General features: G+C 39.4%; 14 protein-coding genes and 2 long non-coding RNA genes across 25 annotated transcripts; 9 read left to right on the top strand and 7 right to left on the bottom strand.

Annotated features, from left to right (window-relative positions):
* Positions 1 to 3,306: 3,306 nt before the first annotated feature.
* LOC108024932 (Krueppel-like factor 16) lies at positions 3,307 to 4,922 on the bottom strand. The gene is made up of 2 exons (XM_017095130.2): positions 4,153 to 4,922; positions 3,307 to 4,095 (listed from the first exon to the last, which is right to left on the bottom strand). Exons 1-2 carry the CDS (start codon positions 4,802 to 4,804, stop codon positions 3,857 to 3,859), a joined length of 891 nt encoding a protein of 296 aa, XP_016950619.1. The 5' UTR covers positions 4,805 to 4,922; the 3' UTR covers positions 3,307 to 3,856.
* Positions 4,923 to 10,447: 5,525 nt separating this feature from the next.
* On the bottom strand, positions 10,448 to 11,855 carry LOC108024937 (uncharacterized). 2 transcript variants are annotated; one of them, XM_050889114.1, is made up of 4 exons: positions 11,652 to 11,855; positions 11,139 to 11,577; positions 10,659 to 10,846; positions 10,448 to 10,599 (listed from the first exon to the last, which is right to left on the bottom strand). In XM_050889114.1, exons 2-4 carry the CDS (start codon positions 11,343 to 11,345, stop codon positions 10,533 to 10,535), a joined length of 462 nt encoding a protein of 153 aa, XP_050745071.1. In that variant the 5' UTR covers positions 11,346 to 11,577; positions 11,652 to 11,855; the 3' UTR covers positions 10,448 to 10,532. The 2 variants fall into 2 exon arrangements, with proteins under 2 accessions (XP_050745071.1, XP_016950625.1); XM_017095136.3 differs by having other exon boundaries at positions 11,139 to 11,855.
* A 9,541-nt stretch (positions 11,856 to 21,396) lies between these two features.
* On the top strand, positions 21,397 to 38,814 carry LOC108024966 (probable sodium/potassium/calcium exchanger CG1090). 2 transcript variants are annotated; one of them, XM_017095205.3, is made up of 7 exons: positions 21,397 to 21,744; positions 27,610 to 27,816; positions 27,876 to 28,110; positions 33,309 to 33,598; positions 33,652 to 34,633; positions 34,837 to 35,025; positions 35,085 to 38,814. In XM_017095205.3, exons 1-7 carry the CDS (start codon positions 21,742 to 21,744, stop codon positions 35,093 to 35,095), a joined length of 1,917 nt encoding a protein of 638 aa, XP_016950694.1. In that variant the 5' UTR covers positions 21,397 to 21,741; the 3' UTR covers positions 35,096 to 38,814. The 2 variants fall into 2 exon arrangements, with proteins under 2 accessions (XP_016950694.1, XP_050745065.1); XM_050889108.1 differs by lacking the exons at positions 21,397 to 21,744; positions 27,610 to 27,816; positions 27,876 to 28,110 and adding an exon at positions 33,219 to 33,243.
* LOC127011582 (uncharacterized) lies at positions 30,140 to 30,566 on the bottom strand. The gene is made up of 2 exons (XR_007764672.1): positions 30,409 to 30,566; positions 30,140 to 30,343 (listed from the first exon to the last, which is right to left on the bottom strand). It is a non-coding gene; the product is annotated as an uncharacterized LOC127011582 (long non-coding RNA).
* A 2,039-nt stretch (positions 38,815 to 40,853) lies between the features above and the next one.
* Positions 40,854 to 47,024, top strand: LOC108024980 (sideroflexin-1-3). Of its 2 annotated transcripts, none has more exons than XM_017095228.3 (7): positions 40,854 to 41,231; positions 41,577 to 41,751; positions 41,810 to 41,959; positions 42,064 to 42,181; positions 42,234 to 42,395; positions 46,319 to 46,446; positions 46,506 to 47,024. In XM_017095228.3, exons 2-7 carry the CDS (start codon positions 41,589 to 41,591, stop codon positions 46,748 to 46,750), a joined length of 966 nt encoding a protein of 321 aa, XP_016950717.1. In that variant the 5' UTR covers positions 40,854 to 41,231; positions 41,577 to 41,588; the 3' UTR covers positions 46,751 to 47,024. The 2 variants fall into 2 exon arrangements, with proteins under 2 accessions (XP_016950717.1, XP_016950716.1); XM_017095227.3 differs by having other exon boundaries at positions 40,857 to 41,231; positions 41,429 to 41,751.
* Positions 47,025 to 47,142: 118 nt separating this feature from the next.
* LOC108024974 (contactin) lies at positions 47,143 to 52,699 on the top strand. Its single transcript, XM_017095217.3, has 8 exons — positions 47,143 to 47,361; positions 47,672 to 48,604; positions 48,658 to 50,343; positions 50,586 to 50,752; positions 50,818 to 51,690; positions 51,750 to 51,918; positions 51,988 to 52,121; positions 52,178 to 52,699. Exons 2-8 carry the CDS (start codon positions 47,749 to 47,751, stop codon positions 52,469 to 52,471), a joined length of 4,179 nt encoding a protein of 1,392 aa, XP_016950706.1. The 5' UTR covers positions 47,143 to 47,361; positions 47,672 to 47,748; the 3' UTR covers positions 52,472 to 52,699.
* A 1,182-nt stretch (positions 52,700 to 53,881) lies between these two features.
* On the top strand, positions 53,882 to 56,097 carry LOC108024989 (protein Tube). Its single transcript, XM_017095244.3, has 2 exons — positions 53,882 to 54,544; positions 54,598 to 56,097. The coding sequence occupies exons 1-2, from the start codon at positions 54,094 to 54,096 to the stop codon at positions 55,503 to 55,505; spliced, it is 1,359 nt and encodes a 452-aa protein (XP_016950733.1). The 5' UTR covers positions 53,882 to 54,093; the 3' UTR covers positions 55,506 to 56,097.
* Positions 56,098 to 56,493: 396 nt separating this feature from the next.
* On the top strand, positions 56,494 to 58,270 carry LOC108024981 (E3 ubiquitin-protein ligase TM129). The gene is made up of 2 exons (XM_017095229.3): positions 56,494 to 57,235; positions 57,289 to 58,270. The coding sequence occupies exons 1-2, from the start codon at positions 56,603 to 56,605 to the stop codon at positions 57,874 to 57,876; spliced, it is 1,221 nt and encodes a 406-aa protein (XP_016950718.1). The 5' UTR covers positions 56,494 to 56,602; the 3' UTR covers positions 57,877 to 58,270.
* Positions 57,910 to 62,169, bottom strand: LOC108024982 (uncharacterized). 2 transcript variants are annotated; one of them, XM_044092713.2, is made up of 3 exons: positions 61,877 to 62,169; positions 61,542 to 61,810; positions 57,910 to 58,483 (listed from the first exon to the last, which is right to left on the bottom strand). In XM_044092713.2, the coding sequence occupies exons 2-3, from the start codon at positions 61,796 to 61,798 to the stop codon at positions 58,432 to 58,434; spliced, it is 309 nt and encodes a 102-aa protein (XP_043948648.1). In that variant the 5' UTR covers positions 61,799 to 61,810; positions 61,877 to 62,169; the 3' UTR covers positions 57,910 to 58,431. The 2 variants fall into 2 exon arrangements, with proteins under 2 accessions (XP_043948648.1, XP_016950719.1); XM_017095230.3 differs by having other exon boundaries at positions 61,598 to 61,810; positions 61,877 to 62,155.
* Positions 62,170 to 62,555: 386 nt separating this feature from the next.
* On the top strand, positions 62,556 to 63,773 carry LOC122818526 (uncharacterized). Its single transcript, XR_006368017.2, has 2 exons — positions 62,556 to 63,329; positions 63,385 to 63,773. It is a non-coding gene; the product is annotated as an uncharacterized LOC122818526 (long non-coding RNA).
* A 3,948-nt stretch (positions 63,774 to 67,721) lies between these two features.
* LOC108024992 (E3 ubiquitin-protein ligase MARCHF5) lies at positions 67,722 to 69,649 on the bottom strand. Its single transcript, XM_017095247.3, has 3 exons — positions 68,897 to 69,649; positions 68,638 to 68,834; positions 67,722 to 68,582 (listed from the first exon to the last, which is right to left on the bottom strand). The coding sequence occupies exons 1-3, from the start codon at positions 69,401 to 69,403 to the stop codon at positions 68,153 to 68,155; spliced, it is 1,134 nt and encodes a 377-aa protein (XP_016950736.1). The 5' UTR covers positions 69,404 to 69,649; the 3' UTR covers positions 67,722 to 68,152.
* Positions 69,650 to 73,080: 3,431 nt separating this feature from the next.
* Positions 73,081 to 74,529, bottom strand: LOC108024995 (Golgi to ER traffic protein 4 homolog). The gene is made up of 3 exons (XM_017095251.3): positions 74,280 to 74,529; positions 73,986 to 74,220; positions 73,081 to 73,933 (listed from the first exon to the last, which is right to left on the bottom strand). The coding sequence occupies exons 1-3, from the start codon at positions 74,429 to 74,431 to the stop codon at positions 73,301 to 73,303; spliced, it is 1,020 nt and encodes a 339-aa protein (XP_016950740.1). The 5' UTR covers positions 74,432 to 74,529; the 3' UTR covers positions 73,081 to 73,300.
* A 798-nt stretch (positions 74,530 to 75,327) lies between these two features.
* On the top strand, positions 75,328 to 81,930 carry LOC108024984 (BTB/POZ domain-containing protein KCTD9). 3 transcript variants are annotated; one of them, XM_017095232.3, is made up of 3 exons: positions 75,328 to 75,938; positions 79,722 to 79,853; positions 80,338 to 81,930. In XM_017095232.3, the coding sequence occupies exons 1-3, from the start codon at positions 75,378 to 75,380 to the stop codon at positions 80,650 to 80,652; spliced, it is 1,008 nt and encodes a 335-aa protein (XP_016950721.1). In that variant the 5' UTR covers positions 75,328 to 75,377; the 3' UTR covers positions 80,653 to 81,930. The 3 variants fall into 3 exon arrangements, with proteins under 3 accessions (XP_016950721.1, XP_050745069.1, XP_016950726.1); XM_050889112.1 differs by lacking the exon at positions 79,722 to 79,853; XM_017095237.3 differs by lacking the exons at positions 79,722 to 79,853; positions 80,338 to 81,930 and adding an exon at positions 76,468 to 76,550.
* A 2,163-nt stretch (positions 81,931 to 84,093) lies between these two features.
* On the top strand, positions 84,094 to 88,402 carry LOC108024962 (methenyltetrahydrofolate synthase domain-containing protein). The gene is made up of 6 exons (XM_017095200.3): positions 84,094 to 84,358; positions 85,650 to 85,820; positions 85,880 to 86,598; positions 86,654 to 86,722; positions 86,779 to 86,998; positions 87,053 to 88,402. Exons 1-6 carry the CDS (start codon positions 84,280 to 84,282, stop codon positions 87,454 to 87,456), a joined length of 1,662 nt encoding a protein of 553 aa, XP_016950689.1. The 5' UTR covers positions 84,094 to 84,279; the 3' UTR covers positions 87,457 to 88,402.
* Positions 88,273 to 100,684, bottom strand: LOC108024959 (serine/threonine-protein kinase 32A). Of its 4 annotated transcripts, none has more exons than XM_017095195.3 (9): positions 100,617 to 100,684; positions 95,571 to 95,741; positions 93,920 to 93,975; positions 93,696 to 93,861; positions 90,977 to 91,047; positions 90,772 to 90,898; positions 89,555 to 89,680; positions 89,269 to 89,450; positions 88,273 to 89,215 (listed from the first exon to the last, which is right to left on the bottom strand). In XM_017095195.3, exons 2-9 carry the CDS (start codon positions 95,623 to 95,625, stop codon positions 88,664 to 88,666), a joined length of 1,335 nt encoding a protein of 444 aa, XP_016950684.1. In that variant the 5' UTR covers positions 95,626 to 95,741; positions 100,617 to 100,684; the 3' UTR covers positions 88,273 to 88,663. The 4 variants fall into 4 exon arrangements, with proteins under 4 accessions (XP_016950684.1, XP_050745066.1, XP_016950686.1 ...); XM_050889109.1 differs by lacking the exon at positions 100,617 to 100,684 and adding an exon at positions 100,326 to 100,545; XM_017095197.3 differs by lacking the exons at positions 95,571 to 95,741; positions 100,617 to 100,684 and adding an exon at positions 94,066 to 94,586.
* Positions 97,398 to 98,668, top strand: LOC108024961 (ubiquilin-1). The gene has a single exon (XM_017095198.3). The coding sequence runs from the start codon at positions 97,533 to 97,535 to the stop codon at positions 98,580 to 98,582; it is 1,050 nt and encodes a 349-aa protein (XP_016950687.1). The 5' UTR covers positions 97,398 to 97,532; the 3' UTR covers positions 98,583 to 98,668.
* Positions 100,685 to 105,325: the final 4,641 nt, after the last annotated feature.

A 105,325-nucleotide genomic window follows, 5' to 3' on the forward strand; every position in this document is an offset into this window, starting at 1 on the left:
TTTATCGGAGTTAAATATGGTATTTTTGGCACTCTTTCGAAAAAGTGGCGCTCACTCAGAAATTGTTCTATATTTTTGGAAAAGTAATGATATCTTAGTCGAATATCTAATCGACCTTAACAAACAAAGTTTTTCTTAGTTTATTTTTCTAAAAAATAATTTTAATTATTTCTTTAAGTTAAATTTTTTTAGTGTCCTTTACCAGATATAGAGTTTGATCCACTACAAAAAAGATTTAAAGGTCGCAATATCGATTTTACGGAGCGCATACAGCGGTTTTCTATACAAAAACTGAAAACGAGTCAGTCTGAACGCTACGATGCTGGAAGGAAGCTAAATTTGTGATTGTAGATTTAAATTCCTTATTTTAAGTACTCAGCGCAAGTTTGTTACGTGAACAAGCCAAGCCCACTATAAGGCCCAAAAACCAACATCTTTCGTGCTAGAAAAAAAGTTTGCCACGCCCACTAACGACCATATCGGTTGAGTCTCTCTCCCGCTAACATTTCCATATGGTAAAATCGAGGGTAGGCGATGTTTTTCAATCTTGACTTTTGCTCCATTTAGCTGATTAACGGGTATCTGAAGTCGAGCACATAGAGTTATTCCTTGATTTTTAAATGTGGTAGAATTAGTTTCCAGGAAACTGAAACACAGTTTGGATAGCCACAGTTCAATGCTCAGGCAACGTAAGTTATTCTGCATTGCTAAATGTGGCCATTTTGGTACTTCCAAAATTCTTATATTCCAAAAGTTGATTAATCTCAAGAGCTTTGCCGTTTAAAGTTTGAACAGAAGTAAACCAAATCGGAAAAGAAAACCTCTAGCCATATTTCTTCAACTATGTTTATATTTCCAAATATGATAACTTGTATAACCTATTTAATAATTTCAGTCAAAAGTTTGCAACGCAGTGAGGGAGACGTTTTCGACCCCATAAAGTATATATATTCTTGATCAGCGTCACTAGACGAGTCGATGTAGCCATATCCGTCGGTCTGCCTGTCTGTCCGTTTCTACGCAAACTAGTCTCTCAGTTTTGAAGCTATCGGGCTGAAACTTTCCCAAAAGTCTTCTTTCTATTGCAGGTAGAATATAAGTCGGAACCAGCCGGATCGGACAACTATATCTTATAGCTCCCATAGGAACAATCGGGGAAAAAATTTTAAAAAATTATATCTTCGGTGTTTTTTAACATATAACCTTTTAAGCTTGGAAATAATATTTTTTAATACGTTTTGAATTTCGAATTAAGTTTTATCAAAATTGGACGACTATATCATATAGCTTCCATAGTAACGATCGGTAATATAATATGAAAATAATATAATATAATATTAATATTATTAATATAATATTAATATTATTAATATAATATTAATAAAAAAATATAATATAATATTAAAAAATTATACCTTCGGTGTTTTTTAACATATAACCTTTTAAGCTCGGAAATAACATTTTTTAATTAGTTCTGAATTTCGAACTAAATTTTATCAAAATCGGAAAACTTTATCATATAGCTGTCACAGGAATGATCGGAAAATTGGTGGGAAAATAATATATAACAAATTATAGCTTTGTCGCTTTTTGACATATAACATTCTTTGCTTGGAAATAACATTGTTAAATTAGCTCTGAATTTCATATAACTGTCATAGGAACAATCGGAAAATTAGTGGGAAAATAATATGAAAAAATTATTTACTAAAGTTGATTATTTCTTATAACTGCAAGGGTATACAAACTTCGGCTTGCCGAAGCTAACTTCCTTTCTTGTTTTTCCTTATTTCATTCGGTATAGTCGTTGAGACTCCTCAATTTTCGACGTATTATTTTCTCCTAATACCAACAACAACGCCTAATTCATTAGTTAATTAACATTTATTTCAGGGCTTTTACTTTCGAATCGGAGAATAACATTTTTTGGGCAAAAGGTAAATTTAATATTTTCGATGCAATTGTGTTTTGTGTTGAAGACCGATTAATTAAAATTGTTCCTAATCGTTATACAATATGTTCATGCGATTCTGACCAGAGAAGACATATGTTCTATAGCTCACAAAGATCCGACCTGAGGCACTTTACGCATTGTTAAAGTTATGAAAATCGTTCCAAAACTCTGTCAAGATTAATAGACTGCTTTGGTAGGGAACAATTTACTGCCTTGGAATGACTCTAAAAGATCGATACAAGTGAGCCAACATTGGGAATGCTCTTTTCCCTAGATGGTCGAATGTCAATCAAACCGAACCGTCCGCTTATTAATTGCCGGCAATTACGCATGAATTGGGTAATATTTAATCACTTTGAGTGATGGGTGCTTGCTCTTCGGGCTTCGATTGTTCGCCAAAGTAGTGCAGCTCTGCGACTGGGCAAATGACAAAATTGAATAGCGTCGATTGGAAGGGGCACCTTATAGATCATTGTGCCACTTGTGCGACGTGAACGACGACGCACTGTCTGCCAGATAGAAAAAATATTCTCAGGACCGAAGTAACAATGGCCAGGTAGGGGACAGGTAATTCAAGACCTGCACGCCCCTATCAAGCGGACAAATTTTTCATTGTCCTGGAAGTTGGCGAAACTCGGGTACCGGGTGTACTTCGGATCCAAAAGTTGCCAGCAGAAATTGCACCCATTGTCCGCTTGAGAAGTCACATTGATAGTGACCAGGGATCGACCGCTTGTTCGCATAACCAATTCCGAAACACCCATGGATAATTTTCCGACTCCTAGCAGACTTCGTGTCTCGGTTGCTTTGCTCAGGTGGACCCCTCCATTGTCCCTGTGAATAAGGCAAGCTGTCAGGTGAGTAATGGCCAGCAGACGTGGAGAGGTTTACTGGGTACTGTGGGAAATATCGCCAGACGACACTAGAGCATGAGCCCACGAAATTTTGATTCGCGTTTAGAGAGAGCTAGTTGGCGTGGTGACCCCTTCCAGCTTGTCGGTCCCCGTGCGGGCTGTTGTTTTACTTCTGCTCAGTTATGAATTGAAATTGGGTAGAATTGGCCCAAATGACTTGTGCATTCGAACCCTTTGATGGCATCGGCAAACAGGAGTGGAAGATTTGCCTTTGGTTTTGTCGGCATGACAGGCGATTTGCCAAATTGTCTGGCTAGCGGGAAGTGACAGTGTCTCGAAGTCATTAATAAATAAGCAAAATGGTTTCTGCCCAGTTGGCCCAGGAAGTTCAACAGAGATCAATAACTGGCCCTGAGGCTGTCTGTTGGGTGAGCATGGTCTTATTCGCCCGTGGTAAGTCCAGCTAGAGCTACTGCGATAGCAAATTAAGAACAGGGGTTAACTATTTTGATGTTTTTGTATTTCTTGGTGTAAACATAATTCATATAATGCAACTCTCAATGTATAACTACGTTCGTATAATATCAAGGTAAAAATCGTACGCTTATGAGTAACCGCGCTCGTCCTACAAGCTGCTTGAAATCAGCTTAGTTCTAGTAGGACTCTGTGCAAGCGGGTACAAAGCGAAAATCTCTTAAATCTCTTAGTCGCTTAGCATATGAGAAAGGATCACTTAAGGAGGTATTTACACATGTGCGGGTTTCCGTGCGCCCATACTGGTCACGTAGCTGGAAGTGTAAATATGCGTTAAAAAATAAATATCTCTATATTTGCATATATCGTCGGGTCTCGGAGATAGCTAGCGTTGATTGGGTTTGGTTAGCGCGCCATGTTGCGCCAGGTACGGCTGAGGTAGTTCTGTCCAATCTCGGCCATGCAGTGCTGGCCGGCATTGAGTTTCGTGGGATTCGGTTGAGCTCGCTTAGAGCGTGCAAGCGCTTCACAGATCGCAGAAAGGGCGGTGCGGCGAGGGGCCGGGACTTCCCCATCAGTAGCCATATAGGTAGGGATACATGGGCACGAAGATGGCCTGGCCCAGCTGGCGCTCCTGCGGCATGTGCGTCTTCATGTGCTTCTTCAGGTGGTCGCGGCGTCCGAACTTCTTCCCGCAGACACTGCAGGGATACGGTCGCAGTCCCGTGTGGATTCGCTTGTGGCGCGTGAGCTCCTCGTTGCGCGTGAAGGTCTTGCCGCAGGTGTCCACGTCACACTTAAAGGGGCGTTCGCCTGCAAGGGTGGAGTCGTTAGTGCGAATGCCAGGGGGATCTCATTCAGTCGACTTACCGGTGTGGATGCGGATGTGGCCCTTAAGCTGGCCGTTGTTTGAGAAGGCCACGTCGCAGTGGGGGCACTTGAACTTCTTCGGTCGCTGCTTGCGGGCGTTGAGGGCCTTCAGCTGCGCGTCCTCGGCCATGACGCGGGCGTACTCCTGCTCCATGAGGCCCATCGTGAAGGGATCCATGCCAAAGCCGGAGGTTGCGGAGGGTGCAGTGGCTGCGGCGGCTGCTGCAGCCGCAGCGGCGGCATAGTAAAGGTCGCTGGCGGCCGGGAGGAACGGAGCGTGCTGCTGCGGCGGAGCTGAGGACCCGGAGCTGGCGGAGGGCAAGTCCGAGGGTGACGGGTAAGGGTGGGGGAAGACCGGGTGCGGAGCGGCGTCCAGGAGCGGGGTGGAGGTGCGGGTGTAGCTGCTGTGGTTCAGGCCGTCCTCGTAGCTGGACTTGCTGCTGTTGCTGCTGCTCGAGGAGGACGACGCTGACGAGAGGTCCCGGTGGCAGTCGTGGCTGAAACTGGTGCTCGCCAGCTCCGTCTTGATGGTGATGGCCTCCGGCTCCTGCTTCACCATCCTGGGCGCCGAGGCGGCTGCCTGGCGCTGCGTGTCCCAGGGCCGGAACAAGCGGGAGTAGGTTTGCGGGGGGTGCAGATTTATCTTCGACATTTCGCTGTCTTCGTTGTTTCGCCGCAAGGACTAAGAGGGCTATCGCGACACCGGAGCACTCGTTTGGAACACTTGCGAATCGGCTGCAGCAGGGATGCTTTCGGATGGGCGAACTGTGTGCGCTGCGAGATCTCGACTCGAACTGAGCTCTCCTGCCCCGAAGCCCCTTAATTTAAGCCAGGACTCTGCCTACCTACGCTACCTACACACTCGCACTCGCTCGTCCTGCGCTCACGCACACGCACACGCAGGCCGCTCCATTCATCGAATTGCTGTCTGTCTGAAGACGTGCGAGCGAGAGCGGTGCTCCGGGGTGGGTTTCTGTTTCTGTTCCCGTTTCTGTTTCGGTGTGGCTACGCCTGCACAACAATGGCGGCCCGCTCACGCACACACTCGCGGCGGAAGTACATAAGGGCCCGGCGAGTGCGTGTAGTCCTGCGTGGCTTTCCTGCCGGGGAATCGAACACTCCGCTCGAGTGGCGGGCAGCTTGCCTAACTTGCGCCTTCTGCACACGAACCACCACTTGTGCGTACATAGGCACTGTGTTTGTTGGGCCCGGGCGTTCCCTGCGGCTGAGATGCGGGCCCAGCTTTAAGTAAAACATTCACGATTATGAATTTAACGCTTACCCACTGACAAACCCCCAGCGCCTCCCGGGTGGTTGGCTGAGGGCTTGGATCTCGCCTTCTTTCCCATTCCTATTCCCATTCCCACTCACATCCCAACCCCGTCCGGTTCCGTCGTCCTGCCCTCTGACCAGATACAGATACTCCGCCGAAAGTGTAACTCAGTTATCTGCGGTTTGGTTATCCTGGGCTCGCTCTGGCGGCAATTTATTATTGAATTAAGTGCTTTCGAGGGTGGGTTTGGGTTTGGATGTCCTGAATATGCAAAGTGTGGGCCAGGGGCCGGGCAGCATTCGCAGCGATTTCGGGCGGGCCCGACACTCAGGGCTGGCGATAAAGGTTTGAGCGTGTAACTAAGATGGTACAGTTGGCCTTAGCTTTATCTCTGGGGACGCTTGGGAAAAACTTTATTTCCTCCAGTGGGCGTTCGCCCCAACGCGATGTGGGATGCAGATTAGGGAAAAGAGATACAATACGCAGTGGACAATAAAGGGATATAAATGTGAGGCGACATGTTTAGTGCTTAAATTCAGTATACATTCTTCTGTTTACTGTGACTAGGTATCATTTTAAAGTGTAAAGTGTATTTAACTTGAGCAGTTTGTTGATCAACCCAGGTGCACCACATCGCTAACATGACCGCTTTCCCTTTCGGGGGTTAAAACAAAAGTGGGTCGACACTTTGAATGTCTCAAATTTACTTTTAGTGTAACTAACAAGCGCGAAAAATGTTAAAAGTTTCGGTTTATAGCAGATTTGTTGTCGCCTTGATGGTCGCTAAACACCATGGAGACTCCCAAAAACGTATCCAAAAATCGTTCTTGAAATATTAGTAAATAATATACCTCTATATACATGTACCGCCCAGCACTTAGCTGGTAAAAGTATGGCCTAGTAGCAAACTGTTTCTTTTAACCAAAGCGTTTTAAACTCTCCGTGAGTTAGCTGCTGCCTCCAGGAGAAGCTTTGGCCAGTCCTAACGCCCTAAGCCCTCTGTGCTGTCATTTGAAACAAAGGGAAATCATTTGGATTAGGTCCACCTTCATTGTTCTGGCAATGCTAATGAATGCAACGGCTGGCTGGGTTGCGGGTGTTAGGTATGAGGGACTCGAAGAATGCATAACCTGCCAGAAAGGCAGGCCGCGAGGAACATTTCATTCACCACTCTTCTCAGTTTAAGGGATTCATTCATAAACTGGGATTGCCGTGAGTAGTGCCTGCGATCTGGGTGTAGTAGGAACGGATCAACGGGACAGGTAGGCAGTTGGCTGAGTTGGATTGAGGGGTGGTGAGGTTATAAAAATCCACGCGCTTATTTGCGTAGGCTGGGGCTTGGGCTTGCAGCCGCCTGGGGATTTCCGAGCAGATTCTTTAAGTAATGAGCGCCGGTATTTCCGCGCAATCGTCTGACAGCTCGGCTGGTCGTAAACTGCAACCTACCTAGAACAATGAGGCACTCATAAAGCGTAAGAAAGGAAGTTATAAAACAATTAGATACCGAACCGCTTTGCCAGCGAACGTGGTTTCATTCATTGAATGCCTGGAGTGGCTAGCTGCATCGCCTGAGCCTGGCCGTTGCTCATTAGAGTACGAATGAGATAAGCACAGACCGGTACACCATATTATGATTAATTGGGAAAAATTTGCCGCGTTTGTGCTTGAGTTGGTAGACGTCACATATGGGGAAGTCCGTAACTGTTGGTATAGGACAGACGAACTCCGTAGACGGCGACATGATTAGGGGAACTTCCGTCTTGACTAAACCTCAGCTTGCTACATTATTATGTGCGGCACTTCCATTTTGCTGGGGACAAATTCAAGACTCGCCTTCGATTCTCGAGCGTGACCGAGACTCTACCCTTGCTAATAATAGTGATCACACCAAACGTTTCTGTGATCAAAATAGATTCGACTGATAAGGGGTTTAGTATTGTTTTTGCTTTGGATTAAACAAATATATAAAAACAGAGCGAAGGAAGGACAGAGAAGAACACTATAGTCGAGTCTCGGCTCCTCGACTATTAGATACCCGTTACTAAGCTTAAGGGAGCAAAGGGAGATAGAGATATACGGTCAGGAAAGCGAGATCCTAAAGCGCAACCTTCTTTTTTAGGTCAATCTATAGGTAATGACGAGACGAATGCATTTTATATATTAAATAGGTCAAATTTGTTCATTATAATGGATGGAGATCGACGAAATCAATACACGAGTATATCAATTAAACGTTTTTTCCATCAATAAAACTGTGGGAGCTACAGTTTTGGAGCTCCGGTTGCAGCGAATTAAATCCCGACCCTCAGAGCTCACACCTAAAATTTTTTAAAGTTTGTTGGCGGTCTCTGAACTTTGGGAATTTTTTTAAATCTATAGGTATTGGCGAACACAATTCACTTTTTTATAGCACTTAAACTGTAGGAGCCACAGTTTTGGGGGGTTTGTGAGTGTTAGAGTGGGCTTGGCATGTTCGCGCAACAAAAGAGCGCTACAAAAACATTTAATTTTGGTGTTTTTTGACAAGTTAACTTATACTATTGGGAATATCATCCTTCGATTATTTCAGAATTTCGAAAAACATTTAACAAAACCTGAATTTGGCTTCCCTAGAAACGATCGGAAATTTTATGTCCATATAGTTAATCAAAAACACCTCTTAACCAGGTTAAAATATAGTGACGATCGCACCTTCAACAAACAAAAGTTCTAGTATCAACTTTTGTCACGAAAATAAATACCTCTTTTAGAATTTTTTATTTAGTGTATTTATTAGTAGATCGTATAATACTTATTCGTCGCATTTGAGTTCAGAACTTATGTTTTGTTGTTGCGGTCTCCTTAAAAACTCCTAGATATCAGAAGGTTTGTTTCCCAAAATTCGTTCAGTTCAATTTGTTATGCGAAACTGCTTGTAAGAATTTAAATAATTCCAAGACCATAAAATAGATTATGGATGGCAATGTTAGATGTTCTGAACTAGTAAATGTTGCCATTTTTGTTGATTGACAGTTCGTGGTTCGCAAGTTACGGCTGCTATGGAGCTTTTTATGTGCCGAAATACGGATTTTCCGAAAATGGTAGAACTAAAGTTTCTTATATAAAGGTTTTTAACATCATCTTATATAAAAAAATCAAGGAACAGGCATCGTGAGTCAAGGATGGTACTTCTCAGCCCGAGACCCAGTTGTAGCCTTTAAAATTTCCCATGGCACACATTCCTCCATTAATAATGGAAATTGTTATTTGAATTTCATTTCACACAAAGTATAAATAGCTAGTTAAATCTCAAGTTTTTCCGAAAGTGTTGAACCTAAAGTTTTTTATTTGAAGATTTTTAACATAATCTTAAATTGGATATAGACAAAAAAAGGTCAATGCTTAGGCAGAGTAAGATGGCCTGAACTGGTAAATGTTTCCATTTTTGTTAATTATTAACTTTGAAACGTCACTTTTTACAACAGTGTGTATGTCAAAATTTGAGGAATTTTAAGGAGTACACACCTTAAAATTAATTTGAAAAATTTGAAATCTAATTAAGCTAATAAAAATCAAAATTAAAAACTTTTCCCCACAATCTTTAAACGGTGGTATCTAAATAAATCATGTTAGAAAGTTTTGTTGTTTTTGATTTTTGTTGACTGAAAACTTTAAGCATGACTTTTTAATTTTAAAAGTTGAGCAAACGCAAGGGTTGTACACTTGAAAGCTTAACCCGAAATCGCTAATGTAATTTTCTAAAAATCAGGAAAAAAAATCACAAAATTAATCTTAATAAAAAAATTGTTTGCCATAATTTGTAATCTTTGGTATATAGACAAATCACGTTAGAAAGGCCTACAAAGTATTTCGAAAGGCCATTGCAGCGACATATAACCAAGTTTTAGAAAATTTGGTGAGCAAATGTAGCTATTTATAGCTGTTTTTCGCCGGAATTAAGAATTTTTCCCTAACAGCTAACCAATGTTTACTATATTAAGCTGTTTAACATCTCAGGATCCTAAAAAAACGATTTGTAAAAAACTGACAAACTAACAAACAAAATAAAATTTTCATTTTGAGAAGAATTATATTACCTTTAAACAGATAATTCGATCATTTTAAGCAGGGGGTATTTACCCCCACCGGACCACAGATCAAATTTTTATTTTTTTTCACCGCTCTTTCTTCCACACCAATTGATTTTTATGTTTAGTCGTTAGTTTGCAATGCCTTTCGATTGATTAATCGAATTAATAAAAAATATACAAAAAAATTATTTTTTAATATTCTTTTTTCAGTTACTATTATTTTTGTTTTAAGAAAATTTTGCTTAAAACAATTTAAGTTTTTAAGACAAGGAAAAAAATTAAAAAAGTAGATGTTCACACAAATTCGGAATTTTTATTCAGTACTGAATGGGTTAAGAAAAGTAGTGCACCATTCAAACGGCATTTAAATTACCTTTCCATTGATGCCAAAAGTTAAACGAAGCAAGTTCAAGTTACGAGTATATTTCACTTTTATTTTGTGTAAATTCTTTTGACCACCCCTGTACATACGGTGGTTATTTAAAATGAAACAATATCTTTATATTTCTTTAATTAAGGGTGATCATTGTAGCCTGCTACGTGTAATAGTTGATATTTGATTTTTTCTGATTTGTACTAGCGACTTTGAACAAAAACAAATTAGAGTAATTATTAGAAAGGTATTCATTTAAGGAAGTTGTATATTTTTACTTATTTTAAACACTACTTTAAAAGGTAATTTTTTATTTCAGAATTCGGATCTTGAATCAAGCATTAATTTAGATATGTCGGGTGTTGATATTGATTTCTTTTTTTTTTAAGTACATGAAAGAACAACAAGAAATCAGGCATTAATCGTCATTATCAATTATTGTCGAGTGTACTATACTGTAAATCAAGTATGATAAACCATTTATTTTAAAACAATATAACAAATCACGTTGCAAACTTCTGACTGAAGGCATGATTATTTCATTAAAATTAGGAATCTTTAGGGGAAACGATCTTGAAAGTTCTCCTTAAGATTTACATATAATTTGACAACAAGTACTTACAAAAGGAGAAAAAGTTACACATAAAAGATCAATAATACACGATTAATTTCGCGAGACAATGAGCAAATGGCTAAGCAAAATAATGTGTTCCAACCCTCCGTCTTCTTCCCTATAAATATATAAGTAGTAAGACAAATACACTAAAATAAACTTCTGTCATATAATTACACCTTTTGCCAATGGCTATATCTCGTTTTTTCCATTCCCAATTGCATGCGCCCTTTCTGGCAAGCCCCATTTTTTTCTAAGAATGTCCAGCGGATTTCGGCCAGAAAAAGCATCAGTTGCCTGGGCTTTCCAAGGCCAGGGTATGTCTTGTTATGGGTGTCAGTGGGGGCAGAGTCCAGGAAAGCAGCCTGAAATTCGAATATATAAATCAAATTAGTTTTTCATTCGAATGCACTCGACTAATTCCTATGAGTTAAAAGTGGTTGCTCTTTTCGGCGAGTTGCGTGGAATAGAGTTCAACCTGGAAAAGGTTATAGCAACCCATATAAACCTCCGACTGCCAACTCAAACGTAGTGCGCTTCTCAGTGCGGAAAAAGCCGCAAGCAGAGGTCTTGTCGTCACGAAATCCACCCCACGACAAACCTAGTTTCCGTCCCTTTCCACAGGACACGCTCGCGATATAATACGTTTAATTTTACCCGATTTGTCCTTGGCGCGCGCTCCAGGCCGCTCCTCCCTCTACCTTTCTTGGGACTGCCACGGCACATAAGTGGGAACTCTCGCTCGCCTTTGGGAACGATCCGCAGGACATGTGCGAGCGTAAGAACAGCTGCTGGGCCGGGCAATGGCGTCCTCGGATAGCTCCGCCTCCCGCGCGAGATTTTGTCGCCCGCCAAGTCAAACATTTCGGAGAATACGTCGAAAATTCAATCCACACTCAGTGCCAGCACTGAAAAAGCACTTAACCTCAAATCCCATAATCCCCTTGTAATGCAGACCATTCATGGGATGGCTACTGGACTCTGGCCAGGAAAAGTCTTTGTGCAGACAGTACTGCGGCGGTCTTCCATTTAAATATTCAAGCGGGCAGCCTCCGTGGGCTTGTGTGCCAAGTGTTGACCTCGTCGGGTAATCGTTCTATTATTAACAGATACTTGCTTTCAAACAATGTCCCAGTTGTGCTGCCCCGACTGAATCGATTTTCCATTTACCTGTCCGGGATACCACGGATTTTCGGCTTATGAACGGACAATGAAATCGGAAAGGGCAAGTTAAGTTTCCTAAAACACCATTAAAACTGCGTCTCGTTGATCTGATTGCAATTGTTGGCAATTGACAGGATCGGAAAGGCCTCAGTCTCCATAATAAATATATCCAAGCTAGAAAATGAGTGTTTGTATTCATTGCTACTGTTCCTCCATTTTGTATATGAATTCATATACTTCGGTAAATCCTTGCTCTGCATTTACTGAATTAATTTTGTACTCTGGGGAAGCGTGTAGTAAAAAAAGCAAATTAGAAAAAATGAGAATGGAGTTAGGCTGCGATCGAATCACACTGTTTATTATTGCTGGGCTCAAGCTTAAAATTCATTTCCACCTACTCCGCGCCGAAAACCTTGTCAGAACTTGGACAAAGTGTTCAGACCTATTCAATTTCATTCAATTGATTTTGCGGCTTATTGCGGATTAAAAAGGAAATCGCCGTAGTCCACTGATTTTGCAAGTCTGTGTCAAGAAAGAAGCGTAAATCGGTAACAATTGGACCTTTCTTTCTCGGCTGTAAGAATGGGTAAGGCGATCCGGGAGCGGTTCGAGCGAATATCCGAACAGCAAAGAGAGGCAGTGAAGACGAAGGTCGTCCCGCTGCGTGCGTTATAAGTGGTTTGGCTCGCCCACAACAGCCGGAAAGTCAAATGCAAATTGAAATGTACGGGAGCGGCTTGAGGGCAAAACCTTTCCCAGAATACTGTATTGTCTGAAAAGCCTTTTCACACCTAGTTATCAATGCAATTTCGGACCGCCCGACCTCTCAATGATGTGTACAAGCGAATGTAGAGAAACAGTAGGATGTTGGCCATTGAAATGGGCTTGGATGACGCGGCTGTCACCTAGGTGCTATTATGATTGAAAGGTGCAAGTAATAACCGATAAATTCGTGTTTACCTAACGACTCCGATCCCTGGTCAGCTGTCAAGTGCTAGGATAGAGTTCGTCTCCTCTTGGGCACTTTCCATGATGAATGAATGGCAGTTCTGTGGGTACCCTGGGTGAGCGATAAACAAAGCCAAAGTGAAGCCCTCCCCCATTAAAGACTGTATGTAGGTGTACGATTGCGCAACGGCGACGATCGGAAGAGCTCTCGATCAACCTTGCGAATGTCACATCACGACCAACGTTGCCCAAGGGCCGTGCAATTGTTGAACTGGCCAAACGTTGGTTCTTTGATTGATAGGCATTCCGTTTGTACTCCATATGGCTAGGAAAAATAGAATAAAAAATGTAATTTTGCCACAAAATTTATCTATGCTAAAAATTGATTGATAACCATACCATTGTTTCAAAAGTGTGGCCCTGAAATCAAAACGAAAAACGACGCCCTCGACTATAGTTTACCCCTGACTCGTCTAAGGGAGTGCGAGAAGGGTTGGGACTACATGCCGCAAGTCCGCCATTTCCAAGGCTGCACACCACACAAAAAGCCACCTAGCCTTATTCCTATCGGCTCTGTGCGAGATTTCACTGACATGACCTAGCTTTCATTCCTATAGAGGCTGAGAGGAGTGATAGAGCTATATCATAAGCTTTCCATTGGATTGAACGCTAGGTGGCGCCGCTGGTTGTATGCAATCCAGCAACCCCGCACTCCCTTTAGGTGAGTAGTTCATTTGTAAACTTATCCTTGCAGCCAATGGATCCCCACTGTAATATGTGGCTGAACGATAACCGCATAAACTACTGTAAATTGACACAATAAATTTAAATTACTTCCACCCTTCTTCACCTAGGCGCTTCCATTCTAAACCCAAATCCAGCCCGAGGGTTTGCACTCTCCCTGCTAGGGGTTGGACCTGGGGTTGGTGTGACCACAAACCAAACCGAACTGTCGCCCTAGTGGGGTGAGTGGAGGGCAGCCGAATGAGCAAAGGGGCGAGAACGAAGCCATCAACACGATTATTTCGCATAAAATAAATTGATTCCAGCTAAGAGTCAGGCATTCCCTTTGATGCCGGCAAAAGAACGCCATGCACGGCGAGCACAAAACAGACAACGAAAACAGCGCTTGAAAAATGTCGAAATTTGTCCACAATAAGTGTTTTATTGAGTCGCCATATACAAAGGATTGCCGTCGCCTCGTCCCCGATCCTGTACTTATCTCCGCTATAAACCACGGCCCGGCACTCGATGAAGCAAAACGAACAATGCAATGGGACAATGGACCCGAGGACGGGGAAAGTAGTGGCACGTCTCTGCCCCGACACCTTGGCTGACACCTTCCCTCGACTTCTATGAATAGAAAGTGCGATATGAATAATGACAGGCGAGCCAATTTTGGGTAGTCGCGTCAAAGGAAGAGTCAACTCGGATTCTTTTCCCCCATTATGTGCGCTGGGATCATTGTGTAAGATTGAATAGTAACGTGGCACCTTGGGCAGCCGCTCAGGCAGCCCAGGCAGCCCAGGCATCCTGCGGCGATGCGGTCGCCAGTGTGGCTAGCCCGCACGGTTCCTGTGCTCCCGTGGCAGACATTGAGCCGCCGCCTAAATTGAGCGTGCGCAATCGATTAGCCGTCGCATCTTCTTCGCCGAATTTGTATTTAGTTCAATATCTCATTCGAAACCCTAGACCCGTTAGGGGTGTCATTAGCGTTTTTCATTCACAGCCACACAAAACTCATTTTCTTGGTCACTCCGACCAGTGCAGGTATTTCTGTAATCCCTAACAAGAGAGAACGCTAAAGTCGCTGCCCTCGACCATCTGACACTCGTTACTCAGCTAGGATGGGAGCGAGGATGATGGGGATATGCGACCCACAAAGAGCTTAGTCCAAAGAGTGCACCCCGCGCCACTGCGTCGTTTACTTTATATGCTTATAATTTTGTAATGTGCGGACTTGAAATATTTGTGGCACGTTAATATCAAAACAACATTCCATTTACACTTTTCAAAATATTCAAAAACTTGAGCTGCGCAGGAACTTCTAGGACATGTACCTATACATAACCCCACCATTCTTGGTTTTCCGAGATCTGAGCGTTTAAACGGAAGTACAGTCAGTCGAAGAAGGTTAGTTCGACTCAGGATTAGTGATCAGAACATATACTTTATAGGCTCTTTCTTCTAGCTGTCACTTTCCAACGAATCTTGTATACCCCTTTACTCTTCGAGAACTTTACTATTCAACAATGGTCTTGCCAATCTTTAATAATTTAATGTTGAACCATGAATTTATGATGATTTAATTAGGTACAAGGCAAGGCTGAATTACAAAAATATAATAGATACAATTTGTACAATATTATCAGATTGTTTTATAATATAGTATAAGGTTTCCTCAAATGTTTATAAGCGAAATGAATATACATTTTTATACCCGTTGTTCGTAGAATAAAGGGTTATACTAATTTCGACAGAAAGTATGTAACGGGTAAAAGGAAGCGTTTCCTCTTTCGGGATCAGAGTCTCTAGCCGAGTCGATAAAAGATTAGTAAGAAGTATTTTTATAGTCTGGCACACGACTAGATCGTTCTATCTTGTTAGATTTCTATGTACTTAAGTTAAGTATTACTTCTACTACTATCTAGTGATGATGAAGAATAATTTATTTACAAAAAAACGTATTTCTTTAGGGATATTAAAATCTTTTTTTTAATTAATTACTGTTAGTGATCAATTTAAAAATGTCTGTGCTTACCAAGAAAAAATTGTTCTTTAATATTTAATATTCCATAAAATAGGTTTCAGTGTTAGGACTTTACATAAAAGTTATACTACTCATTACCGAAAGATCTGCGCAGATTCTCTTCTTACTGCTTTAATTTCCAAAATATTCTCATGGTAACATTCGCTGTTTTAAAAACAAGTTGAAACAGGGAAGAACGCTATAGACGAGTGCCTCGACTAGTAAAAACGCGTTACTCAGTTTAGGGGGAGCAAAAGGATAATAATGATATATAAGCTGCAAAGCGATATTTTAGGGCGCCATCTACCGTCTTTATCAAGAGATGTAATGTGGGCGGCAGACAGCTTAAGCGTTTTGGTCATTTGTGGGCGTTAGAGTGGGCGTTCAACTCGAAATAAACTTGCGCTGCGTAGGAAGCCCAGAAATCTGGATGTCAAGTATGAATATTCTACCCCTTTTAGTTTACGAGATCTTAGCGTTCATACGGACGGACGGACAGACGCACATGGCTAGATGGACTCGACTAGTAATTATAATCAAGAATATATATACTTTATGGGGTCGGAAACGCTTCCTTCTACCTGTTACTTACTTTCCGACAAATATAGTATACCTTTTACTCTACGAGTAACGCGTATAAACGCTTTGCGGTAACTTAACATAAAATTATAGTTTATTCAAATTGCTCGTTATTTAATGTTGATGCTTGCGTCATCAGATTTTAGATTAATTACATATTTGGTTTGTTAAGAGTTGTTTGCACCTCCAAAACGGGTAGTTGTTGTCATGGTATGCGTAAAAAGTTGACGGCTAGTGTCAAATTTGCTTTCTTTTATCTGCCACTTACTTTCTGGCTAATCTCGTTTTCCGAACTGGCTCCATCGGTCAACATGTTAGTTGCTCATAACTTTGAATGGTCCTATTTGATCAAGTTTGGATAATACATGTATTAACAGTTATATTGGTACAAAAACAAAATTTCAATTACACTTTTTGAAAATCTTTAAAAAAAGCTGATCTTTGTCATTACTCAGTCTCAAAAATCTGTGAATGTAACATAAAAGAGATATTTCTGCGTTAAGTTGTCGTCTGCTCTTTCTGAGAAATACGATCACTGGCTTCTGTGAACAGTCCGAAGGACTTTAGGATTTACCGACTAATAATTGAGCCATAGAACCTGTTACAATTGAGAAACCCCTAAACCGTCATATTTCTTGGATGAGCTCAAGAGTCTCCCAAACGCTCCCATTAATTAAACGAATTGTCTATTTGTAAGGTGTCAACACGTATGGTGTTATTGAGATGACGATTTGTAGGTGACCGTCGAAAAGGAGGACGAAGAGTCCTCCTCAAAAAAACTTTGTTTTCGCAAGGGCAGGCATGACTGGCGGGAAGATCAAAGGAGCGGCATGTCATGTTGCACATCAAAAATGCGAATGGTGTCGCCCAGTCTCAATCTAAAGGATAGAGTGGCAAGTCCCTACTATTGGTATCCTTAGCGGCACTTCAAATGAAGCGCTGACAAGAGATCCTTTGTTTGCTGTCCGACTATGCCGTCGCACTTGACGGGGATACAAATAATTATCAAACAAATAACTACTTAAGTACATATATTGCTAATCCGTTGGTTTCGTAAAACATTCTTGTTAATGTTAAGTAATTTGATTTCATAACCCTGTGGAGGATATTATATATATACGTCTGTCTGTGCTGGGGTCCATCGGGTTACAGGATCGATCAAGTAGCATTTACACGCTGTGAACTCGAAATTATAAGAGCTAAATAGTACAGATTTCAGATTTAGATTACTCATTTTCGGAAGTTTATTACTCCCAAAACCGTATAGCAACCATATAGCGCAACTTAGTGATGTTACTTTTTTTTTATTTTCCCCTTCGCTACCGGATTAAAAAAAAGCAATTGGACAATACCACATACAAAGGTACAAGAAATTTTTATTTTGTTTAATATTTTACATTAACATTTTTACAATAACGTTTAAACTGGGCATCGGATTTAAAAGTAGTAAAAACAGCTTGAATTTAAATGAAAAGATCCAAAAATAGTATTTATTTATTCGAATGTACAAGCAATTTTATTCACAAAAGTCGATATCACATCTTTTGTATGTTGACAGTGAGTGGTTGTCACGACCCCTTACCGCATTAAGATGTATTTTTGTTTGATATATTGTAGTCGAGTTCACCCACTCTCCTGGTTCTCCACTACGTGTCCTTGATCAGCATCACTAGTCGAATCGATCATGTCCGTTTCTACGCAAACTAGGCTCTCAGTTTAAAAGCTTTCAGGATAAAAATACTAATTTCTAATACTAAAGTCTAATTTCTATTGCAGAAAGTATAAAATACGGAACGATTTCGGACAGCTATATTCTATAATTCCCATAGAAATCCAAATATGGAATATTAACTTTTACTCTTGAATATAACATCTTTATAACATTTCAGAATTCAAAAAAAAAGGTCTGGTGAATCGACTATCCCGTTACTCAGCTGAAGGGAGCAAAAGGGAAATGGAGATATATAATCTGCTAACCGGATATTTTAGTAGATGTTATGTGGGCGGCAGACAGATGTAAGCGTTTAAGCCGTTTATGAGCGTTAGAGTGGTCGTGGCACATTTTAGACAAGGGTATAGCTATATATAAGACACACACATTTCAGTTAAAATTTTGTTTCTATCATAAAAAATGTAAGCCCCAAAGAAAAACATTTCTCTGTTCGCTTCTTTGACAGCTATATGTATGTGGTATCTGAAATAACATTTTTAAATCAGTTCTGAATTTCGAATTAAATTTTATCAAAAGCGGACGACTATATCATATAGCTGCCTTAGGAACGTTTGGAAAATTAGTCGGAAAACATACAATAATGGTGTTTTTTAACATAAAACCTTCTAAGCTTGGAAATAACATTTTTAAATTAGTTCTGAATTAAATTTTATCATATTATCTTATAATATTGGGAATACATTTTTTATATTTTAAAGAACTTTGAATTCAATTTTATAAGAGTCGGACTACTCTAACATATAGATGTAAAAAAAATTTTCTGAAAAAAACAAACATTAAATAATATTTTTTTTAATAACCGAAGCCAGCAACAATCCTTAAAAATTTTACATGGTGTTACTAAAGTTGATTATTTTTTATAACTGCAAGGGTATTCAAACTTCGAAGTTAGCTTCCTTTTTTTTCAAGGGTATAATCAAATAAATAAATAAACATTAAATAAATATAAATAACGTTTATATTTTAAGTTAACTTACGCTCACCGAGAAATTTCAGAATAAATATTCGGGAATTGTTAGATTTGAGTTCTTGAGCACAAACGAATGAAATAGTTTTTAATCAACGCTGTTTGTTCTTGATTATAGCACTCTGTTTTTCCCTGAGTGTTGTTATTGGGCATTCAATGTTTGGAAAAAAGTACCCAGCATCAGTACATCATTTTGAACATATCAAGATCAATGTTTCTTTTTTTCAACCTCGATAGATCTTAAAGTTTGCCATAATAGTTGTGAAAAATTTGTTTTTGGCAAACGCTGGATTTTGCCCAAATATTGCTGAAGTGTAAGAGCAATGTTTGATAGTCTAAATGTCTAAAGACTGCGGAGGCCATTCCACCACGTTAACAAGGTTGTCCCCAAAGCATTTCTTTGCCCTTTTGCTGGTGTGTTTAGGGTCATTATCTTGTTGGAAGACCACACGAGCTTCATTTCATACTCAGCAAAAGGTGGCATAGGGGTCTCCATGATGTCCACGATTACCTGGTATTGAATATATGTATGTATGTAATACGTAATAAGAAAAGCAACATACACCCTCCATAATTTATGGTCTGTGTGGTGTACTGGAGCTTATATTCTGAGTTTTTGCACGTTTGACCCACGATCTGGATCCTTTTCCCAAAGATGACCATCTTGCTCTCATCTAGCCATGCATTGCATGATTTTTGGAAAACTTCATTCGCTTAGAAATATTTCTGGCATATTAAAGTGGTATCTTTCTCGGGTTGCACGCCTTTACGTTGAGTTGCCTGAGCTATGTACGCAATCGTCGCATTTATTTTAAGCCCCTTGTTAACCTCAGTAGCAGATTTTAAAGGATTCTTCTCGCTCCGACGAATGAATCGATGGACGTGAAGTGAGATCATAGATCGACTTCGTCCCCGTGTTCAAAGGTTTTTCTTCATACTTTAGAGCGTTCTTTATCATTTTATTTGATCTATTGCGTAGAAACGGACGAACAGGCGGACATAGCTAGATCGACTCGTCTAGTGATGCTGATCATAAATAATACTTTATGGGGTCGGAAACGTCTCCTTCACTGCGTTGCAAACTTCTGACTGAAATCATTATACCCTCTGCAAGGGTATAAAAAGTCTTTTATATCACTGAAGCTGAATGAATGTTTTTAATTTAACTGAAAGGGTATAATACCTATCGATTAAACTAAAACGCTCGCAGACGAGAAAAACGCTTAAATGTGCCGCCTTCCTAACACATATTGAAATATTGGGTAGATGGCACTTTATAATATCACTTTGCTGCCTGCATATCTTAATTTCTCTTTTGCTGAGTATCTGCTAGTCGAGGCACTTGGTTGTTCTTGGTTAGAAAGTATATGAGGAGTATTAAAAATTCTTTGTACAAAAAAAGCAATGAAAACTAGTTTTTGAATATGACCGCTGAGGTTTCTTTTTAAATTTAAACAGCATTATATTCTTAACATTCAAAAATATATTATACATTTATAATCAAACCACAAGAGCTTTAAAGGATTAAATTACTTTAAACTAGATAAAACACTTTAGTCGAAACCCTCAACTATGAGCTTAGCTAACCTAACTTTTGAAAAATTTAAATGGCATACCTTTTGGCGCAACATTTAAAGAGTGGCGCAACCTAACGTGTAGTATTGTTACTACTTTCCGCGCAAGACCTTTTATACCCTTGCAAGGGGTATTTTGATTTCAGTCAGAAGTGAAGGAGACGTTTCCGACCCTTGAGTTAGCTGTTTCCGTCTGTCCGTCCGTTTCTACGCAAACTAGTCGCTCAGATTTAAAGCTATTGGGCTGAAACATTCCCAAAAGTCTTATTTCTTTTGCATCGGATCGGACAACTATATTTTATACTAAACATCGGAAAACATTTTTTTAATTATATATTTGTTGATTTTTAACACACAACCTTCTAAGCTTGGAAATATAATTTTTTAATTAGTTCTAAATTTCAAATTTATTTTAACAAAATCGGACGACTATATCATATAGCTGCCATTGGAACGCTCAGAAAAATTGGTGGGAAAATAATATGAAACAAGTTATAGGTTCGGTGACAGTACAAGCAGTATATTGGTTAGAAATCATTTCGATTGATTATAATATTTTTATGGAGACAAAATGGTGTTGAAATCTTTTTTTTAAATGACCACCAAAAACGTATTCGAATAAAAATCTTAAACAAAAAATAACACACGAGTTTGGTTACGTTGTAGGTAGGGAAGTGCCCCACTATGGCTTACAAGAAAAATAAATTATTAGCGACTGGCAATTTACAAATTACATGTTCCCAATGTTATTGCACAAAATAAGCTGTGGCAAGGAAAAAGTCAATATTTTTAGATTTAGTTTACGTGTTACTGTACTGATTTTAAAAATAGTGGTGTGGCCTTATAAATGCAAAAAAATGATAGTATTTTTGTTCACCTTACTATTAGAAGGTGTATTTTTACACTAGCATTTTTGAACCCTCTGAAGGGTTCAAAGTCGATGGCATCTGCCTGTCGTTATAAGCTCACTCCCTTTCAGAGTTGGCTAAGCTATCGGCAAAAAGAAATATGTCTAACGCAGTTTGGAGTGTAGCTAGAAAAGCGGTCCATAGATGGCGCTGATCATGCCACCCGCACACGCCAGGCGCAGCACCTTACGTTTCCGGCCGAAGCGTTCGGCTGTGGTGGGTTTACGCGGCGTCCGCTCCGTCCGTACGAAGTTGTGTGGCAGACGCGACGACGCTGCATCAGTCCGCGCTCAGACGTCATCGGTGGAAAACAAATCTAGTTCGGTCCGCCGTCTCGGTCTTGCGAGGTGTTCGAGTCGACCACACACACTCGTCGGCGAAAAAGGCCAAAAACGGTCGATTGTAAAATGATCTGCTAGTTTTGTCGCAAACGCAACGATTCGAGGCTTTAACAAAGGCCCCGATGAACTAGTGCATCTGGTCAAGTGAACTCCACTCTCCGGCTGATGCTTACATGATATCCAAGGCAACGGTTTCTTCTGTATCTGTTTTCCGCTGAATCCAACTACCGCCTGCAATTAACGGGTCCAAAAATCCGTGGAGAGCAACCCTCGAGCAGCACCCCCAGGACCCTGCGAAATGGTAAAGAGTGACTATGAAATGCGCTGCAAGGTGCAGGCCTTATCTGCTGAGCCTTGTTTATCCCCATTCTTCGGCTTAATGCAAATTGCAAGTCAATTGTCAGCACTCGTCCTTGTTGAACGATTAAGGCACAGCACCGCTTTGCTTCGTCGTGCTTTGTTATTTTGCGCCTCTGAGGGAAAACACGAGCGTGTATGATGTAAGCCGAGCCACACAGTCATTAAGAGTCTCCTGCCGCCGCCTCTTTCTCCTCTCCATTTAGTTAGCCCAGTCATTTATTTTTATAAGATGACGCCGTCATCGTGGGTTTTCACTCCCCTCCCCCAGAGCGCTCCGACGAAGGCAACAACAGCATCAGCACTAACAACAACGGTAACTAACGGCAAAAGTCAAGCGAAAAACACTGCGCCATCCCGCTCTTGCAACCTTACCCAACACCCGTAGGAGTGAGGGAGACCGTGGCGGAGGCAGAAGCGGCGCACTGTAAATCGATATTTTGCGGCATGACCGAGTGGCCCAAAAGGGGGGCACTGGACTTGCGGACTGGTGTGGTGGTTTTGGTTTCGTTAGTTGTTCAGTCAGACAGACGCCGCCGAGGTTTCGCATCCCTCACCCACCACGATGCTGTCTCTGTCCCAGGGCCGCTCGTACATTTTGGTAAAAGTCCCCACAACCTCTCTTCTGAAAGAGACAGAGAGAGCCCGTCGGTCTGGCAATTTCTTCAATTTCGCGCTGTTATCACACCAGCAGCAGCAGGAACAACAACCTATGCCAGAACTGTCAATAACAAAGCATTTTCGCCAATCTTATGGAGAGGCGTCTCGTCTATGCTTGTTGTTACTTCGGAACTGTCGTGATTAAGGGCACCGGGTGTAAAGGTGGAGTTACAGGGTGGACACTCCAGTAACGACTCGATGAGATCTGAAACTGAATCAGGACAAGTACGAAATTTGGGACCTCGACCACTACACAGGTCGACAAAATCTGATTATTTCTTGGCCTAGCAAAGCGCTGCAAAATTTGAAACGATTATTTGTAAAACTTAAAAACTGTACGTTGTCTCATTTTTGAAAAAATCGTGGTCAAAGTACACAAAAAAACAAAAGTTAAATTACAAATCTTTTAAATTAAAATATGGATGTGGTACTAAATGTTATTCGGCTCTTATCAAATTCCACTTTCGAAAGATTCACTCGTGCTCCAAATCTGCTAGACATGTTTTAATGTCATGGTCGTTTGTGGGCGTCATAGTAAAAACAAACTTGCGCTGCGTAGCGTTCATACGGACAAACAGACGGACGGACAGATCAAGAATACATTTGCTTTATGGGGTCTGCATCCTTCTATCTTCAACATACTTTCCGACGAATCTACTATATGAGTAATGGGCATACAAATTTGACTGCTATAATAATATAGCTGCCATAGGAAGTATCGAACAATTAATTTTAAAATAATAAGAAACCAAATTTGTTTGTAACATACAAACCTTTCTTTAAGCTCGTACCCTTTAAAGAAATCCCGTCCCGAAGAAATACACCAATAATCCCGGAAACATGCCCTTTTAGTCCCTTTCAGTATGGCCATGACCTGAAACGCGTTCCCGAAGAGGCCGCCTTAGTTTTGGCAAAATTCAAAACCAGTACGGTGGTTGCGGACGAGATGCGTCGAATATTTTGAAAAATGGTCACACAAAACGAGTGAAATGTAAGCCGGTGCCCATTGTCCTAGCCGTTTAAAACGAATTGCTTCACGCAAACGACTCATAACGCTCATATAATAAACCTTACTCAGAGTTGGGCAGTTGGGAGTTGGGTATAGGAAAAAGGGCATCTTACTTATTACGCACAACAAATTTTATCAGACGGAATTATGTACCTGTATTTCTTGATTAAATTTGTTTTTACTTTAAAAAGAGAAAATTTGATTTGATTTTGTTTATCAATACATGACAAAAATGTATAATTCTTTTTTATACCCTTGCAGAGGGACTGAAATTATTCAGTCAGAAGTTCGCAACGCAGTGAAGGAGACGTTTCCGACCCTATAAATATATATATATATATTCTTGATCAGCGTCACAAGACGAGTCGATCTAGCCATGTCCGTCTGTCCGGCCGTCTAAACGTCCGTTTCTACGCAAACTAGTCTCTCACTTATAAAGCTATCGGGCTGAAACTTTCCCAAAAGTCTTCTTTCTATTGCAGGTAGTATATAGGTCGGAACCAGCCGGATCGGACAACTATATCTTATAGCTCCTATGGGAACTATCGGGGAAAAAATTTAAAAAAAAAAGTATATACCTTTCTTAGCTTGGATATATCATTTTTAAATTAGTTCTGAATTTCGAATTAAATCCAAAAATTAGTGGTAAAATAATATTGAAAAATTATATTTTCGGTGTTTTTTCTCTTATAACCTCTTACGCTTGGAAATAATATTTTATTTTATTAAATTAAATTTTATCAAAATCGGACGACTATATCATATTGCTGCCATAGGAACGATCGGAAAATTAGTCGAAAAACATGAAATAAAAATTATATCTTTGGAGTTTTTATCATATAACCTTATAAGCTTGAATATAACATTTTTTAATTAGTTCTGAATTTCGAATTAAATTTTATTTAAATCGGACGACTATATCATATAGCTGTCATAGAAACGATCGAATAATTTGTCGGAAATAATTTGAAAGTAATTATAGCTCTGGGGCTTTTTGACATATTATCTTATAATATTGGGAATGTACATTTGTATATTTTGAAGAATTTGGAATTCAATTTAAAAAAATTATTGATTATTTTTTATAATTGCAAGGGTATACAAACTTCGGCTATCCGAAGGTAACTTCCTTTCTTGTTTAAAGCCGAAATTGTATTTTATTGTCTATTATTGAGGTACAAAAAGGCGATTCAATTGGACCATACACTTAATTACCAACTGGATTGGGGTCTTGAAAAAAAAAACATGTTACAGTGTTATCTGTAGCATTTCAAAATTGATTGGAATTTACAATTTTTAAAAACATATTAACACTCCTCCCAAGAAGCATGAATTTAAATTGTTAAGGTATAAGAAGAAAGTTGGTAGTGCCATTTATAATCATTTATTTTAAAATTACGATAATTTGTGTACCTGTTGCTTTAAGACTTCCGGAAACCTATGTGAAACAATTTTTTTTCTCCATGTGTCTAAAAACCGCTTTGTAGATAATGCAAGCATATTCCCCTTATTTTCTCTAGTTAAATGGGGTTTCGGTAGGCAACCATAACAGTTGTGTCTGCAGTTTGTCGATAGAAATATGACACCAAGCTTAAGCTGCAGCAAACATGTAGCAAAGGGCAGCTACCCAAACAAAGCCATATAGTCGTTTACTTAAAGTTCAATGGTAGCCTGGGTCTACTGCAGATGCTTGACTGCCGAACCCTCCTCGTACCACAGTTTTTATACGCCCTTTGTTTAATTTTCCAAAGCTTCCAAAGTTACCAAGATGTTATATCTTTCATTTGGTAAAATGGATTACAAAAACAAGTACGAACGCTATAGTCGATGTCATTGATATTAGCTAAAAGGAGTGCTAGATAGATAGATATATGCTGCATGGAAATCTGTTCTTATACTAATAGAGACAATAAGCTTAGACGCGCCTCAAGCGGCTTAATGGCTTATTAGAAAAAGCTGCTTAATTGCTGCTTGTGATGTGCGGTCCCATATACTTTATGGAGTCGGAAACGCTTCCTTCTACCTGTTACATACTTCGACGAATCTAGTATACCCTTTTACTCTACGAATATCGAGCTAAAACACTTTTGTTGGCACTGGAGTGTAAATTTACTATAAATATAGTCAAATATCCTTCAAACGAGTACAGAACCACCATTTTTAATTTAAGCTCTTCACCGGACTTTCGCTACACTTTTATTCCGCATCTGATCAGAATATATAGACTTTGCTTTCATCACAAAATATTATTTCTTTCCAGTACTCCAAATTACGATCTAATTAATTTGTGCAAAGTAAACCCGTTTTGATATACGAGTATAGTATTAAGGGTTTCTTGTTTTGTTCTAGGATTTTCCTGTCTTCTCAGCAAGTTAATGATATCGGACGGCAAGAACGGGGTAGATTTCCCAGAGAGTTTCTGTATTTTAGTAATGACACTACTTATGGTTGAAGCACTTAAGTCGAACTTCCCACAAATATATTCAATCAATCGACCCTTATTATGTATATAGGTGTAAAATGATTTTTGTTTGCGATTTGTTGTTAGAGATTTACATGTTTTTATTGGTTTTGAATTTCGAATTAAATGTTATCAAAATCGGATGACTATATCATATAGCTGTCATAGGAACGATCGGAAAATTGGTCGGAAAACATGAAATAAAAATTATATTTTTGGTCTTTTTTAACATATAACCTTCTTAGCTTGGAAATAACATTTTTTAATTAGTTCTGAATTTCGAATTAAATCGAATTATCAAAATCGGACGACTATATCATATAGCTGTCATAGAAACGAAAATTGGTGGGAAAATAATATGAAACAAATTATAGCTTTGGGGCTTTTTGACATATTATCTTATAATATTGGGAATAAATTTTTTATATTTTTAAGAATTTTGAATTCAATTTAATAAAAATCGGACTACTCTAACAGATAGATGTCAAAAAAAATTGTCTAAAATAAGGAATGAAATATTTCACAAATTTACTAAAGTTTATTATTTTTTATAACTGCATGGGTATACAAACTTCGGCTTGCCGAAGTTATCTTCATTTCTTGTTTCATATTATTTTACCACTCACTTTCCGATGGCTGCTTTATGATATAGTCATTCGATTTTGATAAAATTTAATTCGAAATTCAGAACTAATTTAAAAATGTTATACCCAAGCCTAGAAAGGTATACTCGTATGTTAAAAAACACCAAAGATATAATTTTTTGATTTTATTCCCCGATAGTTCCTTTGGGAGAGATACAGTTGTCTTATCCGGCTGGTTCCGACTTATATACTACCTGCAATAGAAAGAAGACTTTTGGGAAAGTTTCAGCCCGATACCTTTAAAACTGAGGAACTAGTTTGCGTAGAAACGGACGGACAGACGGACATGGCCAGATCGAAACGTCTAGTGACGCTGATCAAGAATATATATATTTATATATAAAAATATCTCGTATAAGCAACAAATATTTCTGTGAGCAAACAAAACGTTTTATATTTACATTTTTGTCCATAACTTTTTATGGAAAGCGTTTTCTGTTTGGTTTCATCATACACTTCAGTTTCCCAGAAGAGGCACAAAAAAATCAAAAAATAAAATTATGTAACAGGTAGAACGCAGGCTGCAACGCCCAAGATAATGCCCACAAACTTTAAAATATGGTACATTTAAACCCTAATATCTCCGAAACTATAACAGAAATTGGGATTAAGGATTTTGCTTTGAATGCAGCGCAAGTTAGTTACGCGAATATACCACGCCTACTCTTACTCCGAAAATTGTGGCGTTTTACGTAACACTCTCCGCTAGACGTATTGCTTTGCTTAAAAAAAGGCTAATAAACTAAAAAATATCGATGTCCAAACGCAAGTGTATGTATTTAAATATTTTACTATGTTACAGTAAACCAACTAAGAAAGAAAGAAAATTAACAGCAAGCAGAATTAAAATTCAGAACTAATTAAAAAATGTTATTTCCAAGCGTAGAAGGTTATATGTTAAAAAACACCAAAGATATCATTTAAACTATTTTTTCCTGTTATTCTTATAAGAGCTATAGGGTATAAATGGTTTGGCAAGGCGAAGCTATACCCCGTTCTTGTCTTAACAACACTAAGGAAATCTCTATTTTACAGATTGTACGTCACAGATCCCGCCGCGCCCGTATGTGGAACATGGGGCTGCTCTTCTTAATTTACTATTGCGTCAGCATCTACTCCGCCAAAGGAGACATAAAAGAAGGACAGTCCATGCCGCTGGACGTGGGTAGTCTGGCCGAGGACACCGGCGACACAGAGACCAACGGACAGGAAACCGTTTTGGAAACCACACCGGCATTTGAGGTGAGCAGTAAAGATTTCAAAAGCTGCTGATCACTTAGGAATTTATTTCTTTCTGGCAGGCCCAGGTGACCACGCAATCTACTCCCGTGCATGTTGCCGTTCCTACCTGGCGACCCAAGCGGGACAACTGCACGCCTCCGGCCATCGAGCAGTTCCCCGAGCCGCTGATGAACAAGTGGGCGCGGCAACACGGCGGCCTCATTCTGCACATTCTGGTGGCCGTCTTTACATTTTTCGGCTTGGCCATTGTGTGCGACGAGTACTTTGTGGCCAGTCTGGATAGGCTGTGTGAGGGTGAGCTTAAAACCGCGACTTTTAAAATTGTGTAACGTAAAGAAAAAGCACAGTCTTTTGATTCAAGGTCTTTATGGTATAAACTGTATACCGTAGTAGAAACTTTACACTGATTATCAAAGAGAAAAAGTATAGTGGGTCAAGTATATTTCTTGATTGACATGTGATAGTCGCTACGGAGCACTTTCGATCGGGGTTTCTCCTAAGTCAATTAGTCGGTCACACTGCGGTCACATTAAGTATGTAGGCTGGCTGAAGCCCCCACAGCACAAGGTCCTTTACGTACACACAAACAAATTTTCTTCGTAAAATGGCCTTTTGCAGATATTTCTGGGACTATAAACAAAGAAGATCATTTAGATTGAGTACCTTGAGTATGCTGAGTGTATGTGGACATATACAAATAGCGAAGCAAGATAGCTAGGGGGTCACCTAGAGGCGATTACAATATTTGGGCATAACTTCTTAATGAACAATGTAGTCCGGCAAATTAAAATGTATTGATAAGCAAATTTAATTTATTTTTTGACTTGCCTACATATTTACCTCAATCTAAAAATTAGTTTAATTGGTCGGTCCTATATTTTTGCGGCGAAAAGATTTTTAGCAACTCCAAATATCAAACAAACAATTAACAAAATTTGGGGTCCAACGATTCGACCTGAGTCTTTAAACTTTTTACGAGTTTCATATTACCCAAAATGTTGTTTATCCGTACGATTCGGAACTTAAATAAAATTATAAATTTATTAAATATTATTTAGGTATAATTTTGCATATTTGTAATATAGTTTTATAGTTTTCGTTTTTTTTGTAACATTTATTGTGCCGCCTTAAAGCCTTCTAACATGTTTTGTTTTTGTTTGTATGCAACATATACTAGGAAACGTTTTTGCCCATAAAAGATACATACTCTTGATCAGGATCACTAGCAGAGTCGATCTAGCCTTAGAAGGTTATGCTGCTATTTCAGTAGATGTTATGTGGGCGGCAGACAGATTTAAGCATTTAAACCGTTTGTTGGCGTTAGAGTGGGCGTGGCACATTTTTTTGGGTCAGTCGATAGGTATTGATGAGACAAATGCATTTTAGTTAAAATTTTTGTTCTATCATAAAAACTGTAGGCGCTACAGATTTTCGCGGATTGTGGGTGTTAAAGTGGGCGTGGAACTCCTGCGCTGCGCAGGAACCCTAGAAATCTGCATGCCAAGTCCTACTCTAGCTCTAGCTTTTATAGTTTCCGAGATCTCAGCGTTCAAACGGACAGACGAAAATGACTAGATCGACTCGGCTAGTGATCCTGATCAAGAATATATATACTTTATGGGGTCGGAAACGCTTCCTTCTACCTGTTACATACTTTTCGACATATCTAGTATACCCTTTTACTCTACGAGTAACGGGTATAAAAATCGGAAAGCTCTGAACATAAAATGCCCTCATGGGAACGACCTGCAAAGGTATAGAAAATTCGGCTTGCCAAAGCTAATACATTTCAGTTAAATTTTTGTATAGAATAAAAAAGTAGAAGCCGGAGTGTTTGTACATAAACTGACGAAACTACAAGATAACAGTTACATTTTTTCAAGCATAAAAATTGTCGGCGCCATAGTTTTGTGCGGTTTGTGGATGTCAAAGTAGACATGGCATATTCGCAAATCAAACTAAGGGTGAAGGTCAAGAAATCTATATCTAAAACGCCGTTTCACAATCTTGACAGTTTCCGAGATAATAGTGTTCAAATTTACGATTTTCGATCTAGTATAGTCTCTTACTCTACGAATACGAAAAAGAAACGACTGCTCTCTTATATAAGCGCAAGCATTGAAGACATCATTTCTATGGAAGCTATAGGAAATAGTATTACGATTTGCTCAATTTTTGTATAGTGTATTTATAAATATTTTTATATATCTTTTGTGAAGCCCGACTACTGTGCATCCAAAAAAAAGCGTCATCAATATGCCCCTTAAGTGTCATTGTGATCGTATTGAGTGTCTAAAAATCTCTGATATGAAAAACATAAAACTTGATATTTTCGAAAATATTATTTTGATCCTTTTTGGTGTCAGAAAGACGTTAAGCACTACGGGTCACATTTTGAAGTAGGATAATTGGTCACGAGTAATTTCTAGCATTTTTAATTTAATAAAAGGATGTTGTTTTAATTAAAGTTGTATAATGTATTTTATGAAATCCCATCGACAACGTGTACGTATGCAATCCTTGGAGTCTAAAAAAAAAATGTACATATTTTTGGTATTTTTAGGCAAAACAAAAGCGTTTATATGCACATACCTAAATGCGTATTACCGTCCGAACCAGTAAAGTATTATACACATCCATCCAAGGAAGAACGTTATAGTCGATTGCCTCGACTATCAGATACCCGTTATTCACCTAAAGGGAGCAAAAGAGAAATGGAGCAGCAAAGCTGTATTTTACGGCGCCACCTATCAGCTATTTCAGTAGATGTTATGTGGGCGGCAGACAGATTTAAGCGTATAATCCGTTTGTGGGCGTTAGAGTGGGCGTGGCAAACTTTGTTAAGGTCAGTCGATAGACATGCCAGTTTCTGCTGTTCTAGCTTTTATAGTTTCCAATATCTCAGCGTTTATACGAACAGACGGACATGGCTAGATCGACTCGACTAGTAATCCTGATTAAGACAATATATACTTTATGGGGTCGGAAACGGTACTTTCTGACGAATCTAGTATACCCTTTTACTGTACGAGTAACGGGTATAATAATTCACATTCGTCGTCTTTTCCTTACCGTCACCGTTGAGCTTACAATGATATATCGATAACTTATTTGCTTGCACGATAGGCACAATTTTTTGTTTTCGAAGAGACCACGGATTTGAAGACAATTATACCAAATAGAATCAATTAAGATTTTTCATTCTTTTAAAACTTATTTAGGTCCAAATTGATCCCAAAAATGTGATCCTCGGCTCCCTCGGTTACTACCCACACCTTGTCTTTTCAAATTGACACTCAAAGATTTGTTTGCGAGGTCAGCGAGAAATCGTTCGAATAATCAGTAAATCAGAAAAATCCAAAGCTTAGGAGTACAGCATTATTTGACTTTGCTAGCTCTATCTGCTAGCTGCTACTCAACCTAAATAAAGAGCTGATGGTATATAGGTATAACCTGAAAATGAAAACAAGCGACATATTTTTTCGATTTTTACTTGATATGTGAAATAAATCAATGTTTTCACGTATGTTCCAATTACAAGTATAACAAAAGTTGTTAGCTAATCTAATTTCATGGTTGGTTATTTGTATTTTTATGACACAACGATTTGTTATTGTTAATTTTTAGACACCAACACAACCGGTTTATACAACTCAAGTCAATTGAGATTGCATACCATATTCAGCAAATCAGCTGTTTTTATTAATACTTGGTGCTTTATGCTTATGCGCCATGTGGCGCTAAAAGTATTCTTATATCTTTATATCTTTCCTTGAAATATTAACAATATTCAACCAAAAGTTTAGCGCTAAAAGTATTCTTATATCTTTATATCTTTCCTTGAAATATTATCAATATTCAACCGCTGATTTTAGGCAGGTTTTTAGTTTTTCAGTAAAGCGCCAAAATTTCGCAAGCCAAAAACTTTCTTTGTATTTGTTTGTCATTAAATATCCGATCGTTGCTTTGGCAACTATATGATAAATTGATCCAATTTATTTTAAAATTGCATTTTAAATTCTAAAATATTAAAAGAATGAATTGCTAAGACTAAATGTTTATTTGTCAAACACCAAAGATGTAGTTTCTTTTTAACATTTTTAAAACTTTTTTGAATACTTCTATGGGAGCTACGGGATATAGTTGTCTGATCCGGCTCATTCCGACTCATATACTACATGCAGTAGTACTGAGAAACGGACAAACGGACAGACGTACAGGAGGACAGACGGAGAAAGGGACAGACGGAACAAACTAAACCACCTCTTAACGAGGAAAGGGTCGTGGCGATCGCGCACCATCAATACTCGTTGTACATAATATTCGACTTAATAAATACACTTTCTAAAATGTTCTTATCTGCTCGCTTCAGCCAAAAATATTTCAGTTTCTATTTCAAGTTCTAAAAGTAATATTTTATTGAAGCTAGATAGCTATACCATACAGCTGCAATAGAAGGATCCGATAATGAATGTCAAAATAATACAAATACCGACCTACAAAGCTTCCACGGTTTAGTTTCCTTCCTTGTTTTCAAAATCGTTTATAAAATGGGATTCCATTTGCTTTTGCTGTACTAATATATGAGGTTTGTTAATAGTATTACATTACATTTTTTGGGCTTTTTATAATTTATTTTTAAAAAGTTTAAGTCGATGAAAAACTCAAATACTTCCCTTTTAATTACAAAATGTCTGATAAGAATTTGTTCAAATCAAACTACAGTTACTTATCGCTTAATAACTTCCAAACCGTAAATTATATCAAAGTAGAGTAATCTCAAGGGTTATAAGATTTTAAATTTAAATAGAATTCTCAATTTTGAGAAAATAGTCAAAAAGCGGTTTTAAAAAATAAACTTTTTGTCATAACCCTATCTATTAATTTAAAAAAATTGTCACTAAGGAAGAGTATTTAGCAAATACAATTAGCTTTTCAGAGACATATGGTACATATGTCTAGAGACTACTACGCCAAGCAGTTTTTTTTTCAAAAGTCGTAGAACAAACGTTTTGTATCTCGAGCTACTTTATACACTCATAGGGTTCCCAAAACCCTACAACTAAGATGGAATGCATAGACCCCCACAAAAAAGAGAGAAAAATGTTCGATTTAGGAAGAAGAAGAAAATCTTGTTTTGAAATTACTTTTGAGCGGAAGATCGGATTTCAACAAATGAGATGTCATTCGATGAGAATTCTCAGTAAGAATAAAACTAGGTTAGAGTGTGGCATTTATCCCCACCGTATACAGCAAATCCAATTGTTACACTTTCACCACTTTTTCTCCAAAACAAATTAATATTGGTAAGCAATGTTCTTAGTTTTTGCAATACCTTTCGATTGGTGTATCACGTCTACAGTGATAAACACTTAATTATCGATTAATGTTTTTGGTGTCGGCTCTGGTTTATTTTCTGCCCCTATTGTACGATTTTAGAGTTTCCTAGAAAAAGAGATTTCTAAGCACCACTAATTCTGATTATTTTGTAGAGCTAAAGCTTTCGCCAGATGTAGCGGGAGCTACGTTTATGGCTGCCGGAAGCTCTGCACCTGAGTTGGCCACTGTGGTAATAGGAGTGTTTTTTGCCAAGGATGACATCGGCATAAGCGGGGTCATAGGTTCTGCCGTGTTTAACATAATGTTTGTGATCTCCGTCTGCGCCCTGTGCTCGGGCACCGTCTGCCAATTGAACTGGTGGCCCCTAGTGCGAGACTGCTTCTTCTATTGTGTCTCCATCCTAGTTATGCTGATAATCATCTTTAACGACGTCATATCCTGCGTAAGTTCGAAAGAATAGGAAGATATCTTATCTTACCGTTGGTCTTTTTTTAGTTTGAGTCAGTAGTGATGCTTCTGTGCTACGTTGGATATTGTGTAGCTCTCCACTTCAACACAGAGCTGGAACGGTGGGCGCTGGGTTTGAACCTACCCTTCAAGCTTCCCAGCAAGGAGGAACAGTCGGCATTGGTGACATACAAAAACGTCCCCGAGAGTTCCTACACCCAAGGAAGTGCTGCACATGCTCAGGGACAACAAGCCCCAAAAGACAACGAGAGCATCCAAGTGGAGCCGCAAAGTGACTACCAGAACTACAGCGATCCCAATGCCAGCTGGGACCCGAACGCCGCCTGGGGAGAGGAGAGCCAGCCGAACCCAGTGGCTAATCCACCGCCGGTTGATGACTGGGGCATGGGACAGATCGGCAAGGAGAACATGGGCTACCACGCCGACCAGCCCGAGTCCGTGATCACCGGCGAGGCTGCAGCGGTGGCGGCGACCACCAAAGGTGGTGGCCAGGTGATACCCACCCAGTCCGCTCCGGCCGGAGCAGCTGACTACTATAAGTCCACTGACAAGCAGCGGGAGCCTCGGCGCGATCCTCTTCTCCGGCCAACGGAGGGAGGGCTGCCAGCCCTGGTTGCCTGGTACGTGGTTTATCCGATTCACTTCCTCTGCAAGAAGACAATGCCCGACTGCCGGCAGGAACAGTATCGAAACTGGTACCCATTCACTTTCCTCATGTCAATGGTGTGGATATCGTTCTACTCCTACTTCATGGTGTGGATGATCACAGTGATAGGGTCCACGCTGGCTATCCCGGACACAGTGATGGGTCTGACGTTTGTTGCCGCTGGCGTGTCCGTCCCGGATGCCCTAAGCTCAATAGCCGTTATCAAAGAGGGCTTCGGCGACATGGCCGTGTCGAACGCAATTGGCTCAAATGTCTTTGATATACTAGTGTGCTTAGGTCTTCCCTGGTTTATACAAACGGCCATCATTAAGCCCGGCTCGCACGTCAACGTTATTTCAAAGGGTATGTACTAAACCCGATGTCCCCATATCTGCGTGTCTATCTATCTCGTAGAGCTCGTCAAATGAGCAAAGTGTGGTGTGTCCGGCATGAGTGTCCTAGACGTTCTCTAGCTAAAGTAGTAACACTAATCCCGTTCAAGTCTAATTCCTGAGAACTCTTTTTCTCTTTCCTCCTCTGTCTTTCCTTTCCGTGTTCATTTTCAGGGCTAGCCTACTCCACGCTGTCACTCTTCTCCACCGTTGTCTTCTTGATCCTCTCTACGCACCTGAACGGTTGGAAACTGGACAAGCGACTGGGCATTATCCTTATGGTTTGGTATCTGTTCTTTATTACATTGGCGTCGCTCTACGAACTAAATGTCTTTGGCTACATGAACCCACCCGAGTGCCCCAGTGAGTATACTCCATTGATGCCATCTTAAGACCTCCCTATCTGGACTGTTCCATTTCAGGCACATACTAATAACCCGAAGATGTCAGCAACGCACGTATAATCACATTACCAGCACCAAATACCATATGTACATGTAGAGTTCATAGCCTCAACTAAAAGGAAAACAATGCCAGAATGGATGGAACGTTTTCCTAACGTTAATTAATGGAAAAATTTAATACTCGGAACGCGTTTTACATGGATTTTTACATTGCACCAGGACAAAGTGGAGTCGATAGAGCAAAAGCAAAAGTATATAAATGTACATTTATACTATATTTATTCATATGTATGTATTTAAATAACAATTAGGAAGTTAGCAACCTATATAGGGGTGCTTCTTTTTAAATTGAGAAACTATTTTATTTTCTCTCACATACATTTTTTACTACTGATCGTTCAGCCATCTAAGATCATTAAGATCAAGAATATATATATTTTATGGGGAAAAGGCGTTTCCTTTCTTTTCGCCGAAGAAAGCATACCCTTTTACTCTACGGGTAACGGACGTAACAAGATCTCACTAGGACCACTAAAGCAGTTCCCCACGTATTTAAAGTTGGTTTTCAGCCTAGAAATTCTATGAAATTTACATTCTTGGCCTTTTATTTTAAGTAACATGACGACGGTATTTAAAATGATTCACATCTGTAATACCTTAACACTTGTTATATAAATATTGTTTAGGGATAAAAATAGGTTTCCCAATTCAGAGAGAAGTACACATACATATGTAATAAAACACAGTATATATAAAGCAGAAACGCAAATGTAGATAGGGATATATATATATATGCTACTAAGAATAAAGAGAGCAACAACAAATGAGTTAATGTTGGTACGGATTAAAATACCAAAGCAAAATGTACCACACCACAGTCAAATAGTTATGTATGTATATACTTTCGTATCAAATCGCTTAAATTATGGAAATTACTCAAGAGCTACGTTTTAACCCAGAGAACGGATATTTTGAGACAAACCAAAAGAGTCTTGAACTCTGAACAAGAACAACGAATTCCTTTATTACTTTGTTGTTGTTTTATGTTTAGCTAAATTTACATGCAAGATTTATATGTACCCCAAAAAATCTTCCTAATAGATACAAAAAAACAGAAAAGTGCAAATAAATTTACCACAAAGGCAATTAATCGTGTCAATTTATTATTGTAAATAACAACCAGTTCTATTAAAGACATATTAAACACTTCAAGTCAATTTGCGCTCATAACCAGCCTTGTTCCAGATTTAACACTACTATTTAAAACCGGGAGTAATTTTTAAATCCTTGGTTTTCTGAGTTATTAGCAAAAGCTAATTAATTTTTGTGCAATCAAAGTTGATGCAGGTGGTCATTACATTGAATCCTAATCATAAAAGCCTAAGACGGAAAGTATACAACTTGTATATTTACTCAAATTTACAACTATCAATGCTAATCGTACTAAATTTGTGGGCATAGCTTAATGAACGCGCTCAAATAATATTCAAATGCATACGAACTAATACATCGACATATTTCACACAAAGGATAACTTTTAAATATATTTGAGGAAATGAACGTAGGCCGGGAACATTGACTTTTATAAAATAATTTTGTCAAAATGCTAAACGTAGGCTACCCTGGGTTTCCAGTGAAGTTAGCTCCTTGATTTAAAAAACAACACTCAAATTGTTTGCACTTTGTCCTTTTTTTTAGGCGCGCTCCAACGCTTTATTAATTAAATTAATTAAATCAAATTAATAATTTAAAATAAATTTTATTTTATTCCGCTTGTCAAGTGAAATGTGTATTTGTAAGTTGGTAAGGTGAATAACAGATATTTGATAGTCAAGGTACTTGCATCAATACTAGCTTCTGGAACTATGTGTATGATAGAAAAGCGTTTTGTTCCCAGTAAAATTAGCGATTTCTTCCCAATTTGCATTGCGATAAGATCTCTGGCCATATATTTCTAAAGAGTGATTCGATTGAACAATTTGTTGATAGGTTTTGACAAACAAAACAAAGTCCCATTTACACTTTTACAAATCTTAGAAAAATGTGGAAAACAGACCTCTTTTACAAATGCACTTGTGGTTTCCGAAATAGCAGTTCATGTGGACTGGCAGGAAGGTTGATGCGTACATGACTAATTCGACTCGAATAGTGACCAAGATCAATAAGAACGGGTATATGAAATCAGGCCGGTCACCCAGAGTAGCTTTCGTCTACCCTTCTGACAGTTTTGTTTTGTAGTTTAATTAATGTAAACCAACTTCCAGAGACGAATTAATCACAACATAAACGGCACCGTTAAAAATTATAGTAATGCTACGGTTCTTCAACTTTTAATGCCCATTGGTGTCTCAACATACAGCTCAACGGTATCGTAACAACCAAAAAAAAATTTTTTTTAAATTAAATGCATACTGTACTATACTACATACTATGCTATGATTATTATTTATATGTTTTTCACACAAATTATACATCTCCAATAAGTGATGATGATTCCTGCTTATTGGTTAGTCGAAGTCGAAGTCCGCCTGTCTCTTTTCCTTTGTAAGGGAATTGAGATCTCTTAAGTATTAGGTCTGAAAAATGTGAAGCTAAGGATAATAGGTACAACAAATATTTAGCTTTATGTGTTCGTATATTAGGTCTCGTAATTTTTTCGAAAAATTTTAAAATAGATTAGCTTTAAATTCGTATTACCATTATAGTTTTCCTATTAAAAGTCGGATTATATTTTTTTAAATATATCATTTTCTAATAACTTTTAAGTTTAATAAAAATATTTAAATATTTTAAAATTGTTAAAGACATGACAATAAAAAGCCACAGCATTTTTTCTAATAATATTTTAGAATCGGTTTATATTCAATGTAAAACAGCATGAGCCATATAAGTTGAAGGGAGGTGGCACCAAAGGCAACTTAAACAGATATACACAAATAAGCGTATTTAAAAATCATCGTTAAATAATACAAACAATCGTCTACTGAAAATATTTACATATAGAAAAAGCTCATTACGTTGCAACTCTATAACTACAACACAATTTAAAGGTTCTTTCTTACTCTTAAAAAAAATAAATCAAGAATCTTTATTAGAGCATAAATTTTTTTTTTAGTTTAAACAATAACAGTACACTCAGATATGGTGCAATATACAAAAAACCTATGGTGCAATATACAAAAGACCTTTTTTTCGATTTTGTAATAAGGCTAACACAACGTTTACATGCGAATGTAATTTTTTTAAATAAACAAACTTGTGAGAATTAACGTTTTCCTGTTTCGTGTTACTTCTAACAGTATAAAATACAAAAATGCACCTGTAAGAGATATACATATATAAAATTCTGTATGCTACTTGTTTTTTTATGAAAATCCAAATTACCTAAGGATTAGAGGCGCAAGTAGACACAAAACCATCAAATGATAAAAATGATATATATCTACCAACATATACATACAATGTACAATATTTGTTGCATATATTAATATATTGAAAACTAAAACATGCTATACCAAAACAATACAGTAAATGTTAACATCTGAAATTTGTGTTGATTAGTCGTAATTGTTTGCAAAAACTATATTTAAACCTGTTTAAAATTTAACTTCGGGTCGAAAACGTTTACATTTTGGTGAGATTAAACATAAAAACACAAAAAAAGTAATGCTAATATAAAAACTGTTGTTGTTATGTTTAGTCTTATGAATTTCGGAAATAAATGCATTAATAGAGACAAAAGAAACAATTGGATTTTTGGATTTTGGTGTGGTAAACGTGGTGCTTTCTAGTATCTAAAGATTAATATTTTGATGACAGCCCAAGCCATAAGAGCTACTACGTACTCACTAGCTCAGAGGCTTCATAGCCGCTTAAATTCTGTTAAGATGAAAAACAACAATTAAGGAAACTAACTCCAGCAAGTTTCTACACATTTGCACGTCGTTCCCGTGGGAGATTTTATGGACTAAGGCAAAAGGAGTGCGAGAGGGTTTGAGATATGCTTCCAGGGAATCAATTTACATCCCAAATGCAAACTTGCTAGTTTTTCTCATCGTTTATTCAGACGGACAGACAAACGGACATGGCTAGATCGACTCGGTTAGAGATCCTGATCAAGAATATATATAGTTTACAGGGTCGGAAACTATAAAACTTATAAAAGCAAGCCTAAATAGAACTTTCTCGCACTAGCACTTCTGTGATAAAAAAAGAAAGTTAACTGCATACAAATGAATAATCCATTTATTATTATTATCAAGATGTGTTGCAAAAACCAACCTTTAAAAATAGTGGGCAGTGGCACAAAAATACAAAGGAAGACAAAATTAAACTTTTCTTATTTTCCACCAGCAAAGTCTCACACAAACTTATTTTACCTACACTTTTCACCTACACTTTCCAAATATTTAATTATTTAGCCTACGTCATTAGACTTATCATAAATATTTTTTTTTTTTGAAACACTCTCTTAATGCATGCCGACACTTATAAAAAATTGTCTCTATCCATAAATCATTTTTTCCAAATTAAACTATTGCGCACAAGTTAAAATTTAGCACTTTAATAGTTCTAGGTTTTAATACACAAAACTCTAGAAAACAATTCACTTCGCTTTTATTCAACACATTTTTGACCTTAATTACGCCTCAAACTACGAATTTGATCTTTTTTATATAGGAAGAGCGTCACTACTATGTATGTATGTATATATACACGAAGAAATGAAAATCGACAGTAATCGTCCGATTGTTTCGAGTGATAATCAATATAATTGTTTCGAAAAAACTAAAAGAATGGCCTACCAAGTTTTTAAAAAAATCCATTGTTGTGGGAGAAAAAGTGGTAAAAGTTAAAATTAGGACATTTTGATCTGTTGGGGCCGGTGGGGATAATTACCCCTCGCTATTAACCTAGAAAATCGCTCCGTTCAAAAGTAATAGGCCAAACAAGATTTTCCTGAAAATTCTAGACATCGTTAAACAAATCAGTATAAGCTAGTTTGGCGAGAAAACCGCTATAAATAGCTAAACTGTGTATACCCATAACTTGTGAAGTACTGAAGGTACAGGCTTGTGCTACAAGTCGTTAAAAAGGTATTTCGAAATACCATGTACGCCTTTTAAACACCATTTGTTTATTGTCCAAAGTGTCTCTTTATTTAATTTTTATAGTCGTTTTCCAGATTTTTTCCAAACGGCTCTAACGATTTCAAATAAAATATCAAAGTTTATACCCCCTGAGATTCCTCAACTTTTGGCAAAGGACAATAAAATTTGATGAGAAAACTTGAAATGTTTGAAATGTATACCCCTTTCTAACATGATTTGTTAAACATAAACTTCTGATATCAAACAAAATCAGCTCTTAACGAGGTGAAAATAAAGTGACGTTTGCACCTTCAACAATCAAAAGTTCTGATATCAACGATATCAATGTATATATTTAGTATAATATATATTACATTTTCGCCACAGAAGTTGATAGTGTCATACACGGTGATATACCCTTTTGTCTACGAGTATCGGGTACAATCACTAAAGATAAAGCACTTGTATGCTATGTAAAGTATGCTTTGAATTATCCATCAATTTGACTGTTTAAAAGCAGTTTTAACACTTTTGAATTGCACATATGAGTGCAGCTTCCAAAATTTTCCGTAAAATACGTATGTTCGTCACTGACAGAAGTGATCAATGAATCACAGGGTAGTGCTCACCTCCGCCACCGTAATTTTTAAAGGTTGAACAGACCAGAACACCTGGCAAGCCCAGCTGTTAAGTACCGCGCATCCACTAAAGCTCTCTCCCGCGCTTTCGCCCTTTCCAGCCTTTCCGCCTTTCAGCTTTCGGAAGAATAACCGTTACGCATACACACTTGCCGAGAGGAGAGCGGGGAAAGCTTTCTGGAGCTTCAACCGGTGTCGCTGTCTCCCGCTCAGTCGTCCATTCACTGCCAAAGTGGTAGCAACGGTGCGGGTGAAAGTGCTTCGGCTGGAAACATTCTATACGGTTCGACTGTGTGCGCTGCTACCTGTTCTTTTGTCTGCCGTCTGCCGACTGCTGTCTGCGTTTGCCCCGATAAGACTCGTAGATTGCCATATTTTATCATAGGCGCAGACCCTTTATATAACGCTGGGAAGTCTTGAAAGCATCGTCCCGCTAGGTTGGTTATCGACCATTGACACTACGTTTTAAAAATCCTCCCTATGTACTCACTCATATATGCAAAGTGTTTCTGTATGCGCCTACATATACACATATAAGTACATATGCGCAAAGAAGCGTTGTCGGGAGAAACTTGTTTACCAGCGATAACGCGCCGCAGTTAGGTCACCAGCATCGGGCTGATAAGAGCTACAGCTATTTTCAGAGGCTGCCCGACAACGTAGTTTTCGAAGCATACAGCATCGATTCAACTTCGACGGTACATTTGGTGGCACCGGACAACCGACTGTTGGTTTCTAGTTCTACTCTGTACTGATACAAAACGTTTGCAACCATATCATAGCTCAGCCAGACCATGAGCCCTCTCCCCCGAGTCAACATCGACGAGCCAAAATATGATCAGAACTCGTATTTGGGCAGAGCCAAGCACTTCTTCCTGCTCACCAACCCGCTCAACGTGCTGGCCTCTCCCTCGAAACTGGAGGAGGCCCGCCAGATCGTACTAAAGTATCGCGCCGGTAAGGAAGACGCGCTGAGCAGTCTTTGGCCACCTGATCTAACTCAAACTACTTGCAGGTAAGGATGTGCCCGAGTGCAAGAGCATCGACGACGTGTGGCGGGCCAAGTATCTATACGATTCGGCGTTCCATCCCGAGACGGGCGAGAAGCAGATAGTCATTGGGCGCATGGCGGCGCAGATGCCCATGAACACGATCATTACGGGGGGTGAGTACTAGTGGCGTTTTTGGGGCTCAATTGGCTCCATTGGAACTATCCGCTGCCGCGCTGCTGAATAACTCGACCATAATAATAGCACAATCGTTTTCCAGGCATGATGGCCTTCTACAAGAGCACCTCCGCCGTTGTCTTCTGGCAGTGGTGTAATCAGACGTTCAACGCTATCGTCAACTACACAAACCGCTCTGGCACCTCGCCCATAAGCCAGCCGTATGTACCGATTGATATGGCGTTCGCATTAATAAACTCTTCCCCCGCCTAGGCAACTGATCACCTCATACTGCCTGGCGACCGGCGGAGCCCTGGCCACAGCCCTGTCCCTAAACCGGGCGGTGAGGAACATGAATCCGCTCGTTGGCCGCCTGGTCCCGCTGGTGGCAGTGGGGGCGGCCAACTGCATCAACATCCCCTGCATGCGGATGCAGTAAGTTTTATTTCCTTCAGACACTTTTTTTGGACGAACTTCTCAAAATTATTTTCACCAATCTATTTACTGCTCTAAGCTAATTTTATTCAAACTGCTCAATATAGAATAGTCTGGTTGAACGCAGTGATTGAGGGCGATTAGCATTTGTTGCTGATTTCCCTTTATTTTTACAGAGAAAATGTTAAGTTTATTCCTAACATATAGTTTTACAAAATTTGTATATTCCGCTTTCCTTATCAGAGATTTCAACTTACCAGAGCATTTGGAACATTTGATCGAATTCATTTTGTAAATTTGTGCTATAGACCATTTCCCCCTTAAATCCGCATATGAACAATTACTTCCAAAAAACCTGTAACAAAGAAGGAAGATTACCTCGACAAGTCTAAGTGCACTTAATGGTACACTTGAAGCTATTTCCAAATTATGCAACAAAAATCGTATTTTTGTATGCGTTAGATTTTTACACACATAGTCCAAAGGGTTCTATAATATTTCGTTTTAATTTAACTTTGCTAAATTTCTACGAGCTTTTTCTAGTTTTCCATGATATTTAGATATCTCCTGAGGCTCCCGAATAGTTATAGCTAAGAATACAAACTGATTAACAGATCTTTTCTCACATATTGAATTATGTGCCCCCGTAATTGGACTTATTTTAAATATTCTAAACTAGAATTTGACGTCAATGTTGAAACTCCCAAAATGTTCAAAATTTATCTGCTGAAAAACCGCCTCTAAAGCATAAGTCTTGTTGAGGATATTTTATGGATTTCTTTATGGCGATACAACCATCCTCCGAGAAACTTAAGGTGGCAGGAAAGACTGTCATGGCTAGATTGACTCAACTAGTGATCTAAAAAAATCTTGTGATAGTCCGATCGCAACGAGAGATACACAAATGGAAAGGTATTCCAAAAACTACGATTTCATACTAAGACTTTGTTTTTGGGAAACGGTAAAATTAAAATTTAGAAAATTAAATCTGTTGCTGTTTACTCATTTGTTAAAAGAAAGGTTTAACAAGATAGGAAGTTAGCTTCGGCAAGCCGTATTTGTATACCCTTACAGATATAAGAAATAATCAACTTTAGTAACACCATGTGAAAGTTTTAGGGATTGTTGCTGACTTCAGTTATATTAAAAAAAAAATTATTTCATTCTTTTTTCAGATCATTTTTTTTACATCTATATGTTAGAGTAGAGCGATTTTTAATTCTTAATAATATAAAAAAGTATATTCCCCATATTATAAGATAATATGTCAAAAAGCCCCAAAGCTATAATTTGTTTCTTTATATTTTCCCACCAATTTTCCGATCCTTCCTACGACAGCTATATGATATAGTCGTCCCATTTTGATAAAATTTAATTCGAAATTCTAAACCAATTAAAAAATGGTATTTCCAAGCATAGGAGGTTACAGACGGGCGGACAGACGGACATGGCTGATCTAGAATATATATACTTTATGGGGTCGGAAACGTACTACTACTGCGTTGCAAACTTCTGACTGAAATCATTATACCCTTAGAGGATTTTCCTATTTTGTGGTACTTTTCAGTACTACTCTATTGTCTCAAGACGGTTTGATGACGTCCTCGTGCCCAAAGATCTCAGAGTGCCGACGCTTCAGTCTTTTTCTGTAAGTTTAACTTGCCAGGGATGCTGCTAGTGGGTTGGTGTGGGCTAGTAGACGGTCAGAGTGCATGTAGATCTGCTCTCGCACCTTGGGGATGTGAAGATCGCAAGCTAGGACCCCGTTTATTACATATCACGGCGCATTCGCAAACGTACGTAGCCCATAGTTTTGCACTTTGTGGACCCTAAGGACATTTGTCATTATAGGAACCACAATCGCCTTGTACAGCACTATATTGCTGCTGAGGCTGAGTTTACTTGTTCCTTTAAGTATCAAATTAAGCTTTCGAAGCTTATCAAGACTCTTGCTGTAACCTTTATTATGTGCTGCCTGCACAAAAATCGTTTGTCCATAATCAAGCCCATGTACTGAACCTGATAGTATTGCGGTATAGCTGTGTCCCGGAGTTTTACTCTGGATAGGATTTTACTTTTAAAAGCTAAGTTTAGGTGCTGAAAAGACCTTAGTTCTTTACGTTCCTGTTTTATTTTGACTTATAATCCTTCTTTGTTCCTTCTGTACATTTAATGTTTTGATGTTTTTTGAAACTATAAAATGAGAGTTCTATTTACTTTTTTAGTAATATTTATACATTAGGTTTGGTGATAGCAAACCATCAAATTTTACGTGCTTTTAAAAATTTATTTTTTAAAAAGTTATGTCGATAACAAACTTTTAAATGTTTCCCTTTAAACTAAAAAATTATCTAAGACGAATTTTTTTCTTTTCAAATTACTGTTGAATACTTTTGGGCATTCAAATAAGCAATAAAATTCCTTTCAACCCGTATCAAAAAGGGTAGGGAATCTCAGGGCTATAGGATTTAAATTTTTAAAAGAAAATGTTCGTGCCAATCTTGAAAAAAATTGTCAAAGACCGATTTTTAAAAAACTTTTTGCTATAACTTAAGATTTGTATATAAAAATCATACAATTTCTGTTTAGGTAGAGTGCTTAGCAAGTTGAATTACCTTTTTAGAGAAAAATAAGCCAGTCAAAGCAGTCCTTTTTTTATTTTCCGCTAAACTAGCTAGTTTTTCCAAAATTCGTTAACACAAGTTTTCTATCTCGAGCTACTTAATAACCCAGAGGGTCTCCAAAAACCTAAAATCAAATAGGGATTCATAAAAACCCGCAAAGGGAAAATACATTTCATATTGGGGAAAAGGGAAAATCTTGTTTTAGGAATTACTTTTAAACTGGACATTGAATTTCAGCAACGACGCGAATTCTCAGTAAGAAGAAAACTAGGCTAAAAGCCGGGGCATTTATTCCCACCAACTCCGTTAGCTTCAATATTCTAAATTTTTATTTTTAAACTGTTAAGACTTTTTGTCCTAAACCAATCGAAACTTCTTAAGTCTTGGTAGTTACAATCTGACCATCATAGCAGCTTTTCAATTCTGAGGCTATATCTAGAAGTTTTCTTCGCACACTCTTTGGTGACCTTCGCCACTACCGGTACTGCCGCCCACAGTGATTCACCAAAAAATATTTAACAAGTTGTATTCCTAGGCCGCAGCTGTTTCTAAAGCCAAATAAAACAGTGAAAGAGTAATTATTAAATGAGTCGTATTAATTGATATTTATGGATAAAAAAAATTGATTTTTTTGCAAAATCTGAGAACCTACTGGATATGCATGATTTTTAAAAACACATCCCGACAAAATTACGTGTTGGTTATCCAGGCCTGACAGCATTTTATTTCAATAAATTAGGATACATTTAAAAAATTTGGGTACATATAGAATAGTGTTTATACCTACGAAAGTCGCTCGCCAGGCATGAGAGAGAGAGCAAGGGGAAAAAACACGGTATACGCTTTTAGTCGAACCTTTTTTCACCGCGGTACTCAGATTACAAAAAAAAATTGGGGGGAAATACCAGAGTATTTTTTGGTGTTGCCAACCCCCCGAAGTGACTCCCAGCTCGCGCACCGAATTAAAAATGGTATCGTGTGTATCCGAGAATTGATCGAAACGGCTCTGTATAGTGGTAGAAGTAGCACTTTTATTGACAGCTAGAAGCAACATCAGTAAGCTGATTTATTTCACACCAACTTTTGTAACGGAGAGAGAAATTTTGAGAAAAGGGCTAGTAAGTTATTGGTACTAAAATTGTTTATGTAAGGTAAAATACATTACCTTTTTCGTTGTGATTATTTAATTGTCCATGAAAATTGTATTAGGTCTAGGGAATGTTCTATCAATGTAAACGAATTCCCTTCCGGTTAAAGAACGTAAGTGGAAGGCTAACTTAATCTACTCATCCTATTTAGGGAGCTGCGAAACGGAGTGGTTCTACTCGACGAGAACAACAACGAGATGGGGATTTCCCAAAAGGCGGCCGTTGTGGGAATCTCAGCCGTCATCCTGAGTCGCATTGCCATGGCCATCCCGGGAATGAGTACGGCGTCCATGGGGCTTACCGAAACCTATGATAGTTACACCCTCCTTCTGTTTCAGCTCTGACCCCTGTTCTGATGAACGTCCTCGAGAAGAGGGGATTCCTCGCCAAATACCCGAGATCCAACGCCCCCATTCAAACGCTCTTCTGCGGCTTTGTGCTGATTTTCGCCACGCCCCTCGGCTGCGCCTTCTTCAAACAGCGCGCGGGAATAAAGGTGGACTCGCTAGAATCGGAAGTGCGCGACAGCATTAAAAAGAAGCGTCCGGACCTGGACACCGTCTGGTTCAACAAGGGCCTCTGAGCCCCTAAGCTCCTGAGCCCCTGTGCACGTCACGAGCTTAACGAAGACAATATTGCTTGATTCAGCTGCCTATTTATTTACTCACCTTGCATTTACTGGCACTTTGCCCGTTGAGTTTTGTTTGAAATACTCATTATATTCTTCCTGACCGCACATTATTACCGCTCACCCCAGTTCGGGACGGTGGATATTAAATTATTGATGCTGCTGCTTGCCCGGCAGTGACTGTGTGAAGGTGAACGAAACCAAAAATAAATTCTGTTAACTGTTTGAAGTTTGAACTGTTTCAATTGGACCGCGCAGTGCGCCATTCTGGGCGAATGGTGGTTGGCGTCGGGTCATCGACAAGCGGCAATCGACAATCGATATCGCACCAGTGCAACGTCGCACAATCGAGGCTTGGTCATACCTTACATTACTTGGCTCAGCCTGGGCTGGTTTCGTTTTTGTTTAATTAAACAATAGTTTAATATGTAGCTTAATTTGCTTTTCTAATTTATAACTTCTGGACGAAAGCGCGTGTACCTGTAAAACCCAGTTCGGAAAGCCACAGCACCTCAGTTCGCGTTAATTCAAACGTTTGATTTCTGTGGCAAGGAGACGTAATTAAGGTGTGGCTAACTAAGCAAGCATTAGTAATCAATTTGGCTTCTGCTGGGCGTTAATATTGGACCAACATCTTTGGGAACTGACGGCTGAATATCACCTTCGTTGCAAAGCATCCACACATAGTTTCCCATTATTTCTCGTGTTATGTTTTCATCGCGGCTTACGACCACGCCTAAGTCGCACACACATACAGATGTGCTGACACGCAACGGATTATCAACTCGAACTTTATGATTGTTGATTTGTGTACTTTAAATTTGTTTACTGGCGTAAATGTGTGCAAAATAAACAAAAATGTATTTCTATTTTCAGAAACCATCGTCTACCACAGCAAAATGTGCCTTTAGTTTGCTAAAGGAGAGTCCACGCCATTCAAAACAAATCCGAGTATGTTCCCAAAAAGCTGCCTCATGGGCGGCCTGCTAGCGCTCCATTTAGTTGGACTGGCCGCGCCCCAGATATTGGGAGAACTGCCTACGATCCAGACGGATCCGGGTCAGCCAGGTCAGCAGCCACAGAGCTATCAGCCCACCTACAACAAGGACTACTCGCCGAGGTACAATCCCTTGTACACTGGACAGCAGCAGAGCCAGGAGTCTGGCCAGTTCGACAATTCCCTGTTCGACGGCCAGAGCTCCGGCACCTACAAGGGGTACTACGATGGCAGAGTGGGAACCGGTGGCGGCAACGTTGTCGGTCCTGGAAATAACATGGGCACGCTCGGCCCACAATACGACCCATTTAACCGAAACAGCATTGCCACGGCGGGAGTCAGTTATCGCGATGCCTACAGCGATGAGGACAACTTCTGTCCGGAGCACTGGGTCTCGTTTAGACAGACATGCTATCGTTTTATCCGTTCGCCAAAGCGCAACTGGGCAGAAGCGAAGAAGATCTGCAAGGCCTACAATGCGGATTTGATAAACGTGGACAACTTGGAGAAGCACTCGTTTATACTCAAGAACCTCATACTGCAAAATCAACGACAAAACCGATTCTTCATCTCTGCCCGACAGACAGGACCCCTAAATTGGGTAAACGATGACAACACCCAGCTGGTGCAGATCGAGGACTCGTTCTCCATGGACGAGCAGGTTCCCTTGGAAAACGAGGATCTGCACGATAATCGTTTCCTCGTTCAAAACGATCCGAGCAACCGCAATATCAACAATGCGAATCAGTTCTACAGCCCGCTACCAGGAAGTGTTAATCAGCGGAATCAAAACAACTTGCGCGGCTTCATAGGCACGTTTTGACCACTTACAATTTTACTTTGCTAATCCTTTTGTCGCCCGCAGGTCCCAACCAGCCGTACGGAGACAACGGATATGTGCGCGATCGCGTGGTCTATGCTTTTTCGAAAAAGAGGGATCGATGGATGTTTATGCCGGCGTACGAAATTGAGCTAAATCTCTTTATCTGCGAGTCAAAAGTACTCTACAGTCCAGACAATGTCAACATAAAGTTAGATGACAAGCGCCCTTACCACTATGGACTGGATATTAACGACATAGAACGCATTCCACGCGGTCCATACTTTGTAAAGCAGCCAAATGATACGACTTTCGATGTGAACAAGAATCGGTTGATCAACGATGTGACACTTAGCTGTTTGGCTGGAGGTTTTCCAACGCCTTCGTACTACTGGTACCGCGAGGTATATGTAAATGACACTCTAGAATACCAGAAAATCGATCCTCTGGCGCAGGATCGATATACAATTTCTGGGGGCAACTTAATTATCTACGATCCTAAGCAAGCATTAGACCAGGGAGCGTATCATTGCGTAGCAGAGAACAAATTTGGACGCATTCGTTCCGAAAGCGCGCATTTAAACTTCGGTTTTATCATGGAGTTTAACCTAAAACGATCTGCGGAGACGAGCGAGATGAACTGGGGGAAATCGATATTCTGCGACCCTCCACAGCACTATCCCGACGTGCGATATTACTGGGCACGCGACTATTTCCCCAACTTTGTGGAGGAGGACCAGCGTGTATTCGTCTCCCGTGATGGTGCTCTGTATTTCTCCTTTATAGAAACCGTGGACCGAGCAAACTACTCGTGCACTGTTCAGACTCTTGTGTCCGACACTGGACGCAACGGACCTTTTTTCCCGCTTCGCGTGACTCCCAACAGCAACTACCAGGCACTAATATTCGCCAATACTTTTCCCAAAGTCTTTCCGGAAGCTCCAGTAGCAGGTGACGAGATCCGGCTAGAGTGCATGGCCTTTGGTTATCCCATCCCATCGTATAATTGGACTCGACAAGGCCTACCTCTTCAACGCAATGCTTACACCATCAACTATGGACGCGTGTTAATCATCCAAAACGCGACAACGAACGACAACGGCGAGTACTCATGCACGATTACTAATCCCCGCAAGACACTGATAAAAAGCATATACATCAATATTCAAATGCGTCCGCAGTTTACAATTCCTCTCAAAGATATGATTAAGGACTATAACAGCGACGTGACATTTATATGCGAAGCGTTTGCGATTCCGGACGCAAACTACACTTGGTACAAAAATGCCGAACGTCTCGACCCCACAACCATTAATCGTGACCGATACATTATCCAGGACAATGTGCTTACTATTAAGTTCCTAGAGAAGGATAAGGACGAGGCTATGTACCAATGCGGAGCACAAAATCAACTGAAAACTTCGTTCTCTTCAGCGCAGCTTCGGGTGCTGTCTATGAAACCGTCTTTTAAAAAGCATCCGCTCGAATCTGAGATCTATGCTGTTTACAATGGCAATACTACAATCGTCTGCAATCCGGAAGCTGCTCCACGCCCCAAATTCCAATGGAAAAAGGACGGTCAACTGTTAGGCTCGGGAGGCCACCGACGCATCCTGCCCAGCGGCACTCTGACCATTGCACCCACATCCCGCGATGACGAGGGCATTTACACATGCATTGCAACAAACCAAGCCGGCACCGATGAGTCCCACGCCCGAGTTATTGTTTTGCGTAAGATGTTATTAATGTAGTTTAATAATTTAACCAAGGATTTTGATTTGATTAATTTTTCTTTCTAAGAAGTACAATGTCAGGCAGTCAATAACGTCCCCATTTTTATTTGCAATTTTACTGATAGTTTATTAAACAGCTAACAAGTATAATATAATATGTCGAGGAACTCGACTAAGGGTTTTACACATATATTTTTAACCTTTTCTGTTAACTAAGGAATTCTATTCAATTGATTGCAGAGGAAATTCGTTTTATTGAAACTCCTCCGCCACGCATTGTTTCCAAGGAACATGACTTAATCTTCTTGCATTGCGAGGCTGCCTTTGACGAGCTGCTGGACATAGCTTATGTTTGGAAGCACAACGGCGAGATCCTAAAAAACAACCACGATGGCACCGGACGAATTGTAAGCAGATTTTTTCCAATTTCATTTTAACTGGTCATGTATCAACCACAATATCTTTATTAAAGATTGTAGACTGGAACAGATTAACAGTCCATAACACCACCATGCGAGATGCTGGCGACTACGAGTGCGTGGTTAAGTCGGCGGTGAACGAGATAAGCAGTAAAACTAGCGTGTCTATAGAAGGAGCACCAGGCGCACCAGGCGGCGTTCAAGTCATACAGATCAGTAAGACGAAAGCCATTATTGAGTGGGTGGATGGGGCCAACAACGGTCGCGCAATTCGCTACTACAATATCCTAGGCCGCACCAACTGGAATCGCACCTGGGTAAATGTGTCAACCAATGTCCAGGCGCGGGAGGTGGATCGTTACACATCGCGCCAGCAAGCTGAGGTGGTCAATCTTACGCCATGGTCGGCCTATGAGTTTAGTGTGACCGCCGTAAACGATTTGGGAATTGGTACGCCGTCAGCCCCATCGCCAATATACAGCACTTATGAGGACAAGCCTTATATAGCACCGAGAAACGTGGGTGGCGGGGGCGGAAAGATTGGCGACCTTACGATTACCTGGGATCCGTTGTTGCCGCAGGAGCAGCATAGCCACGGTATACACTACAAAGTGTTTTGGAAGCTTAAGGGAGCCATTGAATGGGCATCGGACGAGATCAAGAAGCAGGACAACATGGGCGTGGCTGTCGTTAACATTCCGCTGAACAACTACTATACGCAGTATGAGGTCAAGGTGCAGGCCATCAACAGCATTGGTAAGGGACCGGAAAGTGAAGTTGCTGTCATCCACTCTGCCGAGGACATGCCACAGGTGGCTCCCCAGAAGCCCTTCGCGCTTGCCTTTAATTCAACATGTTTTAATGTCACATGGCAACCTATTGATATGTCTCGTGAGAACATACGAGGCAAACTTATCGGCCATAGGGTAAGGCTGCTAGTTGAAGTATTTTTAAATTGTTTTAAACTGTTTCGGTTTCGGTTTAGCTTAAGTACTGGAAAACTACGCACCAGGAAGAAGATTCAGTTTACTACTTGTCACGTACCACAAGAAATTGGGCCCTGATCGTTGGGCTGCAACCAGACACCTACTATTTTGTAAAGGTAATGGCGTACAATGCTGCAGGAGAGGGACCCGAAAGCGAACGCTTTGAAGGTGAGTGAAGACGATACGAGAAACAATATAAAGGATTAAATAACATATTTTTTATTAAACGATTTCTAGAACGAACATATCGAAAGGCCCCACAAAAGCCACCGTCTTCAGTTCATGTATATGGAATAAATCCGTCCACTGTGCGAGTTGTATGGCGCTACGTTTCCCCTTCACAGGACGAAGAACCAGTCGAGGGTTACAAGGTTCGCTGACAGGCCTACCGGCCAAGAAACTTATTATTGACATATCAATTTTATAGGTTCGCATTTGGGAAACGGACCAGAACATGATTACAGCCAATAATACCATAGTGCCAATTGGACAGAAACTTGAGGCCTACATCAACACCCTTACGCCCGGAAAGAGCTACAACATGCGAGTCCTTGCGTACAGCAATGGAGGAGATGGTCGTATGTCTAGTCCCACTCTACGCTTCCAAATGGGAAAGACGACACGAAATGCGGCAAACAGCCGACAAGGCCATAACGTCAACACTGCACTTATTTTAAGCACATTACTACTTATATCCACCTTTTTCTACACAAGCCACTGAATGCAGCACAAACCAGAATATGTACCTTAGGAAGTAAGAAAGAAACTATACTAAGAAGTGACCTTATATGAGAGTAAGTAGTACAGCTATAAAAAACAAAAACATTCCATTCGTGCTGCTTTGTAAACTCATTATTTTGTATTAAAACTCATTATTTTGTATTAAAACCATACCGTCCATTTTAAAGACTTTTTGAAAAAAATAAATTTGTATCTTTCCAAAAGTGTATGTCACTAATATGATTTTTCACACTCTACCATGAGTGGTCAGACGGGCTTGGCCAATTCAATTTAGCTAGTGATCCTGGTCAAAAATATATATCACTGTAGACGCCTGTACACTTAGTGTCTAACCGCACCAGGAGCTAGGCGTATTGAAAATTTGCAGTGATGATCCGATTATAACGATGGCACACCGACCTTGAGGTATTGTGACTTTCTTTAATTTTAGAAAAAAACTGCACTGAAAGTAAAAACTTAAACTTTTGAGATTTTAGCTGGGGCAACCGGAAAAGCCAAATTTATGGTCTATTTTTAACTTCCTTGCATTTACCTTATTTGTTGTGTTACGGCTCTGCATTTTTTTTGTCGTAATATATTAATTAGGTTCTACTTTTTGAAAACGCGAATACAAACATGTTTCTAAACTTTAGAGTTTATTGATCATTAAAATTCCATTATTTTGCAAGAATTTGTAGATTTTGCGATGCTTAGGAAGCCCAGGAATCTGCATGCCAAGTCTGACGGTTCGAGCTCTTAAGGTCTGCGCACACTGGGGCGGTGCGGCGCGGCGCGGCTCCACGTTGTTCTTAGCGCGTAGTTTGCATGTAATTTATCGATTAGGGAACATTCAACCTGACGACTTCGCTTGAGTATGCATTCCGCAAGCGGCATCTCGCAGCCCAGCATCGTGCCGCCATGCGCCGCACCGCCCCAGTGTGCACAGACCTTTAAGCTTCCATCTAGTGTGAAGGTTGCTTTGTCATCTTCTCCTTGCCATCTGCAGTGCAGTTCCGATTCCCAATAGGCCAACATGGGTCTTGGGGTAGTTGGAGCCGGGATGAGAACGGATTTATACCGCTGATTCCACAGAAAGGCAGCCAGCATCCGCAGCTTGACAGTAAGACCGTGCTACGTCGCCATTTGGATGGAGAACTAACTGGGAAGTTTTCGGAGCGCCTAAACCTCAAGGACCATCCTTACAACGGATTGCACATGGTGAGTCTCAGTGGGAAGACGCTATAGATATATATTTCATAAAAGTTTTTCTGTGGGAAGAGGGTATTAATCGGTATTTTTCAGAACTGCAACCATCCGTTAAAGGGATGTCGTATGGTAAATAGATTTTGGTGGGAATAGGTAATTTATAAAGAAGCTCACATTTTTTTTATGGCTGTGTTTAGTGGAGTTGGGCTATAAATACAGTCTCAGAAACATCCCAAATAGTATCTGAAAAATAAAGTTAATTTGAGGGCCCAACAAGGTCATACTGCAGACTGCGGTATCAGTAAAAGCCTAGACTAGATGCAAACATGTTTTTATAGCGCACATCTGGGAACTTGAACTCTCGACCCACCCAAGACAGACAAATCCCACAAATAGAACTGATATCTGGTAAGCACCATGGCCAGGGCGAACGGCTGGAATGGCTGCGAAATGGGCGTGCAGGTGAACGGGAGCAGTGCTTCGAAGTACTCTCGCACCACAGAGTTGCGACGCGTTGAGGACAAAGACATCTACCGGCTAGCCAAAATTCTGGATGAAAACGCTTGCTGGCGCAAGCTTATGTCAATTATACCCAAAAGCATGGATGTGCAGGCTTGCAGCGCCGCCGGATGTCTGAACTTTGCGGCGGTCATTAAAAAAGGACATAAGTACACGTCGCAGGACGTGTTCCAAATTGATGAGGCCGCGAACCGACTGTCGGACCAGAGCAAGTCTCAGATGATGATCGACGAGTGGAAGACATCGGGCAAGCTAAACGAACGTCCCACAGTCGGGGTGCTGCTCCAACTGTTGGTGCAGGCTGAGCTCTTCAGCGCTGCGGACTTTGTGGCAGAGGACTTTCTAAATGGTAAGTCAGATATTATCTTCCTCAAACAAAAACTGTATTTTTGGTTACTTTAGAATCCAAACCGGCGCGCCCAGTGGACGGGCCAGGAGCTCTCATAAGCCTGGAGCTGTTGGATGAGGACATGGACGTGGACAACGACGGCCTAAGTCCCAGCTACCAACCCATTACTACCGCACTTCAGGGGGATGATCAGGGCAGTGTTGGCCTAAACCTGGACATCTTCGAAAAAAACATAGTGGCTCGGGACAAATGTGTGCCGCAGCCTTTAGGGGAGACCCCACCTGTAGCCCCACCTCGACGCCCTCCAAGAGCCAATGCCATTCACTGTTCCGCTGCTCGTACTAGTACCAGATGCTCGTCGGTGACCAATCCTAATTTACCCAATCTGACAATTCTCAATCCCAGCGAACAAATACAGGAATCGGTGATACATCCGCGGCCGCAAAATATCCCCAATCTGTCCATACTCATGGCTAGCTCTGGAGACTCAACCACAACATTGTTGGATAATCCACGGAACCCAAATAGCTCTACGTTACCGGCAAACATACCTCGAATCACGCTGTTAATTGACAATTCTGCAGAAGTAAGTCCTCGCCAAACTCTTGGTCCAGAGAGAGCTGTTAAATCTACAACGCCGCCAGCGAATTCAAACAATTTACCAATGATAAGCGCTTTAAATATTACAAATGACAATGCGGAGACCTCGTGCCCAGACAGCAGCAGCACCACAAGCAGTTTAAGCAATGATGATGATGGAGAAGGAGATGGAGAATTCGCGGATGCCTCCCTGCCCAACCTAAGCAACTCGGAGCAGCATAACTCCAACAATGACTCCAGCCTGACAACTGTCACTGGTACCAGCGGTGAAAATAGCTTCGAACTGACCAACGACTCCAGCTCGACTTCAAATGACGATTACGCCTGCAATCTTCCGAACCTAACTGAACTGCAACAGTAGATAAGATCTACTCCCGTCACGGAGATTAATTTCCATGACCGAAACATTCCGTTTCCCACCTACATGTACTTCTTTGTTTGTCGGTATCGGCATTAGGTGTGGGCCTAAGTTAACGCAAGGTCCTACAAGAATATAAGATTAAGGGCATGCTTTTTCCAATTACTGTTGTTTTATAAGTACATGTCATAAGTACACAGTCCATGACAAATGCTGCAATATCACATGTTTCCGTTTCGAGAAAACTTTATAAATGTAACCAAACAACAAGTTCTACAACATTGTGTATAACTTAAAAAATACTCTTTAATTTTCTGGTATAAAACAGTCACTAACAATAAATGGTTTTCATAGATGCGTTATTTATGGGTTGAGCCCCTGGTCTTAACAACTAAATAGCTGCATATTTGGAAATCTGTGATACATCGACCGATACACTAAAGGTCGAACACCTTTATTTATATGGACTGCCGACGACAATATCTCTAACATCGCTCGACGACGATTTGAAGAACCTGTTGCATAAAGCTGGCTTTGTTGACAATATATACATATTTCTTTTTTAGCTCCGTTTAATTGGAGGTACAACCCTAAACTATGTACATTTTTATTTCAATTGTCATCGGGGTATTGTATTTTTGACAAGGCTAAGAGGAAGAGCGACTGTTTCTACTTAAACCAATTCAATACTTTTTAATGAATGATCTGATTTGGAAGTTGCCAAGTGACAACAGAGGGAAAGTCGAGTCCGTGGAGTTCTTGGAACAAGACTGGAAATTTGAAAACGTGTAAATCTTTCTGACGTTAAAACAGGAACCCAACCGCGTATGCACTTTAAAATACGTCGCATATCGTTCTGTTTTAAAAAGAGGACTTAGGAAAATATTTTTTTATTTACAAAAATATTTTGAAATTTGACAAGCAACCATTCGACAGCTGTAGTTCCGACTTATCGATGCCTGCGAGTGCACTATACTATCGATAAGATTCTTAATACAATCGATGGTCTGTGTAGCTCAATAACAACAAACGCGGAAATCTTTTATTGGACACCTTTGTCAGTTTGTTAGTCAAACCAAAAACCCAAAATTATTCGCAGCATGGACGAGTCGGAACTGTTATTTAATCTCTTCTACTTTCTGCTGTGCATGGTCATTATCTACCCCCCCGAGGAGTTTCAGCGCCTGGGGCTCACCATTGAGCAGTTGTTCGCTCCGCTTCTTGGCGAGGAGTATCTAGACTTTGTGGGCTACCACCTGCGACGTACATCGCTAAACCTCTTCGTGCACTCCTGCCTGCCGTTCTCCTACTTTCTCATCCACAGACTGAAGTTCTCCGTTTTCGCCACGCAGGAGCCCCTGGAAGACTCTGATCTCGATCCAGATTTTCCTATGCCTCAGGAGGCGGTGGCCTTCAAAACGCTTACATGGAAGACTGCCCAGCGGTTCAGTGTACTGGCCGTTCTGGCCGTGCCCGCTCTCATTTTTAACTGGCATCAGCAAAACTGGCGCCGGCACCCGATTAGCAAGGCCCTCTCCAAGTACTCCAACTCTCCGGGCAGCTACAGTGCCGTTGCAAGCGACATAGGCATCGAGTTCCGGCGACCGGAAGTTTACAAAAAAAAACTAAATTCTATAAGTGCTGTGATTGCCACCCAAAACTGGATAATTAAAACCACCATGTACAATGTCCACTTTGCCCATCAGAGCAATACGTCGCTCAGCGTAGCTAAGGTCAGTTAAGGGCGATTCCTCAATAAGTTTCGCATAAATATCTTCTATTGCAGGCGGAGACCTACAATATTCCCCATAACGACCAGAATGACACTCTGCAGATGATAAGCATAATTGTGCGTCCGATGAGACAGGGTGTAAGCGACTTCCACATACGAATTAATGCCCTAGAGTTTAGGAACCTAGAGGATCGTGTCCGGCGACCCATAGCCATTCCCTCCAACATTCAGTTCCACCGAAATGTGATCGATCGCTTTGTTGACGTGTTCAAAGCGCAAGTTGCTCTGAATCCCATATTTCCGGCAGACGCCACAACGGATAAGTGTTTCGCCTGTATGCTTAACGAACCAAACACCAAGATTCAAAAACAATGCGCGAACTTGGATCGGGACGGTGCTCCCCTTGCAGAAAGTGCATGCTGCTCCAACTGCTATTGCCGCCCCATGTGGTGCGTGGAATGCCTGGCGCGGTGGTTTGCCGCTCGCCAAACTGATGTAGACCGAGAGGTGTGGCTAGAGCAGAAGTGCACCTGCCCCATGTGCCGGGCCAAGTTCTGTGTGCTCGATGTCAGTTATATCAGGCCCACAGCCGATACGAGAGACACTCAGTATTACAGGCCCGAGGATGCGGCTGATACGTGATTCTCGACTGTTAAATTTACAATTAAACGACTCTTTAATCGAACATGATTCTTTATTGGTTTGATTTAAATACAATAATTAACTTTACAATAACCTTAAAAATATGCATATTAATTAGTGCAATTATCACGTTTTAATACTTTACCAATATAAGCAAGCTAGAATGCGGTATGTAATAACTTTGCTTAAGTATGACTTACCTAAGCAAAAAGAATGAGAAAGTGAAAGTAAACACCTAACCAAGATAAAATAAATTAAGCTACGAGAAGTGTATCTTGTCTTCCCTGAGCTGCATAGCCCACTCGTATAGCAATAAGACCTATGTCGTTCCCCTTTTCTTTCTTTTCCTTATCTTTTTAATCTGATAAAATAAAGCGTCATGCTAAATTATATACATGATACATGTGTTCATTATAAAGGAAATACCCAGTAAATATAGCCGTAGACTTGACAGTGACTTTATCTATAAATTCGTCTCGTAAAAACTTTTATAGCTCTGCACTTGGTCAAGTTGACTTCTCGCTTGGGAACCTGTCTTTGTGGTCGGTCCTGTCGTTACGGGGGCAGCAGGCTTTGAATATCCGTTCGACGGACTGCGATATGAGGCCTAAAATAAAAGATTTTATTATAGTCAGAGCCTGTCACTAGAAATTTTAGATTTATAACAAGATGGAACGCTTTAGTTGTTACCCGTTACTCAGTTAACCAATTACTTATTATGGACTAATTATATTATATTTATAATTAAGTACATTAAAAACAAGAAAAGAAGTTTTCTTCGGCAAGCCGAAGTTTGTATACCCTTGCAGTTATAAGAAAAAAATCAACTTAAGTAACACCATGTGAAATTTTTAAGGATTGTAGCTGACTTCATTAATATTAAATAAAAAAAAATTTTTTAGACCATTTTTTTTTACATCTATATGTTAGAGTAGTGCGATTTTAATTAAATTGAATTCGAAATTCTTAAAAATATAAAAAATGATATTCCCAATATTATAAGATAATATGTCAAAAAGCTATAACAATTTTTTGTTCCTATGACAGCTTTATGATACAGTCGTCCGATTTTGATAAAATTTAATTCGAAATTCTAAAGCAATTAAAAAATGTTATTTCCAAGCGTAGTAGGATATATGTCAAAAAGCACAAAAGCTATAATTTGTTTCATGTTATTTTACCACTAATTTTCCGATCGTTATATGATATAGTCGTGCGATTTTGATAAAATTTCATTCGAAATTTAGGACTAATTAAAAAATGTTATTTCTTAGCTTAGAAGGTTATATGTTAAAAAACACCGAAGATATATTTTTTTTTATTTTTTCCCTGATAGTTCCAATGGGAGCTATAAGATATAGTTGTCCGATCCTGCTGCTTCTGACTTATATACTACCTGCACCAGAAAGAAGACTTTTGGGAAAGTTTTAGCCCGATAGCTTTAAAGAGACTAGTTTGCGTAGAAACGGACGGACAGACACTGATCTGGTCTAGTGACGCTGATCAAGAATATATATACTTTATACGGTCGGAAACGTCTCCTTCACTGCGTTGCAAACTTCTGACTGAAATCATTATACCCTCTGCAAGGGTACAAAAACACCAAAGATATAATTCTTTTTCTTCGATAACTCTTGTTGAGCTACCCTCTTCAAAGATATAATGACTCAAAAAAATCGTTGTTTATGATTTGTTGAAATTATGTGTGAGTGTAGCACCCGACTGAAGAAAGAATTAGCATTAGCATTAAATAATAATGTATAAAAAAAAACATTTTGAAATCATAATAGGATTGTTAGCAGAGTCGAACTAGTCATATCTGTCAATACACTGATAACAGGATTGTAGATAATCTTGGGCACCGCAATTCAGCATTCATCACGGTAAAATCACGGAAAAGATACAAATTAAAAATATATTTTGTTGTGTTTTATTATAATGCAGATAAAATGTAATCAGTCAATTTAAATTTAAGGCGTAAATCTACTACAGGCCTAACAAAGATATAATAAATGAAATTTAAGTCACTTTACCCAATATCTATCCATGGTTAAAATATGGCTTGCTTGCTTCTTTTAGACGTTAACTTTGAAGTGGTACATGTCCCACCTTTTTGTTATTTTTTTTTTTTTTTTTTTGTTTTTACACCATCACACATTTTTTACAATTATCAACATTGTTAAAAACTTCGACATTTTTGAAGTTTGCCGAGTTGTACTTACAATATAACAAGTAGCCATTTATTTATTTGGCAAAATTAAATGGTGACATTATAAAGGCCAACAAAAACTTATTGCCAATTTTTATCCATTTCAAGTTAATCATCATTTAAATTGTTATAAACAATTCCACATTATAAACTTTAATTCTATGATTTTTTTCAAAGTATTTGATTGATTTTAAAAACAAAAACTTCTGAGACCAAAAAATTCGTTTTAAAAATCAATACGTTAGTTTAGTTCTTATTTGTGTGTATGGAAGTTCCTAGAATATTACATATCGTACCATAATTTTAAAAGTTCTAAAAACTAAGTTTGGCCGATAAAAATGGTGCTTGTCGCTAACGCCAATATATATGTTCTGGAATTATATTTTGAAGTTCGTTAATAAAATAACGCATATATGCGCTATTATGTCATAAGCGTTCCCTGATTGCTTAAGGGACCTGGATTTATTTTATTTGTGCTTAACCTTCAATTAGTTTTATTTAAGCCGGATAAGTCTTTTTGGTCTAAGGAAGAATTCCTAACTAAATTCTGAAAATCAGGAAAATTTGTGGAAATGTACTTAAGCATTAATACAAGTTCAAAAGAGATTCAATGCGCCCCCGCATTTAAAAGAAACCAAATAAAAAGGGGTTTACATGTTAAAGTTGCACATCTATTTCAAAATTAAATGTCGGCCTTTTTCTAATTTATAGAGGATTTTTTGCTACAGTTCTAATTTAACAATGCATTTCACAGAAATCTTTTTAAACGCAAAAGGCTAAAAATTTCGTTCACAATCTAATCTTATCCTCAGTTGAGTAGTCCTTATATATAAATCTTTGAACAATTTTTCTTGCAAGGGCAAAGTACACAAAAAATTATTTTTAAACTCTCCGCCTGAAATCAACTCAAAAACTAGTGATCATGAATATATATACTTTGTGGGGTCGAAACGCTTTCTTTTACCTGTTACATACTTTTTGACGAACCCAGTATACCGTCTTACTCTACGAGTAACGCGCATAAAAATTGATATGTTTTGTAATCGAGAAATTTTTTAAGTACTAACAAAAAAACGGTCCGAATTTACATAGTTTTTAGAAAGATTTAATTTTAATTTTTAAAGTTCTTTAAGGTTTTTTTAAATAAAATATATTAGAACAAGGGAGTGTCTGGACTCTCATCTATCCGTTTTTAAGGTACCTAATTAACACATTAAGTAATGGTCCGACATTAACCCTAACTTTCTTAGCCGAATGATATTGACAAATCAAGAATGGAATTGAAAACTGGGCTAAAGATCCACAAAATGCGTGGGCTTACAGTGGGCATAGGCTTAAAATGCAGGCGGCGCATTCGTTAATTTTTTGTCATCCTTTTTTGGTACGACCAGCGCATTAACCAGCCCTTAGGTGCATATTAACAGTCGCTAATATTTATATTGTGTGTTTTACTTACGCACAGAAATCGAACCATTGGCAATAAGGCTTATTAAAATGGCCCCGATACCGCACCTTTTCGTTGTCCCTCGCAGATCCTGATCCTGCGTCGAAGAGCTTGCCGTCGACCGTGTCCCGCCGCTTGCATTTCGAACGGAAGCGCCCAGAGCGGGAGATTGAGATATTGCGCCATTGGTGATCGTAATCGCACCGCTTCTCCTCCTCGCTAAGAACACTGTCCAGATAGTGGATCGTCGGCTCGTGGGCGGCTGTCATAGCGGCAGGGTGCTGTGGCAAATCAATTGAGTTCGACTGCGGCCTCTGTTATTTTCACCTGCTGTGGCTGGTGCTTACGATATTGCCGTTGATAACGCCTAACACAAGATAGCCGTGTTCGCACTCCAACTGACTTAGGTGTCTTTGTTGTGATTGCGTTCGTGGCGATCACAGTCCGAGGTGCGGATTCAAACCGGCACTCGCAGTTCCCGCGGAGCGTTTGAGGTGCGACTGCTGCCAGGTTCCCGGCGCTGCTTATACTAACCAATCAAATTGAAACCCACTCAATGCCGGCGCTTGCGGCGCACAGTGGCATAGAGTGACAGAAAAGTAACCAAACTTAAATTTTTGATGTGGACCTTGACTTTTTCGTTCGTTAAAACTATCCGATGTCATGTAGGGGAAACAAGGAGAGCGCTATAGTCGAGTGCTCTGACTATAAGATAATCTTTACCTAAGTAAAGGGAACATGGACATTTTTAACACAGGCTAACCATATATCGCAATCACGGGTAAGCGTCGCTTTACTGGACGGACTTAAGCGATATGCTCGTTTGTGGGCGTTAGAGTGGGCGAGGCGAAATTTTTAGGTCATTCGATAGGCATTGGACGGGACCCATTAGGCATGTCGAAAATATATCAAAATATCGGTACATCGATGATATATGCTATACTTTTGGGACGAAATATCGATATTATTTGTAAACGATATTTCGGTAATTTCTAATGGTTGGTTACTCTCAAGCCCTACCCGGCGCAGACTTTACGCAACGCTTGACTCAATAGCATCTAGCGAAAGTGACCGTTTTTGAACCCGTATAACAAAACCATGCCGAATGCTAGTTGGCAAACAGATCGATTGGAATTCTGGAACGCTCAAAAGCGAACTATGCTAAATCTGGCAGCGGTAGCGTAAGCTAGCCTCATTACCCCTGGCAGGTCAGCTGTATCTGAAAGATTGGCCTCTGCCATAAAATGTGTGGCTTGGGACGACCGCAGTAGTATGACGGTCCAGCATATAAGCGAGCGAAGTCCTCAAGGGCCTCTAAAGGGGTCCATATATTACGCAACCACGTTTTCTGTGATTTTTGATTTTACCTGCTTTTATTTTCAGTTGTTTATTTGGTTCAAGTATGACTTTTCGTGAATTTGTGCATGAGTTTTGGCACACGGTCCTCCCCCAACCAGCTGTGCTAACTGATATCTCAGAGCGCACAAGTGAGCTTATCTTTCCGTTTATTTTGTTTCAAATTCTCACTGTGATCTGATAGAAGCTAGTTGAAATTGAAAGCCATTTTAAGGGTTTAGGAGACTAGCAGGACAATTGAAAATATTGCAAGACAACATTAAGCCGCAAAGCAAGTTAGCATGTGAGCAAGGGAGCAAGGGAGCACGTGAGGAGAGGAGAACAACTGAACAAATGAGCAAGTAAACAACAAAACAAGTGAACAAAATAGGGAAGTTGACTCATTAAAAAAAGAAAAATTGATCGTGCTCACCCAAGTGATTATTATTTATCCAACATTAATTTGTAAGTTTATATTGATTTAAAAAAAAAGTTTTTACAATTTAAAACTGCTCAACAGTGTTGCCAACAATTACTTCGTTTATGCGATGGCCCTATCACGCTTTCATTTCTTGGTTTCGGCTGATTCGTGGTGAAAAAACCCATTTCATGATTTCGGCAACACACAAAAGTTGACTATGAATTAAACTCTGATGACTTTCGGCATCTCTGTCAGCTGAGGTGTAATAAAAGCATGAATTCGGACTTATAGGAACAAATTGTATATCATGCTTTTAAGAAATCACGAAATCCTAGCTAACAAATACGCTAGGAAATAACATTTTTTAATTCGTTTTTTGGTTTTCAATTTAATTCCTATTGCAGGTAACAAAAAAGGCGGAATGGGTCTGATCTTAAACTATATCGCATAAATTTATAGAGATAGTTCCTAATAAATGTTCAAAAGTATGCCTTTGTTTTGTTTTTTTTTTTTAATTCTACTCTTGAGAATATTGTTCTTTTAATATTCCAGAATTTCGATTACAAAAATTAAAAACAAATGGAAATTGAAAAATTACAGAAATTGAAAACAAAAACCGGACTACTTTATCATATACATAGCTGCCATAGCTACGATCGGATATTAATGACCATAATGGTAAACATAAACGGTTGTAACTGTTAATTTTCCTAATATTTGTGTAGTTAGTTTATAGCAAAAGTTTCTATAAAAATTTGGTGTTTCTAAGAAAAAGTATCACACAAAGTTAAAAGTTACAGAATTTTCCCCTAGAGATTATGAAACCCCCATGTTCGAGCGCATACTAAACTATTTAGCCCACATAATTGGGTTTATGTATCTTAAATATTTTCGTTGAAACACACTCAGAATACATGATGGAATTGCCAATTTATACCATTGTCAAGTTCAAATTCCTTACATGTTTTCTTTGATACCAAACCGATCCTAACAAACGGCAAGTCCCTGTTTATAAGTAACCTTTTTCTAGAATAAGTGATGCTTTATTAATTTATCCAAAAGGTAATTTTATATATAAATTATATTTCATTCTGTTTCTTTACAATCATTAAAAATTTAAAATAATATACTATATTTATACCAGTTAGTATATCAATATGCTGCTGGACTAGATCGGCTTCGGCACACGCCTTGGAGCACGTCGAAAAGCCGCTTTGTTTTCATCCGATCTTCAGCATTCTGCCGTAATCTGACCAACGGAGCGTGTGACGTTGTTTCCAAGTCCTTTCAAAGTTAAAGAGCTTGGTTGCAAGAAGTCCCCACTTATTTTCTCCAACTTTGATAACTTTAGCAATGATACATCTGCCCCTTGAATTCCCCTTCGTTTCTTTTAAGGTTCTTCAGTCCCCACTAAAGTCTTCTTACATGTGTCCAGTCTGATTGCAGCGGAAACACTTTAATGCAGCTCGGCAATACTTTGTATTGTTTCTGGGACTCAATTGTAGCAGTGCTGTTTTTCACAAAGCTGGTGAGATCGGGCTTCCGAACGAACTGCTACGATACCTGTGCTGTCGTTGTCTCGGCGCTTGTTTCTGCCTGTCCCTGATCCACTTGGACCTTCGATTGGCTCCATCTTCTCATCTGATGGTTCGCCGGAGACGTCCCGAAACGGGTTTTTCTCGCTTTATCTGCCGAAAATTTCTGAGACATCCGGCTTATACATTTTCCCACTTTACACTGGCAAGTCGCGACTGGTTGAGCCCCCAATTTTAAGATATTATTCAAAATAATTTATTGTTCTAATTTCGCGATGCTCAGGTAATGGCATGAACAATTGGCTTTTATTTAACGAATGTATATCGGCAGATGCTTTTCTGCAGTCCGGCTGCCTTGAATATCTTCGCTATCCTCCTATTCTGCTGTCCCTCAGAATGCGAGGCGCACCAGAAGGTTGTGCGAAGGCGACTACAATATATACGAAGAAATGAAAACCTACGGTAATCGTCCGATTGTGATTGTGGGTGATACATCAATCGAAAGGTAACTTAAAGCATTGCATACCAAGACTAAGAAAATCAATTGGCTTGGGAGAAAAGGTGGTGATTGCTCGAAAACGCCTCTAACAATTTCCAATAAAATTACGGTGTATGGCCCTTGAGAGTCTCCTACTTTTGGCATACAACACGTTCTTGTAAAAATGCCCGTATGAAGTGTTAATAAAAATAATGACCACATTTACCAGTTCAGAGCATCTTACACTACCTGAGCACTGACCTTTTTTTGTGCGTATCGAAAAAACCTCAATATAAGCAACATTAGTTCTACGACTTTTGGAAAATCTAGATAGTTTGGCGAGAAAACAGCTATAAGCAGCTAAATGTTGTATACCCGTATCTTGAAGTACTGAAGCTATACGTCGTTAGGAAGGTATTTCGAAATACTATGTACGCTATGTATTACGCATTTATGTATTTTTTATATTTTTGTAGCATTTTTCTGATTGCTCAAAAACGGTTTTAACGACTTCAAATTAAATTTTAAGGCGTATAGCCCTTGAGATTCCTTAACTTTTGACAAGCGACAAATACCTGTCAAAAATATCTCTTAACGGACGGAAACGACGAACAGTTCTTCAGGGTACATTCCAGTTTTTAGAAAACTAAGAAGGAAAAGGGGAGTCGACATTACAATTAGTTAGTTTCTGCAACAACATGACTCCATGACACTTCCTACGATGGTTCAGTGTTGGTAAGGCCAGCAGAAGTTTGCAACGCAGTGAATAAGACGTTTCCGACCCCCATAAAGTATATATATTCTTGATCAGCATCGCTAGACGAGTTACTAACGGTGATTATTTCTTATATCTGCAAGGGTATACAAACTTCGGCCTGCCGAAGCTAACTTTATTTCTTGTTCTAATTATTCTTTACAACAAAGTTAAATAGAAAACAATTGTTTGCAAATTTCTAAACTGATAACTAATAAAAACCTAATCTTCTTATAATGCTAGATGCAGTCGCACAGGTTGAGCCCTCGGAGCCTCCTAATGAGAATGTTGCGAGTTGCTCGAAGCGGAAAGCTACGCAGACCTCAGGTAATGGAGGAGACACCAAGGCCCCAATAACACCGGGAGCCCCACATAGCCCGAATTGTAAATTAAGAAACTAATAAAATCACAGCAATGTAATATTCTTCTTAATCAAGCGCTCAATCTTTGCTGAACCTGTGCTTTTTCTTCTGCTTAAAAAAGCGCTCAAAAGGGTGCTTTAAAAAGCACTGAATCTGTGCTCACTGTTGATCACTGCTCCTAGGACATGTGCTATGTTAATTGAGCAGTCATTTTCAAACAAATTCAACACTGAATGAACGCTCAGTGATGACCGCTTTTTAGTGATTCAGTGCTTATTAAATGCTGAAGATACTGCAGGGTATTGACGAGAGAAACTCGTTGTGCCGCAACCGAGTAATGGGAAACACAGGGACTCAAATTTTATGGGAGAGCAGTGTTGGGCAACGTCGGATTTAGAGACCGTTTGGGTGAATTCAAATTCAAATTCAAAAGAGACGACTGATGGTCAAAGGGAAATTGTCCCGGAATGCCGGAAAAAGGAGCCCGCAGTCAGTATGGGTTGGCGGAAGACAAATGATGGAATCTCGTGCCAGCAACAACAAGAAGAGCGAGAATGGGACCAGATTCCGCTGGTTGGGACCCGGCCAAGTTCTTGTGATCAATGCCCGTCTTTTATGCCAAAAATTTATGAACTCAAGGAGTTACGAAACCGGCGTATCCAACGCCTCCAGCCGACTGGCGGTCGTGCCGGCATAAAATTTCACTGCGCGTTAAGAATTATTCTGAGTGAAAAGCGCCTCATGGGATATCCTGCGGTGGCCTAAGTCTAAGGATGGGGGAAAGCGCTGAAGCTTCAGGTCCATCGAATCCCACAACTTGGCCGATGGCGTCCTTTGACGCGGAAGATAATAAGGGGTGTGTTAATTTTGTCGTTATTAAATTTTTTGTTGGTCCTATAGCGATTCTCAACACATCGGGGTTTTTGGTGGAAGAATTATTTGGCCACTTGTGTGAATAGAAAGTTTCAAGATAATGCATTTTTTTGCATTGATCTCTTTGAACGCAATGTTTGTATTTTACGACAGTATAATAGGATGTGTGACGCAATCACTTAACCTAAAAGTGAGACCACACCACGACGACCCTTGACCTACCCGTTGCAAAAAGTGCGTGTTGTTTTAAAATCCTGTGAATGTGAAATGTTCATCAGGGTACTTGCAGACAGTAATGTTGTGAAACACAAAATATAGTTTGCTTAACGTTGCACGAGTGTGCAGGTTTTGGTACCTACACCCCAAGTGACACGTGTAATTCCATTTTGGGACGTAAACCATTTTAGCTATAATAAACTTAACTGTTCAATAAATTCACGGTTAAGTTTCAGCCACAGCCGAGGGTCTTGCGTTTATTTACAGAGGCAATTTTTAAATTTACCAAGAGGTAAGATATTAATTAATGTGTGTGGATACATATAAATACATGTATAAATCCATTATATACTATATACATACATAGTAAATATATGGACATGGCGAATTTTGCTTTATTATCAATAAAATAATTGCCAAGGGTTATTGGCGTCTGGTTTGAATATACATTTACTTTCCGGCCATTACACACAGTGTAGTTTAACAATAAATTTAGGTTTGTTCCCTGAAGGCAATGCCAGACTTTTAGCCACCTATACTGAAAGGGCCTGTGGTGTGCCCTAGCAAGTGGTAAAACAATTAACTTAAAACAAAAGATAACTCGTAGAAAAAAGTTTGCCCCTTAAATTGGAGTTAATACCAATTCCTCCTAGACAACGCTACCGCCACTATCGCCGCGTTGGCGAGTGATTACTCCGTCCACACGCTGAGCAGGAGGCACTGGTGGTTGCTGGGGCTGCTGATCCTGTCGCGCTGCACTTGTGGCATTGTTATTGTTGCGATGCATGAAATTCCGAATGTTTTCCTCAGTGTAGTCGACGATTCGACGTTTCTTACGGCGCCCGTATTGTTTCTGCTTCAGATAAATTTTCAGGATTCCCTTAACCGTTATAAAGGTGAGACCTCCGAGGAGAGTGCGATGCAACGTGTTATCCACAGAGTCAAATAGAATTCGTCCTACGATCGACGATATGGTGGGAAGCAGAAGGGCGCCACAGAACACGCGCGTGGCCGACACGGGGTCCGCGAGAGCCGGTGTAGCAGGATTGCTGGTTATATGCTGGTCTTCTTCCTGATTGCTGCTTAAGACAGAGGATTAAAAGGCTGCACGCGTAGAAGTTATTGCGCACTTACAGACTCGGATATATGAGGCTCATGAAAGGAAACTTCCGCACAACCGTCCCGCGGTTTCGAATAAGGCGCAAAAGGGCATCTTCCCATCGTATCAGGCGACCAAGCACCAGTGCTACCGGGATTGCCGGCAGTCCAATGAGTAGAACGAGCGGATCTCCGGCCTCCATTATAGACATGCCGTGCTCATGACCCACGATCTGTGAAAGGTACATTCGGTAAAAAAAAGCAACTATTTGGTAATAAAGAACTTTATAAGTACCTGTAAAAATGTAACCGCTCCGTACGTGACAGCTGTCCAGTACAAAGAGCCTACAAAGAACCCAGCCGCCAGAAAAGGACTAAGGCGCTTGATGAGATTGTCCATCGCCTCCAGGGCACCTCCGAATTTTCCCATTTGGGGGAACACAATAATGTACTCCGTCTGGCACTGTGGACAGGATACGGAGCGTAGGGCGTTGCCTTTTTGGGTCTTTTCGTCAATCCAGCGGTAGAGGCAGCTCTGATGCACCCACTTGGTGGTGCCACGGCACTGGCAGGGTTTTACCCACGCCGCCAGGCGGTTATCCTCGTCGGTGGCAAAGCAGATCCAGCAGCAGCGCTCCGCCTCCGCCACATCACCACCAACCTGGACCGTAGTGGAAGTGGATGCATCTGTGGGACCTTTGTTCGCTGAAGCAGTTGGTACAGTCAGCGTAGTATGATCTTCTTCGGCAACATCTGCAGGCGCCTCACTGTTTGTGGGGGGTTCTGCACCTTTGTCGGCCATTTCGGTAAAACTGTCACACCATATGTGCTACTTATGTATGTTAATTGACTGCACTTGGGTCCCAACCTTTCTCGCGTACTTTGCTTTCACTCCCTTTACTGTGCGCTACTAGAGAATTGTGCCTTCACTTTTCAACTAGGCGTATCTTGACTTTGTTTATATTTTGGCGTGTGCAACGAAAATTAAACTAAATTTTATCTGATATATTCTACAGGGCACATTCGATAGATGGGGAAAGACATCAATGTCAACATCGATGTCATCGATACTTATAAAACATCGGTAACAGCGATGCTTTTCACTAATCATCGATGTTTTTCCTAACTGTTTTTCTAATAACCTCTGCACACAGCCGTTGCAATTTCAAGCGGATTCTTTAAAAATATCCATTTTTATTAACAATTTTGTGAGGTGTATGAGCCATCACACATAATGTTTTCCGTTTCTTTCTACCACCCTATTTTTTATGGAAGAAAGAGTCGCTCAAACGTATTGGTCGCTGAAGAGCCAACTACTCTAATACTCCTTGCAATAGAGTCCATCCATGACAAATGTAAAACTACAATTCCCACAGAGTACATGCACTATCTAACATCCAATAACATTTTAAATAAGCAACAACGCTACACGAACAACCAAATCCGACAGATCATACATATGTCGCAAAATACTGTCTATATAGTAAAGAATAAAGTAAATTAATTACAAATATTTTTTTTTTTGTTTTATTACAATATCATATTTCACTTTTTTTTAATTAACCTATTTATTCTGTATTTTACGAATTCGTTGATTAAATCTGAATAGAGCTTCTTCGTTTGCCACAGGCGGTTCGCATTTATCGACTGTAAAATTAAAACATTCCATTATACCCATCACATAGGCGTCTTTCATCTTAAAAAATTTGCCAACATCACTGCTTACTTTTGCGTAGTGAATGTTTAAATTTTTATTATAAAGAAGAAGGTACTCCTAAAAAAATATCCTAACTATCTCATAAGAGAGTCCGTCAAACATGGATAGGACCCCAGGGCTTGGTATTCAACTCACCAAAAAGTCGTCCCAAGCAAAAAACATAAAATGCAAATAACAACACTTTGGTTGAAGTTTTTGGATGTAAGTCTGCCTCAAAAAAAAAATAAAAAATAAAAAAATAAAAAAAAAACTCCTCTTAAAAATAATTAATTTTATATTTCTTAAGCTATAGAGAAGTTTGGTTTCAACGCCGAGAAATTATGTCTATACGAGCAATTTTTAAATGTAATCGGAATATTTTAACCGTAAATTTATTATTTTATTATTATTACTTATATACATATATGTAACGTCGTCTACTTTTCTTTTTGCAACATTACATCTGTTGAAAATCATCGTTTCTTAAGACGTTTGCCCAAACCAGATGAACCCAAAAAGATCCAGTTCGCGTCTTATTGTCTTCGTCTTTGATAACTAATGCTGTAACAACAGTACCCTCAACATCATTCGTTACTATTCTTTTTAGAATTACCATATCCACTTTATCAGTTGATTATAATTATACCCATTACTTGTTGAGTAAACAGGTATACTGGATTCGTCGGAAAGTATGTAACAGGTAGAAGAAAGCGTTTCCGACCCCATAAAGTATATATATTCTTGATGAGGATCACAAGCCGAGTCGATCTAGCCGTGTCCGTCTGTCCGTCCGTCCGTAGGAACGCTGTGAAACTATAAGAGCTAGAATATTTATACTTGGCAGCGCCTACAGTTTTTATGATCGAAACAAAATTTTAACTGAAATGTATTTGTCTCTTCAATACCTATAGACTAACAAAAAAAGGTGCCACGCTCACTCTAACGACCACAAATGGCCAAAATGCTTAAATCTGTCTGCCGCCCACATAACATCTACTGAAAAATCCGGTAGGTGGCGCCCTATAAAGATAAGGACTCCCAGTTTTATTTTTATTGAACATACGATTTTGGTTTATGTATCTGTTAGAAATTGGTAGATAAGAAGATTTTCCAATTGGAAATAGGAAGGAAGTTACATCGGCGAGTCACATTCGCAATTTGAATGTATTCCCCTCTCTTTCAGTGTCGTATAATATGACTGCTCTTTGCGCTCGGAAAAACAACCTTCGGCAGGCCCGTAATTCTTTATTCGTTTTTTGGCTGAACAATTTTTGCGGCGCAGCGATATGTGCATTTCCAAACACTTGGAGAGAATTATTGTATTTCGAAATAAGCTAGAAATAATCAACGTTAACAACGCCATGTTAAATTTGTAATTAATTGTATATTTCATCATTTCTCTCGCCGTTTCTTTGAAAGCTATATGTCTGGGTCGGCCGATTTTTATTAAATTTAATCAAAATTCGCAAAATATGCAAAAAGATAATCCCAGTATTATAAAATATTATGTCATATTACTTTTATAAATTAAATTTTTATAAAATTAAATTAGAAATCCAGAACTAATAAAAAAATGATATTTCCAGATCGACTCGACTGGCGATGCTGATCAAGAATATGTATACTTTATGGGGTCGGAAACGTGTCCTTCACTGCGTTGAAAACTTCTGACTGAAATCATTATACCCTCTGTACCCTCTCCTGCAAATGGGCTTACACAGATCGAAAAAGTGTATTTATCAATATACAAGCAAAACAAATATGCATAACATTTATTCTGGAGCGTTGGTTTAGGATTGAAAGGGTCCGGACATAGCACGTTTTAGAAAGGCGATGTGAAAGCTTAAAAATAAGATAAAAAAGCAAAAATCAAGGCTTACTTACCCTGTCAATAACACAATTTAAAAGCAACATAATATAAAAAAGGAAGTTAACTTCGGCAAGCCGAAGTTTGTTTACCCTCGCAGTTATAAGAAATAATCAATTTTAGTAACTCCATGTTACATTTTAAACGATTGTTGATAGCTTCAGTGATATTAAAAAAAAAAAAAATATATATATATAGTCTCAGATTTTTGTGTAAAGTTAAATTTGTCGTTCTATTAAGTTAAAAGATTCTACATCAACATCAATAATTATTTAATTATTTTTCTGATCGTTTCTTTGACAGCTATTTTTGGAGTCGTCCGTTTTTTATAATTTTAACCATAATTCCTATAGGAGCTTTAAGATATAGTTGGCAACCGGCTGGTTGCAACTTATACACTACTTGCCAAAGAAAAGAGCCTTTTGGAAAATAAATTTAATAAAAATCGGACACCTCTAACATGTAGGTGTCAAAGAAACGGTCAGAAAATAATGAAATAATTATTTATTTTCACTAGCTATCAATAATCCAAAAAAATGTAGCACGGTGTTACTAACATTGAGTATTTCTTAACATTAACCCAACACTACTGAGCTTTAAAGGAGCCGTGTTTACTGCAAAGAAGATGCTCGATATGTGAAGTTTCAGTTCTTAAGCACTGGTAAATTGTAGAGCATGCATGTATGTATGTTTAATTTAGCACCCATTATCATACAAATTGAGAAAAATAATTTTTTTTAACCGAGACATTGGCGAACTCATTTATTTGGTATTCCGTTACAATTTCTGAACTTCTGCAAAGAAAGCTTAAGTAAGTATCCACCATGACGAGTAAGAAGACGAACTCCAAGAAGACCCAACTTCTAGCGCTTACGCTCAAAAATTCCGAAAATGTGACACGGTGAATGCTCGTTGATCATTGTAAAATACACTTTTGTATTATTTCCATCTAAAACACTGTGGAATTTACATTGCAAGTTTCGCGATTATACGCTTACGTTAAATAATTAAAATTATAACAAGAAAAGCACGATAAATTCGTGATGCAAAACTTCGTTGATAAGAAGCCAACAAAAACATGGGTAACCATAGGGTCCTACACTATGCACCATCCTAGCAAAGAACTCCAGTTGATGTTAGTCCAGCTCGTTATTTGCGTTCTGCCCGATTTGCGTCGTGGCCTGATCGTCCGTATCGTCTTCGTCGAAGCCCGCCATAAGGCGATTTAATATGTCCCCAAACATACCGCCTAACCCAGGCGTACCTGCATGGCTAGCTTCCGGCTGCTCGTCGAAATAGATCACTCCTATCTTAGCCACGTACTTAAGGAACGATGTGTCGCGCTTTAACGATGGATCGTAAAGCTTCAGCAAGGCCCGAAACCCAGCTACACGCTTTGAATCAATGAGGCGAAACAGGAAGTACAGGAAGTTAACCAGCGGTTCTTTGTAGGGGAACTCATGTCTTAGTAGCTTTGCGTGGTAGCGCGTGTACTCGGCGAAGGTGTCCTCGGCGGTCTTACGATCCTTAAGAGAGAGCTGCTGCAACACTGCCTGCACCAGGAATAAGTCAACCTCTCCCTGGAAACCTCTGCTCTGGCTGATTTCAATCAGCACCCGCCCGCAGAGGCTGCCGTCCTGACAGAGCAGATAGTGGTGGCGAGCAGATTCGATGTTGCCCTCGGTCCAAAACACATGTGCAATTAACTTGTGTAGTACCGGATGCCCGTACTGGCCGTGCAGGACCGTGCTCCACTTAATGGTCCGTTGCTAGAGGAGACATGTAAGTGGTTATTCCGACAAGTCGCCTTCAAAAACTCACAATAAGTGTTTCGCGCTCCACCGTTGTGGCGCTCAGGCCACGTATCAAAGACCCCAGACGTGGCACCCACAAGAAGTTGTCAGTGTCCTCGGCCTGCGGTCCTCTCTTCTCTAACGTGTCCACTAACAGAAGGCACAAGTCCGCCGCGCTGCTCTCCTGCTCCTTGGCAATTAACTGCTGGGCTCCGTCGAAGAGCAAATCGAGGCAATCCTGGTATCTCCTCTGAGCTGTATACCTATAAAGGGCGATACGTATTAGTACATGTGTTAATTGTTTTAATAAGAAAAAGAGTACCTAAAGTAGAGAGTCCTGTACATCATGTGCGCTTCGTAGAACTCTCCTCCGGCCAGAGACTGGGACAACTTGGCAAGAACTCGGCTAACGCCGCGTTGTCCGGTGGAAACCGCACTGCCGCTGGCCATAGCACCTGTCTCAGCGGCGGCCATTCGCTCTTTTTGCTTTATATATTTCTCTCGAGTTCCCCGACAATTTGGAAGCCTAATTTTCTAATTTTTTATATTTACATATACACACATCCAGATGACGAGTCTATCGAAATTGAAAGCAGATTATAGCTTCTTCACATTAGTGCTTATGAAGCAGTAAAGCCTTACACCTTATGAGTCATTTCATTTCAAACGGGAAGTTGTAAAAAAATTCGTCTCGGAGAAAGTTAAAAAAAATTACTTCCATAGAAAAGTTTAAAACCGTAACTCATATTTGCCGTAATTCTATACCTGGTTCAGTTTAATATTTAACAGGGTATATATAAAATAAACTAGAAATTTGAATAAACGTTTTACGATAAATCAACTAATACACAACTTTTTTAAAATGTTTTTAAATATTTGTTGTTACTTCTTGAAATTACAAACTTAAAGCGGTTATCAGGAAAAAGGATACATAAGATCTTAATATTTTATTTATATACTGAGTGGCTAAAATAAATTTTTTTAGTAACCTTATAACAATATTGAATCTTGCCGTCTAGACGGCGTAATTGATTTGCCTATTTTTCCAGTATACTTAAAAAGTTCAAGTTCCAAGTCCTAAACAAGTTTAGAACAAAACGATGAATAAAACGAATGTATTTTATGTGGGTGACAAAGAAACCGTCAACGGTTTTGGGGAAGGTTGGCTTGAAACCTTGCATATTAAAAAATTGCCCAATCCATTCATTTATATTTCCAAAAATTGTCAAAATCTGTATTTTGTTTTAATTAAATTTATTATCAAAACGCGGATAAGCAGCAACCGTGTTGCGCCTCCGTGTGAACACCTAATATTAAAATGCTCTTCGAATGGCAAAATGTATAAGAGGAAGAAAGCAAAGTCAAAACAGCTGAGCATTGGCAGCAGAGTGTGTAGCTCATTGCTGAACTGCCCAAGCAAATGGACGGAGACCAGGAAGATAGTGTATCCGGTGCCAAAAGTGGCGAGCCCTCCCCGACAGGCATCAATATCGCTAATGCCAGTGGCTTCTCTCCAAACCGTTGGGTCAAGCTGAATGTTGGTGGTCAGATATACGCCACCACCATCGATACTCTGGTAGGCAGGGAACCGGACTCCATGCTAGCACGAATGTTCCTGCAAGATGGCAGCATAATGCCAAGCGAGCGGGACGAGCAAGGAGCTTTCCTAATTGACCGGAGTCCTCGGTATTTCGAGCCGATCATCAACTACCTACGCCATGGCCAATTCGTTTGTGACTCTAACATCAGCGTACTGGGCGTCCTGGAGGAGGCAAGATTCTTTGGTATATTTTCACTTGTTACCCATTTAGAGGAGCGCCTGGGACAACAAGAGGCTCCGCTGGGTGACAAGCCACTGACGCGCAACGATGTAATCAAGGCCATCATTCAGACCTCCGTCATAACGGAACTGCGCTTTCAAGGTGTAAATCTTTCAGGTGCGGATCTTCGAAAACTTGACTTCCGCAACATCAACTTTAAGGTATGCGATAATGAGAATAATAGTACCGAGAAGAAGTGCTGTAGTTGAGTTTCTCGACTATCAGATTTCACTGTGTTTCATATGCCTAATAAATAAAATTCCAGGGCATTTATATTGGTGCGTCACACATTACCAATGCTAGTGCAGCCACCAAGCGGATGGTAGCGGTAACACTGATCAAGCAACCTTGCCAACGACTTAGTTTGTCATAATGTTAAAAAAAGTTAAATTCTCAGCATTTAGATAGTAATTTATCGACAAAATACGTTTCAATTTAAACTGAATTGAAATCTTCAAACATGTTGACGCCGTCATCGAAATTGCTACTCTCCCCCTTACGTGGCGTCGCTCTGGCATTGGTAGTGTGCGTCACGCATTAAAGGTCGCCCGCGGCATCCTGGTATAAAAGAAAATAGTAAATTACACAGGTACACAGCTAAAATTTTCATAGAACTAAATCGTGCTTTCCACGATAATTGGATCCTTTTAAGTAATAGCCTCATACTAACTTGTGTTCCACCATCTACAGATTCCACGGTTTAGCTGAGATTACAAAAAACCGATGTCTGCCGACAATATTAATTATGTGGCCCATAAAATGGGACTTAACTTCAAAATTTTTACTGAAACATACTCTCAACACATGACGGAAATGGTAAAAATGCTCATCTTACTGTACACTTTATGCTTTCAATTTGATTTAAAGCGTTTTCAATATGATATTTTATTGGATTTGTTATAGCAACACTCATTTTTTTTCATAGTTTTTCCGAAGCATAACAGTCTAACATCCCCAAAAAGAAGGAGTTTACCACTTCTTCAAACCGATTTTGTTATGAATTACAATTTTTTTTATTATATGTATGTATACATACAGTTTACTTCCATTTTAAAGTTTTTCATGATTTGTATTTGATAAAATATCTCTGTGTACACTTGACAGTAAAAATATTGGGATATGGATACTCCCAGCACTAACCTTAATATATCCTCTTTGGTACCCTTATAATTCGTGTTTCCCCGAAACCTTTTAAAATAAAATTTGTTTAAAAGTTTGCGTATAGTGTGAGATAGTTACATTTTTGATCAATTTATTGGGTTAGTAAAATTATCAAACCATTTGACAGTGCATTTTTAATCATGAAAGGCAAAGGCGAATACAAGACTCCGAAAAAAAGATTTTCCTTAAATTGGATATGGAAGTAAAAAGCTGTAGAGAAACTGGCGGAACCATGGGTCGCGCAGACCACTCAGCGCAGGGACTCATAAATATATAACGACCTGTTCTATATATATGTTAAGGGAGTTGTATGGCTGCTAACCGCGTTGGAAATCTGCACTTCCTTGATGGTATTGATCATAGGTACAAAATAGTACAAAAATTACAGAGTTAACTAGTTAACGATCCTAAATATACAGCTCATACTATATCAAGCTGTAAGCAAATTGGTGAAATACGAATTAAAAGACTACAAAATAAGATATAATGTTAATAAAATATAGAATATGAATGTAATTACTCGAATCCATACAAAAAATAATTTTTTTTATATCACACAAATCCCAAGACTTGTACTGTCAAAGCGACAAATTAAAAATTCTTTCAACTGTACACTAAGTGTAGCAGCAGATCATATAAATAAAAGCGATTTTATTGCTATTCCAAATCCAAATAAATCAATAAAAATATGAAATCGCTTTTAATCGAAATGGAATTACTCAGTGGACAACAGATTCCAAGAAGTATAAAAATACTGTAGTCGAGTACTTCTACTATCAGATACTCTTTATACAAGAAGAAAAGTTAATTTGTAAAGCGCCTACTACGCTCGATTTAAATATAAAGTCATTTCGACGCAGACAGACGTTAGAAAGTGAGTGGACAGACTGACATGAATTGTTCGGTTAGCCAGGTGATCCATGCCTTATATAATTTAAAAGGAATATTCCTCGAGTTCCAAGAAAAAAATGACTTTGATTTTGTCAGTTTCAATTTGGTCGTCAAGTTCTGAGGACATGGGCAATGCTCCAAAACGGGAACTTTTTTTGCAATCATGTATTGAGAGTGAAAGGGTTCGTGGAAAATGTTGGCTGTGTATCTCTTTGTTAGTATGGCAGCTTTATTCGAAATTCTGGAACATTAAATTAATGATATAAGCAAGACTAGAAGTTTTTATGCCAATAAACACCAAAGCTAAAATGTTGGTATTTTTATACCCTTGCAGAGGGTATAGTGATTTTGGTCAGAAGTTTGCAACGCAGTTAAGGAGACGTTTCCTACCCCATATATATTCTTGATCAGCGTCACTAGACGAGTCGATCTAGCCATGTCCGTTTGTCTGTTCGTTCCTACGCAAACTAGTCTCTCAGTTTTAAAGCTATCTTTCTGAAAATTTCCCAAAAGTCTTCCTTCTATTGCAAGTCGGAACCATCCGGATCGGACAAAAAGCTCCCATAGGAACTAACGGGGAAAAAATTTTTGTAAAAATTATATCTTCGGTGTTTTATAACATATAACCTTCTAAGCTTGGAAATAACATTCTTTAATAAGTTCTGCATTTTGAATTACATTTTTTCAAAATCGGACGCATATATCATTTAGCTGTCATAGAAACGATCGAAAAATTGGTGGGAAAATAACATGAAACATCATATCGAGGATGCGCGGTAGTGGGGACTGCCATGCTTTAGTAAAAAAATAAATATATTTATTAATTTCTCAAAACATTAATAATTTATAATTAAAACCCCAAACACAACACTTAAAATCGTAGAATAGAACGTAACTTTAAAAGTCAACTCCGCGTAACTCTCACGCAAAATTATATTGGGATTATTTTTAGAGTAATTATAAACCAAAAAAGACGAAGAGGCGATTAAAAGCGATAAAGGCAATCACCACCCGGTATTTCAATATATGGTAAAGTGGCGGAAGACAGGTTTAAGCGTTTGGACTATTTGTGGGCGTAAGAGTGCGCGTGGCAATCTTTGTTTAGATCAATCGATAGGTTTTTATAAAACTAATATATTTCAGAAAAATTGTTTTGTCTTGAATTGAATTGTGGCCGGCACAGTTTTTTGGGCAGTTTGTTAGAGTGGGCGTGGCAAATTTTTTTATCAATCGATAGATATTAATGTGACAATTACGTTTTAGCAAAAAAAAATTTCTAGCATGACAATTGTGACCACCACAGTTTTAGGCGGTTGGTGGGCGTTAAAATGGACGTGACGCATTTATTTTTTGGGTCAATCGATAGAAATTGATGAGATAAATACATTTCTGTTAAAATTTTTGTTCTATCATAAAAACTTTAGACGCCGCTAAAAAAAAAGTTTGCTGTGTAGGAAGACCACGCATCTGCATGTCAAGTTTGCCTATTCTAGCTCTTATAGTTTCCGAGGTCTTAGAGTTCATACGGACGGACTAGATCGACTCGGCTAGTGATCCTGATCAAGGTTATATATATTTTATCGGGTCGGAAACCCTTCCTTTTACCTGTTACATACTTTCTGACAAATCTAGTATGACCTTTTAGTCTATGAGTAACGGGTATAATAATAAGAATAAACGGAAATTTTTAAAGAAGCTGTAATATTAATAAAAATATGTATGCATACATTTCATAATATATATATATAAATATATATATTATTGAAGATATTACATAAAAGTAGTAAAAATTTGTTACAAAACATTTTTTTAAATAAAAAGTATAACTAAACTTACCTTTTATATGCAATTTTCCTTAATTTCATAAATATACAATTAATTTACCTCCACAGTACGCAAACATGTCGCACTGCAATTTGTCACACACCAATTTGTCTCACACCTGCTTGGAGCGAGCGGATCTTCAGTATGCAAACTTGGAGTGTGCACAACTAGTTTCAGTTCGAGGGCTTTGCGCGAATATGGTAAGAATATCTTAACCAGGAAAGGGAATTTAAACCTGACACAACCGCTTGATCCCTTTTTGTAATTTTTATCTATTTAATGGTTTTGTTAAGTATTTGAAGAACATAAAAATCAAATACCTTAAATAATGATTGGTGATCTCGGAAACTATAAGAGGAAGAGGGTTAAGATATTAGATTTAAATTCCAAATCTTTTTACATACTTTTTCTTGAATTCTATATACTCTTGCACTGTTTAAGTAGCAAGTATACAAATTATTCAAAAAATTTAAAAATGTAGAAAGTTCAGAAAAATTCTTACGCAGCACAAGTTTGTTTCAACCGAGTCTTGCGACCCTTTTAACGACTATAGCGCTACGGCATGTCTGAAACATTTTTGGAAGTACATAAAGGGTTACCGATCTCTTCTGTTACTGTTCTCTACTGATTGCTTTGAAAAATGTATATTTCTAACACTATAGACTAAACCGCCCAATCTTTCAGGAAGGTGCTAATTTGCGTGGGTGTAATTTCGAAGATCCAACAGGAGTGCGCACCAATCTAGAAGGTGTTAACCTCAAAGGAGCTTGCCTGGAAAGTAGCAACATGGCCGGTGTTAATTTACGAGTAGCAAATTTGAAAAACGCAAATATGAAAAATTGCAACTTGCGAGCCGCAGTCTTGGCAGGTGCAGATTTGGAAAAATGCAACCTTTCAGGCAGCGACTTGCAGGAGGCCAATTTGCGGGGTGCTAATTTAAAGGACGCAGAGCTTACTTTAATGGTGACCCCATTGCACATGTCGCAGGCCATACGATGATTTACACAATGGGGATAGTATTTGTGCAATTACATATCACATACTGGATGTTGATGATTATAACTTATAGGTTTAAGATTATTGTTTGTAAATACTTTAAATTTTAACCATAGCCCTAAGAATAAACAGTATTAAGATTCCAATTAAACAACTATTTAAATTTATAGAAATTATAGAAGAATTCAATTCAATTTATTGCCGTACATGTTTACCGCAATCAAAATATAACGGTCTTTCTATTATTTTGATATGAAATATTCCACAGCTACTTTAAAAAATCGCACGATTTTCTTATAATTTTCAAATATTAAAAGGATGATATTAACTAGAGTTAATATTTTCTGAATTTTTTAATTGTATAACAAATTAAGATGGCCAACTTAACAAAGATTGGGAAAATACACGCTTACCGTGAATATGTAAAATTATTTTAACATTACCTGGCGTGATTTCAATGAAATAGAGCATTCAAATATTCTCCACTTATTATAAAATTAACAGAAAAAAAATGTGTATCTCTTTTTTCATTTTAGAAATGGCTATTAATTAATTTCTCATATCATCAGAGATGGAAGTGAACAAAATGATTAAGCATATATTCCGGCATGCCAAGGGCCGTGTCTATAAGCGGCTAAAACCTTTGATAAAAAAATGCAAAATATTATTATTCGAATGGTATCCCCTTTAATCCTCTCTGTTAAGTCACTTCTAAGTGCCTTCCAGAAGTGACTTTGGCGATATCGTATTCTCCCTCTTCTCGTGGGGAGAAATGTGCCTCCTCGGCGACACTTCCTTTCGCAGAGAAGGACACTTTTCCATCACCATAAAGTATATATGTATATTCTTGATCAGCGTAACTAGATGAGTCGATCTAGCCATGTCCGTCTGCCCGTCCGTTTCTACGCAAAGTAGTCTCTCAGCTTTAAAGCTATCGAGCTGAAACTTTTCCGAAACTCTCCTTTTTACTTTTGCAGGTAGTATATAAGTCGGAACCAATCGAAAATCGAACGACTTATCACATAGCTGCAATACTTCTTATCGGAAAATTAGTGGGAAAATAATGTGAAATAATATATATCTGGTGTCTTGTAACATATAACCCCTACGCTTGGAAATAGCATTTTTTTATAAAAAATTTTTTTATAAAAAATGAATGAAATAATCATTTGAAAGTGCGATTTCAGCCGCAATGTTTTATTATTTTTAGTTTTTAAATTTAGGCAGCTTAAGAAGATTAAATCTGTACACAAATAAATAAAAATAAATTGAATTTCGGAATGTTTTTCATTCATGCTAATAAGTAGTTTAAGGCTTCATTTTAGTGTCTCGAATGCTTTGTCATCTTCTCTGTGAACTACGCAGTGCAGTTCCGATTTCAAATATATATATAACTTGGAAAATTTTGTGCCGGGATGGCTACTGATGACTCCTTCAGCTGTTCCTTAACAGAAGTTATTTTTCCTCGTCTCTATAGATGCCAGCGCTTCTTTAGTTCCGCATTAGCTGCCAAGAACCTGGTGGCGGAGTCCAGCTATTCCCCAATACAGATCGTATTACTGGTTCTGCTTAAAAGGTACAACAAATTTTGTTGTTTTTTTTTCGTGGTCATGCTTCTTCTCAATGGGTTTCTAGATTAGATTATCTTCAACACAACATCTTGGCGTGCTTTTTAATTTGCACTTACCTCCTGGTTGAGTCATTAGAGGGGTTTCTGTGATGTTCCCTCCATTTTTAAATTTTTGAATCCACACTAGAGCTGGAAAACAATCGGTAGCACTATCGATACAATCGATGTTTCTTAAATTTTTTAAGCATTAAGGTTTCTTTCATCTATCGATGGTTTTAAATCTGCCTACATTGAGGGCATCGTGGAAGTAAAATTTTAATTTCATTTTATTAAATGCTTGATCACATGAAATAAAATGTAAGCGAACGGTGGTGTAGGCTGTAGGAATCAATATGTCGATGTGCAATTAGATTGTATCCGAAAGGAGATGCGCATTAAAATCAAAAATAGTCAATAAGCTATATAATAAATAAACTTGATATATAAGAAACGAACTTAATTAAACTTTTAACCTTAAACTTTTTAACCTAAAGCCTAGTGCTCAGGTCGGCAAAAAATTTTACTAATCGAAAAATGGTATCTTTAGAATTGTGACCGAAGATGCATTCAGCATGTTCTTACTGTCAAGCTTGAGAAAAATTTAGGCAATTTAAAAAAGACAAATCTGCTGGCATAAGAGATAACAATAAAGGAAGTTAACTTCGGCAAGCCGAAGTTTGTATACCCTTGCAGTTATAAGAAATAATCAACTTTAGTAAAAAATTTGTTTCCCGATCTTTCCTAAGACATAATTCGATTTTAATTCGAAATTTAGAACTAATTAAAAAATGTTATTTCCAAGCTAAGAAATTGTTATACTCTCTGCAAGGGTATAAAAATTAATGGAATGTTCAAATTAATTTTTTTATTTTTGTTATTAAGTAGTTTGAGGCTTCTTTTTAGTGTCGTGGATGCTTCGCCGTCTTTTCCGTGACATGTGCAGTGCAGTTTCAATTCCCAATATGCCAACATGAACCTTGGGGGGATACTGCCGTTGATACTGCACGCTGCCCACCAACATCCTGGCAATTGCTGGGAATGGCTCCCCCAGCTGATTTAGCGGTTTTCCGTGCATTTTTAAGTTTTTGATTCTACGCGGCTTCTGTACGAGCACAGCCGGAAATCAAATTTCTAATTCCTTATGCCGCGGCTAACGGCGCTCATCAAAATTCACTCGTTAAATCAGGTATTTTTTATGGTATTTCCTTAGTTTATCTGGGCTGAAAAAAAGATCCAACGAAAAGCATTAGCACCGAATTCGCCTTTCGCTCACTCCTATGGTTAGCTCGCAGTTTCCGTCGATGTTGGTACTGGCCTTTACCCTGATTTAATGTTTTCACACCCCATGTTGGGTTAGAACTGTTTTTGCATGATAAGCATGTAAACGGATGATTAGCTACCGCATTTAGAACTTCTAAAAAGGGTATAAGCAAACATTTGGATCTTCCAAAAAGGGGTTTAAACGAATTTTAGCGAATCATTGCAAGAAGTCTACAGTAATTTTTTTTGAATTTTATATATTTTTTAAGTTTTTAGTTTTAACTTAGGTTTCTATTTGTAAAACTGTTTATTTGCGGAGCACCTTTCCCAAAAATTTGAATATGATAGGCAAGTGCTCCACACCGATAACTCTGCAGTAACCTAATGAAAGAACTATAGCTGGGGCCTATCAAGACACCACGTGTTACCTGTCATAGTCAAAATCCGAAATATTTCATTTGCGTTCGTTTTCTTTGCCTAGACTGGTTGTTCGAAGTTTTTAAATTGTTAACTTTTCTGATTTTTCATTCAAAAATTTCTTCAAAGGCACAGCAATCGCGACTTGCAGAGAGGCGCAAAACATCGATAGTCCACATTTTTCCCCACCACCAAGGAAACGTCAGTTTTCAAACGTGGTTTTTTTGGAAGCAGCCGGAGAGGTAGACGTTGCTCTTGTGTAAACTTGTGTAAATCCAGCGAAATAAATTCTTAAGCGAGGAAAAACCTGCAGCGGCTTGATACACAACTTAAAACGCGATACGATGGAAGATCAAAGCAACGCAGCTCCCGCTGCCGCCGCGGAGAACGGCGCAAACACCGCGCAGGAGGTGTCGTCGACAAGTAAGTGGGGCCCTCCAAAGAGGCAAATAGAACGAAAATTGCATATACCTGCGCGAGTGTGAGAATGTTATCATAAATATTTTGCGCCGCGTTTCACCAGCCTTTGTATAGTCGCATTTTAAAAGGGGACAAGGTCTCGCATTCCCTTTTGGGTACGGCCATTTTACGAAGTGTGAAGGCAAAAGTTGTCAAAATTCCGCCATATTTATTTCTAGTGGACTCTAGCTGTAAAAGTAAGAGTTGTCAAAACGCCGAAGTTTTGGGCAAAAAAGAGGCATTGCCCCGCGAAGGAACAAAATGTATGCCCGCTTATTCTTTTCGGTCGGCGATCCACGGCTATATTGTTGACATTAATTACGTCATCTTAGCGCGCATTCTGCACACAATTACTAGTGAACCCGCAAATAGTACTATATGAATCATTTTCGGGTGCTCTTGGCCGATTTCGAGCGGTTCTGTGCTCGCCAGTGTCATTTCATCTTGCACGGTGCTCTTCGACCGCCCATTTTCCGTGGTTTCACACAGCCACCAACCGACGGCAGTGCTCACACATACATATTAATTGAGAAATTCGCGACTGTGATGCGCTCATCGCCAAGAAATGTTTTGCGTACGGGTGTGTGCGTGCCGGAGCGTTGCCAGCTTATTGGTCATGCGTCAATATCGATACCTCCACTCTTCGATGCGAACATGATCTTTGCTGAGCCCGCTAGCTTTAGCGGGCGGAGGGATCTACAATGAGCAGTTAATTGTTTCAATTTACTTTTATCAACCGCACATGCACACATATGTCGGACTTTGCACAGGTGGCAACTCTGTCGAATCTGTTTTCTATGCAGATTTCTGTTATTGCTGGCGGTGGTGGCTGGTGTTTGCTGGTGTTTGCTGTTGCTTGGGTCAATTTCACACATCTGATTACTGGATGTTTATCAGCCTCGGTATCACCTGTAGTCCAGCTCAGAATTGGAGTGATAACACTGAGCGCCGTTACAGCCGATAAGGAGCTACTGCTGACAGTGCCATTCAGCACATTCAAATCGCATTTTAAAGTATACGTACAGTCAAACTCCCATAGCATGAACGCCTGTGTCAAAGTCCGTTTAAAGTAAACAGTATCCTACGTTTAATCATTGTTGGTCGACAGCTCTAATTTAACTTAAGCCTGAGTTACGCGCTCTATTATCGCAAGTCGAGTAAATATTTAAGTAGAAAGTGGGAAAAGCTTTATAGTACTCCTATTTTATGAAAGGTTTACATTCCGCTCTAATTTAAAAATTATTGTATAATTCAGCTCAGCCCATAGAGCCCACAAAGCGCTCGTTGCGCGTGCAAACCTGGAAAAAGATCAAGGAGGGCAACGTTGGCATCGGATTGAACAACATATTTAACCGAATTCCTTCGTTTGTTGATGCCGATAAAGCTGCTGCATTGCTTATCAACGAGGAGGAGTTTAAAAAAGCACGTAAGTAGATCACACTTTCTGATATTTTCCCACGTTTATTGATCTACTCCACATTGCAGAGCACATTAAGGTTAACATTGACCGCGCCTTGCACGAATTCAAGGAGCAAGCGTTGCTGGCTGACAAGTCAGTATACTTGCCCAGCACCCGGGACTCTTCGGCGCTATGCCTCAAGGTAGATGTGCCAGCCGATGCCACCGATGAGCGGAAAAAGGAGGCTCTACGCGTCCAGGACATCCAGAAGTTCCGCACGGAAATCGGATTGGATAGTGGTCTGAAGCTGGACATCGTGGTGATTGGCTCTGTCGTAGTGTCACGCGATGGCTATCGTATTGGACGCGGAAATGGTTTTGCTGATCTGGACATCGGCCTCCTTATTGAACTGGGAGCCATCACACCGCAAACAGTTATTGCCACGATCGTGCACGACGTGCAGGTGGTTGACACCTTGCCCCTCAATCTATTCCAGAAGTATGACACGCCAGTGGACATCATTGTGACTCCCTCAGAAGTAATTCGCGTCGCAAAGCGTTTGCCTCGTCCCAATGGCGTCTTCTGGGAGCTTCTTTCCGACCGCCGTCTGAAGATATTGCCCGTGCTGCAGCAGCTTAAGGAGCGGGAGGAGAAGGCGGGAAAATCGATATCTTTGAAAGAGGAAGATACCGACGTGGAGCAGCATCAAAACAACAACAGACGCCGTCGTGGGCCCGTGCGACGTCGCTTCCAACGAGGAAACCCAGGACGGACCACCTCACAGACTGACAACGAACAACCTGGCGTAAGTAGAAACCAAACCCAGCACATTAGTATTATTTTTAATCGCCAATATCCAGGAGACCACCCAGAAACGCACTCCGCGCCGCAAGGGTCGGTTCGTCAATCGTCGCAGACGAACAACTAAGGTTTGTAGTTAAAGTCTGAGTAAACAGCAAAACAGTGATCTTATTTACCAATTCAGTCTGAGGGCGACCAGTCTGGAGTTGAGGGAGGCGCTAAGAGTGAGGATCGTAAGTTCGAAGAAGCTGACACTGGTGAGCGTCGTCCAAAGAAGAACAAGAACCGTGGACCTCGTGATTTCTGCATTAAGTTGACAAATTTGACGCGTGATATTCGCGTCAAGGACTTAAAAACGGAGCTCCGCAAACGTGAATGTAATCCGATGTCGATTACTTGGAAGGGTAAGCCTTTTTATTCTTGCTTAAAAGAATACACCTTATAAGACTTTATGGTAGGTCACTTTGGAAAGTGTTTCCTGCACTTTGGAAACCGCAACGGTACTCCCAGTACCCAGGATGATGTGGACAAGGTGCTGAAGTCGCTCAATGATCTCTCGCTAACCATTACCACCGGTGGCGAGACTACTCCAGTTGCGTCAGCAGGCGCTGAGGGCGATGTCGCAGTAAAAACTGAACCAGCTGAGTCTGCGGCGCCTGCTCAGACTAAGACTATAAACGTCAACGTCGAGCTAATTAAGTTTGGCGCCAAGAAGAGTGCCAGCACTAGTGGTGCCAATGCAAGTGCTGGCGATGACGGAAACGCTGCCGGCGGCGCGCAAAACGGAGGAGAGGCCGGCACTGTGAGTGTCGGCGACGTAGGTGGTACACGCATCGAGACTGTTGATACTACCACAGTATAGTATGACTTCGCGCTTGGCGTAGCCAGTGAACGATCGCGGCGGATTTCCGCCGGCAGCGCAACGTTTGGAGTTCAACGAAAAAAAGTAACATTTTGTTTAGAAAAAATCGAAAAATATCAAACAAAAAATGAATAGAAAGCGAACTCCAGACGAACACAAAGTACACTCAACATACACACTCACTAAATACACACAGACAGTTAAATGTGCATACACTAAAGATCATGTTTTGCAGCTTGTAGTTTCTTCTTCTCCTTCATTATTCTACCAAACAAGCAGAGCAAAAGCAACTTTTTTTTAATGAGAACACAAACTATTGACGCTTTTTCTAAACAATTGCATTTGATTTTGCCTAAGAAAAACATAAATTTGTTGGACATTGTTTTCAACTTTATAGAAATTATGGCAGAAATACTCGTTCCACAAATGCAGAGTGGAACTCAATTTCTTCTAAATACCCCTATACTAACTTCTTGGGACTTGTTAAATTACTGAGTTACACTTCTTAAAATTATTTAATTTGATTTCACTCCCCACACATGGATCTGTGGCTCTATCCTTTTAAGCAGTTGATCTGCTGATGGGACTAGCCGCTGTGGTCGAAGTTAAAGTAATATAAAAAACTGTAAAAACAATCGAAAAGCCCAAATGCAAAAATTTTGAATTCGATAAAATGAATTAACAAACTATTAACATGTTGCATTTTTGCTGAAAAAAATATATAAAGAAAATTGTAATTTGATTAATGTTTTCCACTTTCACCGCGAACACCAGTACTTTTAATTATACATTTTAACAAAAGATCAACACGTGTGAAAACATCAAATATACAATGCAGAACATAAAAATTATTTACTCTTTTTTTATACAAAAAAGGCATTACAAAAAATGTGAAACATGAATGAAATATAACTTGAAATAAAAATAAAAAAAATAGGAAAAAGACCATGATGCTGTTTTTCTGTTTATTTTATCTTTTTACAGTATGTACAATGGAGCTTAACAGTAAACTAAAATACTCTTACAGATATAAAAGTTTATAATTTATTATAAACATGTACAAAAAGTGAAATTCAGCGCAGCTCGGAAAATAGATTCTGGTTCTTTGTGGATGATTGCTCTCAAGTCATTGTTGGGTAGATAGGCATAAAAGCCTTTGAACTCTGAAACCTGTTGCTTCCCGATCAGTGTAAACGTTTTTTCGTTATTAATTTTGAATTGGGGTTTTTCCCATAGCCAATTGTTTAAATTGTGGTGAAGGAGTGCGATCAATAAATTCAATGCTGTCACTCTTTGACTGGGCGGCTGCAGATGATGTGGTCGTGCAGTCGGCACCCTGCACGACGCTTACGGCGGATTTCTCCTGAATGGGCGCCAGGCTGTTTACGATGGAGTTGGCCATGGCCAGTTCAAGTTCACGCTGCCAATCATTTTCTTTCTGTTCCATGGCCTTGCGCTTTAACTCCTTGTAGCGGTTGTAAACTATAAATTCTTTGACCAGCGAGGTTTCGGGATCGCTGTCGCGTTGTGCTGACCGCTGTTTGGCCAGACGTTTCTTCTTTTTATGCAGAGGCCTCGTCTCGACAATCATTTCCTCCAGCTCCAAGCAGGGATCACAGTTGAGGTGGTCTTCAGGGGGTTTATAGATAGGCTTTATCTTCTTCTCGAGCACCTTCTGGAAGTCAATGTTACGCAGCAACGGCGTCTGGTGAAGCTCCTGTTTTGTGCTTATTCTAGCACCAGGATAAGTGGAGAGCAGCTACAAGTACACAAAATTAAGCATTTACTCTTAGCCAATCATCTGCAACCCACCTTCTGCAGTAGATCGACAAAGTTGCTGCTCCAGTAACGGGGATAGTGCACAGGGGTGTTTAATACATTCTTGATCTCCGCCAGGGGCGTGTTTGAGTGCACCACAAAAGGTCGAATGTTTCCCCGCATCTCATAGGCCACGACGCCAAGTGACCACCAGTCCACCGGATAGCTATATCCGGCTGAAATGAAGTTGAAATAATTATGATGCCGTCAATGAGAAGCACCGGACTCGCGTTCTGGACACGACCTTAAATTAATTGGTCAGACTCGTTTATCTACTCACCCACTTCGTCCAGGGCGCACAGAAACACCTCAGGTGCCATATACGGTTTTGTCCCCGACATGCTGCAGGCTAATGCATCCTTTTGCAACTTCGTTGCAATATTAAAATCAGTCAAATGAGCATGTCCTGAAAAAGTTAACACGTGTAAGGGATTCTATTCTAAAGTGTAGGTAGAACTTTTTGAAACAAACTGTCCTTATACCCAGACTTTTAGTTTCTACGCAAGCTAGTCTCTCAGTTTTAAAGCTATCGGGCTGAAATATTCCGGAAAGTCTTCGTTCTTTTGCAGGTAGTACACAAGTCGAAACCAACCAGATGGACATCACCTTCTACGCTTGGAAATTACATTTTTTAATGAGTTATGAATTTCAAACTTCATTTTATCAAAATCTGACGACATTTTCATATTGCTGTCATGGGAATGATCGGAAAATGGTGGGGAAATAATATGAAATAAATTGTAGCTTCGGTGTTTTTTGACATATTGTCTTATAATACTGGGAATATCATTTTTTATATTTTTAAGAACTTTGTATTTAATTTAATAAAATTCGGACCACTCTAATATATATCTGCCAATAAATTCGTCAGAGAAATAATGAAATACTTTTTTTTAATATCACTGAAGCTAGCAACAGTCTTTAAAAATTGAACATGGTGTTACTTACTCGTACGAGTATATTGATTATTTGCAAGGGTTTACAAATTTTTGCTTGCCGAAGTTAACTTCCTTTCTTGTAATATTTGGTAATTAAGTGGGACGTTAGCGTAGCAAACTAAACTAAATTTTATAGCTTCGAGAACACAGAATCCAAACGGACAGGCGCTCATTGCTGGATCGACTCTGCTAGCAATCCAAAGCAAAAATATGTATACTTTATGGGGGTCGGAAACGCCGTCTTGTACCTGTTACTTACTTACATACTGTCGACTACAAAATGACAATGGCGCAAACAATTGATAATCAAATAAAAACTTGTTTTAAAAGGTTTTAGAGTCGCCGTCGGTGTGTTTTTGTGCGTTAGAATGGACATGACACCCTGTTGTTGCTAAGGATTTGGCGAGCTCGTCATTTTACTGTACTCGTCACCCTACCCTTCGGTTTCAAATCGATCAGTTCTTAAAGCGGTTCTTTGACACCCCTGACACATTCCGAATCCCGTAGTTTTGACCAAGTTAGTTTAATTGTCGTTAGAGTCAACGCTCTTGAAACTTACCGGCGTCGTCCAAGAGAATATTGTCGGGCTTTATGTCCCTGTGAACCACTCGTTGCGTTTGCAAGTACTCCAACGCACTGCCAAGCTCGCACACTAATAAGGCCACACTCTGCTCGGAGAACTCCACCTAGGGGTATGGAAAGGACGTAACTGAGGAATGAGCAGGCATACATGCTTATAAGAGAAGTTGTCGATGCGAACATACTCGGTTTTGTAAATGATATCTTAAGTCGCCGCCAGTCAACAAGTCGCAAACCATAAATAAGTCCTCTTCATCTGTAACGGGTATGAGAAACGTAGATATAAATATATATGTGCATATACTAGCGTTTTTTGGCCCAGATTTAAAATAAAAAAACAAAAAACTGAAAGTCAATTTGCATTTTAACTGGCAATCAGTAACAACATGATACAGATAGGAAAAAAGTAAGACAAGGAGCTCTGGAAAAGCACCGAAAACGAAAGAAGTTCAGAGCACTGGGAAAGTGAACACAACCAAACCACGCAAAATAAAGTTAGCCTTAAAGTTAAGAAAATCGTCCTATAGATACCGGCTATTCGTTTTTGGCCCTTTAAAGTATAAATATTCTTAATTAGGATCACTATATAGTTACTATAGCCTAGTTTTGAAACAATCGACATACATCCTAGCTGTCTTCTTCCTTTCCGGAAGAAGCTGGATTGACAGCTGTATAATGTCCTCCTATTGGAATGAGAGTAAAAAACAAGTCAAAACGCCAAAGTTGAATGCCTCGGCCATAAAAATGCTATCTACACGGTTTTTATCCCTTTCTTGTAGCAACACTAGACATGTCGACCTAGCCATGTTCGTCTGTCCGCGTGTTTACATGAACAATGAGATCTCGGAAACTATAAGAGCTAGAATTTTTTGTTTCAGCAGGGTGCCACGCCCATTCTGACGCCCAAGGCCAAAATATGTAAGTCTTTCTGCCGCCATTATCATTTTTTGAAATAACTGGTAGGTGGCGCATTACAGGTTCGCTTTGTTGCTTGTATATCTCCATCTCCCTTTTGTCTTCAGTGTCTGAGTATGTTTACCTTGTTTATTATCTTCTACTCTGAGTTGCAGCTCTCTTAACGATTTCGAAATTGTTTTTTAATTGGACGACCATCACTGTGGACGGCAGTCCTGGGTGTGCGAAGGCGACTACTATATATACACAAAAAAAAAGTCTAAAAAATCGATAAATCTAAAAGAATTGCATACCAAACCATTAAAAAAATTGACTTGTGGGGGAGAAAAAGTGTTGAAAGTGAAAAAGTTAAAATTTGGAAAATCTAAACTGTTGGGGCCGGTGGGATAAAATCCCTGCTATAAACCTAGCTGTATTATTTTAGAGTTATTCTAGACGATGTTAAACAGCTTAATATAAGAAACATTAGTTCACTTTTGGAAAAACTAGCTAGTTTGGCAATAAAACAGCTGTAAAAACCTAAGTTTTGAATATGTACGTGTAACTTGTGAAGTACTGAAGCTACAGGCTTGTGCTATACGTCGTTACAAAGGTATTTGTACGCATTTTTAACACGATCTGTCTAAATACCACCGTTTAACGATTATGGTTAAAAGTTTTTTTTATTAAAAAATTTTTTTAGCCTTTTTAAATGAAATGTTAAGTTGTATATCCCTTGAGATTCCTCAACTTTTGGCATACGACACATTCTTGTAGAAATAGACGTTTCAAAGTTATTATTCAACCAAAATGGCCACATTAGCAGTTCAGAGCATCCTACACTGCCTGATCATGCGAATCCAAGCTCAATATAAGAAACACTTTTGGAAAAACTAGCTAGTTTGGCGAGAATAGAGCCGTAAATATCTAAATTTTGCACACCAGTAACTTATAAACTACTAAAGCTACATGTTATTAGAAAGGTATATTAAAATGTCTACAGAGTACACCTTTCTTACATGATATTTTTTAAATATAAAACAAAAACTTCTAATATCGAACAAAAACACCTCTTAACGAGGTAAAAATATAGTGACGACCGCACCTTTAACAATTAAAAGTTCTGATATCAACTTTTGTGATGAAAATTTAATATATGATCTACTTAATAAATACACTTTCTATATTTTTTACATTCGAACATTCGTCACAAAAGTTTAATCATTGATTATGTTTCGCTCTAACTCTAAAATGATTCTACTGATTTCAATTATTTTTGGCATGTAAGTAGGTAGGGATACTAAAAACACGAACACAGTTTTTAAAATTTTAGAATTTCGATTTTTTTTACGTGTTACTCGTAGAGTAAAAGGGGATACTAGATTCGTCAGATATATGTAAACTATAATAGCTAGAACAGTCACATTTGGCATGCACATTTCTGGGCTTCAGCGGGCTACCTCGGCCACTCTAACACCCACAATCCGCGAGCATCTGTAGAGCCTACAGTTTTTATGATAGAAAAAAAATTTTAACTGAAATGTATTTGTCGATTGACCCAAAAAAATGTGTCACGCACAGTCTAACGCCCACAAACCGCCCAAGACTGTGGTGGGCGCAGTTGTCATGCTAGAATTTTTGTTTTGCTACAATGTAATTGTCTCATTAAAACCTTTCGATAGGCCAAAAAAATTTTTGGCACGCCCACTCTAACGCCCCCAAAGTGGTAGGTGGCGCTTTTTTCTTTTTTCTGCTCCCTTAAGTTGAATAACGGGTATCTGATAGTCGAGGCATTTGACTGTCATAGGAACTATCGGTATGGCAAATAAAAATCTTACAAATACACGGTTTACGTAATATGCGTGTGATTTTAATTGCATAATATGGTTTAACTTCGGCTACCCAATTTCGAATTGCTGTTTTAAATAGAAAACCGTTCTTCTTTTTAAAAACATTTTGATTTGTGGGGTTGCCGATGTTAAACTGAACTCTTTGTATAAAAACACTCACCCTGAAACGAGAACCATAAATTGACAAGAAACGGATGCTCCAGTGAAGATAGCAATTCCACCTCCTTTATGACACCGCCAAGAGCTCCTCGAAGCTCGCAAGCAGAGCGACTTACATATTTCATGGCGTACAGGCTGCCGCTATCTCTCTTTTGAACAATACAGACCTGAAAAAATGTCTTGTGAATTTCAGAGATTTGCCATCGGGATCGAAGCGAATCGTACCTTTCCGAAACTTCCCTTGCCAATGGCGCGAAGTATTTGGAAGTGGTCAAAATTGACTGTAAAGTGAGAGAATAAAGACAATAAAAGTGGATTTTTTGGCCAATCCCATTTTTTATAAATATTGTAACATATATATTTTTATTCACCTGCCCACACACCCGATGATTTAAGGTTTTGGTAGTGCAGCATGTGACTTATTTTATGCGAATGGTCAAGGAAAAAGGAGTTTGGGAAAATGTTCTCTAGCTGCAGTCTTTTCCTGGGGCATAGGAAAAACGGAGGCAGGAAGTCCACTTGCAGCAGGCAAAGTTTGGGAAAGTTGTGGCCGACCAACGCCTCAAAGTGAGTTCTGCCAAGGTAGCTGATCCTGATCTCCTGCAGTCGTTGGCAAGTGCTCCCCAAGAGGAGTTCGAAATCATCTTCTTTCAGGTGTACCTCAAGCAAGTTCAACGAGATACTTGTAAGCCGGTGACGCCATAGGCTACTGAGGAAGACACGGCAGCGTTCGTAGCTCTGCAGCATAGAAATTTGGTCGGGCAGCTCAAGGAGTGACAATATTCTCGACAGGCAAAGGTCGTCTACCGACTCCATTGAACCTTAGATCGTCTCGGGTGTGTGTGCTATCAAATATTGAAAGACAGATAACTTCCCTCTGAGCTACTGTGTTTCATTCGTTGTCATTATATTATATATACTTAAATTATTACTATATATAAATTATTATATTATACTTTAAATAAAAAAGGGAGAGCGCTACAGTCGAGTGCCTCAGATACCCGTTACTCAACTTAAGATATCAAAAGAGAATGGTGATACATAAGCAGCAAAGCGATATTGTAAAGCGCCACCTACCAGCTATTTCAATACATGGTAATGTGGGTGGCAAACAGACTTAAGCGTTATGACTGTTTGAGAGCGATATAGTGGGCGGAGCAAGAGACTAAGGAATCTACAGGCCGAATTCCAACATTCTAGCTTTTGTAGTTTCCGAGATCTCAGCATTCATACGGACGGACAGACAGACGGACCGACGGACGGACAGACGGATATGGCTAGATCGACTCGGCTAGTGATGCTGATCAAGAATTTACATCATTTATGCGATCGAAAATTTTACTTTACAAATAACAGGTATAAATTTCAATTTTTTAACTAGTTTATTGTTAGAATACAGATTTTTTACAATGTCTATGAAACTACATTGACAAACTACCTAGAACTAAACTAAATCATATTAAATAAAAAAAACTAAATAACTATTAACCGTTAAAACTCAAATCTACCCGTGTCCTTCCGTCTGTCTGTCCGTATAAACGGAAAATATAAAAGCTAGAGGAGTCAGACTTGGCATGCAGACTTCTGGGCTTCCTGCGCAGCGCAAGTTTATTTCAGCAGGGAGCCGTACTCACTCTAACGCCCAGAATTCGCGAAGAACTGTAGCGCCTGCACCTTTTAGGTGTTTTTATTATTGGACCAGATGCAGTTCGCTCTTCGCCAAATAAATATGCAAATTGGTTTTAAAAAGATAAATGATAATTTATATTATAAGATTTCGTTGACTAACGGTTATCTGATAATCGAGGCACTCTACTGTAGCACTCTCTCTTGGTGGGCACTGTAATCAGGTAACTTATCTTAATATTGTACTCACCATCATCATCGGCGAGCAGACTCGCGTCCGATCTGCTCGATGTGTTGGCGCCCATGTTGCTACATCAATGGGTTGATCCGAGATCTTGTCCTTTTTCATATAGCACTGAACTTTTTGAGCTTTTTGTTATTTGACCTTTCTGGGGCTTCCAAGTGAATTGTTGATAATTGACTGAAATAGCGGTAATCAAACCTAATAATAAACATAAATCTTCCTATTGAGTGGAGGAACTCAAATATGGCGTTCGCTCTTAATATTTTTATACCGCTCACTTGCGGAGTAAAAAAATGTATATTATATTCGTCGGAAAGTAGGTAAGCAGCAGAAGGAAGCGTTTCACCCCTAATAAAGTATAGACATTCATGATTAGGGGCACTTGCCAAGTCTATCCAACCATGTCCGTCTGTCCGTAAGAACGTCAAGATCTCGGAAACTCTTAAGTTGCGACTAAGCGTTATGATTCTAGCAAATTGCCCACTCTAACGCCCAAAAAGGGATCGAAATGCTTAAGTCTGCCTGGGGCCCACTTTTTGAAGTTTTTTTTAGGCTTTGGCATTTTAATAGTAGTAACACTACTTGAGCAATGGGTATCTGACTATTGACTATTGTTCTTGTTAATTTTACAAATATCTTTATTGGAAACGAGTTTCGGCCGGACGAAGTTGAGTAGCCCTTGCAGCTTAAGCCATATGCAAAACTTGTCTTGTAATAACTAAATGGATTGCGTACCAAGACTTTAAGAAAATCAATTGGTTTGGGAGAAAGAGCGGAAGTGTAAGGGTGAAAACTTGGAGAGTTGAGATAATTACCCCCCGCTATCAACCTAGTTATATTCTCACAAAGAATACGCGTCGAATGACACTTCAAATATCACAATCTGATGCTCCGCTCAAAAGTCATTCCCTAAATAAGATTTTGGAGGACTTCTCACAGCAGAAATATTATTTTGATTGTCAAACAGCTAATATAAGAAAAATTATTTCTACCACATTATTTCTAGCTAGTTTGTAAAAAGTCTTGTGTAAAAGCAATTAATCAACAAAAATGGCCACATTTTATTTGAAGGTCTTGAAAATTTAAATAAGAAGCCAGCTAGTTTGGCGAGAAAACGACAATAAATTTATACATTTTGCAAGGTCTTAACTGTGAATTACTAAAGCTAAAGGCTTGTGCTATATGTTTTAGAAAGGTATTTGGAAATGCTTTGTAAAAGTAATGCACAAAAGATTTTTCATTTACCATTTTTTAAGCTCTTTCCTGATTTCTTGAAACAGATTTGACGATTTCGGATTTAACCTTACAACAATAAAAAACAAACAAATAAAAACAAATTGTGTGTAAAAAGAAACGCTTTAAAGTTATTAATCAGCAAAATAGAATGTAAAAATTTGGAAATTGTTTTTTAGTAGATCGTATAACGCTTCCTTCTATCTGTTACGTACTTTCCGACGAATCTAGCATACCCTTTTACTCTACGAGTAACCTATATAATTAATTGAATTATATTATATATCTCAAATTTTAAACAATTTTGTTATTGTTATATACATTTTTTTATGGCCTAAAAATACAACTACAAAACTAATAAAAATAAGCACTTTGGAGCACTTCTTCAGTACGAGGGCGACAGTACGCACTGATTCATGCAAATATGATGTCAGAGTGTCGACGTTTATATCGGACGGGTCGGCACTTTTTGCTCGTGATCACTTTTCTCGCATTTCCCTGGGGACAACCTATAGCAAACTTGTTTTACCAAGTTACTCAAATCAGTTTGGTTAGCGAAAATATTTCTCCGCAAATCATATGTCAACAGAAACATTTGGTATTCTGGCTAGCTAACGTCATATACATAATACAATATACATAGTCCTATCGATCATTTATATTTTGTAACTTTTTGCTCGATAAAAGAGCAAACACACCCTTTCCGACGTTATCTACATTGCACGACCCCGAACCATGAGCAGCGAAGATTCCATAGACATCCGCGCCAAGGGTGGCGGTCGCGAAGTCACCGTCTCGCTGCGGCAGAACGAACTGATTCGGAATCTGCGCGCCCTGGTGGCCGTGCGCTTCGAACGGGCTATATCTCGGATTGTACTTGTCTTCGCTGGTCAGGTGCTCAGTGATGATGGGACCATAGACAGCAAGGGAATCGTCTCTGGAGTCACTGTACACGTGGTTTGTCGTGCGGAAGGTAGCGTCTGTGCATCACCGACGGCGAACCCACTCCCTAAGCCCCTGAAATATGGAGAACGTCTTATGAGGTCCTGGAAATCAGCCAACATTGCCTACCTTCACGACGAGCCCGGAGTGCTGCGAAGCCTGCTGCAGTCTGACCCGCGGATCCGGAGCCTTCTCGAGGAGAACGCGACAATGCGCCACTACCTAAACAGCGACCAGAACCTGCGCGAGATGCTTTCGTTGGCTTTTAGTCCAGCCAAGCAGGAATTGGGACGCCGCCGCGACCTCCACATTTCGCGCATGGAGTTTGTTCCCGGCGGCTATAAGGTGCTGAGCCGCCTAAACTATTGCATGCTGCAGGCCTACGAGGACAACGTGGCCATGTCCTTTCAGCAAGCATCACAAGGTGACGAAAAGGGCGCGAATCCCCAACGAGGTCGCGAAGTTAAGGACCCGCTACCAAACCCTTGGCGGCGATCGTCCAGCACCTCCGACCTAAGGCGAATGGGCGTTCTGGCCAGATGCATCCTCGCCGGACGGGTCTCCGTGGCCCAAAATGAGTATACTAAGGGCAACCAGGAAAGCCTCTCGACGGAGGATCTAGCTTATGATGCAGTAGAAACTGTACCCCAGATGACATGCGGTGACTTTCTTTCGCGAAAACAGGGTCGATTCCAGCACTACTTTCAGGCCCAGTTGGATCAGCTCGCTCAGATGGGTTACAGAAACCGCAGTCGGAACAAACGCGCCTTGCTGATCTCTCTGGGCAACGTTGATAGCGCAGTCAGACTACTGGATCACTGGGATCGGTCTATGGAAAAATAAGTTCTATTCGAAATACTTTTGTTATTTTTTGTTTTTGGTCGAAAGTCGGTGACTTTGCATCCCAATTAAATGTGCAGAAAAAACGACTTGTGTCCTTTGAAATACAAAGGAGGCGGCCTAAGCCAGCGGAATGTTTTGATCACAGAATCATTTAGTAAAGGCGTCTTAAATTTGGCTATTATTTGCTGTTATTTCTAAAAGAGCGGATTTAGAGTTTAGGCTAGCCAAGTCGATCTAGCCATGTTCGTCCGTTCGTCCGTATGCTAGAGCTAGAGCTAGAGGAGTGTTTTGTTTCAGCTGGGTTACACGCCCGCTCTAACACTTACAGTATACTAAAATAGCGGGTGGGTGGCTCTTTAAAATATCGCTTTGCTGCTCATAAGTCTTTATTTCCCTTTTTTTCCCTTAAGCTGAGTAACAGGTTTTCGACAGTCGAGACACTGGATTATAGCGTTCTTCCTTGTTCTAAACGGAAACCGCCTCTTTTGTGAGGTAAGAAAAAAACTACAAATATTTGTTTTTAACTTTGGCGGAGTTTTTAGTCATTTTATGTATAGAAAGCTTGCATTTTTAGTTCACAAGTTATAAACATACAACATTTGAGCTATTTAAGGTAGCTTTTTATTTAATTTTCAATCTAGGAAGTCACCCAACGTATTGATTTTTGAATAACTTTTTAAGGGAATATTGGAGTATTTCAACAAGTGCGATGTCAATCGACATGAATTTTTAGTTCGAATATAACTAAGCTGAAAAATTGGCATTTACTGCCCCAGCAACTAAAATTTCCTTAAATTGAAATTTTATACTTTTACCGCTCTGTCTCCCAAACCTCAACTCTTCTATATTCTATACGCTTCCAGGTCGTTCCGGTTGGTGCATTGTTAGTACAGATCTTTCCGACTTCAAGAAAACTAAAAACTACTGACAGAAATATTGAGTTTACGTCCTATTTTTATTTTGCGTTGCAAACTTTAGACTAAAAATTTTGTGCGTTCTGGCATATTAAATTTTAGTCTAATAAATTTAAATTTTTAAGTATTTTAGAATTTCGAATACAACTTAAGAAAGCGCAGCATCTCATTCTTAAAACAGGCACAACAAATTATATTAAAAATCAAGCATAAACCGCGCTTAAATTGAGGAGTGTGGTAAGTGTGGTGTACCCTTTCGTTCTACAAGTTACGGGAATAAAATTGTAAGCTTGAGTGTTCAGGATGCCAGCCGGGGGTGTTTATTCCCGATTCACCGCCCAATCAGTTTCGAAATGGACAGATGACATCATATTATTTTGTGGCGCACAAGAAAAATCTATAATTTTAAGCGACTTGGTGGAGCCGCAACTCATGTTTACGGCTGCACAGTTGAGTTGGCATGGGGATCATTTAGTTTATGTATACCCAGAGCCAACTTGAGTAATATCTCAATATGTCCAGCTGTTTGCGTAGTCCACAGCAAAATGTGCTACTAGCATGAATAAGTCATTGGTGAACTAGCGTGTGTCTGGGCACCAGAAATGGTTCCAAACTCTGGGAACCAAGTTAACACCTCAACCCAATGCTACCAAAGGGAAAAGGAGTTCATTGACATCCCCTGTCCGTTTTCTTTCGACCGCGTGCCTATGGCTTGCGAAAAGCACTCCCAGGACTCGCTTGCCTTAGAACACCTGCAGCGCTGCTAGAAGCGTTCTTAAGGACATGAGAGGCAAGCGCTTCGCTCCTTTGAAATTATCGATTGGCTCACTTCCGAGATGTGGTTTTCTTTGTACCCATGCACGCTCGCTGGCAAGCTCAAAGTGGACAACCGTGGAAATGGTTCTCTCTCACATAGGCACATGTACATATACGTGGTATACACCTTCCCCACAGGTGTAATTGGTGCAACTGCTCCTTTGGTCCCCGGATGGATGTCTGTGCACAAAACTCGCGATGGTGAAAAGCCGCGCGAGACAGTCCACGACACTGGCGCTCACAGAAAAGAAAAGGCCGTTGTTACCGCTAGCTGTGCCGCTACCACTGCCGTCTAGATATTTACGCTTTCTCTTTCCGTTTCTGGCCGTGCGTTATCCTTCCTGGCCGTGGAACCACTGCCCTCTGCCTCTGCGAACTAGTGACTGAGGCTGTTTTGTTTACAGATGTGCCTTTGCCCTGTTGTCCTGCAAACGGCTCTCTGGGAGACTCGGCGCACGCGCCGAGGAGCACAGGACGCAGCCAAAGCGGTGCTGAGCTTTATGAATGAACGCCAATTAGCCCAACTGGCTAGCTTCACTCTATTAGCGTGGTTACCTGCTGCGATTATGACTGGGAGGTCTATTTACGAAGCTTACTTTTCGGGCGCCGATTAGCGACGATTGCGCACATCCTTCGCTGGGTACCGGATCCATCCATCACGCTGATGGATCAGCCTTCATCCGGCTGGGCTACACTTCAGGATGACAGTCACCATTTCTTCTTCCTTGAAGCTTTTTGCCACTCGATTTAAAGGCCCAAGTATGCTTTGGGGTTGAGGTTTGGGAGTGTGCTTAATACCTTTTGCTTAGATTAACGTTAGTAAACTTTTGGGCGGTAACGACACATGAAATAAGTTACTGGGTAATCAGGGCCACAACACTATTGGTTGTTGTTCTGAGCACTTTCAATTAGCTTCTATTATTCTGATTTCGTGCGAATCTTTTTTATACCCTTGCAGAGAGTACATTGATATCGGTCAGAAGTTTGCAACACAGTGAAGAAGACGTTTCCGACCCCATAACGACGAGTCGATCTAGCCATGCCCGTCTGTTCATCCGTTTCTATGCAAACTAGTCTCTCAGTTTGAAACTTTCCCAAAAGTCTTCATTCTATTTCAGGTAGTATAAATGTCGGAACCAGCCGGATCCGCCAACTATATCTTATAGCTCCCATAGGAATAATCGGAAAAATAAATGTTTAAAAATTATATCTTTGGTGTTTTTGACATATAACCTTCTAATAATTTGGAATTAAATTTTAAAAATCAAATCAAAATCGGAGACTATATCAAATAGCTGCCATAGGAACGATCGGAAAATGTGCTAAAATAATATTAAACAAATAATAGTTTCGGAGTCTTTCGGTATATTATCTTATAATATTGGGAATATCATATGTTATATTTTTAAGACTTTCGAATAAATTTTCATAAAAATCGGACGACTCTAACATATAGCTGTCAACGAAAAGGTCTGAGAAATAATGAAAAGGTTTTTCTTAATATTACAGAAACTAGCAGCAATCCTTAAAATTTAAAATCGTGTTATTAATGTTGATTATTTCTTATAAGTGCAAGCATAACCTCCTAAACTTAAAAAAACATTTTTAAATAGTTCTGAATTTTGAAATCAATTTTATCAAAATCGGACGACTTATTATATAGCTGTCATAGTAACGATCGGAAAATTGGTGAGAAAATAATATGAAACAAATTATAGCTTCGAAGTTTTTTGACATATTATTCTATAATATTGGGAAAATATATTTTTTTATTTTTAAGAACTTCGAGTTAAAATTAATACAAATTGGACGACTCTAAAATATAGCTTTCAAAGAAACGATCAGAGAAATAATGAAATCATTTTTTTTTATTATCACCGAAGCCAGCAACAATCCATAAAAATTTCACATGGTGTTACTAACGTTGATTATTTCTTATAACTGTAAGGGTATACAATCTTCGGCTTGCCAAAGTAACTTCCTTTCTTGTTTTTTTTTAATATCACTGAAAAATTTCACATGGTGTTACTAACTGTCAATTTATATTTTCTGTCCAAAAAATGCATGTAAAAACAAATAAGAACGCTATAGTAGAGTTCTTCGACTATCAGATACCCGTTACTTAGCTTAAGGGAGCAACAGGGAAATGAAGATACCTAAGAAGCAAAGCTATATTTTCAGGCGCCACCTACCCGCTATTTCAGTGTATGTTATGTGGGCGGAAGACAGATTTAAGCGTTTAAGCCGTTTGTGGGCGTGGCAAATTTTTTTTAAGTCAGTCGATAAGAATTTAATGATCAAATAACGTAACATTTTGTTTCTATTTTTTTTTAACCCAGGAATCAACATGCCAAATCTGCTTCTTCTAGTATTTATAGTTTTCGAGATCTTAGAGTTCATACGGAGAGACGGACATGGCTAGATCGACTTGGCAGTGATCCTGATCAAGTATAAATTTACTTTATGTGGTTGGAAACCGGTTACATACTTTCCGGAGAATCCAGTATACCCTTTTACGTAAAAAATTTTTAAGCGATATGCGTCGCTTGCGTAAAGCAATTCGTCAAAAAAGACCAGATTTATGGGCCAAAAATTCTTGGTTTTTGCATCACAATAATGCACCGTCGCACACTGCACTCGTTCTTCGTGACCATTTCGCCAAGAACTCGACGCATATCGTTCCGCAACCACCGTATTCTCCTGATTTGGCTCCGTGTGACTTTCTGGCTTTTCCGAATACTCAAGAGACCACTCCGAGGAACGCGTTTCGAGTCGATTGAAGAGATAAAAGCGGAATTTTTTCTCAAGAAACGTTAAAAAAATATACAATAATGGAAACCCAATTTACCCGTACACGTAATGCCTATTTCAGTTTATTAAACAAATTAAGTTGTTAAATTTCTACCAAAATTTTTTAAGCTCACGAAAATTAAGAAAAAGTTATTGTTATGTATATCGGCTGTAGAAAAGAAACAAATTGCTTTATAATGTCAAGAAATAAATTAAGATTTTTATACCCCACAAAATGTCGGTAAGGATATTCTAAGACTCAAAAGAAACAAGAAAGGAAGTTAACTTCGGCAAACCGAAGTTTGTATACCCTTGCAGTTCTAAAAAAAAACAATCAATAATTTTATTAAATTGAATTCGAAATTCTTAAAAATATAAAAATGTATATTCTCAATATTATAAGATAATATGTCAAAGAGCCCCAAAGTTTTAATTTGTTTATATTATTTCCCCCAGTTTTCCGATCGTTTTTATGACAGCTATATGATATCGTCGTCCGATTTAAAAAAAGTTTATTTTCACACTTATAAGGTTATATGTTAAAAAACACCAAAGATATAATTTTTATTTCATGTTTTCCTATTAATTTTCCGACCGTCCCTATGGCAGCTATATGATATAGTCGTCCAATTCCGATACAATTTAATTCGAAATTCAGAAAAAATGTTATATCCAAGCTTAGAAAGGTATATGTTAAAAAACACGAAAGATATAATTTTTTCCCCGATAGTTCCTATGGGAGCTATAAGATATAGTTGTCCGATCCGGCTGGCTCCGACTTATATACTACCTGCAGTAGAAAGAAGGAAGAAAGGAAAGTTAGCACGATAGCTTTACAACTAAGAGACTAGTTTGCGTAAAAACGGACGGACGGACAGACTGAAAGACGGACGGACATGGCTAGATCGACTCGTCTTGTGACGCTGATCAAGAATATATATCCTTTACGGGGTCGGAAACTTCTCCTTCACTGCGTTGCAAACTTCTAACTGAAATAATTATACCCTCTGCAAGGGTATAAAACACAAAGGGCCAAGATTGTGGTCGAGAGGCAAATATTTGGTTGAAGCTTTTCGCTGTACTCAAATAAGCTAAGAAATTTAATCTTTGGATGTGTTCGTGCTGAAGCGGTGTAAAAACAACAATTTTAAAATGGAAGGAAACAACCAAAAGCCTCGCCAAAGACGCACCTAAGTTCAACAAGGAAGAACGCTATAGTCGAGTGCCTCGACTTTCGACTTTAGCTTAAGGGAGCAAAAGGATAATAAAGATATATAAGCAGAAAAGCGATATTTTAGGGTGCCACCTACCGGCTTTTTCAGTAGATGTTATGTTACCATACATATATTGGAATAGGTGGTTGGCTCCATTAGCTCCATTTCCCTTTTGCTACTTTAAGCTGAGTAAAAGGCATCTGATAGTCGATGTACTCGTCTATAGCGTTCTTCCTTGCTTAAACGTAAACGCGTTGACATGCTAGTCGGCTCTGACTTGTGTTTCGACATGCTTACAAGTACTCAGGTCCATCCCTACAAAATACTGTCTTTCACTGCTCAGCATCCAACAGCTTTAAAAAAAAATACGCCGTCACGATTCGGATCAGACAGTAAGGAAGTTCTAAAAAAATCGATATCATACCTAGCCTAGGAAAATCAGTTGTATTCCCCTGACCAAATGTGAGTCAATAATCATTTCTAATACCATCTACAATATTTGTAGTAAATCTAGCTTTCAAATCAATTTTAGTATTTGGCTTTCGGTTACTTTGACCTGGCATTCGACTCGTCTTGTAGAATCACATCCTAAATCTCGGTAAATCGTGTTCGCTTGCTAGTGCCAATTATACAGACTTTCCTGTATGGTACGTTGCCAAAATGAAGACTCCATAAATTCGCAAGGTCGGCAGACTTCACAATAATGTATAGATTGTTAGTATAAACCCTCAGTACCCTTTCCTTCGATGTGGAACATGGTACCCTTACTGGGTGTCGAATTTGGCGGTTAATAACTTTATTTTTAATTGTCCGATTGGTGTAATCTAAATTGGTGTTTATCTAAAAATCACTGATTTGAAAAATAGGTGTGTTACACCCAAAAAGGATACTGAGGGTTAAATAGGGCACAGAGAGAGTTTCAGATGATCATTGGGCATGGACCCCCGCGAAGCTATAAAAATTTATCGTCTAAGCACCGGCCAAAGATCTCAAAACTTATTTTATCTTC

Source organism: Drosophila biarmipes, chromosome 3R (genome assembly GCF_025231255.1).
Source record: "Drosophila biarmipes strain raj3 chromosome 3R, RU_DBia_V1.1, whole genome shotgun sequence".
Lineage (NCBI taxonomy): Eukaryota > Metazoa > Arthropoda > Insecta > Diptera > Drosophilidae > Drosophila > Drosophila biarmipes.

Bases quoted from the DNA above. Each gene is read 5' to 3' on its own strand.
- LOC108024932 (XM_017095130.2), bottom strand. From the start codon at position 4,804: ATGTCGAAGATAAATCTGCACCCCCCGCAAACCTACTCCCGCTTGTTC. The intron at 4,096-4,152 runs GTAAGTCGACTG...CCACCCTTGCAG, and splicing joins CCACATCCGCATCCACACCG to GCGAACGCCCCTTTAAGTGT.
- LOC108024937 (XM_050889114.1), bottom strand. From the start codon at position 11,345: ATGTTTGACTTGGCGGGCGACAAAATCTCGCGCGGGAGGCGGAGCTAT. The intron at 10,847-11,138 runs GTAAAATTAAAC...TTCGAATTTCAG, and splicing joins GCGCGCCAAGGACAAATCGG to GCTGCTTTCCTGGACTCTGC. The intron at 10,600-10,658 runs GTAATTATATGA...ATATATTTATAG, and splicing joins TATAGCCATTGGCAAAAGGT to GGAAGAAGACGGAGGGTTGG.
- LOC108024966 (XM_017095205.3), top strand. The intron at 27,817-27,875 runs GTGAGCAGTAAA...TCTTTCTGGCAG, and splicing joins AAACCACACCGGCATTTGAG to GCCCAGGTGACCACGCAATC. The intron at 33,599-33,651 runs GTAAGTTCGAAA...GTCTTTTTTTAG, and splicing joins TTAACGACGTCATATCCTGC to TTTGAGTCAGTAGTGATGCT.
- LOC108024980 (XM_017095228.3), top strand. From the start codon at position 41,589: ATGAGCCCTCTCCCCCGAGTCAACATCGACGAGCCAAAATATGATCAG. The intron at 42,396-46,318 runs GTAAGTTTTATT...CATCCTATTTAG, and splicing joins ATCCCCTGCATGCGGATGCA to GGAGCTGCGAAACGGAGTGG. The intron at 46,447-46,505 runs GTACGGCGTCCA...CTTCTGTTTCAG, and splicing joins CATGGCCATCCCGGGAATGA to CTCTGACCCCTGTTCTGATG.
- LOC108024974 (XM_017095217.3), top strand. From the start codon at position 47,749: ATGTTCCCAAAAAGCTGCCTCATGGGCGGCCTGCTAGCGCTCCATTTA. The intron at 50,344-50,585 runs GTAAGATGTTAT...AATTGATTGCAG, and splicing joins CGCCCGAGTTATTGTTTTGC to AGGAAATTCGTTTTATTGAA. The intron at 52,122-52,177 runs GTTCGCTGACAG...TCAATTTTATAG, and splicing joins AACCAGTCGAGGGTTACAAG to GTTCGCATTTGGGAAACGGA.
- LOC108024989 (XM_017095244.3), top strand. From the start codon at position 54,094: ATGGCCAGGGCGAACGGCTGGAATGGCTGCGAAATGGGCGTGCAGGTG. The intron at 54,545-54,597 runs GTAAGTCAGATA...TGGTTACTTTAG, and splicing joins GGCAGAGGACTTTCTAAATG to AATCCAAACCGGCGCGCCCA.
- LOC108024981 (XM_017095229.3), top strand. From the start codon at position 56,603: ATGGACGAGTCGGAACTGTTATTTAATCTCTTCTACTTTCTGCTGTGC. The intron at 57,236-57,288 runs GTCAGTTAAGGG...CTTCTATTGCAG, and splicing joins CGTCGCTCAGCGTAGCTAAG to GCGGAGACCTACAATATTCC.
- LOC108024982 (XM_017095230.3), bottom strand. From the start codon at position 61,798: ATGACAGCCGCCCACGAGCCGACGATCCACTATCTGGACAGTGTTCTT. The intron at 58,484-61,597 runs GTGCGGTATCGG...CTTTTATTTTAG, and splicing joins CTGCGAGGGACAACGAAAAG to GCCTCATATCGCAGTCCGTC.
- LOC108024992 (XM_017095247.3), bottom strand. From the start codon at position 69,403: ATGGCCGACAAAGGTGCAGAACCCCCCACAAACAGTGAGGCGCCTGCA. The intron at 68,835-68,896 runs GTACTTATAAAG...TACCTTTCACAG, and splicing joins GAGCGGTTACATTTTTACAG to ATCGTGGGTCATGAGCACGG. The intron at 68,583-68,637 runs GTAAGTGCGCAA...TGTCTTAAGCAG, and splicing joins AGCCTCATATATCCGAGTCT to CAATCAGGAAGAAGACCAGC.
- LOC108024995 (XM_017095251.3), bottom strand. From the start codon at position 74,431: ATGGCCGCCGCTGAGACAGGTGCTATGGCCAGCGGCAGTGCGGTTTCC. The intron at 74,221-74,279 runs GTACTCTTTTTC...CGCCCTTTATAG, and splicing joins TACAGGACTCTCTACTTTAG to GTATACAGCTCAGAGGAGAT. The intron at 73,934-73,985 runs GTGAGTTTTTGA...TGTCTCCTCTAG, and splicing joins TGGAGCGCGAAACACTTATT to CAACGGACCATTAAGTGGAG.
- LOC108024984 (XM_017095232.3), top strand. From the start codon at position 75,378: ATGGACGGAGACCAGGAAGATAGTGTATCCGGTGCCAAAAGTGGCGAG. The intron at 75,939-79,721 runs GTATGCGATAAT...TTACCTCCACAG, and splicing joins TCCGCAACATCAACTTTAAG to TACGCAAACATGTCGCACTG. The intron at 79,854-80,337 runs GTAAGAATATCT...CCAATCTTTCAG, and splicing joins GAGGGCTTTGCGCGAATATG to GAAGGTGCTAATTTGCGTGG.
- LOC108024962 (XM_017095200.3), top strand. From the start codon at position 84,280: ATGGAAGATCAAAGCAACGCAGCTCCCGCTGCCGCCGCGGAGAACGGC. The intron at 84,359-85,649 runs GTAAGTGGGGCC...TGTATAATTCAG, and splicing joins GCAGGAGGTGTCGTCGACAA to CTCAGCCCATAGAGCCCACA. The intron at 85,821-85,879 runs GTAAGTAGATCA...TCCACATTGCAG, and splicing joins GGAGGAGTTTAAAAAAGCAC to AGCACATTAAGGTTAACATT.
- LOC108024959 (XM_017095197.3), bottom strand. From the start codon at position 94,510: ATGGAGTCGGTAGACGACCTTTGCCTGTCGAGAATATTGTCACTCCTT. The intron at 91,048-93,695 runs GTGAGTGTTTTT...TACCCGTTACAG, and splicing joins TTTATGGTTCTCGTTTCAGG to ATGAAGAGGACTTATTTATG. The intron at 89,681-90,771 runs GTAAGTTTCAAG...TAACTTTTTCAG, and splicing joins TATTCTCTTGGACGACGCCG to GACATGCTCATTTGACTGAT.
- LOC108024961 (XM_017095198.3), top strand. From the start codon at position 97,533: ATGAGCAGCGAAGATTCCATAGACATCCGCGCCAAGGGTGGCGGTCGC.